This window comes from Pongo abelii, chromosome 9 (assembly GCF_028885655.2).
Source record: "Pongo abelii isolate AG06213 chromosome 9, NHGRI_mPonAbe1-v2.0_pri, whole genome shotgun sequence".
Taxonomy (NCBI): Eukaryota; Metazoa; Chordata; class Mammalia; order Primates; family Hominidae; genus Pongo; species Pongo abelii.
Genome location: NC_071994.2, coordinates 114,931,820 through 115,059,212, shown reverse-complemented (window position 1 = coordinate 115,059,212; position 127,393 = coordinate 114,931,820). Strand labels below are relative to the sequence as shown.

At 40.7% G+C, this 127,393-nt stretch overlaps 5 protein-coding genes across 18 annotated transcripts; 3 read left to right on the top strand and 2 right to left on the bottom strand.

Annotated features, from left to right (window-relative positions):
* Window positions 1-20,163: 20,163 nt before the first annotated feature.
* Window positions 20,164-20,529, top strand: LOC112135502 (putative ribosomal protein eL43-like; the record flags this gene model as incomplete). Its single annotated transcript, XM_024255771.2, has 1 exon — window positions 20,164-20,529. A coding segment is annotated over one exon (267 nt), but the record flags the coding sequence as incomplete, so codon positions are not given.
* A 4,976-nt stretch (window positions 20,530-25,505) lies between these two features.
* On the bottom strand, window positions 25,506-30,386 carry CFAP68 (cilia and flagella associated protein 68). Of its 6 annotated transcripts, none has more exons than XM_054525063.1 (5): window positions 29,463-30,337; window positions 27,979-28,109; window positions 26,980-27,210; window positions 26,377-26,443; window positions 25,506-25,813 (listed from the first exon to the last, which is right to left on the bottom strand). In XM_054525063.1, exons 2-5 carry the CDS (start codon window positions 28,069-28,071, stop codon window positions 25,704-25,706), a joined length of 501 nt encoding a protein of 166 aa, XP_054381038.1. In that variant the 5' UTR covers window positions 28,072-28,109; window positions 29,463-30,337; the 3' UTR covers window positions 25,506-25,703. The 6 variants fall into 6 exon arrangements, with proteins under 6 accessions (XP_054381038.1, XP_054381037.1, XP_024110902.1 ...); XM_054525062.1 differs by having other exon boundaries at window positions 27,979-28,624; window positions 29,545-30,312; XM_024255134.3 differs by having other exon boundaries at window positions 29,993-30,234.
* Window positions 30,387-30,423: 37 nt separating this feature from the next.
* FDXACB1 (ferredoxin-fold anticodon binding domain containing 1) lies at window positions 30,424-35,522 on the top strand. 2 transcript variants are annotated; one of them, XM_054525060.1, is made up of 6 exons: window positions 30,465-30,636; window positions 30,885-31,041; window positions 32,578-32,781; window positions 32,949-33,107; window positions 33,484-34,670; window positions 34,817-35,522. In XM_054525060.1, the coding sequence occupies exons 1-5, from the start codon at window positions 30,465-30,467 to the stop codon at window positions 34,664-34,666; spliced, it is 1,875 nt and encodes a 624-aa protein (XP_054381035.1). In that variant the 3' UTR covers window positions 34,667-34,670; window positions 34,817-35,522. The 2 variants fall into 2 exon arrangements, with proteins under 2 accessions (XP_003777934.3, XP_054381035.1); XM_003777886.4 differs by having other exon boundaries at window positions 30,424-30,636; window positions 33,484-35,522.
* Window positions 35,523-37,999: 2,477 nt separating this feature from the next.
* On the top strand, window positions 38,000-127,152 carry ALG9 (ALG9 alpha-1,2-mannosyltransferase). Of its 8 annotated transcripts, none has more exons than XM_054525055.2 (17): window positions 38,004-38,233; window positions 39,204-39,342; window positions 40,852-40,986; window positions 44,344-44,414; window positions 48,946-49,034; window positions 51,806-51,941; window positions 55,797-55,884; window positions 56,048-56,153; window positions 64,835-64,957; window positions 68,849-69,003; window positions 71,279-71,408; window positions 72,041-72,188; window positions 73,362-73,491; window positions 99,493-99,623; window positions 112,490-112,552; window positions 113,210-113,364; window positions 122,830-122,946. In XM_054525055.2, exons 1-16 carry the CDS (start codon window positions 38,103-38,105, stop codon window positions 113,349-113,351), a joined length of 1,917 nt encoding a protein of 638 aa, XP_054381030.1. In that variant the 5' UTR covers window positions 38,004-38,102; the 3' UTR covers window positions 113,352-113,364; window positions 122,830-122,946. The 8 variants fall into 8 exon arrangements, with proteins under 8 accessions (XP_002822503.3, XP_054381033.1, XP_054381030.1 ...); XM_054525054.2 differs by having other exon boundaries at window positions 71,258-71,408; XM_002822457.6 differs by lacking the exons at window positions 112,490-112,552; window positions 113,210-113,364 and adding an exon at window positions 123,256-127,152 and having other exon boundaries at window positions 38,000-38,233; window positions 122,830-122,948.
* LOC112135444 (guanine nucleotide-binding protein G(I)/G(S)/G(O) subunit gamma-5) lies at window positions 45,137-45,347 on the bottom strand. The gene has a single exon (XM_054525064.1). The coding sequence runs from the start codon at window positions 45,345-45,347 to the stop codon at window positions 45,141-45,143; it is 207 nt and encodes a 68-aa protein (XP_054381039.1). The 3' UTR covers window positions 45,137-45,140.
* Window positions 127,153-127,393: the final 241 nt, after the last annotated feature.

The window sequence follows — 127,393 nt, the reverse complement described above, 5'->3', positions numbered from 1 at the left end:
CAGTTGATGGACATTTGAGTTTCCACATTTTGGCTATTATGAATATTGCTGCTATGAACATGTATGCACAGGTTTTTATTTTATTTATTTATTTATTTATTGAGATAGAGTCCTGCTCTGTCACCCAGGCTCAAGTGCAGTGGCACGATCTCAGCTCACCTCTGCCTCCCAGGTTCAAGCAATTCTCCTGCCTCAGCCTCCTGAGTAGCTGGGATTACAGGTGCACACCACCATGCCCAGCTAATTTTTGTATTTTTAGTAGAGACTGGGTTTCACCATTTGGTCAGGGTGGTCTCGAACTCCTGATCTCAGATGATCCACCCACCTTGCCCTTCCAAAGTGTTGGGATTACAGGTATGAGCCACTGCACCCAGCTACGGTTTTTATTTTTAAATACCTGTTTCCAGTTCTTTTGGGTATATGCCTAGGGGTATAACTGCTGGGTCACATAATAATTCTATGCTTAACTTTTTGAGGAATGCCAACTATTTTCCACAGTGGCTGCGCCATTTTACATTCCCAGTAGCAGTGTATGAATATTCCAGTTTTCCATATTCTCACCAACACTTGTTATTATCTTTTTTATTTTAGCCATCCTTGTGGGTGTCTCACTGAATTTGTAATGGTATATAGTACTTAGCAAGATACAGAAAGAAGGAAAATAGACCTAGGAAGAGAGAACAGCATAAAGTGCCTGGGTATTTAGGTTTAGTTGGAGCACTGGATGCATCAGAAAGAGTGTGAGAAATGAGGCAAGAGGGTTGGAAAGTGGCTCTGCTAAGGAGTTTGGAATGCATTTTGAAGATCATAGAAGCCAATAAAGGAATTTAGCCAAGAGAGTGGCATGATCAACTTTGCATTTTAAACTCACTCTAGGAGAAAACACAGCAATTGATAAGTAGGAAGCAAAATGGGGAACAGAGGCATCAACCAAAAAGGTGTTGCAGCAGACTAGGTGAGAAATAATGGAACACTGGAATATGACAAAGGCAATAAAGATGTGGAAAAGGAGGATGTATCAAGAGATAATACAGAAACAGAATTTATAGGGCTTGTATCTACTTGGATAAGGAGGATGAGAAAGGGGACACCAAAATAATTCTCTGGTTTCTGGTTTTGACAATTGTGTGAACTTACTATACAATATATAGTTTTAAAAATAAGAATGGTTAAAAGGAGCTATGAAATTCACCAAGATACAGAATATACCAGGGGAAAATTTTTTTGAAATGAAAGATTATGAATGCAGTTTAGATATGTTGAGTTTGTGAGGTCTTCGGGAATTCAAATGGAGATATTCAATAAATAGTTGGATATTTATATCCACTGTTCTGAACACATATCTGGGATAGAAGTCTAGATTTAAAATTTGGAAGCATATAGATAGGAGTTAAAGGTATAAGAGTGCATAGTACCACCTAGGGTTAGCAAAAAAAAGGAGCAAAAGGGCCAGCCACAGAATCACTGGAAAGGCAAACTCAAGGTATTGGCAGAGAAAAATGAGCTCATAAAAGAGACCTAGTAATGATCAGAGAAATGAGGGAAAAACGTGTTTAGCACAATGTCATAGAAACCAAGGGAATAAGATTTCAAGAAGGAAAAAGTGGGTTGTCAAGTGGATTACCAAATGCAGAATATAAAAGTTAAATAACATGTGAGCTGAAGTATCCATTAGATCTGGTAAAATTTTCACTCATAGAAACACTTGTAGGAAAGTGGTGGGTCAAAGAGGAAATGGGGGACAGACTTCTTGACAAGATAGAGCAGTAAGCTCATATTTGATGCAGTCCCTCTACTGTAAACACATAGCAACGGTAGAATTTTTAAAGTAGAAAAGATAAATGACAATATGGACAAATTAAATTACAAAATATTTAAATAAATAAAATTTAGGAGGATGGGCCTTTTAGACTCTAGATAGAAGAAGACAGTGGAAGCTGATGAGTTCGACTCCTACAGGGTAATGAGACTAAAAGTTCTCAACCTAAGACAGAAGAAGCAATTGGCTCATTACTTAATGCCGGTGGCTGTGGTGGGATTTTCCCACTTGTGAAAGAAAGGCAGAAAAATCCTGTCCATCTGCCTTCTGGGTTATAGTTGAATAGAAGCTGGGCTTAGTGAGGTGGACAGACCAAGACATAGCCTCATGATTCAGAATTTATATATGATATCTTTTTTTTTTTTTTGAGACAGAGTCTTGCTCAGTAGCCCAGGCTGGAGTGCAGTGGCATGATCTCGGCTCACTGCAACGTCCACCTCCCGGGTTCAAAAAATTCTTCTGCCTCAGCCTCCCAGTAGCTGGGATTACAGGCACCTGTCACCATACCTGGCTAATTTTTAAAAATTTTTAGTAGAGATGGTGTTTCATCATGTTGGCCAGGCTGGTCTTGAACCCCTGACCTCAAATGATTCTCCCACCTCAGCCTCCCAAAGTGCTGGGATTATAGGTGTGAGCCACCGTGTCTGGCCTATATATGATATCTTGTAGCTCAGTGATAGCACCCAATATGCCAGCAGGACGGTAGCCCCACTCATCATTATAAAATCCCACTTAGAACTGGGAAGGAGATGTAAGAAGCTCGATGAAGGCAACTGCAAAACCACTAGAGAGTAAGGAGTGGTGGGCATAGAAGCAGAGAAATGAAGAAGGAAAAGCAAACTGAGAATCTATTGAAAATCAAAATTCCAAACACATGAAGAAATCTCGTAGTAAATAAGATAGGCAACAATAAAATCAACAATAAGAAAAATGAAGGACCTTAGAACCCACCCATTCTTTTACTTTAAGAAAAAGACAAGTAATTGTTGCAGAGGTATTTTCCATTTCTATATTTTGCAGCTGCCTTTTTGTAAGAAGCACTTTTTCCAAATAAAAAAATTAAATAAAAATTTAAAAATAAAAATGAGGGACTGGGTGCAGTGGCTCACACTTGTAATCTCAGCACTTTGGGAGGCTAGCATGGGTGGATCACCTGAGGTCAGGAATTCAAGACCAGCCTGGCCAACATGGTGACACACCATCTCTACTAAAAATACAAATATTAGCCCAGCATGGTGGCGCATGTCTGTAGTCCCAGCTACTCGGGAGGCTGAGGCAAAAGAATCGCTTGAACCCGGGAGGCAGACATTGTAGCAAGTTAAGATTGTGCCAGGGCACTCCAGCCTGGGCAACAGAGTGAGACTCTGTCTCAAAAAAAAAAAAAAAAAAAAAAGTTGAGGGGGGGGCATAATAATTGTATTTAGAAAAGGCAAGAAATATTACATTAAAACAAGCAGAATTTTAAAAGTGGATGGACATGAAAAAGAACCATTTAGATGTATTAGAAATTAGTTGATGTTATGAATGCTATAAGGAACAAAGTTACACATTTAGAAATTGAAAGAAAGCTGAGGAATCAACTCAGAATACAGCAAATTGGGGGAAAAGATTTTAAAAAGTAAGAACAGTTAGGATATATGGAGGAGAAAATGAGAAACCAATATGTATCCAAATAGGTGCCTCTAAGAATTAATAGAGAAAATGATAAAGCATTACTTGAAGAGATTTTTCAGAATTGAAGATGTGAGTCTTCAGATATTGGGCAGGATAAATAATACTAAATATACACTTAAACATATGCTTGTGAAAATCCAGAACAATAAGGATGAGAAAAATCTTAAAAGATATGAGGACAGAAAAATGTGTTAATTACAAATGAGTTACGAATAGATTGACAGCAGACTTCTCAGCATCAGTAAAAATCAAAAGACAATAGAGTAATGGCTTCAAAGTACTGGTGGGGTAGAAATAGCTGTTAACTCATAGTTTTAGGTAAGTTATCACTCAAAGCAAAATATACCAGGAATGCATATTTTATGGTTCAATATTGGAAAATCTCTCAATATAAATTCACTATATTAATAGACTAAAAGAAAATAAAATCTTATGATTATTCCAGCTAATGTGTGGTTCAGCTTCTCTATTTACATGGAGGGAAACTTCTGTTAGAAAATCAGAAATAGAAGAAATTTCCTCAAATTGGTAAATATTATATAACAAAAACTTAGCGCAAACATACTTACCAACGAAAATTTAAATTCATTCTATTCCTTTGAATATCCTGAGCAAGACAAGGATGCCCATTGTCACTCCTAATATTTTACATAGCAGTAAAGGTTCTGACCAATGCCATAACTGAAGAAAAACAAAGAAGAGGTGTAAGAATTGGAAGGGTAGAGATGAAACTGTTATTATTTATAAATGATATAATAACCTGCTAAAACAACCCCAAAAGAATCAACAGACAGGCCAGTCATGGTGGCTCATGCCTGCAATCCCAGGACTTTGGGATGCTGAGGTGGGAGAATCACTTTAGCCCAGGAGTTTGAGACCAGCTGGACAACATGGTGAAACTCCGTCTCTACTGAAAAAAAAAAAAAAAAATTAGTCAGGCGTAGTGGTGCACACCTGTAGTTCCAGGTACTTGGGAGGCTGAGGTGGGAGAATCACCTGAGCCCAGGAGTTGGAGATTCAAGGCTGCAGTGAGCCAAGATCACATCACCACACTCCAGCCTGGGGAAGCGGGAGTGAGACCCTGTCCTCCCCCACCCCCAAAAAATCAGAATCAACAAACTATTAGAACTAACAAGAGAGTTCAGCAAACTTGCAGCACACAATGTCAGATTATGGAATACTGTGCTGGTTATCTACTTCTGCATATCAAACGACCTGAAAATTTAGTGGCTTAAAACAACCATTTTATTAAACCTTACCAGGTGGTATTCAGCTGGTAGATGGTCTCATCTATAGGTTTTAAGGTGACTTAACTCTCATTCCTGATTCCTTGGCACGGATGGTTGGAAAGGTGGGCTCAGCTGGACCTCTCTCCCTGCCCACATAGTGTCAGGATCTCTCTACAAGATCTCTCCAGCAGATAGTCAGATTTCTTATATGGTGGTTCAGGTCTCCAAGAAGGAGTGTTCCAAATGACAGAAAGTGGGAGCTGCAAGTTTAAGGCCTGGGCTGGAAATTTACACAGCGTTTCTTTTGCCATAATTTTTTGACCAAAGCAGTTGCAAAGCCTTTCTACATTCCAAGGAAAGGGCACAGACCCCATACCTCTTGGTGGAGGGAGAGTAAAAGAGTTTCCAGCCAACCTTAATCCTCCACAGGAGCTTACAGAGAGGGAGAAAGTATATGAAATCTCTAAAATTCACAAGGAATAATAGCATTAATAGCAATAATATACAAGGAATTCCTAAGAATCAGCAAGAAAAGGACAGCTACTCCAATTTTCTTTAAAAAAGACAAAGACTATAGGACATTTATACAAGTGGAAATCAAGAAGCCAACATGCATACAAAGGAATGCTGAAAATAACTAGTAGTCAATGAAATGCAAACCAAAGTAACAATAAGCTATCTCTTTACAACAGTGTTTCTCAATATTGGCATTACCAATATTTTGGGCCAGACAAGTTTTTGTTGTGGGGGCTTGTCTGTGCCTTGTAGGATGTTTGGCAGCATCCCTGGCCTGTACCCACTAGCTGCCAATAGACATCCCCCTTGTGAAAATAAAAAATGTTTCTGGAAATTGCCAATTATCTCCTGGGGGATAAAATTGTCCCAGGTTGAGAACCATTGCTTTATACCTATCAGCATGGCAAAAAATAGAGAGCTGGTTAATGTTTTGTTTTGTTTTGTTTTGTTTTTTTCTCGAGATGGAATCTTGCTCTGTCCCCCAGGCTGGAGTGCAATGGCGCAATCTTGGCTCACTGCAACCACGGCTTCCCATGTTCAAGCGATTCTCCTGCCTCAGCCTTCCACGTAGCTGGGATTTCAGGTGCGTGCCACCACGCCCAGCTAATTTTTGTATTTTTAGTACAGATGGGGTTTCACCATGTTAGCCAAGCTGGTCTGTAACTCCTGACCTCAGGTGATCCACCTGCCTTGGCTTCCCGAAGTATTGGGATTACAGGCGTGAGGCACCACATTAATGTTAAGTGTTAGCAGAGATATGGCAACATAGGAAGCCTCAGGCCTTGTTGATGGGTGTGTGAGTGGCACAGCCATTCTTGAGAGCAATAGTCAAATTAAATAAAGACATACCTCGGGACTCACCAATTCAGCATATGGGTAATTTACACAGGTCCATAAAGGAACATATATGAGGATATTCTCTGCAGCTTTGTCTGATAATGGGGAGTTAGAGGCAAATTAAAATGTTGTGGCAGAATATCCCGTCCAATAATAGCAGACATATTTTTCTCAGTGCACATGAAACCTTCTACAGGACAGACCACAAGTTAGGCCACAAAACAAGTTTTAACACATTTTAAAAGACTGAAATCATACAAAGTATCTTTTCTGATCACAAAGAAATAAAATTAGAAATCAACAACAGAAGGAAAAATGGAAAATTCACAAATTAAACAATACACTCTTAAACAACTACTGGATTAAAGAAGAAATCACTGCCGGGTGTGGTGGCTCACACCTGTAATCCCAACACTTTGGGAGGCCAAGGTGGGTGGATCGTGAGGTCAGGAGATCGAGACCACCCTGGCTAACTTGGTGAAACCCCGTCTCTACTAAAAATACAAAAAAATTAGCAGGGTATGGTGGCAGGTGCCTGTAGTCCCAGCTACTCGGGAGGCTGAGGCAGAAGAATGGCGTGAACCTGGGAGGCGGAGCCTGCAGTGAGCCGAGATTGCACCACTGCATTCCAGCCTGGGCGACAGAGCAAGATCCGTCTAAAAAAAAAAAAAAGAGGAAGAAAAAATCACAAGGGAAATTAGAAAATACCTTGAGACAAACGAAAAAGAGAATACAGCTGGGTGCCGTGGCTCACACCTGTAATCCCAACACTTTGGGAGGCCAAGACAGGTAGATCACTTGAGCTCAGGAGTCCTAGACCAGCCTAGGCAAAATGGTGAAACCCCGTCTCTACAAAAAATACAAAAAAATAGCCATGCATGGTGGTGTGTACCTGAAGTCCCAGCTATTTAGAGAGCTAAGGTGAAAGGACCCCTTGCATCCAGGAGGCCAAGACAGTAGTGAGCCATGTTTGCACCTGTCTCAAAAAAAAAAAAAAAAAAAAGAGAGAGAGAGAGAGAGACCCTGTCTCAAAAAAGAAAAGAAAGAGAGGCTGGGTGCGATGACTTACACCTGTAACCCCAGCACTTTGGGAGGCCGAGGCAGGTGGATTACTTGAGGTCAGGAGTCCCAGACCAGCCTGGTCCACATGGTGAAACCCTATCTCTACTAAAAATACAAAAATTAGCTGGGCACGGTGGTGGGCACCTGTAATCCCAACTACTTGGGAGACTGAGACGGGAGAATGACCTGAATCCTGGAGACAGAGGTTGTAGTGAGCCAAGATCGCACCACTGCACTCCGACCTGGGCAACAGAGTGAAACTCTGTCTCAAAAATAAATAAATAAATAAAAAAGAAAGGAAAAAGAGGACACAACATACCAAAACTTATTGGGTGCAGTAAAAGCAATACTAAACAGAAATTTATATCTGTAAACGCATACAATAAGTCCTTGCTTAACACTGTTGATAGGTTCTTGGAAACTGTGACTTTAATAACAATTTTACCATAGGCTGATGTAAACAAAACTATATTTCTGGTCATGAAAACATCGCTAAACAAAAACATACTTCTGGTCATGAAAACATCACCAAACTTCTCAATAGAAACCAAAAACACTTCTAATTTTTTTTTTTAATTTTTATGGGTACATAGTAGGTATATATATATTTATGGGGTACATGAGTTGTTTTTTTTTTGTTTTTTTTTTTTTTTTTTTCTTTTATTATTATTATTATTATTATCATTATTATACTTTAGGTTTTATGGTACATGTGCGCAATGTGCAGGTAAGTTACATATGTATACATGTGCCATGCTGGTGCGCTGCACCCACCAACTTGTCATCTAGCATTAGGTATATCTCCCAATGCTATCCCTCCCCCCTCCCCCCACCCCACAACAGTCCCCAAAGTGTGATGTTCCCCTTCCTGTGTCCATGTGTTCTCATTGTTCACTTCCCACCTATGAGTGAGAATATGCGGTGTTTGGTTTTTTGTTCTTGCGATAGTTTACTGAGAATGATGATTTCCAGTTTCATCCATGTCCCTACAAAGGACGTGAACTCATCACTTTTTATGGCTGCATAGTATTCCATGGTGTATATGTGCCACATTTTCTTAATCCAATCTATCATTGCTGGACATTTGGGTTGGTTCCAAGTCTTTGCTATTGTGAATAATGCGGCAATAAACATACGTGTGCATGTGTCTTTATAGCAGCATGATTTATAGTCCTTTGGGTATATACCCAGTAATGGGATGGCTGGGTCGAATGGAATTTCTAGTTCTAGATCCCTGAGGAATCGCCACACTGACTTCCACAAGGGTTGAACTAGTTTACAGTCCCACCAACAGTGTAAAAGTGTTCCTATTTCTCCACATCCTCTCCAGCACCTGTTGTTTCCTGACTTTTTAATGATTGCCATTCTAACTGGTGTGAGATGGTATCTCATTGTGGTTTTGATTTGCATTTCTCTGATGGCCAGTGATGGTGAGCATTTTTTCATGTGTTTTTTGGCTGCATAAATGTCTTCTTTTGAGAAGTGTCTGTTCATGTCCTTCGCCCACTTTTTGATGGGGTTGTTTGTTTTTTTCTTGTAAATTTGTTGGAGTTCATTGTAGATTCTGGATATTAGCCCTTTGTCAGATGAGTAGGTTGCGAAAATTTTCTCCCATTTTGTAGGTTGCCTGTTCACTCTGATGGTAGTTTCCTTTGCTGTGCAGAAGCTCTTTAGTTTAATTAGATCCCATTTGTCAATTTTGGCTTTTGTTGCCATTGCTTTTGGTGTTTTAGACATGAAGTCCTTGCCCATGCCTATGTCCTGAATGGTAATGCCTAGGTTTTCTTCTAGGGTTTTTATGGTTTTAGGTCTAACATTTAAGTCTTTAATCCATCTTGAATTGATTTTTGTATAAGGTGTAAGGAAGGGATCCAGTTTCAGCTTTCTACATATGGCTAGCCAGTTTTCCCAGCACCATTTATTAAATAGGGAATCCTTTCCCCATTTCTTGTTTTTGTCAGGTTTGTCAAAGATCAGATACTTGTAGATATGTGGCATTATTTCTGACGGCTCTGTTCTGTTCCATTGATCTATATCTCTGTTTTGGTACCAGTACCATGCTGTTTTGGTTACTGTAGCCTTGTAGTATAGTTTGAAGTCAGGTAGTGTGATGCCTCCAGCTTTGTTCTTTTGGCTTAGGATTGACTTGGCGATGCGGGCTCTTTTTTGGTTCCATATGAACTTTAAAGTAGTTTTTTCCAATTCTGTGAAGAAAGTCATTGGTAGCTTGATGGGGATGGCATTGAATCTGTAAATTACCTTGGGAAGGATGGCCATTTTCATGATATTGATTCTTCCTACCCATGAGCATGGAATGCTCTTCCATTTGTTTGTGTCCTCTTTTATTTCCTTGAGCAGTGGTTTGTAGTTCTCCTTGAAGAGGTCTTTCACATCCCTTGTAAGTTGGATTCCTAGGTATTTTATTCTCTTTGAAGCAATTGTGAATGGGAGTTCACTCATGATTTGGCTCTCTGTTTGTCTGTTATTGATGTATAAGAATGCTTGTGATTTTTGCACATTGATTTTGTATCCTGAGACTTTGCTGAAGTTGCTTATCAGCTTAAGGAGATTTTGGGCTGAGACAATGGGGTTGTCTAGATATACTATCATGTCATCTGCAAACAAGGACAATTTGACTTCCTCTTTTCCTAATTGAATACCCTTGATTTCCTTCTCCTGCCTAATTGCCCTGGCCAGAACTTCCAACACTATGTTGAATAGAAGTGGCGAGAGAGGGCATCCCTGTCTTGTGCCAGTTTTCAAAGGGAATGCTTCCAGTTTTTGCCCATTCAGTATGATATTGGCTGTGGGTTTGTCATAAATAGCTCTTATTATTTTGTGATACGTCCCATCAATTCCTAATTTATTGAGAGTTTTTAGCATGAAGGGTTGTTGAATTTTGTCAAAGGCCTTTTCTGCATCTATTGAGACAATCATGTGGTTTTTGTCTTTGGTTCTGTTTATATGCTGGATTACATTTATTGATTTGCGTATATTGAACCAGCCTTGCATCCCAGGGATGAAGCCCACTTGATCATGGTGGATAAGCTTTTTGATGTGCTGCTGGATTCTGTTTGCCAGTATCTTATTGAGGATTTTTGCATCAATGTTCATCAAGGATATTGGTCTAAAATTCTCTTTTTTTGTTGTGTCTCTGCCAGGCTTTGGTATCAGGATGATGCTGGCCTCATAAAATGAGTTAGGGAGGATTCCCTCTTTTTCTATTGATTGGAGTAGTTTCAGAAGGAATGGTACCAGCTCCTCCTTGTACCTCTGGTAGAATTCGGCTGTGAACCCATCTGGTCCTGGACTTTTTTTGGTTGGTAAGCTATTGATTATTGCCACAATTTCAGCTCCTGTTATTGGTCTATTCAGAGATTCAACTTCTTCCTGGTTTAGTCTTGGGAGGGTGTATGTGTTGAGGAATTTATCCATTTCTTCTAGATTTTCTAGTTTATTTGCATAGAGGTGTTTGTAATATTCTCTGATGGTAGTTTGTATTTCTGTGGGATCGGTGGTGATATCCCCTTTATCATTTTTTATTGCATCTATTTGATTCTTCTCTCTTTTTTTCTTTATTAATCTTGCTAGCGGTCTATCAATTTTGTTGATCCTTTCAAAAAACCAGCTCCTGGATTCATTTATTTTTTGAAGGGTTTTTTGTGTCTCTATTTCCTTCAGTTCTGCTCTGATTTTAGTTATTTCTTGCCTTCTGCTAGCTTTTGAATGTGTTTGCTCTTGCTTTTCTAGTTCTTTTAATTGTGATGTTAGGGTGTCAATTTTGGATCTTTCCTGCTTTCTCTTGTGGGCATTTAGTGCTATAAATTTCCCTCTACACACTGCTTTGAATGCATCCCAGAGATTCTGGTATGTTGTGTCTTTGTTCTCGTTGGTTTCAAAGAACATCTTTATTTCTGCCTTCATTTCGTTATGTACCCAGTAGTCATTCAGGAGCAGGTTGTTCAGTTTCCACGTAGTTGAGCGGTTTTGAGTGAGATTCTTAATCCTGAGTTCTAGCTTGATTGCACTGTGATCTGAGAGACAGTTTGTTACAATTTCTGTTCTTTTACATTTATTGAGGAGATCTTTACTTCCAAGTATATGGTCAATTTTGGAATAGGTGTGGTGTGGTGCTGAAAAAAATGTATATTCTGTTGATTTGGGGTGGAGAGTTCTGTAGATGTCTATTAGGTCTGCTTGGTGCAGAGCTGAGTTCAATTCCTGGGTATCCTTGTTGACTTTCTGTCTCGTTGATCTGTCTAATGTTGACAGTGGGGTGTTAAAGTCTCCCATTATTAATGTGTGGGAGTCTAAGTCTCTTTGTAGGTCACTCAGGACTTGCTTTATGAATCTGGGTGCTCCTGTATTGGGTGCATATATATTTAGGATAGTTAGCTCTTCTTGTTGAATTAATCCCTTTACCATTATGTAATGGCCTTCTTTGTCTCTTTTGATCTTTGTTGGTTTAAAGTCTGTTTTATCAGAGACTAGGATTGCAACCCCTGCCTTTTTTTGTTTTCCATTTGCTTGGTAGATCTTCCTCCATCCTTTTATTTTGAGCCTATGTGTGTCTCTGCACGTGAGATGGGTTTCCTGAATACAGCACACTGATGGGTCTTGAGTCTTTATCCAATTTGCCAGTCTGTGTCTTTTAATTGGAGCATTTAGTCCATTTACATTTAAAGTTAATATTGTTATGTGTGAATCTGATCCTGTCATTATGATGTTAGCTGGATATTTTTCTCGTTAGTTGATGCAGTCTCTTCCTAGTCTCGATGGTCTTTACATTTTGGTATGATTTTGCAGTGGCTGGTACCGGTTGTGCCTTTCCATGTTTAGCGCTTCCTTCAGGAGCTCTTTTAGGGCAGGCCTGGTGGTGACAAAATCTCTCAGCATTTGCTTGTCTGTAAAGTATTTTATTTCTCCTTCACTTATGAAGCTTAGTTTGGCAGGATATGAAATTCTAGGTTGAAAATTCTTTTCTTTAAGAATGTTGAATATTGGCCCCCACTCTCTTCTGGCTTGTAGGGTTTCTGCCGAGAGATCCGCTGTTAGTCTGATGGGCTTCCCTTTGATGGTAACCCGACCTTTCTCTCTGGCTGCCCTTAACATTTTTTCCTTCATTTCAACTTTGGCGAATCTGACAATTATGTGTCTTGGAGTTGCTCTTCTCGAGGAGTATCTTTGTGGCGTTCTCTGTATTTCCTGAATCTGAATGTTGGCCTGCCTTGCTAGATTGGGGAAGTTCTCCTGGATAATATCCTGCAGAGTGTTTTCCAACTTGTTTCCATTCTCCCCGTCACTTTCAGGTACACCAATCAGACGTAGATTTGGTCTCTTCACATAGTCCCACATTTCTTGGAGGCTTTGCTCGTTTCTTTTTATTCTTTTTTCTCTAAACTTCCCTTCTCGCTTCATTTCATTCATTTCATCTTCCAGGGCTGATACCCTTTCTTCCATTTGATCGCATCGGCTCCTGAGGCTTCTGCATTCTTCACGTAGTTCTCGAGCCTTGGTTTTCAGCTCCATCAGCTCCTTTAAGCACTTCTCTGTATTGGTTATTCTAGTTATACATTCTTCTAAATTTTTTTCAAAGTTTTCAACTTCTTTGCCTTTGGTTTGAATATCCTCCCGTAGCTCGGAGTAATTTGATCGTCTGAAGCCTTCTTCTCTCAGCTCGTCAAAGTCATTCTCCGTCCAGCTTTGTTCCGTTGCTGGTGAGGAACTGCGTTCCTTTGGAGGAGGAGAGGTACTCTGGTTTTTAGAGTTTCCAGTTTTTCTGCTCTGTTTTTTCCCCATCTTTGTGGTTTTATCTACTTTTGGTCTTTGATGATGGTGATATACAGATGGGTTTTTGGTGTGGATGTCCTTTCTGTTAGTTTTCCTTCTAACAGACAGAACCCTCAGCTGCAGGTCTGTTGGAGTACCTGGCCGGCTGTGTGAGGTGTCAGTCTGCCCCTGCTGGGGGATGCCTCCCAGTTAGGCTGCTCGGGGGTCAGGGGTCAGGAACCCACTTGAGGAGGCAGTCAGCCGGTTCTCAGATCTCCAGCTGCGTGCTGGGAGAACCACTGCTCTCCTCACAGCTGTCAGACAGGGACATTTAAGTCTGCAGAGGTTACTGCTGTCTTTTTGTTTGTCTGTGCCCTGCCCTCAGAGGTGGAGCCTACAGAGGCAGGCAGGCCTCCTTGAGCTGTGGTGGGCTCCACCCAGTTCAAGCTTCCAGGCTGCTTTGTTTACCTAAGCGAGCCTGGGCAATGGCGGGCGCCCCTCCCCCAGCCTTGCTGCCGACTTGCTGTTTGATCTCAGACTGCTGTGCTAGCAATCAGTGAGACTCCGTGGGCGTAGGACCCTCTGAGCCAGGTGCGGGCTATACTCTCCTGGGGCACCGTTTCCTAAGCCCGTCGGAAAAGCACAGTATTCGGGTGGGAGTGGCCCGATTTTCCAGGTGCCGTCTGTCACCCCTGGAAGGGGAACTCCCTGACCCCTTGCGCTTCCCGAGTGAGGCAATGCCTCGCCCCTGCTTCGGCTGGCGCACGGTGCGCTCACCCACTGACCTGCGCCCACTGTCTGGCACTCCCTAGTGAGATGAACACGGTACCTCAGATGGAAATGCAGAAATCACCCGTCTTCTGCGTCGCTCGCGCTGGGAGCTGTAGACCGGAGCTGTTCCTATTCGGCCATCTTGGCTCCTCCCCCCCCATGAGTTGTTTTGATACAGGCATACAATGCATAATAATCACATAATGGATAATGGGGTATCCATCTCCTCAAACATTTATCCTTTGTATTACAAACAATCCAATTATTATCTTTTTGTCATTTTAAAATGTACAGTTGGGCCAGGGTGGTGGCTCATGCCTGTAATCCCAGCACTTTGGGAGGCCGAGGCTGGCAGATCACTTGAGGTCAGGAGTTTGTGACCAGCCTGGCCAACATGGCGAAACCCCATCTCTACTAAAAAGACAAGAATTAGCCAGGCGTGGTGGTGCGCGGCTATAGTCCCAGCTACTTGGGAGACTGAGGCAGAAGAATCACTTGAATCCGGGAGGCAGAGGCTGCAGTGAGCCGAGATTGCGCCACTGCACTCCAGCTTGGGTGACAGAGTGAGACCCTGTCACACATGCACACACACAAAAGTACAGTTAAATTATTATTGACTATAGTCACCCTGTTGTGCTATCATATCGTTTTATTCATTCTTTCTGTTTTTTTTTTGAGCCCCTTAACCATCCCCACCTTCCCCCAATCCACACTACCCTTCTCAGCCTCTGGTAACCATGAGTTCAATTGTTTCAATTTTCAGATTCTACAAATAAGTAGGAACATGTGATGGTTCTCTTTCTGTGCCTGGTTTATTTCACTTAACATAATGACTTTCAGAGTTCCATCCATGTTGTTGCAAATGACAGTATCTCAATCTTTCTTATGGCTGACTAGTACTCCATTGTGCGTAAGTAACATGTTGTCTTTATCCATTCATCTGTTGACAGACATTTAGGTTGCTTCCAAATCTTGGCTATTGTGAACAGAGCTACCACAAACATGGGAGTGCAGATATCTCTTTCATATACTGATTTCCTTTCTTTGGGATATACACCCAGCAGTGGGATTGCTGGATCATTTGGTAGCTCTATTTTTAGTTTTTTGAGGAACCTCCAAACTGTTATCTATAGTGTTGTACTAATTTATATTCCCACCAACAGTGTACAAGGGTTCCCTTTTATCCATATCCTGCCAGCATTTGTTACTGCCTGTGTTTTGGACAAAAGCCATTTTAACTGGGATGAGATAACTCATTGCAGTTTTGATCTGCACTTCTCTGATGATCAATGATGTTGAGCACCTTTTCATATGCTTGTTTTCCATTTGTGTCTTTTGAGAAATGTCTATTCAGTTTTTGCCCATTTTAAATTAGATTATTAGATTTTTCTTATAGAGTTGTTTGAGCTCCTTATGTATTCTGGTTATTAATCTCTTGTCAGATGAGTAGTTTGTAAATATTTTCTCCCATTCTGTGGATTGTCTCTTCACTTTGTTTCCTTTGCTGTGCAAAGCCTTTTTTTTTTTTTTTTTCTTTGAGACAGAGTTTCACTCTTGTTGCCCAGGTTGCTGGAGTGCAATGGCACGATCTTGGTCACCGCAATCTCCACCTCTGGGTTCAAACGATTCTCCTGCCTCAGCCTCCTGAGTAGCTGGGATTACAGGCATGTGCCACCACACCCAGCTTATTTTGTATTTTTTCAGTAGAGACGGGGTTACTCCATGTTGGTCAGGCTGGTCTCAAACTCCTGACCTCAGATGATCCGCCCGCCTTGGCCTCCCAAAGTGCTGGGATTACAGACGTGAGCCACCACGCCCAGCCTGTGCAGAAGATTTTTAACTTGTGATCCCATTTGTCCATTTTTGCTTTGGTTGCCTGTGTTTGTAGGGTGCAACTCAAGAAACTTTTACCTAGGCCAATGTCTAAGAGTTTCCCCAATGTTTTCTTGTAGTAGTTTCATAGTTTGAGGTCTTAGCTTTAAGTCTTTAATCTATTTTCATTTAATTTTTGTATACGGCAAGAGATAGGAATCTAGTTTCATTCTTATGCATATGGATATCCTGATTTCCTAGCACCATTTATTAAAGAGACTGTCTTTTCCCCAGTTTATGTTCTTGGCACCTTTGTCAAAAATGAGTTCACTGTAGGTGTGTGGATTTGTTTCTGGATTCCTTACTCTGTTCCATTGGTCTATGTGCCTGTTTCTATGCCAGTATCATGTTGCTTTGGTTACTATAGCTCTTTAGTATAATTTGAAGTCAGGTAATATGATTCCTCCATACTTCTAATACTAAACATCAAGATAAATGTGAAGTATACATACATTTAAGAAAGATTACTGGCTAGGCACAGTGGCTCACACCTGTAATCCCAGCACTTTGGGAGGCCAAGGCAGGCGGATCACAAGGTCAGGAGTTTGAGACCAGTCTGGCCAACATGGTGAAACCCCATCTCTACTAAAAATACAAAAATTAGCCAGGCGTGGTGGCAGGCGCCTATAATCCCAGCGACTCGGGAGGCTGATGCAGGAGAATCCCTTGAAATCGGAAGGCGGAGGTTGCAGTGAGATTGCGTCACTGCACTCCAGACTGGGCAAGAAAAGCGAAACTCCATCTCAAAAAAAAAAAAAAAAAAAAAGATTATTAAAAACAAGTAAGGTAATTATTTACCCAATTTTTGGTAAATCATTGAGTGACAGCATTTGTAGCAGTGGTGAGTTAAATCAAGGAATAAATGTTTGCAAAGTGAAAATTATAAGGAGTGTCTCCTACCACCACTCAGTTCAAAGGCAAACAGTCACAAATCTGGAGGCTTTGCTGAATGCTTTCTATTATAGCATTCCTTATGTTGTGCATCTGTATGATTATTGTAGACTTTATGAATTTTTATTTTATAAACTTTGTATTCATTCATTCATTCATTTTCCAACTGACTTATTCCAGTTCAGGGTCATAGGCTGTTGGAGCCTATCCTGGAAGCTTAGGGCACAAAGAGGGAACTGACCCTGGATGGGATGCCATCCCATCACGGGGAGTACTCACATGCACACCCCCACTCATTCAGACTGTGGGACCATTTAGAAATGCCAGTTCACCTAATGTGCACATCTTTGGGATGTAGGAGGAACCTGGAGTACCCAAAGAAAACCCACACAGACTTGGGGAGAACATGCAAACTCCACACAGACACTGTCCCAGCAGGGAAGTAATTTGTTTTTCTCCTCAACCTAATAATGATACAATGCTAAATAAAACATTATTTGAAGACCTGCTGTACATTGAAAAAAAAGAAAAATTGCAAATCAAAAAACTTATTTTACATCATAAGGAACTAGAAAAAGAAAAGCAAATCCAAACCAAAGCTAGAAGAAGAAAGAAAATAATAAAGGTTAGAGCAGAGATAAATAAAAGACAGAACAGAAAAATAAACGAAGTCAATGAAACCAAAACTTATTCCTTTGAAAAGATCAACAAAATTGACAAGCCTTACCTAGATTGACTAAGAAAAAAAGAGAGAAAAATCAAATTACTAAAATCAGAAAAAAGTGGGGACATTATTGCAGATGCAAACAGAAATAAAAAAGATATGAGAATACTATGAACAATTATCTGCTAGCAAATTGGAAACATAAGTCAAACAGATAAATTCCTAGAAACACATATTTTACCAAAACTGACTCATGAAGAAATAGAAACTCTGAGTAGGTCTATAATTTGGAGTAAGGAGATTTAATTAGTAATCAGAATACCCCAACAATGAAAAGCCCTGGACCAGATGGATTCACTGATGAGTTCTACCAAATATTTATACAAGAATTAACATCAGTCCTCCTCAAACTTTTTAAAAGAAAAACAAAGAGGAGGAATACTTCCTAACTTATTCTGGGAGACCAGCATTACCCTGATACTGAAGCTAGACAAAGACATTACAAGAAAAGAAAACTACAGACCAATATACCACATAAATCTTCAACAAAATACTAGCAAACCAAATTCAGCAGGATATTAAAAGGATTATAAATATATTCCTGAAATGGAAGTTTGAGTCAACATATTAAAATCAATCAGTACAATACACCACATTGACAAAATAGAGGGAAAAAATCCCACAGGATCATCTCAGTTAATGCAGAAAAAGCATTTGACAGAATTCAAAACCCTTATGCGATAAAAACACTCAAAAAACTAGGAGTAGAAGGAAACTACCTCAACATAATAAAGACCATATATGAAAAACCCACAGCAAACACCAAACTCAATGATAAAAATTAAAAGTTTCAGCCAGGTGTGGGGGCTCACACCTGTAATCTCAGCACTTTGGGAGGCCGAGGTTGGAGGATCACTTGAACCCAGGAGTTCGAGACCAGCCTGGGCAGTATGGCAAAACCTCATCTCTACAAAAACTACAAAAATTAGCAGGGCCTGGTGGCATGCACCTGTAGTCCTAGCTATTCGGGAGGCTGAGGTGAGAGTATAGCTTGAGTCTGGGAAGCAGAGGTTGCAGTGAGCCAAGATCATGCCACTACACTCTAGCACTTGACCCTGTCTCAACAAATAAAAAACAAAACAAAAAACAAAAACCCCCCCAAAACTAAAAGTTTCAGTCTACTGCCGATCCTTGGAAAAAAAATAAAAGGTCTTCCTTTAAGATCAGGATCAAGACAAGGATACCCACTTTTGCCACTTCTACTCAGTATATTATTAGATGTTCTGCTCAGAGCAATTAGGTAAGAAAAAGAAATAAAAGTATTCACATTGGAAAGGAAGAATTAAAATTATCTGTTTGCAGATGACATGATCTTACATGCGGAAAGCCCTAAAGATTACACACACACACACACACACACACACACACACACACCATTAGAACTAATATACAAATTCAGCAAAGTGGCAGGACACAAAACCAGCAAACAAAAATCAATTCCATTTCTATACATTAACAATCAGTAACCTGAAATAAAGATTAAGACAACAATACTATTTACAATAACATCAAAAGGACTAAAATACTTAGGAATAAACCAAGAAGGTAAGACTTATATGCTGAAAACTATAATGTATTGCTGAAAGAAATTAAGAAGACATAAATAAATGGAAAGACATCTGTGTTCATGAATTGGAAGACAATATTGTTAAGATATCAGTATTAGCCATACTGATTACAGATTCAATGCAATCCCTATCAAAATTCCAATGACTTTGCAGAAAAAAAAATCTATCTTAAAATTCATATGGAATCTCAAGGGACCCTGAAGAGCTGAAACAATCTTGAAAAAGAACAAAGTGGGAAGACTTTCACTTTCTGATTTCAAAACTTATTACAAAACTACAGTAATCAAAATGGTGTGATATTGGCAAAAAGGCAGAATGTAGATCAATGTAATAGAATATAGAGTCCAGAAATAAACCTTTGTGCACATGGGCAAATGATTTCCAACAAGGATGACATGACCATTTAATGGGGAAAAGACAGTCTTTTCAACAAATGGTGCTGGGAAAACTGAATATTCACTTGCAAAAGAATGAAGTTGGACCCATGCCTTATATATACCTTATACTATAGATACAAATTAATTCCAAAAGTATCAAAGACCTATTTTATTTATTTTTAATTAATTAATTTTTTTTTTTTTTTGAGACAGAGTTTTGCTCTTGTTGCCAAGGCTGGAGTGCATGGCGTGATCTCAGTTCACTGCAACCTCCACCTCCGAGGTTCAAGCAATTCTCCTGCTTCAGCCTCCCAAGTAGCTGGGATTACAGGCATGCACCACCACACCCGGCTAATTTTGAATTTTTAGTAGAGATGGGTTTCACCATGTTGGCCAGGCTGGTCTTGAAATCCTGACCTCAGGTGATCCACCTGCCTCGACCTCCCAAAGTGCTGGGATTACAGGCATGAGTCACTGCGCCCAGCCAAAGACCTATTTTGTAAGAACTAAAACTATAAAACTCTTAGAAGAAAATAGGGGGAAAGCTTTCTAACACTGTATTTGGCAATGGTTTCTTGGATATAACACCAGAAGCACAGGCACCACCAACAAAAAATAGATAAATTGGACTTATCAACATTAAAAACCTTCGTGCATCAAGGGACAGTATCTAGAGAGTGAAACAACATCTTCCTCTCTGGGCTCAGACCTAGTTTGTGGTGACATGGCCAAATGCACCAAGAAAGTTGGAATGAGGCTGGACACGGTGGCTCACGTCTGTAATCCCAGCACTTTGGGAGGCCGAGGTGGCTGGATCACTTGAGGTCAGGAGCTCGAGACCAGCCTGGCCAACATGGTGAAACCCCATCTCTAATCAAAATACAAAAATTAGCCGGGCATGATGGCACACGCCTGTAGTCCCAGCTACTGGGGAGGCAGAGGCAGGAGAATAGCTTGAACGTGGGAGGCAGAGGTTGCAGTGAGCCGAGATCGTGCCACTGCACTCCAGCCTGGGCGACAGAGTAAGACTCAGTCTCAGAAAAAAAAAAAAAAAAAAAGGAAAGTCGGAATAGTCGGTAAATACAGGACCCACCATGGGGCTTCCCTCTGGAAAATGGTGAAGGAAATTGAAATCAGCCAGCACGCCAAGTACACTTGCTCTTTCTGTGGCAAAACCAAGATGAAGAGACGAGCTGTGAAAATCAGGCACTGTAATTCCTGCATGAAGACAGTGGCTGGCAGTGCCTGGACCTACAACACCACTTCGGCTGTCATGGTAAAGTCTGCCATCAGAAGACTGAAGGAATTGAAAGACCAGTAGATGCTCCTCTACTCTTTGAGACATCACTGGCCTATAATAAATGGGTTAATTTATGTTAAAAAGAAAAAAAAAGAGAGAGAGAGTGAAACAACAATCTATACAATCAGAGAAAATATCTGCAAATCTTATATCTGATTAGAAATTAGTATCTGGAACATGTAAGGATGTATAAAGAACTCCTACAACTTAACAACAAATAGATCAACAACCCAATTCACAAATGGGCAAGGAACTTGAAAAAAACATTTCTCCAAAGAAGATACACAAATAGCCAAAAAGCACACAGAAAGATGCTCAAGGCCAAGCCTGTAGTCCCAGCACTTTGGGAGGCCTAGGCGGTTGGATTACCTGAGGTCAGGAGTTCAAGACCAGCGTAGCTAACATGGTGAAACCCCATCTGTACTAAAAATACGAAAATTAGCAGAGCGCGGTGGCACGCGCCTGTAGTCCCAGCTACTTGGGAAGCTGAGGCAGGAGAATCGCTTGAACCCAGGAGGCAAGAGGTTGCAGTGAGCCGAGATGGTGCCACTGTACTCCAGCCTGGGCGACAGAGGGCAATAGAGCGAGATTCCAGCTCAAAAAAAAAAAAAAAGAAAAAGAGGTGTTTAATCATTAGCCATTAGGGAAAATATGAATCAAAACCACCATGGAATACCACTTTATATCCACTAATACGGCTATTATAAGACATAAACAAAAACAAAATAAGCGTTGATGAGAATATGGAGAAACTGAAACCCTTGTGTATTGCTGGTAGGAATATAAAATGGTACAGCCATTATGGAAAAGTTTGGCATTTTCAAACCGTTAAATTAGAATTATTGGCTAGGCGTGGTGGCTCACGCTTGCAATCTGAGCACTACGGGAGGCCGAGGCAGGCCGATCACTTGAAGTCACGAGTTTGAGATCAGTTGGCCAACATGGCGAAACTTTGTCTCTACTAAAAGTACAAAATTTGGTGAGGCTTGGTGGTGTGTGCCTGTAGTCCCAGCTACTTGGGTAGCTGAGGCAGAAGAATCACTTGAACCCATGAAACAGAGGTTGCAGTGAGCCAAGATCACGCCACTGCACTCCAGCCTGGGTGACAGAGCAAGACTCTGTCTCAAAAACAAAAACAAAAAAACAAAACGAAAACATATAGAATTATGGTATGATCCAGTAATTCCGCTTCTGAATGTATACCTCAAAGAATTGAAAGCAGGGGCACAAACAGATACTTGTATACCAGTGTTCATAACAGCATATTTCACAATAGCTAAAAGGTGAAAACAACCCAAGTGTCCATCAACAGATAATGGAGAAGCAAACTGTGGTATATATATGCATGGAATATTATTCAATCTTTTTTTTTTTTTTGAGATGGAGTATCGCTCTGTCACCAGGCTGGAGTGCAGTGGCGCAATCTCGGCTCACTGCAACCACCTCCTCCCGGGTTCAAGCGATTCTCCTGCCTCAGCCTCCTGAGTACCTGGGATTAGAGGTGCGCACCACCATGCCCAGCTAATTTTTGTATTTTTTTAAGAGACGGGGTTTCATCATGTTGGCCAGGATGGTCTCAATCTCTTGACCTCGCGATCCGCCCGCCTTGGCCTCCCAAAGTGTTGGGATTATAGGTGTGAGCCACTGTGCCCAGCCTATTTAAAGAAGAGGAGGCTGAGGTGGGAGGATCGCTTGAACCCAGGAATTTGACACTATCATGGGAAACAAAACGAGACCCTGTCTCCACAAAAATTTGTTTTAAAAAATTAGCTGAGTGTGGTGGGATGCACCTGTAGTCCCAGATACTTGGGAGGCTGAGCTGGGAGGATCCCTGGAGTCTAGAAGTTTGAGGTTGCAGTGAGCTATGATCACACCACTGCATTCCAACCTGGATGACAAAGGCTGTCTCAAAACCAAAAGTAAGATACATGGTATAACATACATGAGCCTTGAAAATATTATGCTAAGTAAAATAAGCCAGACACAGAAGGACAAATATTGCATAATTCCACTTAAATGAGGTACCTAGAATAGGTAAATTCATAGAGACAGAAAGTAGAATACAGGTTACGAAGAGCTGAGGGAGTGGGGGTCGGGGAATGAGACATTATTATTTTATAGGTACAGAGTTTTAGTTCGGGATGATGAGAAAGTTCTGGAAATTGATAGTGGTGATGGTTGCACAACATTGTGAACATTGCACAACATTGTGAAAATACTTAATGCCACTAAATTATACCCTTAAAAATAGCTATAATGGGCCACACATGGTGGCTCATGCCTGTAATCCCAGCACTTTGGAAGGCTGAGGCAGGTGGACTGCTTGAGATCAGGAGTTTGAGTCCAGCCTGGGCAATATGGTGAAACCCTGTCTCTATGAACAACGACAACAAAAAAGCTAAAATGGTAAATTTTATGTTATGTGTGTATATATATATTTTTTCTTTCTTTCTTTTTCTTTTTTTTTTTTTTTTTGAGACAGTCTCTCTCTGTCGCCCAGGCTGGAGTGCAATAGCCTGATACTGACTCACTGCAACCTCTGCCTCCTGGGTTTAAGAGATTCTCCTGCCTCAGCCTCTGGAGTAGCTGGGACTACAGGTGCCTGCCACCATGCCCAGCTAATTTTTGTATTTTTAGTAGAGACAAAGTTTCACCACATTGGCCAGGCTGCTCTCAAACTCGTGACCTCAAGTGATCCGCCAGCCTCGGCCTCCCAAAGTGTTGGGATTACAGGCGTGAGCCACTGCGCCCAGCCATGTTATGTATATTTTACCTCAATTTTAAAAATGTGCTAGATACATAGGAAATAGAATAAGACATACAATATGTAAACTTAAAATATGTGCCTATAAAACAATATTTGTATTGTAAGAACATACAAATAAATTATTAGAATTAATGAGAACTCAAATTCTAAAACTGACCTAATGATGCAATACCGTTTCAATCAATATCCTAACAGTGTCATTTTATGGAGCAAGCTGATTCTAAATTTTATATGGAAATGCAAAAGTTCAAACATAGCTAATATTCTTGAAGAAAACAAGATGAAAGCATTTGATCTATTAGGTATTAAGATATAAAATTATAATAATGTAATAAAATTATCATAATTAAGATGGTGCAATTAAGGCATCATAACTAAGATAATACAAGGAATGACAATTAAACTAATAGAACATAGTAGCCCAGAAACAGACCTACATGTACATAGTTTATTTACAATAAAAATGGCATTGAATAGGAGTGAAAAAATTATGGTCTTTTCAATAACTAATGGTGGGACAACTTGATAGCCATTTAGAAAAAAAAAGAAACTTCCTCACTACTGAGTAACAACATAAATTCCGGACCTATATCTGGAACCTAAAGTAACAAAGGTTTGAGAGGTAATATATGGGAGATAAAAAATATCTCCTTGCTTACGAGGACAACATATGGGCAATATCTCTCAATAATGCCCATATATTATAGTGTCTTCTTACACAGTAGATAAAAAAATAGGAAATACTAATCAGTTTAATCATATTAAAATTAAGACTGTTGATTTCCTAAGTTTACCAAACCTAAGCTATTCACAACCCTTTCTCAGTCTCTACTAGTTCCCTACTTTGACTCATTTTAAACCAGTTGGACCCTTATCTCAAATCCTTATAAATACCTTACTCTTAATATCCCCCCTTTGAATCATTACCAAGACTCTGTGTCAAGTTGATGGTCTCCTTTGCTACACTACAATAGGTTGAATGAGCTTTGTTTAGTCAACAGGTTTCCTTAGTGACCTTTGTTGGGGGGGAGTAGAAAATTGACAGTCCTTATCTTTTTGAGAAATATACTGAAATCTTTAAAAAAATTTTTTTTTGGTAGAGATGGGGTCTTGCTATGTTGCCCAGGCTGGTTTTGAACTCCCAGCCTCAAGCTATCCTCCTGCCTCAGCCTCCCAAAGTGCTGGGATTAGGTGTGAGCCACTGTGCCCAGCCAGTATACCAAGATTTTTTTTTCTTTTTCTTTTCTTTTTTTTTTTTTTGAGACAGAGTTTCGCTCTTGTTGCCCAGGCTGGAGAGCAATGGCACCATCTCAGCTCACTGCAACCTCTGCCTCCTGGGTTCAAGCGATTCTCCTGCCTCAGCCTCCCAAGTAGCTGGGATTACAGGCGCCCGCCACCAAGACCGGCTAATTTTTGTATTTTTAGAAGAGATGGAGTTTCACCACGTTGGCCAGGCTGGTCTTGAACTCCTGACCTCAGGTGATCCACCCACCTCAGCCTCCCAAAGTGCTGGGATTACAGGCGTGAGCCACCGCACCCAGCCCACCAAGATTTTTATAGATTAAATTCTATTTCTAAGATCTGCTCCAGAATTAATTCAATAAGACAAAGTAGAAGTAGGTAAGATTAGTCATAAACAGTTGATGCTGGGTAATGATACATGGGAGTTCATCAGACTAGCCTGTCTACTTTTGTTTTATGTTTTAAATTCTCTATAATAATTTTAAAAAGTTACGTTTGTTTTTGTAGTCCTCAAGAGGGGATGCTCACTAAGGTCACAGCGAAGTTGCACTATATGACTCTGACTTATACCCAGAAAGCATCTAGCCAAACCTAGCCTAAGTTATGCTAGATTCTGAAGTCTTGCTACGACAGAAGGAAGGGAAGACCACAGTGGTTGTAGACTTCAGAGAAATAATTCTTTTTTTTTTTTTGAGACGGAGTCTCGCTCTGTCACCCAGGCTAGAGTGCAGTGGCATGATCTCAGCTCACCACAACCTCCATGTCCCGGGTTCAAGTGATTCCCCTGCCTCAGCCTCCTGAGTAGCTGGGATTACAGGCATGAGCCACCATACTCGGCTAATTTTTGTGTTTTTAGTAGAGATAGTGTTTCACCATGTTGGTCAGGCTGGTCTCAAACTCCTGACCTCAAGTGATCCACCTGCCTCGGCCTCCCAAAGTGCTGGGATTACAGGCATGAGCCACCGTGCCTGGCCCGAAATAATTCTTTTTAAGGTCCTTCTACAACACCCCAAATGTAGAACTGAGTTGCTGTATTAAATTTGACATTTAAATCTTGGTTAAAACAACAACAAAAGAAGGGATAAAGAATATTTACTGTGTTTTTTGCTTTATTTATTCAGAGAGTGAAACTGTGTTACAGTGAGCTAAATTTTTAGCTGTACTTAGAATGTGCTCCCTCCTACATTTTACTCTGGAAAAGTGAAGTATCTTATCATTTCTTAGAAACCTGGATGCGAAATTAGTCAATATTAAGATCTTATACACATCCTGAGTGATGCCCAATTTAAGGCTTTGAATAGCTATTCATGTAAGTTGACTTTTCTGTGCATTTGTATCGGGGAGGATCCAGTTCAGGTTGATGTCCTGGGAACCAGTGAGGCTCTCGCTTAAATCCTGAGAGAAGAAAAAAAAGGAAGGAAAGACAAATGAAAACAGTCAACACTAAGGAGTTTTAGTAACTGATCTTGCTCTTATTTCTAGGGAATAGACAGTAAGTCCTGTTAAAATTGAAGAAAAAAACCTGTTTACTCATTCATTTAGTTATTCACCTTTTTTTTTTTTTTTTTGAGACAGAGTCTCACTCTGTCACCCAGGCAGGAGTGCAGTGGTTTGATTTCTGCTCACTGAAACCTCCACCTCTTGGGTTCAAGTGATTCTCCTGCCTCAGCCTCCTGAGTAGCTGGGACTACAGGCAGGTGCCACCACGCCCAGCTAATTTTTGTATTTTTTTTAGTAGAGATGGGGTTTCACCATGCTGGCCAGGCTGGTCTCGAACTCCTGACCTCAAGTGATCTGCCTGCCTCAGCCTCACAAAGTGCTGGGGTTACAGGTGTGAGCTACTGCGCCCAGCCTCACTTATTCACCTATTCAGTTTACTTTTATTTGAGTTCCTTCTATGTGCTAGTCACTGAGTTAGGTTCTGAAAATGTAAGAATTTGAAAAAACAGTCCACGTACTATGTGTTGAAAGTGGCATTTTGTTGTTGTAGCTTGTATCATATGTTGTTTCAAAGTAGTGTCCAAACTGGAAAGAAAAATTAACAGATTAAGAATCTGGAAGTCTACAGCTAACATCAGGAAATAAAGATCAATATGACATGAATTCTCACGGACTGTCATATTTTAGATGGACTGAGGTCTATGGTGTTAGTCTATATCCTTCTAACTTTCATATCTTTTGTATGTTTGTTTGTTTAGGAGCGATTTAAGCGCAAAACTCAGATAAATGACAAGTCTAGATAGGCAAGGACCAGGGGAAAAGCTAGCCTAAGTCAGAAGACATTATAAATTTCTGTAGACTAAGAGATAAAGTCCAAACAGAAGTAGGAGAAAAAGAGGACTGCCCTTCCTTTTGAAACCTTACAGATAATAAAATATTCAACTTGACAGTAAAGTAGCATGGGTGGTTCAGCTGCAGACTGTTCCTCTGCCCCAACCACTTCACTGAAAACTGAGAGATCACTGCACCAGAAGTTATTACTTCCCTGCATTTCAAATGGCCATTGCATTTCTTTTGCCAACAGAAGGAAACAAACAAACAAAAAAGACAAATTAGATTACCTGGGAAGGCAAGGGTTTGGGCTGCACAATATTCCTCAGGTCATATCTTTCCTGGTTCCAGTTGCCCATCAGGGTACGGTTTGAATAGGTATTCTCATTAGTGGTGCATCTCCATCCATACTGGAAAAACTTAGACATATTATTCCAATCTGTCCACACTTCACCATGGCCATCTGCATTAATGAGGCTGCCACAGTGTGGGTTTGTGAGGAAACAGGCAAGGTTCTGTCTCTGGGAATAGACAAGAATAGAAAAGCTTATTGCATAAACCAGAAAAGAGAAAAAGCATCCTTCCCTGCCTTTGTTTTACATAGGCAGGTATAACACAAGCACACTGTACTAATGATCCAGGCTTTGTTATGGTTCTGTTTCTTCCTCTCTAAGTCCTGGAACCCTTTGATCCATTCTTTCAATCAGCAACAGTGGGTGACTGCATGGATTAAATCCACACCCCCACTCCCCAGGCCCCGTGAAGAGACAGGAAAAACTTCAGTATTCCCAATACAATATGGAGAATTAGCTAAATTTTTTAGGTAATTTTGAGATGTAGGTATTTAGGGGCTAAAGGCACTGCTACAATCAAAGAGAACAGAAAGAAGTGAGAGTTGAGTAACTAGATAACACAATAAATGAGTAATAAATGATCATTTCCTTCCTTCTAGCTCAAATGATGCCTTCCCCGAAGTTAGCTTCTCTTTCCTTTTAACTCACATAAAACTTTATCTTATCTTTCCCTGTATTTATAACTTTTTTTACCATACATTAGAGTTCTTTAAGTCTGCATTATATCTCCTATACAGAGCTGTATGCCCCTTAAGGACAGGATCTGTTTTATTCATTATTGTACCCTGTCCTTCTGCCTGTTCTCCCAATCAATCTGGTTTGCATATACCAGATGATCAATGTCTGATTTCATTTTTTTTGGTAAGATAAAAGCTCAATCTTTCTTTTTTTCCCAAAATGTGAGTCTGGCCCCCTGGCTTAGGAACAAGATGATACCTTTCCTGAAGAAGAGTAACTTGATGCTGAGTAGGTTGAGCCGTTTGAAGATTTCTTATGAGAGTGACAGAAATCCTTATTTGGCTGTTCCATGTTCTTTAAAGATGTCAACAAACCTGGCTTTCCCAGTTCTCCAAGCAAAGAAAAAATCACCCAGATTACCATGGGCAAGTGGCCATGATTTGGGAGTCACCACCCACTTGCCTTTCCACAAACAGAAAAAAAGCCAATAATGCAGCATTGAAGGATGACATCCCAGGTAACTACCCTCATACCATCTGCCTTTGTGAAGACAGGTGCATGCACTGATGTTACCAAACAACATTATGACCAGAGTAGCTGGTGCTGCAAAGTCCAATGGGCCTGGTACTCATACTGGAGATCTAGGTGCAACTGTCTCTAGGGCTGGAATGACAGACATCAGCATCCACTCAGTTGTCCAAGCCAGAAGCCTGGGGCTTATCTTTGACTCTGACTTGTCTTTAATTTTCATCCAGTCACTAAGTCTTGTTGATTTTTGAATCAGACCGCTACCCTCCATTCCCACTGCCAAATTTCAATTCAAATCACTGTCAGCTTTGTCTCCATTACTGCAGTTGCCTCTTGTCTTATCCTGCCATGCCATCAGCCTTGTTCCTCTCCAAACCTTTCTCCACAGGAAAGCAGAATTTTTGAAAGTGAACGTATAATTGTATCATCTTCTTATTTAAAATCTTTCAGTGGCTTTCCACCGTTTTCAGAGTAAGATTCAGCCTGTTAAAATGGCTTACAACAGAACAGAGAACCAAATACAGCATGTTCTTGTTACCGGAAAGGGTCCTAATCCAGACCCCAAGAGACACAAGAAATAATTCAAGGTGAGTCTATAAAGTGTAAGGAAGTTTATTAAGAGAGTAAAGGAATAAAGAATGGCTACTCCATATGCAGAGCAGCCCCGAGGGCAGCTGGTTGCCCATTTTTATGGTTGTTGATTATATGCTAAACAACGGGTGGATTAATTCATACCTCCCCTTTTTAGACCATATAAGGTAACTTCCTGACTTTGCCATGGCATTTGTAAACTGTCATGGCGCTGGTGGGAGTATAGCAATGAGGATGACCAGAGATCACTCTCATCACCATCTCGGTTTTGGTGGATTTTAGCTGGCTTCTTTACTGCAACCTGTTTTATCAGCAAGGTCTTTATGACCTGTATCTTGTGCTGAGCTATCTCATCCTGTGACTAAGAATGCCTTAACTTACTGGGAATGCAGCCCAGTTCTTAGCCTTATTTACCTAGCCCCTATTCAAGATGGAGTTGCTCTGGTATAAATACCTCTGACATTCTCACTTATAAGTGGGAGCTAAACATTGAGCAAACATGGACCTAAACATGGAAACAAAAGACGCTGCAGGCTACTAACTAGAGTGGTGAGGGCGGGTGGTGTGGGTTGAAAAACTATCTATTAGGTACAATATACCCATGTAACAAACCTGCAACCTACCTGGGTGCAATATATCCACGTAACAAACCTGTACCTGTACCCCCACATGTAAAATAAAAGTTGATTTTTTTAAAAGGCTTACAACGCTCCCTATGACCTGGCCCCTGCCTAACTCTTCAGTCTCATCTGTTACTCTCCCTCCAACTGTGTTTCAGCCAAACTCAACTATTCTGTTTCTCCATCAAGCTTTTGCATATATTGTTCCTTCTGCCTCTTCACGCCTCTTGACTCAGTTAAGATGCACTTTTACCCTCTTAGCTTTCAACTCGGGTTTACTTCATCCAAGGACTCTTCGACCCACTTCGCCCCAAAACTTGGTAACGTTCTTCTGTGTGCTCCCATAGCACACACCCTGCCATATCAGAGTTGCCTCTTTTGCTCTGTGCATTCCCCACCAGACTGCAGGCTCATTGAAATCATAGGCCACATCTTGTTCATCCATATATCGTAACCACCCTCACAGTGGCCTGGCACGCAATAGACACTCAATATTCTTTCTTGAATGAATAGAAGATGGGAGATTTAAGCACCTGGAAGAGAAATTTTGAGCAGCAGAGACACTGGGAGGCAGCCATTTCAGACGAGGTGAAAAAAGTTTCAAATCCTTCTGCGTCAGTAGCATGCCAGACACAGTCCAACCTCTCCTTGGCCTCAGCCCCGCCCCGTTTCTTTCACCCAGAACTCGCCTCACCCCCCTGCGCTAGTGAGCGCTTGTGACCTCATGCAGGTGTGATGAAGTCGCTCAAGGCCATGCTTGGGCTAAAGACACTTTGATCTTCCCGAGGGGGTGAAAGGGCGAGGGGACAGGAAAGTGCGCGTCTTCCTTTTGCACTCATAGTTATTACCCCCCGGGGAGTCGGTGCACCCGTTCGTCTAGACAACCAGGCGCCATGGGTGCGTCATCAACTAGTGACGGGTGAAGACAGGGCAGAGAGAGATCCGCGAAGGAAGTGACGTAAAACGAGCGCCACAGAGAACGCGAGCCGGGAGTCCGTGGAGGCCATGGCCCCTCGTCGCCTCCTGTTGGTTGGGGAGGGGAATTTCTCCTTCGCCGCCGCTCTGAGCGAAACCCTGGATCAGAGCACTCATCTTACCGCCACCTGCCTCCAGCGCCCGGCCGAGTTGGCTCGGGATCCAGTGGCCCGGGAGAATCTGCAGGGCCTGCGCGAGCGAGGTAGCGAGCCCGCCCCTCTGCGAAGCCCCGCCCAGCGGCCGGCGCGTCCCAAAGTGGAAAGGGTGGGGGCGTGGGGATGTAACCCACGTGGAGGTTGTTCTTGGTCGTCCTACGGATATTCACATAAAGTCGGCTTTGTGCCCAGACTTGGGCTGGTCTGCACGGTTTAAGTTAGGAAGAGTTTTTCTGTTCCATGTCTTGAGGCATCCTCCTGTCTATATTTTGTGCCCCCAAACTATCTTTGCCAGGTATCGATGTACGTTTCGGTGTGGACTGCACCCATCTGGCAGATGTCTTTGAACTGCACAACAGAGAATTTGATCAAATTTATTTCAACTTTCCGCATTGTGGACGCAAAGCTGGCTTAGCTAAGAACAGGGAACTGCTTGCCAAATTTTTCCAAAGGTGAGGAAAGGAACGCCCTCACAAGAAAAATGTTTAAGATGTCCATAACATAGTTACTGTACCCAAACATAAGGCACACGTGCAAGCTACTATGATAGGTTTAGAAGAGACTATAAAGCCCCAAAGGAACCCCCAATTTAGTTGGAAAAACAGATATATAAACCCTAAGTGCTAAATGAAAGTACAAATAGTGTACTCTTGGGTGTGTAAAAGAGGATCATTTATTTTTGACAATGCAAAATAATGAGAGCCATATAGTCTAATGGCTAAGAACGTGCACTTAGAAGCCAGACTGCCTGGATTCAAATCCCAGGCCACCACTTAACAGTTGTTATTTATTTATTTTATTTTTATTTTTTGAGGCAGAGTCTTGCCTTGTCGCCCAGGCTGGAGTGCAGTGGTGTGGTGCAATCTCGGCTCACTGCAAGCTCCGCCTCCTGGGTTCACGCCATTCTCCTGCCTCAGCCTCTCAAGTAGCTGGGACTACAGGCACCCGCCACCATGCCCAGCTAATTTTTTGTATTTTTAGTAGAGATGGGGTTTCACCGTGTTAGCCAGGATGGTGTCGATCTCCTGACCTTGTGATCCGCCCGCCTCGGTCTCCCAAAGTGCTGGGATTACAGGCATGAGCCACCACGCCCGGCCAACAGTTGTTATTTTAAGCAAGCTTACTTAATCTTTACATGCTTCCGTTTCCTCAAGTGTAAACTAGGGATATTAATAGTAACTAACTGGGCCAGGCGTGGTGGCTCACGCCTGTAATCCCAGCAGTTTGGGAGGCCGAGGTGAGCAGATCACCTGAGGTCAGGAGTTTGAGACCAGCCTGGCCAAAGTGGCAAAACCCCGCCTCTATTAAAAATACAAAAATTAGCCGGCCATGGTGGCACGCGCCTGTAGTCCCAGCTACTTGGGAGGCTGAGGCAGGAGAATTGCTTGAACTTGGGAGGTGGAGGTTGCAGTGAGCTGAGATCGTGCCACTGCACTCCAGCCTGGGCGACAGAGCAAGACTCCATCTCGAAAAAAAAAAAAAAAAAAAGTAACTAACAGCCTCATAAAATTATTGTGAACTGAAAACAGTGCTTTACATGATTATACCACAAGACATGATACTATTGGGGGTGTCCGATGGGGCATAGCTGTCAATAAAGTTTTGACAGAGGCAGTATTTTAAACTAGTATTTGAATTTCAGGAGGGCAGTGAAAAGAACTTTCTAAATGGGAAGAAACAGCCTAAGCAGTGAATCATATATAGGAACTGTGCAGATATTGATCTTTCTGTGACATATGCATGAACGACACAAATGCAAAGCAGACCCTGGTCAGCCAAAATATCAGTGAGTGGGTTGAACATTTAATTCACGTTTCTATTTACTTCCAGCTACTTTCTTTGCATTTTTTGAGGTCTAATAGATTTTTGCACATAGGTATGATTGGATTTTAATTATTTCACCGGCAAACCATGTGTATGTTGCCAACTCCTCTGGTAATTTCCACTTGTTTATGATAATTAGTTAGTGTTTCTTTTCTCCCTATTAGCTGTGCAGACGTTCTTGCAGAGGAAGGAGAAGTCCACGTGGCATTATGTAGAGGACAAGGTGGAACTCCTGCGGATAAGCCCCAGAGAGAATGGCACAACAGTTGGCAAGTGGTTGCCATGGCAGCCCTGGGGGGGCTCATTTTAAGTGACGTGTATCCATTCAGCTGTAAGGCTGTGCCAGGGTACAAGTGCACTGGATATAGGTAGGTAATAGCATAGGTCTAAGCCTTCTGCGTTTTCATCTCTCTCACTAATGATAACAAAATCTCATAGATAGACTCATAGGCCCTGCCAATTAACTGATTCAGTCTCTAAAAATACTTGCTTATTTTAATAATGACAGACTTCATATTGGTGTCTATTTTGCCAGGAGTCAAGATAAGTCCTTTCATGTAGAAGGTGCTTTGAACCATGTCTTCACCAGGAGCTTACCTTTCGAAGGTTCTCAACCCAGAATCTTCAGGATCAAACTGTGTAACCAGTGGTTTTCCTTTCCAGAACCAGAAGCACTTGTAGGAAAGTTGAACAGGTAACCAGTTATTTTGCTGGAAATCACTTCCATCTCCAGTTGTATCCTGATTGTCTTGATGGCAACCATATATTGAATGGATGGTACATAAATTGTTAGTGATGTTAGTGCTATGTTTATTTGTCAGCCTGGCCTCTTTAAGCATCTCTAGAATTAAAAATGGTCACATTTTCTGATATATTGTAGGAATGGTGGCTGTCAGAGTTCTGAAATACACATCTGTTTCTCCTTATGGTAGATGATTTCTTTGTTTCCTTTCAAGATCAATTTAAAGATAATTCTTTTCTGTCCAGCTATTTGTATTTTTAATTCTAGCTACATTATAATTATTTACTATCTTAAGTTAGAAAAGTTATTTTTGTGTGTGTTTAAACAGGGGTTTCCTGGAAGCACCTTCATGTCATCCTATCAAAACCATAAATGAGAAACTCATTGCTGAATTAGGCAAAGTTTTCCCTCTAAAAAGGCTGAAGTGTTCCTTCCCTTTGCTGCCACAGGAAGGTACCAGTGTTCTTCCTTTCTGGAATTGTGACTTTCTGTCAGCTGCTTTTTGGATTACTCTCCGTGAAGATAACTCAAATTCTGAGTCCCTGACTGGTGGGACATCACAAGATGTGGAAGACTTTCTAGTGTCATTTTCAGAACTTAGCCTTCTCAAGAATCCTGGAAGAGATGGTAAAGAAGAAGCTTGTGAAGGAACCTGTGGCCAGGCCAAGATCTGCCTTAGACCTTCTCTCCTAGTGCATGTTCAGGATGTCATCGAAGTACCAGACTTCCTCTCAGGTTCTCTGCACATCCTCAGTGGACCTGTCTTTCAGAAGTGCCATATTTTGCCTTTCACAATGCCAGCATTTCATGAGACTTTATTTATCGTTGGGTTTAATCAAAGTCTGAAGGATGGCTGTCTTCAATCACTGCTGGATCATCTGAAGGGCATTCTAGATAGCCTGCTGACCCAGACATTGCCGGAGAGCTCTAAGCTGAGCAGTTTAGTCAAATTTGTCCTTCAGTCAAATGGAAAGGATTATATGATTCGTGTGAAGACTCATAATTTTAGCCCAGATTGTACTGAGGATCTAATTATTGGGTCTGTTATCACATCTGCCACTAGTGTTATACATAAAGACCAGTGTTTTGTGTTTGTGTCTATGAACTTGGACTTATTAGCCATGCTTGTCTGGTGTATCTCTGACTGGAGAATGTTGTGGACGTCTGATAACCGTTTCCTGAAAAATTTTGTCCCTGGCAAAACAGAACCCTTTAAAAGTCATTCTCTGTATCCTCCATGTTATGTGCATGATATTAGTTTTTGGATAGATCAGAAGAAAGGATTTGATGAACTAGAGTTTCACACTGTGGCCCGAGCAGTGTCCCAGGACACTATTATATCCATACAGTTTCTTAGCCGTTTTCAGCATCCACAGACTCAACAGGTCAGTCTCTGCTATAGATTGACCTACCAGACCTGTGACAAGGCCCTCACCCAGCAGCAAGTAGCATCAATGCAATCCCAGTTTAGGAAGGAGATTCAACAACGCCTATATGTTATACCTCGGTAGTTTGGTAAATCCTTTTCTGCTGCGTGATCCTTTGAAAAATTACCAACTTGCAACCAGTAGTCCTTTCTGGATTTTTTTTTTTTTTGTAAAATGTTTTACTTTGTGACCATAGCTACTGTTCGTTGATCTGTTTTTTTCTTTTTTTTTGAGATGGAGTCTCGCTCTGCCGCCCAGGCGGGAGTGCAGTGGCAGTGGCACGATCTCGGCTCACTACAAGCTCCACCTCCCGGGTTCACGCCATTCTCCTGCCTCAGCCTCCCGAGTAGCTGGAACTACAGGCGCCTGCCACCACGCTCGGCTAATTTTTTTTTTTTTTTGTATTTTTAGTAGAGACGAGGTTTCACCATGTTAGCCAGGATGGTCTCGATCTCCTGGCCTCGTGATCTGCCCGCCTTGGCCTCCCAAAGTGCTGGGATTATAGGTGTGAGCCACCGTGCCCGGCCTACTGTTGGTTGATCTTAAAGACACCTTGACTCTATGACTGAAACTTATAGATTATAATGTGATTGGTGACATTTGGAGTTGTGTAATATTTTGGTCCCGAGAAGTGACTAAAACAATAAACGAAACAGCATCTTGTACTTTAGATGCTCTATTGTTGAAAAGGCAGTAGAACTTAGGTGTCTCATCAAATATAAATATGTTTTCCACACTGTCAATTACTCTTCCCTTAACTTTGTTGTATCATTTCATTAAATCACCTTATGAGAGTAGTTTTTGGAGTCAGACTAACATTTATTAGCTTGGTAAGTTGCAAATATTCCACATTAATTTTGGTATTATTATTATAATCATCACCATTTTAATTCTGTGGTTGAAAGTCATGGAACGAATAAAGTGTCAGATTTAGGGTTAACATTTGGGTCTGTTTGACTTTAAAGCCCATGTTCTTTCTGCCACTTTGTTACTTCTTCTCTAGTCTTTAACAGTAATCGTTCAACTGTGATTAAACTTTGCCTCTCTAGATTTTGGGGCCTTCTGTTGTAAGTATCTCTAAGGGACACTGAAAAATTAACTTAGCCTAGGATTCTGCAGAATGTGGTACTCTAATGTGAAGTAATGTATGTTCCTGTTAATAGTTAGGCTCCACATTTGGGATTATATTCTGTGAGGGACATGACTGTCTTATTTATTCTTGGAGAAAAGCATTTGGGAGGCAAGAATGGAAGTACAGAGACAAATTAGGAGGTTATTGCAGTGATGCAAACGAAATAATGATGACCTGGACCAAGGTGGTAAAATGTTGGGTTGGATAAATTTGGAAGGACTTCCTGATGAATTAAACGTTTGTGTGTGGGTGAGAGAGGTGTGGGGTTAGAGAAATAAAGGAATTAAGCAAGCCTACTAGGTTTTTGACCTGAACACCTAGAAGATTGGAAGTGTCATTAACTGGGATGGAAACACTGCCATATGAGTAAGTTTGGGGAGTGGGATAAAGAATCAAGGGATCTCTTACAGACACATCTATTACTAAGCTCTCCACATTGACTGTTTTGCTAATTGATGGCAGGTAATGTGATTTATCCCTTTCTTCTATCCTCAATAGTGCTTGGTACATGGATAAGGTAGTGTTTGAAAGCTGGATCTTAAAACAAGGGCAGGAAGGTGAAGGGAGAATTGTTAGGCAAGTAGGGTGTGCATTTCAGGCAGAGGACATCCATAAACAGATATAGATAAGGGAGCATTTGGGGGCACTTTCTAGGCTAGTTAGCTGGAATGTAAAGTGTGCATAGGAAAGTAGTGGGAGAGAAGATTGGAAAAGTAAGTTGGGGCTGAAGTTCATGAAGACCAAATGCTAGAATAAGGAGTTTATACTTTATTTGGTAGGCAATAGGAAAAAATCTGGTGGTTTTTTATTAAGGAAGTGCCACAGAGTAGTTCTTTGGAAAATTAACTGGATAATGTTGCACAGGATGAATTTGAGATGAGCAATCCCTGTGGAGATGCTATTGTGTTAGTCCTAGGTAGACAGGTAGGGAGGGACCTGCATTAGAGTTAAATGAAAAGGAGGAGATGGGTATATGAGATACAGTTAGGCTGGGTGTAGTGGCACACGCCTATAATCCCAGTATTCTGGGAGGCTAAGGCAAGTGGATCACTTGAGGCCAGGAGTTCCAGACCAGCCTGGCCAACATGACGAAACCTAATCTCTACTAAAAATACAAAAATTAGCCAGCGTGGTGGCCCATAGTCCCTGCTACTAGGGAGGCTGAGGCACGACAATCTCTTGAACCTGGGGGGCAGAGGTTGCAGTAAGCTGAGATTGTGCCACTGCACTCCAGCCTGGGTGAGCAAGGAAAACTCTGTCTCAAAAAAAAAAAGAAAAGAAAAAAGAGATAATTAAGCTGGATATTTGAACTTGGTAACTAACGACTGCATGTGAGAATTGAGCAATATGATCAATCTCCATTTTCAATACTTGGGAATTTTTAGTAGGAAATCACAACCTTTTGAGACCTTGTCAAGAGATTAGCCTTCCCTCTATAAACTTGTCCCAGTTACTGGCATGGAGCTCGACAGGGTAGGATATAGCTCTGTGATTAGAGGAGTGGATAGAGTGTCAGGATTAGATGAATGACCCCCAAGCTATGGGGGTCACAGGTATGATATCATCAACGTGCCAGTATAAAAATGATTGTAGGAAATGAAGACCTTTCACCCGATCTGCTGGGAAGAGAGAGCATGGGCTTTCCGGTAAGATAGTCCTGGGCTGGAATATAGCTCCACCATTTACTAGCTCCAAGTTTATTTAGTTTCCTGATAAATAAAACAAGGTTGTTGTATTAAGTTTAAAAATGATAAAATATGTAAAATGCCTACCACAATGCCGTAGTAGCGATGACAGTGATGGACATCTGGTTCAATTTGCCGCACAGAATTTCATCAGTCTACACTCTGCCATTACCGGTTTGTCTCTCTGAAGCAGTTTTTAGCTACAGGCTGTCTCTGTCACTCTTACCAAAATACAGAGAAGGCAAGGTGTTAAAAATGACATTTTAAGGACCTTTTAGTAGATAGCTGTGCTGTGATATTTAACTGAATACTTCACATCTCACTATGTATATTTCTTTAATCACTTTCTATTTGTTTTTTCATTTAAATAGGGGAGCTGAGAGGTGTTTTTTTTTTTTTTTTTTTTTTTTTTGAGACTGGAGAATGCTGAAAAGTGACGGAAAAGAGGGTTGGAGGGAGGTAGTAATGGCCAGAGTTAGAAGCAGGTGGATGGGACAGCCCTGATGAAGAAACTCCTCAGGTTCTATTTCTTCGCTACTCGGGGATCTGCCCCAATTGGCCCAGTAACGCTATAATTTAGTATTTTCTGCGCATGTCAAGATCGTTTGTCCCTCGGCGGACACCGTTTGCCAGCGAAAGCTATGTCTCCGCGCTCACTGACTTCATAGGGTGCCGAATTCTGTCTTTTTCCCCCAAGCTTGCCATGGCTGGCCGAGGGGCTCGGCAGCGCCTGAAGGGCAGCGGGGCCAGCAGTGGGGATACGGCCCCGGCTGCGGACAAGCTGCGGGAGCTGCTGGGCAGCCGAGAGGCGGGCGGCACGGAGCACCGGACCGAGTACGTGTGCGGCGCTGCAGGGGCGTGGCCGGCCGGCGGGGCGGTTCGGGGCTGTCCCCGGGAGGGTTTTAGCTGTGGCGCGCGGGGCTCTGTCCGGCCTGGCCTCCCCGCCGGAGGCTCGAGCTCCCTCTTCAGCTAGGTCCTATTGGTCTTCCTGGGCGGGTCAGCATTCAGTCTTCGCCCACCTTAGATCCCTCCACTGTGCTGTAAAACTGCCTTGGAGTGCGGATCTGTGATGCTCCTGGGCCAGGCCTAGAATGGGCACAGGCTCTGTGGGAGATGTTGACAGGATCAAAGAGTATACCTTTTACGGCTGTTCCTCACAGCTCCTTTTATTCTCCCTCAAGTCCCGAGCCTTTATTGGGCCCATCCTACCAGCCATCACCTCTTCCCAAACCCGGGAGGCTGCAGGTTAGAACTGCGTTAAGGGAACTGTCAACGTATGAAATTGGAGTAGGCTATGTACCTTGCACCTAGGCTTCTATCTGAACATAAGGGGGAATGAATAAAGCCATGAAAAGCAATGACCTTGTTAAGAAAAGAAAGAAAAGGAGAATGACAGCTTTGTGGCCTTCAAGTGAGTGATTAGTTGGCTTGGGATAAATGGAGTGTCATAAATGCATTGAGCTAAAGTGTATGAGTTAATTTATGCCTTAAAAGCAGGAAGTGGAAGGAGTGATTGAGTGATTAAAGTCAGTTCTTCAGGAGGCCGAGGCAGAAGGATTACTTGAGCCTAGGAGTTTAAGTCCAGCCTGGGCAACATAGCAAGACCCTATCTCATAAATTTTTTTCTTAAAAATCTGAATTTTTATTCATTTTACTGAGAAAGAACAACTAACCATTCACCTTTTTAGGTGAATAACTTAAGTGCTTTGATGTCCCTTGCCCTTTTTGTCCTTTCTATCTAGATTTAGGTCTTCTGATTAGCAGGTCCTTCCTGACATGCTTTTTTTTTTTTGCTTTTGAACAGGTTATCTGGGAACAAAGCAGGACAAGTCTGGGCACCTGAAGGATCTACTGCTTTCAAGTGTCTGCTTTCAGCAAGGTTATGTGCTGCTCTCCTGAGCAACATCTCTGACTGTGATGAAACATTCAACTACTGGGAGCCAGTAGGTGATTTCTTTAGTTTTCTCTTTTTGTTCTTGATTTTGCAGTATAGGTGTTATTACCAATCGAGAGACAAATAATATACAAGTGTGATTCCTAGTAAAATAACTGTATTTTCTTAAAAAAAAAACAACAAAAAAAAACAGGCCTATAATCCCAGCACTTTGGGAGGCCGAGGCGGGTGAATTACCTGAGGTCGGGAATTCGAGACCAGTGTGACCAACGTGGTGAAACCCCGTCTCTACTAAAAATACAAAAATTAACCGGGCGTGGTGGTGGGTGCCTATAGTCCCAGCTACTCGGGAGGCTGAGGCAGGAGAAACGCTTGATCACGGGAGGCAGAGTTTACAATGAGCCGAGATCACACCATTGCACTCCAGCCTGGGCAACAGAGCGAGACTCCGTCTCAAAAAACGAAAAAGAAAAAACAGAGATGGGGGCTCATTATGTCACCGAGGCTGGTATTTAACTCCTAGGCTCAAGCGATCCTCTCACCTCGCCTTCCAAAGTGTTGGGATTACAGGCGTGAGCCACTGGGCCTGGCCAGTAACATGTTTTCACTTTTGTATTCTAAGCAGATGATTTACCTGCTATTGAAGACTGTAGGGAATTTAGCTGGTTTACACAAAGGTGTAATTTGTAATTTTCTTTTTTTTTTAATGAAAATAATACCTGGAGATAGTTTTTAAAGTTAACAACTACTAAAATACCTAAAGGAAAAACAGTAGCGTTCTATTCCACTTCTCGTGTCCAAATCCTACTTTCCAGAGGCAACCACTTTTTTTCACTTTTTAAGTTATGGTTTCTGACGGTTACCAAAATAGTGTTACTAAATAGTATGCTTTTATTGCTATTTATTTATTTACACATTACCTGTTGATTTTTATTATAGAAAATTCAAAGGTAAAATTTTCTGATCACATTTTGAATTAAAAAAATGAAGGAAGAATGTTAAGTGTAGGTTGTTTAAGGAAAATATAAAATTTAGAGGTTTTCTGTTTTGGCTAACGAGTATTGAGAAAAAATAAGTAGAAGGTAAAATTTAAGCTTTCAGTGTTGACCAAACACCAATCTTGTAAAATTTATAATGTCTTAATATTTTAAATATTGTATCATTTTGATTCCTTTTTTATCCATCAATTGCAGATCACCCAGGCTGGAGTGCAGTGGCATGATCTGGGTTCACTGCAACCTCTAATTCCCGGGCTCAAGTGATTCTCCTGGCTTAGCCTCCCAAGTAGCTGGGACTACAGGCATGCACCACCATACCATGCTATTTTTTTTTTTTTTTTTGTAGAGATGGGGTTTTGCTATGTTTCCCAGGCTTGTCTTTAACTACTGGGCTCAAGCAGCCTGCCTGCCTTGCCCTCCCAAAGTGCTGGGATTATAGGTGTGAGGCACCGTGCCTGGCCTGCCTTTGTCTTTAATATTTCTGCTCAGAAACTTCACTTGCATCGCTTAACAGAGATTTTTGGCCAGTATAACCCTGAATCTATCTGTTTTGTATTTAGACACACTACCTCATCTATGGGGAAGGGTTTCAGACTTGGGAATATTCCCCAGCATATGCCATTCGCTCCTATGCTTACCTGTTGCTTCATGCCTGGCCAGCTGCATTTCATGCAAGAATTCTACAAACTAATAAGGTAAGGGCAGACCAACCTGGAAGCAATCACAATTGATCAAGAGGTGAGTCTCTGGTATAGTTTTGAGAAAAGGACAAAATAGATTGGAAGTTAAAAGGGAACTTTTTTTGAAGAAGAATCATTTATCCATTCACCATTCAACAAACATTAATGAAACAACTTTTATTTGGCAGACACTGTATTAAGTGCTGTGGCTATAACAATAACCAAGCCCCTGACTTAATGAAACTTGTGGTTTAGTGGAGAAGATGAACATTGAACAAATAATTCTAAATATGGGGGTCTTATGGAGGAAGAGTACAATGTATGATGGAATAGCATATTAGGAGGGTCTAATTTAAGTAGAGTGCTGAGAAATAATTAGGTGTTAACTGGGACCTAACTTGATTAGTTTTCAGAAATTTGACTATGATGCATCTTGGTGTGGATTTCTTTGGGTTTGTCCTGTTTGGAGTTTATTTAGCTTCTTGAATCTTTAGGCTTATTCCTTTTGCCAAATTTGGAAAGGTTTTAGTTTTTATTTTTTTGAATACTTTTTCAGCCCTGTCCTGTTCCCTCTTCTTCTGGAACTTTGATGATGTGAATGTCACATCTTTTGTTATTAGTCCCCCAGGTCTCTGAGAATCTGTTTTCAATTTATTTTCTCTCAATTGTCAGTGGAGGCCTGGTAGGGAACCTGGAGTTCTACCTCCACTTGGCGGTAACAAGGTAGAGACTTCCCACTAATGCTCTTTCCCTGCTGGGTTAGTGGGAAGTAGTATCAAAATAAGCCAGCTAAAACAGAAGGCTTAAATAAGATTGTAGGAGCACAACAGTGCAAAGAAAGCGTGCTGAGCCCATGAATAATCCAGAATCTCATAATGCAATACCTAAAATGTCCAGCTTTCAACTGAAAATGACCTGTCATACCAAGAACCAGGAAGATCTCAAACTGAATGAACTGTTGTTCACATTGAGTAATTTCTGTTCTTCTGTCTTCCACTTCACTGATTCTTTCCTATGTCCCCTCTTCCAATGTTGACCCTGTCCATTGCATTTTTAGTTTGTTCTATGTATTTTTTCAGTTTTAAAATTTCCATTCAGTTTTTCTTTATATCTTCTAATTTCTTTTACTGAGACCTTCTCCTTTTTCATTTGCTTCAAGCATATTCTTAATTATTCACTGAAATATTTTTACAAAGCCTGCTTTAAATTTTGTCAGATAATTCTAACACCTCTGTCATCTTGGTGTTGGAATCTATCGATGGACTGTTTTCATTCAGTTTGAGATTTCTGCAAGACCTGGTAGGATCTATTAAGGTATTAGACTGTTGTTCTTTCCCCCCCCAAGTCTGTTATGTAAAGCCACTGACAGGTTTTCAGACAAAAAAGAGGTATGATTGCATTTACATTTTAGAATGAAAGGTAGCACCTGCAGAAAGTGACAAAATACTGTCCCTCCCTTCCCTATCCAGTATCTCATTTCTGTTTTTTTGTTTGTTTGTATTGTTTGTTTTTGAGACGAAGTCTCACTCTGTCGCCCAGCCTGGAGTGCAGTGGTGCAATCTCAGCTCACAGCAACCTCCGTTTCCCGGATTCAAGTGATTCTCCTGCCTCAGCCTCCTGAGTGGCTGGGATTACAAGCTTGAGCCCCCACGTCTGGCTAATTTTTTTGTATTTTTAGTAGAGACAGGGTTTCACCATGTTGACCAGTCTGGTCTCAAACCCCTGACCTCAAGTGATCCGCCTGCCTTGGCCTCCAAAGTGCTGGGATTACGGGCGTGAGCCACTGCACCTGGCCTCATTTCTGGTTTTTTTTTCTGAACTTGTCAAAGGAAAAATAATAAAGGGTGAAGGGCTCAGTAGAAAACTAACAATGTGCTATGCAGAGGGTTTTTATTTCCATTTGGCTATCTACCATCACTTCAAATTTTACGTGTTCAACATAGAATTCTTCCTCTTCTCTAATCCTGTTACATCACTGATGTGCACAGCAAGTGAAATGGAAAGCAAGATTTCTCTTCTTCTCTTGTTCTTACTTCCGATCTCCTTTTTCCTAGCCATTCAGCAAAGAGGAATTGTAGCTTAGAGAGTCTTAGCCCCAGCATCAGAACGCTGAGTAGAGAAGGATGGTTGTTTCTGAGAGACAGTGTGGTAACAATTGGCACGTCTAGTGATAGCTACCTTCTCAATCTCTTGCTACCCCAAATGAAAGCACCTTTGTATGATCTCTTCATGGACCTGTTTGTGAATTTCTCTGAAGTGTACACTCAGGAGTGAGATCACACATGTAGGCCCATTTTTTTGTTTGTTTGTTTGTTTTTGAGATGGAGTCTCGCTCTGTCGCTCAGGCTGGAGTGCAGTGGCACAATCTCGGCTCATTGCAACCTCCGACTCCCAGGTTCAAGTAATTCTCTTGCCTCAGCCTCCCGAGTAGCTGGGGTTACAGATGCCCGCCACCATGCCTGGCTAATTTTTTTGTATTTTTAGTAGAGATGGGGTTTCACCATGTTGGCCAGGCTGGTCTCGAACTCCTGACCTCAGGTGATCCACCCGCCTTGGCCTCCCAAAGTGTTGGAATTACAGACATGAGCCACCGTGCCCGGCCGGTTATGCTATATCTTAAGTAGTGTTTATGTTCTGAGAAATTCATTGCTCTTAACCATATGGTATTCTGTGGTGTAAAGCTATTCAATATAACCCCTATTTTATTATTTTTATTTTTTAAATTGATGTCAATTATAAAATTAATAAAACCACATTACAGAACTTTGGAAGATAGAAGGAAAAATACTCATCTAAATCTACCAGGTTGCTATAGCTACTTTTGCCATTTTATTGCATTTCTTTCCAGTCTTTCCATATGCATATAGTGTCCATAGCTGTAACTGATGTATAAATAATATTGTATTGTACATTTTCACTTAATATTTTGTCATAATCACTACCTGATATATTTTGGTTGTTGAAGAAGTGCTTGTTGAATGAATGAGCATTATATTGCAAGAATGTTTTCACTGTCTTTGTAACCATAAATTTTAGTAGCTGTATAATTGTCCATGAGCTAGATGTAGCCCAGTTTATTTAATCATTTCCCTATAATTGGATATTTTGTAGTTTTTGAAACAGTTCTTACTAAAACTGCAATTAACATTTTCATGAATGGAGCTCTACCTCCCAACCCCCACCAGCTGGAGTGATAGAAGTAGGTATACTGATACTGAGTCAAGGGATATGAAAATTCTTGATCCATGTTGCTTTTCAAAAGAATTATACCAGTTTACAGTGTTATTGACAATAAATGAGAGTGGTTCATGTTTACGAGTTTTTCTAGCTCACATCTGTGACTTCTGTTTTCTTTTTCTGGGTTTCTTTTAGATTCTTGTGTTTTACTTTTTGCGATGTCTTCTGGCTTTTGTGAGCTGTATTTGTGAACTTTACTTTTACAAGTGAGTATAACAACTTTGCTTCTAAAAGTGCTATGAGGAAACCCATTATTGCATAGATTATCTATGCAATAATGATAGTCTAGGCAGTGATTACAAATAGAAAATACTTGGCCGGGTGCGGTGGCTTATACCTGTAATCCCAGCACTTTGGGAGGCCAAGGCGGGCACATCACCTGAGGTAGGGAGTTGGAGACCAGCCTGATCAACATGGAGAAACCCCATCTGTACTAAAAATACAAAATTAGCTGGGTGTGGTGGCGCATGCCTGTAATCCCAGCTACTCGGGAGGCTGAGGCAGGAGAATCACTTGAACTTGGGAGGTGGAGGTTGTGGTGAGCTGAGATTGCACCATTGCACTCCAGCCTGGGCGATAAGAGCAAAACTCCATCTCAAAAAAGAAAAAAGGAAGAAATAGAAAACACTTTCCTTCTAACTCCTGATATATATACCATATACATATTTTTTTTTCTGGGAAAGAAAACTTTTTTTTCGTACTGAGTTTTACTGTATGCTGCTGCCAGTGTGGGTAAAACAGTTACCCTTGTGAAGTAGAAATTCATGAAAATTCAGAGAGGTAGATGTTAAAGACTGATGAAAGTAGAAGTTTGTATATTATAGCGCATGTGCTACAGGGAGAAGCTTTTGTACAGGCTTCAAATTTAGCTCCCTTTTGAATATCCTCTGGATCATAAGAAGTGGTTTGGGAAACTTTTGAAATTCATTTTACTACAAAAAAGAACAGATTTTCTGGGGTCTGAAGGGATTTGTACTTGAAGATACTCCAGTCAGCAGAGGGTCATGTTGAACATTCTGCAGACAGAATTGTTTGAAGTCTGCAGCTGCCTGGGAAACTTTTATGCAGTTGAGCCTGGCCTCCAGCCGGGGCTGTTGAACCACTTTCTTCATAGCGGTGACGCTGGAGGAGCCAGACATGGTGCACGCAAGGGCCGGGCCAATTCATGGGTTGGTGGGTCGTGGGTCAGTGGGGCCTGACTGAAAACTTCTTGCTTTTATTTATTTTTCTCTTCTTTTTCTTTTTTTAATTTTTTATTTCAATAGTTTTTGGGGTACAGGTGGGTTTTGGTTAAATGGATAAGATATTTAGTGGTGATTTCTGAGATTTTGATGCACCCATCACGTGTAGCTCCTGATATTAAATCTGAAGTGTGACTTCTTGTTTGAAACCAGCAGTTGAAGGGAACAATGTACTTCTAATTATCGTTTTCTTTTCTGAGGTCATAAATACCATATCCTTATGTCATTCATTTTAATTCTGTTAAAAACTATCTAACTGGTCTTTACTTGATAAGATTTGGTAGAACCCTATTTTCAGTCCTAAGATACAGGATTGTGATTTGCCTCTGCCCTACAGCTTAGTTGATAAACTACTCCTGGTGTGGGATATCACTGCTCTTATTTGCACCCAGTATATTGTCTTTCACAAAGTACCTATTAGTTGATTGCATAGTAGTTGGGACTATTAAGCATTTAAGTGTCCCAGTAATAAATATAGCCACCTTTTTTACATGATAACTAACAAACGTCTTGTTTTAATAATGCTTTGGTAATATATTTAAAGGTATTTGGACTTAGTGATCATTATTTAAAATCTTCCCACAGCTAAAAATGTCAGATTTTAAAAAATGTTTGGCCTTGACTCTGAGTGAGTGGAGGGAAAAAAAGTAAAGCTAGTGCTGCCTTTGAGGATTGTAACCATAAATTGGTCTTCATATGGGTTTTGGCCTGAATTCAGATTGCCTACATGGTCTTTTAAGCCCTAAGCTAAGAATTTACTTTATTATATTTTATTTATTTTATTTTATTTTTGAGACTGTCACCCAGGCTGGAGTTCAGTGGCGCGATCTCAGCTCACTGCAACCTCTGCCTTCCAGGTTCAAGCAATTCTCCTGTCTCAGCCTCCTGAGTAGCTGGGATTACAGGTGCACACCACCACACCTGGCTAATTTTTTGTACCTTTAGTAGAGACGGGGTTTCACCATGTCTTGGTCTCCTGACCTCATGATCTGCCTGCCTTGGCCTCCCAAAGTGCTGGGATTACAGGTGTGAGCCACCAGGCCCAGCCGAGAATTTATTTTAAATTGTTCTGGGTTGGTAGTACCTCTGGCATCTGGCAAAAAATTTCTCTAGAGAAATGGACCCTTAACCCAAGTGTCTGAAAATTACCAGAGATAAAGTTCTAGTGGACAAGAAATTATTATAAAAATAAATCAGAGCACAGAAGGGAGCAAAACATTATGGGTGAGAATCAGCAGATATAACAGTCAACAGAACGTTCACCTGAAAAACTTCATTTATTGGGAAATAGAAATATAAAATAAGTATATTTAACATTTTCAAACAAATAAAAGAACCAAAAACATGATCAAGAAACAAGAGATGCCCAAATAAATTTTTTAAAAAATCAGAACTTACAAGAATCATATAATATGTAATATTATATAATATCAATAATATGTATATAATATTTATATTTAAAACTCAGCAGATAAATAGCAGATTAGACATTCTGATAAGTAAACTAGTAAATTTGAAGATTGATTTAAATAAATTACTCAAAATGCAGTACAGAGAGACCAAAAAAAAAAAAGGTTATATAGAAGAGGTTAAGAAATGTGTAAGCCACAGCTGGGCGCAGTGGCTCATGCCTGTAATGCCAGCACTTTGGGAGGCCGAGGCAGGTGGGTCACTTGAGGTCGGGAGTTCAAGACCAGCCTGGCCAACATGGTGAAACCTCATCTCTACTAAAAATATAAAAATTAGCCAGGTGTGGTGGCACATACCTGTAGCCCCAGCTACTTGGGTGGTAGAGGCACGAGAATCACTTGAACTCAAGAGACGGAAGTTGCAGTGAGCCAAGATCACACCATTGCACTCCAGCCTGGGCGAGTGAGACTCTCTCTCAAAAAAAAAAGAAAGAAATGTGTAAGCCAGAGTTGAAAGAACTGATATACATCTAATCAGATTATAGAAGGAGATGATAGAATGGGGAGAGGCAATATTAAGGGTATTAATAGCTGAGAATTTTCTAGAAATTATGGGAAAAAAAGATGCTAATCCATGGATTTAGTAAACCTAACATATTCCAAGCTAGATACATAAAAAATTAGTGTAGTGAAACTGTAAAACAATAGAGACAAAGAGAAAGATTTTAAAAGTTGTCAGAGAACTAATAGAATACCTACAAAGGAGTGTTAGGCAGTTACACTGACAGAAGACTTTTTAACAGCCAGAAGACCAAAAAAGAATATCTTCAAAGTGCTGAGAGAAAATAACTTTCATCCTAAAATTGTATATTAGGTTAAGCCATCTTTTAAGACCGAGAGCTAAATACAGACTTTTCAGTTTAAAAAAAAAGAGAGAAAGGAAAAAAAAAGGAAGAAGCCTGTAATCCCAATGCTTTGGGAGACTGAGGCAGGAGGATCATTGAGGACTGCTTGAGCCCAGGAATTTGAGATCAGCCTGGGCAACATAGCAAGACCTCATCTCTACGAAAAATTAGCTGGATGTGATGGCACATACCTGTAGTCACAGTTACTCCTAGCCATTCAGGAGGCTGAGGCAGGAGGTTCCGTTGAACACTGGAGTTCAAGGATACAGTGAGCTATGACCATGCCACTGCACTCCAGCCTGAGTGACAGAGAGTATGACCCTATCTCGGAGTGGGGGGAGGGGGGGGAAGAAAGGAAAAAAAGGAAACCAACCAACCAAAAAAAAACAGAATTTATCATTAACAGATTCTTATTGAAATAACTTCTAAAAGAGGTACTTAGGAAAAAGCAAAATTATTTCAGAAAGAAGCTCTGAAATGCAATAAGGAATCTGAGCTAGGAAATGACTAACACGTGGGTATGTCCAAACAAACATTGACTGAGTGAAGCAGTAATAATGCCTAAATACATTTAATTTATGGGGTTCACACCTACAAGAAAGAAGTAGAAGAAGATATGTAATTGCCTAAGTTTGAGAAACACTGATTTAACCACTTATAAACCTTTTCATCTATCTTCTATCCTTTTTTTCTGACAACTACCATTTATTGAGCAACTATGTGCCAGGCACTCTCCTAAGCACCTTTCCTTGCATTGTCCTCACAGAAACCTTACAAAGTTTGTATTATTATCATTATTTTATGCTTGAGGAATCAGACAGAGACATTATTCAACCAGAGTAGGGTTCCACTGCTAGTAAGTGGCAGAGCCAGAATTTGAATGTGTGCCCACCTGTATCTGAGGTCTATTATTTTTCACCACATCATTCTATTTTCCACTTGATAGATATAATCCTAGCATGTAAAGAATACATTTTCTTTTAGGTAGGGAGCTTCTCTTCTGTGTCAGAAATAAGAATGTTTGGGTTTCTTATGCACAGTGAATTGCTAACAAACCTGACAAGGTAGTTTTGTGTTTGACTTTAGATCTTCAGTGTTATCTGTGGTACGTGTTTTTCTCCTTTGATTTGAAATGTCTATTCCTAATATTCTCAATGCTGATAGTCTTTGCCTTTTTCCTAGGGCTGTGTGCAAGAAGTTTGGGTTGCACGTGAGTCGAATGATGCTAGCCTTCTTGGTTCTCAGCACTGGCATGTTTTGCTCATCATCAGGTAAGTAAAAGGGCAGATGAGGGAATTGCAGGTTCACCAATAGTTCACAGTTGCGTTTAAAGGAAGCATTTGTCCAAATGTAGGTTATATTTGTAGAACATGTTAATAATTTGCAGAGCACTGTTATCTACATTATCTTGATTGACCTTTGTAACAATCCTACCATGTAAGTAAGAAAAATATTTTCTCACTTTTGCAGGTAAGGACATTGAAACGTAGATGAAATGATTTACTAAAAGTCAAAATTCATAAATGGTAGAGCTGATAGTCTCACCAGGATGTTTTCTATTCCATTCTTGCATCAACCACCCACTTCCTTTCTTGGCCATTAGTGGAAATAAAGTAATTCTTTTATTTTGTTTAAGCAAGTTATTTGTACATAAAGACCTTGTTGTTGATGGTTCTCTTTTCTACTGATGATACATTATTTGATATGTATTCTATGTGCATCTTCTGCTGGGCTTTCTTTTAATAATAAGCTTCTGGAAATTTAGAATAAAAACCTCACTCTAGAGCATTGGCTTTCAGACTGTGCTGCCATTGAACATTTGTGTTGTATAAGCTGAATCAGGGTGGTCCACTGCCAAATGGTAGTCTATTCCCAGTTCTCCAGAAAAATTAAGTTACTGGATATAATTGTCTCAATTTTAGTTTCTGCTTGTGTGTACCAGGATCTAGTATATACACTGAGTATACACAAAAACATAGTATCTGGCACAAAATTATATGCTTACTTTTCCCTTATTGAATATATCAAAATTGATGTTGTTCTGCAGAGATATCAGGGCTGTACTCCAGAGTGACTTTGAGAGCCTATCCTAAATGCATCTGTGCTCTACCCTCAGATTCCTCTGCCCCCTTTGTCCTCTACACTGCAGCTGGAACTGACAGCTTTGGATGGCATCATTATTATTTGACATTTATTGGTAAAGGGCGTACCTCACATGTTTTTTAAGTTGCTTTCCTACTACTTTTTTTTTTTTTCTTTTCTTTTCTTTTTTTTTTTGAGACAGTCTTGCTCTGTTTGCCCAGGCTGGAGTGCAGTGATGCCATCTCGGCTCATTGCAACCCCCTCCTCCCAAGGTTCAAGCAATTCTCTTGCCTCAGGCTCCTGAGTAGCTGGGATTACAGGCGTGCACCACCACGCCCAGCTAATTTTTTTATTTTTGATAGAGATGGGGTTTCACCATGTTGGTCAGGCTGTTCTCAAACTCCTGACCACGTGATCCACCGGCAAAGTGCTGGGATTACAGGTGTGAGCCACCGCACCTGGCCTCTTTTCTTTTCAAGTGACAAGGTCTTGCTCTTCACCTAGGCAGGTTAGAGTGCAGTGGCACAATCATAGCTTACTGCAGCCTTGAATTCCTGGGCTCTAGCAGTCTTTCCACTACAGCCTCCCAGGTAGCTAGGACTATAGGCATGCATCACCATGCCTGGCTAATTTTAAAGTTTTTTGTAGAGATGGAGTTTCACTGTGTTGCCCAGGCTGGTCTCAAACTCTTAGCCTCAAGCAGTCCCCCCCGACCTTGGCCTCCCAGAGTACTGAGATTAAAGACATGAGCCACTGTGCCTGGCCTGCTACTCCTACAATTGATCTTTATATGTAGAAAATTCCTGAGAATATCTTTAGTTTTGTAGTCTCATTTGAGACACAGATAAGTTGAAGGCATCTTTTCATACAGAGCCTCTGAACCCTTTGCTGAGTTTAAAAAAACCTCACTGCCTATTAATTGTGGTTGTTTTGTAGTTGATACTGATTTTTCTTCCCTACTGATTCAGACTTTCTGCAGCAGAAGAGGCAGATCTGCATTTTTGTTCAGAGTTACTAGAAACACTTTAATCAATTGTTTCTGTTCCAGAGACCCTGTACTCTGTCCTCTGCTGTATGCAACAAGGTTGAGGTAGATGGAACCAATTAGGGGGCTATTTAAAGGCCAGATTATCTGTGTCAGCAGATAGAGAGTGCAAAGCATTGCTGCCATACAATATCTGGCCCTTGAGGAGGCTTTCTAGAATTTCTGGGGCTAGAGGTTAGGACCAGGACAGTCTCAAAAGACCAATGGAAGATAAGCTTCTTCAGAAGTAAATTGTCAGCAATGGCTCTAAGTCTTTTAAAGCATGTTCCCTTCCTGGAAATATAATCATGGGGTGTTCCTGGGGAGCGTGGAATTCTATGAGCTTTTGATTTGAGGTGTAGGCTGGGAGAGGAATTACATGGTTAGAATTGTATAATTGGGTTGGTACCTAAAAAAACAGGAAGGAGAGGCCAGGTGCGGTGGTTCACGCCTGTAATTCCAGTACTTTGGGAGGCCGAGACAGGCAGATCACGAGGTCAGGAGCTCGAGACCAGCCTGGCCAACATGGTGAAACCCCGTCTCTACTAAAAATACAAAAATTAGCTGGGTGTGGTGGCACGTGCCTGTAATCCCAGCTACTCGGTAGGCTCAGGTAAGAGAATCGCTTGAACCAGGGAATCAGAGGTTGCAGTGAGCTGAGATCCCACCACTGCACTCCAGCCTGGTGATAGAGCAAGACTCCGTCTAAAAAAAAAAAAAACAAAAAACCAGGAGTGAGAAAAATAAGTCATTGAACTTTATTTTTTTAAAAAAGAATATCACTTTGCTGTCCTTTCTAATATAGCATTTCCCCAATTATGTACCTGTTTATTGACATTTTATAATGTAGGTAAATTTTTAATCAGTTTTTAATTGATACCTAATTAACCTCGAGCTCTTGTCCTCCTGCCTTTTTTCACTTCTTTACTCTTGCAGCATTCCTTCCTAGTAGCTTCTGTATGTACACTACGTTGATAGCCATGACTGGATGGTATATGGACAAGACTTCCATTGCTGTGCTGGGAGTAGCAGCTGGGGCTATCTTAGGCTGGCCATTCAGTGCAGCTCTTGGGTAAGAAACTAACAGTTCTTCTCCCATATATCTCTGGGCATACAGTAAATCTTAATGTTGGATTAGCTCCGTATTGTCTGCATAGAATCTGAAGTTAATCAACTGGGCTTTCAAAGATTCTGGGAAATGGAAGAATATTTCTCTTAGCACTTACTATTATGATTAATTCTAATAAGAATAATGACCATTGAGCATCTGCTATGTGTTAGGCACAGTGAAACCCTTTGTAAACCTTATCTTGAAACCTTACAACAACTCTGCAGGAGAAATACAATTATTAGTACTTTATAAATGAGAAAGTAGACTCTGAGAGTTTGAATAATTTACCTTTAAGATTATGTTTGCTTTTGAATCCAGGCCTTTTTGACTCTATAGCTGATGTTTTCTCCACGCGGCACCACCCTGTTCTGTGAATTTTTTCACTCACTCGGGTTTGAAATCTGAGTTTCCTCCCGTCTTCCTTCTTTCTTTATTTTTATTTATTTATTTATTTTGAGACGGAGTTTCACTCTTGTTGCCCAGGCTGGAGTGCAATGGCACGATCTTGGCTTATCACAACCTTCGCCTCCTGGGTTCAAGTGATTCTCCTGCCTCAGCCCCACAAGTAGCTGGGGCTACAGGTGTGCGCCACCATGCCTGGCTAATTTTGTATTTTTTAGTAGAGATGGGGTTTCTCCATGTTGGTCAGGCTGGTCTTGAACTCCCGACCTCATGTGATCTGCTCTCCTTGGCCTCCCAAAGTGCTGGGATTACAGGCGTGAGCCACTGTGCTGGCCCAGTCTTCCTTCTTTCTTGTCCCCAGCGTCTTTTTTTCCACCAAGCTCATTGTATACTCTTTGTTCCCACTACTTCTGTTCTAGTGTGTGGTACCTTAATTTCTTACCTGTACCACAGGTAGTTTAGGAAAATATTTTAATCTGATGCTAAGGTTATTTTAGGATTATATCTTTATTGTAAAAAAAAAAGTAAGTACCAGATTGTATAAGGTAAAAACAATTCCTAATTTTCTTCTCCGCTAGCTCAATCCTCAAAGATAGTCACTGCTAATAGTTTGGTATATATCTTTCCAGAAAAATTATGCTGTGTATATAAATACTTGTATACATACCTATCTGCATTCTTAAAACAAATGGAATTATTCTGTATATATATAGGTATTCTACATATTAAATTTATATAATTGTTTATATTGGTTGCATAACATTCCATGATTTACTTATTGCCTTATTGGTAGACATTTGGTTTTCATTTTTTAACTGTTATACCCAATGCTTCAGTGAACAATTTTTTCTTTTCTTTTTTTTTTTTTTTTTTTTTGAGATGGAGTCTTACTCTGTCACCCAGGCTGGAGTGCAGTGGCACGATCTTGGCTCACTGCAACCTCCGTCTCCTGGGCTCAAGCAATTCTCCTGCCTCAGCCTCCCAAGTAGCTGGGTTTACAGGCGCATGCCACCACGCCCAGCTAATTTTTGTATTTTTAATAGAGACGAGGTTTTACCATATTGGCCAGGCTGGTCTCAAACTCCTGACCTCGTGATCTGCCTGTCTCGGCCTCCCAAAGTGTTGGGTTTACAGGTGTGAGCCATCGTGTCCGGCCCAGTGAACATTATTATACAGATATCTTTGTGCACTTGTGGGAATTTACCTATGGGGTAAATTTTTATAAGGGGAGTTAGAGAATAGGCCATTTTAAGTTTTCGTAATTGCCTTTTAAAGGCTGGTTTCCTCATCTCCATTCCTTTCTTCTATTCTATTTTGCACATTCTCAGATTTTCATATTCCTCAGGATTGTATCTTAGGTCCTCTTCTGTACTTTCTGCTATCTCTCAGCCATCTTGGTGATTCCCATAGCTTAATGTCTAGTCCAGTTATCTCTCTTGATTGAGCTTCATTCATGTATTCCCAGCTGCTGAGTAGATAGCTGCTGAATTCATTATCTTCTCTCCATAGCTGTTCCTTTACTTGTGTTTCTATTCCAGTAAATAGTACTGCTGTCTCCTCAGTACTGACCCAGAAACCTGAAAATTGTCTGTGACTCTTCTCTCTTTCCCATCAGTGTTAATTGGTTGTATCTCCTGAATATCTTTTGAATCTGATTACTTGTCTTCACTCCCTCTTGTTCCTGGATCACTACACGGCCTCCTAAACGATCTCCTCCTCTCTAGTCTTGGCCCCTGTAAATCACCTCTCCAAACTCCACTAGAGTTATATTCCTCAAATGCAGATGTGGTTGTATCACCTCCCTGTTTTAAACTCTATGGTAGCTTCTGCATTGCTTTATGTCATGGAGGTTGGCCGACTGGCCTGTTTTTGTATAGCCCAACAACTAAATAGTTTTTACGTTTTTAAAGGGTTTTTAAAAAACAACAAACATACACAGAGGGAGAAGACTATGCAACAGAGAACATATGTGGCCTGCAGAGCCTAAAATATATACTGTCAGGTCCTTTAAATAAAAAGTTTACCAACCCCTGCCCTGTGGTATCCAAACTCAAAGATAACACAGAAATCCCTGCATGGTCTTCCTTTTACTTTTCCAGCTTCTTTTTGTCAGTTCTTCCATTTCTTTCATTCTCTATTTCATCTACATTGAATTTCACTGAGTTCCTCAAATACCTCTTGGGTGCCACATTTCGATGAGTCCGCCTTTACCAAGATAAGTGATTTCAGGATCACAATTAGTCAGTTAGCAATCAGTATACTGTCATTCATTGAATGCTTTGTGCTAGATACTGCTGATATTTTAGAAATTAGACAGTCATGGTTCCTGCCCTTTTGGAACTTAACATTTTAGTAGGAAAGACAGATATTGGACAAGTAATTAAAAGTATGACTTATCAAAGGAGAAATACAGGTGCTATGGAAATGGAAGTAGTTGGGGTGACAAAAAATAAAAACGTAAAATGTTATGCGGAATTTACATAACAACATGGAGGTTCAAATCACAGAAGAGGTACTGTGACAGCACATGACATTGCTAAATCAATGATAGAGATGATGATGCCATATAAATTCAAAGATGGGGCCAGGCGTGGTGGCTTATGCCTGTAATTCCAGCACTTTGGGAGGGCGAAGCAGGCAGATCTCCTGAGGTCAGGAGTTTGAGACCGGCCTGGCCAACATGGTGAAACCCCGTCTCTACTAAAAATACAAAAAAATTAGCGGGGTGTGGTGGTGCACACCTGTAGTCCCAGTTACTTGGGAGGCTTAGGCAGGAGAATTGCTTGAACCCAGGAGGCGGCAGTTGCAGTGAGCCAAGATCACACCACTACACCCAGCCTGGGTGACAGAGTGAGACTCTGTCTCAAAAAAAAAAAAAAAAAAAAATTAGCCGGGGCTGATGGTGTGTGCCTGTAGTCCCAGCTACTCGGGAGGCTGAGGCAGGAGAATGCTGGAACCTAGGAGATGGAGGTGGTAGTGAGCTGAGATTGCACCACTGCACTCCAGCCTAGGCAATAGAGTGAGACCCTGTCTCAAAAAAAAAAAAAAAGTCTGTAATAACATTATTACTAAAATCCTAGTAAATCATGGAAGGGAGAGGTTAGTACTTATTTATTTGGCAGGGTGGGTGTAAGACAGTAGGGCACATATACTTATATTTTAAATTTCTGTTACCCATAAATGTGTATAAAATGGAATTCATTCCAGCAGCTCAGTAATTCTATTTCTTGTGCATCAGTGGGATACAGAGCACTCTGATAGGTCCTGTGACGACATCCTCTCACATACCAGGTTTCTTCCCTCACTATAACTGGCAGAGGCATTTTATTCTCAGTTCAGCATGAGGTATGTGTGAATCTGACCTGTCTCTGTCAGTATTTATTTAACTCCCCACTCTGTTTCTCTGTTAAATAGTTTACCCATTGCCTTTGATTTGCTGGTCATGAAACACAGGTGGAAGAGTTTCTTTCATTGGTCGCTGATGGCCCTCATACTATTTCTGGTGAGTTTTCTTTTTTACTTGCTTTGTCCTAAAGTTGTAATGAAAGCAACTTTGATGCGAAAAAAGGAACATTAGGAGTTTATTCTGTTTTTCGTTCTCAGGTTTATCCTATTAGCATTTTGAGAATGTTTCCAGAGCAAAACTATTTTCTGCTCTGTTTTAGGTGCCTGTGGTGGTCATTGACAGCTACTATTATGGGAAGTTGGTGATTGCACCACTCAACATTGTTTTGTATAATGTCTTTACTCCTCATGGACCTGATCTTTATGGTAAGGCTTTGTGAAATTTGGGCAAGTGTTAGGAGATAGCTTAATTTGCCTGAACTTCAACATTTTAATTCAGTTGCCTCGTATCATTAGATATAGCATTTCTTTGCTGATATTATCTTTTCCTATTTAAAAATGACATCTGAGTATAGCACAGTGATGACATGTAGCCACTCAAATATTTCCCCTTGATTAATGTGATATTCCAATACTGGTCTCTATTTTTCCTGTTTGTTATTTTCACTTTCAGAGTTTTGAGGACTCTGGGTATGCTATGGCTTTTGATGCTTTTTTTTTTTTAATTAAAAGTTACTTTTTTCTCTTCTTATTAAAAAATCAGTATGATAGGAGAAGAAAATGAAAGCATAATACTATCATCTCCATATAACTATTACTAACACCTGGGAGTATACCCCAGACATTTTTTTTTGAGATGGAGTGAGACTCTTGTTGCCCAGGCTGGAGTGCAATGGCGCGATCTTGGCTGCCTGCAACCTCCGCCTCCTGGGTTCAAGCGATTCTCCTGCCTCAGCCTCCCGAATAGCTGGGATTACAGCTATTAGCCTGCCACCACGTCTGGCTAATTTTTTTGTATTTTTCGTAGAGACGGGGTTTCTCCATGTTGGCCGGGCTGGTCTTGAACTCCTGACCTCAGGTGATCCACCTGCCTTGGCCTCCCAAAGTGCTGGGATTACAGGCATGAGCCACCGTGCCCGGCCCAGACATTTTCTATATATACACACATTTGATGTTACTTTTTCTCTTCCAGATTTGCTTTACTTCAACTCTAGCATTTGGGGAGAAAGTTTGGAAAATCTGTAGACGAAGTTACAGCGACTGGGGCTGGGCTGGGGTCAGCATGGGAGGTTGGGGAAGTTGACCAGCTTAGGGTTAAGAGAGAAAATGGAATGCCTTTAGTCTGGGGATGCAGTCTTCAGTTTACCCCATCTCCACTCCTTCCCTGATGCCTTTCACTCCACCAGCCAGTTTCATTTGGCCCCTGAAGGAATTTGAGTTAGTTGCAGTAATGGGGGGATGAGCTAGAGATCTTTTGGATCACATCAGCCAAGTCAGCAAACATTTCACGAGAGAGGCAGTTTTTTCATTAAAATAATTATAGTTTCTTCGGCTTTAATCTTTTGAGGGTCTTGGAACATTCTGTATAAGTGCTTGCTGTGGGGTTCTGCTGTGAGGCAGGTTAAGATTGTATCTATCTGTACCCCTGTCAATTTAAGTCTTGTCACTAGCCATGTCCATCATTTGCCTGTGCCATTTTGCCAATAGAACCGACAGATTGAATAAGGAGATTTAAAGTAAGAATATGAATGAGATTTACTTGAGTCTCCTGGAATTTTGGGAATATTATCATTCTAGGTGGCAAATAATAGGTTAAGATAAGCAGTGCTTTGTTCAGTGGATTGAATTCACAAACTGCACAGTTAGAGAATAATTACTAAGTGAAAGAACTTTAAAAAAGCTCCTTTATGGCTCTAAGATCCCCAGGGGTGTGAGAAAAGGCCCCAGTATTAAGCTTTTGCCTCTAGATGTCTCCCTTTAGCTAGGGAGAGTTTGCATGTTTGTGATTGCCTCTTGTTTTAGTTTACTTGTAAAATTTTATTCTATTTCACAAGACAATAAAAGATCTTAGATCTAGACTGCACAGTAGAAATTGTTTCACAGAGAGCCTATTAGAAACACAATATCTACTCTGTGTGGGTGAATAAATTGAGTTAATTTGTGTTAATTTTGAAAAATTGACTTCTCCACCTTTATAATGGGTTACGGATATTCTAACTCTTTATAAAACCTTTTGTGAGAGACTTATGAAAAGTGACAGATTTTTTTGTATCCCTCTGGATTGATGAATCTCTCTCTCTCTCTCTCTTTTTTTTTTTTTTTTTTTGAGACGGAGTTTCGCTCTTGTCACCCAGACTGGATGCAGTGGTGTGATCTCTGCTCACTGCAACCTCCCCTCCTGGGTTCAAGCAATTCTCCTGCCTCAGCCTCCTGAGTATCTGGAATTATAGGCGCCCGCCACCATGCCCTTCTAATTTTTATATTTTTAGTAGAGACGGGATTTCGCCATGTTGGCCAGGCTGGTTGCCAACTCCTGACCTCAGATAATCCACCAGTCTCGGCCTCCCAAAGTGCTGGGATTACAAGCATGAGCCACCACGCCCAGGGATGAAGCTCTTAAATATAGGAATAATCAGGGTAGTAGGGAAAGTAGCAAAGAAGGAATAAATTCTGGTGTAAGTTTACAGTGCTAGTTTAACAGTGGGTCAATCAGGAACCCCTGTGGTAGGTTTTGAGATCCACTAGAGCAGTGGCCAGTCTTTCCTGGGATATTGGCATTTGCTGTTCATTTCAGTCAGCGTTTAATAGGGAAAGAGTCCTTGGGACTTCTTTCTGCCTACTTTAATGAACCTGGGATAGCTTCAGTTCAGATTTTGCTATTTTGGATGTACAGAAACTGATCACTTTCCTGGGGGTAGCAAAAACTTTGTTGAAACAGAGAGAATTGGCATACCAACAATGAACAGGACTGACACAGTGCTGCAGTCAGCCAGACTTTAGGCAGTTGTTCCTTGATGGCAGGATTTGTGTGCCTTTACCTCATCTTTGAATTTGGTAAAAAAAAAAAAAAAAAAAATTTTTGTCTGATCTTTTTTTTTAATTTTTTTTTTTTGAGACAGTATCTCGCTCTGTCACCCAGGCTGGAGTGCAGTGGCGCGATCTCTGCTCACTGTAACCTCTGCCTCCCGGATTCAAGCTATTCGCCTGCCTCAGCCTCCCTAGTAGCTGGGATTACAGGCACCCATCACCATGCCTGGCTAATTTTTGTATTTTTAGTAGAGACAGGGATTTCACCATGTTGGCCAGGCTGCTCTCGAACTCCTGACCTTAAATGATCTGCCTGCCTCAGCTTCCCAAAGTGCTGGGATTACAGGCATGAGCCACCATGCCTGGCCTGATTTCCATTCTTTGAGAGTGTTAACTCCTTTTTGGTTTAGGAGGCCTGCAGAGAGAATACTTCTTCCATCTTAGGAGTAGGAATTCCTTGTATATTCCAGACTTACAGTAAAGATCTGTCAAGAATCAATGAATGGATAAATTTTGGGGTATCCATTGGGTTACATTAGTGTGTCATTTACTATTGTATCATAGAATCACTTTAGTTAGACCTGTTGTGGTGCTAGCCTGAGATTTTCGTGATACCAAATAATAATACTATAATAGATATAAATAAAATACTTTTTAAATCAAAAAGTACTTCATGATTGTCAGCTAATTTTATTTTAATTGGTGAGGCCATTCAGTGTATATAAAAGACTTGTATTTTACTAGATGTTTTGAGGCAGTAAAATTGTCAGACAGCTAGATAGCATGTCTTTTGTATTGGAAATGCTAGCTCTTTCACTTTATTACATGTTGGGCACTATTTGGCATTGTTTTGGTTGTTTTACAAGAGTCTCCTGCTCCAGGTGCCTCATTAGCTATGTTAAGCACACGGTTTCTTATCTGAAAATTAAAAATGCATTGGGCTGTATACACCATAGAATACTATGCAGCCATAAAAAGGAACAAGATAATGTCATTTGCAGGGACATGGATTGAACTGAAAGCCATTATCCTCAGCAAACTAACACAGGAGCAGAAAACCAAACACCACATCTTCTCACTTATAAATGGGAGCTGAACGATGAGAACACATGGACACAGGGAGGGGAGCAACATACACTGGGGCCTGTGGAGGGGGCGGAGGGAGGGAGAGAGCATCAGGATAATAGCTAATGCATGCTGGGCTTAATATCTAGGTGATGGGTTGATCTATGCAGCAAACCACCATGGCTCAAGTTTACCTATGTAACAAACCTGCACATCCTGCACATGTACCCTAGAACTTAAAATAAATACAATTTAAAAACAGGAAAAAAGATAGTTTTTGCATACATCTCTTAGTGCTGTTTCTCATGTATAAGAACATACTAAGCCTATTAATATTTCTTGACTGGATGGACAAATGGACTTCAGTTAAAGAAACATTGAAGGTCAGGTGTAGTGGCTCACATCTGTAATCCCAGCACTTTGGGAGGCCGAGGTGGGCGGATCACTTGAGGCCAGGAGTTCAAGACCAGCCTGGCCAACATGGTGAAACCCCATCTCTACTAAAAATACAAAAATTAGCTGGGCGTGGTGGTGCATGCCTTTAATCCCAGCTACTCAGGAGGCTGAGGCACAAGAATTGCTTGAACCCGGGAGGCAGAGGTTGCAGTGAGCCGAAACTGCACCACTGCACTCCAGCCTGGGTGACAGAGGGAGACCCTGTCTCAAAAAAAAAAAAGAAAGAAAGAAAGAAAGAAACATTGAATAAATTGCTTTTGAGCATTAATCTTGTTTCCTCATAGTACTTACTGTCTGATTAGGCTGCAGACACACAAATAGATAATTAGAGGACAGTGTCTTATGTGCTACAGGGGAAAGACAGGGAATCATAGGAGCATGTCCTTCTGGTGGTGTCAAGAAAGGTGTGGCTCTTGAGCTGAGCCTGGAAGGAAGAGTAGAGTGTCCTTAGTAAATGCTAGGGGGGTACATTTCTGACAAATGGAATGTCAAATATAGGGACTGCTGAAGCAAAAAGATTGAATATTGAGTTCTTTATAAAAACTTATTTTTACAGCATTGGTTGGATTTTAGGTAGAAACTATTCAGACATGAGCAAGATGATTTCAATCACTCCATTGTGGTTATAATCATATAAATATTTACCCTTTCTATTGTTCCTGGTTTTCTTTTCTTTTTTTTTTTTTCGAAATGGAGTTTTGCTCTTGTTGCCCAGGCTGGAGTGCAGTGGGGTGACCTCGACTCCCCGCAACCTCTGCCTCCTGGGTTCAAGCAATTCTCTTGCCTCAGCCTCCCGAGTAGCTGGGATTACAGGCATGTGCCACCACGCCCAGCTAATTTTTAGTAGAGACGGGGTTTCTCCATGTTGGTCAGGCTGGTCACAAACTGTTCCTGGTTTTCAAAGGGACCTTTCTATACTTTCCTGGCTAGGTAGCATGTATTAGTGAGACATTCTAGACTTGAGCTGACACCTTTCATTTGAAGCTGGGGGAAATAAAGGGAGTACATTTTGAAAGATATTAATTACAATATGTTCTGATTATTGAATGCCTACTGTGTGTCAGAAGTTATTCACATACTGTCTTCTTTCACTCAAAACACTCTGAGACAGGCATTATTTATCTGTATTCCTGGATGAAGAAACTGAGGTTGAGATGGTGAGGAGTATGCCACATAGTTAAAAAAGTAGCAAAAGTGGGATAAGAGTCTAGTGTTGTCTGACTTCAAAGCCCGTGTTCTTTGCACTGAAAACAAGACCCTTAGCAAAACCCTGGAGTTTGGCTACTGAGACTTTACCATAGAATAAGCTTACTAAAGCAGAGAGCATGAGTTGAGGGTGGGAGAAGATAGGATCCAATCTATAGAATAGATGGAAAATTATACCTTTGAAGGTTTGTGCATTTTGGCTTGGAAAGTGATCAGGAGCCCCTAGCGAGCTTGAGTGGCAGAGTGACATGCACACTGGCAAGTTCTCCTTTTACATGGGAGCGCTGTACCAGACCCTTTTGTTGAAGAAAGAAGTAGTGTTTGGATAAGGTAAAGAACACTTGGCACTTAGAAAATTTAGAATAGGATAGACTAGAATTGCGAAGTCTTAGGCAAAACGTCTCTGTGGGGTCAGAGATCAAGAGGTGAAATTTAGTGTTGCAGGAAAGAAAGTGATTGGTCTTGTTACTGATTTTGCCCCTCATAACATTTCAAGTTCTCAGATGTTGATGCTGGCAAGTATTTTTGTCTGGTGAGTGAAGAGTGGTGCTCTCTGCTGAGGAGTGCACAGGCCTGGAGAAGGCATGGGAATACACTTACAGGAAATACTCTTGCCTCAGAAAGAACAGTGAGTCTGCTCAGGTTGCCACTTTGCAGCTTAGGGCAGGATCCCATTGCCTGTTTATGTGTTTTATCAACATCTGTCTGATCACTGGATGGAAAGTTTCAGACGATACCCGCAAATGCCCTCTGTTGGGAGGCCCACAGGTTTCCATAATTGCAGTGGCGGAGGAAGAAGCCCCAGTAGGGTCTTATCAGTCCTGCTTAGAATTCACTGCCAGCCAGAACTGTTCTAGAGCCTTTGCTCTTTTGTTAATCATTTCTCTTGAACTTAGTGGCTTTTCCCTCTGGGTGGTACAAATTTGACATTTATAAGGATGACTTACTATGATTTAGTTCCTACAGTTCTATAAAATTATAACTTTGGGAAGTAGTTCTCCTTCATTCAATCTATGGAGCAGTAAACATTATCCCTTCTTTTAGCTTCTTTGAAAGCTTCCCTTAGCTCATTTGATTGAAAGGACTTGAGGCACTTTCCATAAAGAGGAGGATGGGTGAGTCACTCCCTGCAGAGACCCTGCTGCTAGCTTTCCTTCACCTAAACATCTTGCACCACTTCAGTGTTTAGCTTGTCATTCTGACATGGTTTTTTGCATAGTTCAGCTCTGATGTTTTCTGAGCAGCAGCGTTGAATATCTCCCTGAAAAGAGATAAAAGTTTATATACCCTTTTCTTTCCTAAGGCAGATGTGTCATCAAGCAGGGGAGGACTCTGGCTGATAGAAGTCACTCTTTTTGTTCCCTTTTGCCCTTGTTTTTAAGACTGTTGACACTTGAACCTTCTTCACTGTTGGCTTATCCCCCAGTTTTTGCCCCATCTTTCAGGGAAATAACAGTCTATTATGAAATGTTCACAGCCTAGTTGGAAACTTGATTTATGAGCTCTGAATACATAAAAATGATTGCATTTACCTGCTTAATACTTTTGTTTCCTCATCTCAGAGTACAGTATACCTAGATAAAAAGATAGCTGTAACAGGAGGGTATAGTAAATTGTGTTAGAGACAAATATTTTCTGGAAGCTAAAGTGCTTTCCCGAAAAAAAAGTCTGTATTTGCAAATATCAAAGAGACAAGTGGCTTTTTCCTATTGGTGCTTAACATCTGTAATAGATAATAGAAAGGATAACCCCGTTTCTGTCTGGTCACTCTATGGTTTTTCTTCACAAGCTCAGATTTCCAGAATCCTGCTAAGAAAAAGGTGAGTCAGAGGTTGCTAGCACTGCCTCTGCACTGGTGGTCAGGAGAGGATTGTGCAAAAGCTTACCTCTCTGGAAATTGGATCCTAAAGGACTCAGTTTAAAAAATATGTTGTTAAATTCTAATTAAGATTCAGAGAAGACATTTTTGATTTGAAAATAAAACCATCCGTTAGTTTTCTATAACCCAAATGCATATTTGTAAAGAATACAAGATTAAAATGTCCCTAATGAACTGGGCCTGGAATAGGACCTCTGTTCATGAATAATCTCTATCATTGTATTGAGACAGGAAGGAGTGAGCCTCCTCCAAAGGTGACGCACAGTTGAACTTGAACTTTCCCTTAGTGTAACCTCCCTCCCTCTTACTTCTCCCCTAAATGTTTCTAGCATTATGGGTTTGGTTTCTAATCTTATTTTGCTGTGCAAGCTGCAAGAATGTCAGGTTTTTCTGACTATTCCTCTGCCTTCTGATTACCCTTTTAAGCAATGCTGATTGCAGGAAATTGCTATGGTGCAAGGCGGGTGTCACAACACACAGTGATTAAAACCCGCATGTGTCATTCACTGCTTGATTGAAGTAATCATACAGAGGGGAAAAGCAGATGAAAAACCTGCTAAATGTGCAGAGGGGGTCTGTTTCTCATCATTTGGGTGTAAGGATTTTGAGTTAAAGAATAAAAAATAGTGTGAGTAAGGCTTGTGTTTTTAGTGATTTTGTTTCATTCTGAATCCTTAAAGCTTCTCAGCAAGGCCTGGGTCTCTGAACATGATCTAAGAAAAACGGGTTGTTGCTTTATACCAAACACATGTTGCCCAATGTACGCGACTATAAAATAGTGGTTGAGCATATCAAGGGGAAAGATGCTAGAATGTAAACGGGACAAGCAGGTGAAAACAAAATGGGAGAGGCCTGAATAGCTCAAACTAAGTTCCTTATTTTTATTTTTATTTGAGACAGGGTCTCACTGCGTCACCCAGGCTGGAGTGCAGTGGCACAACCACAGCCCATGCAGCCTTAACCTCCTGGGCTCAAGCAATCCTCCCATCTCAGCCTTCCTAGTAGCTGGGATTAGAGGCAGGAGCCACCACACCCAGCCACCAACTAAGTTCTTTTATCACTCTTTCCTTTGGTCTGCGCGATGTTGAGAGAATAGTTAAATTGAAATGGCAGTTTTATTATTTTAGCCCTATGTGGCTCTAAAGCTATTTAAATTACTTGGTGCTTCTCAAAAGTATTAGTTCCATTTGGGCATAGCAATTTGGGCTAGATATAGTGGTCAGTACAGAAAATACAGCCAACTATTTGAAACTTGATTTCCCCCTAAATCCTCATGACCAATCCCATTCTCTTCCATTTTCTGTTCTTGTGCTTCTTTTGTGTGGCTTAGCATGGGAAGAGTGGGCTGTGGACTCTCATTCCCATGAGGCATAGGATCATCAGTGTCACTCCAACAAAAAACATTATATGTCAAGCACCATAATAGGTGTTAAAGGCACCCACTAATGATTTCTTACCTTTATGTCTCCCTCAGGTACAGAACCCTGGTATTTCTATTTAATTAATGGATTTCTGAATTTCAATGTAGCCTTTGCTTTGGCCCTCCTAGTCCTACCACTGACTTCTCTTATGGAATACCTGCTGCAGAGATTTCATGGTGAGTGGCATAAGAGATGGTAGGTGTTTTGGGAGGAAAGAGCAAGTGATGGTGTATACCAAGAACTGAAGGAAAATCCTACTTACTTTATTTTCCACATTCTTCCTATGGAAATGGTTGGCTTACTGAATTTTCAGTCTGTGTTTGTTGATCCATTGAACCCTTGTGAAGATTTGGTGAATTGTGGCAAATTAAATTGACAGGAGGAAGAGCTTTATTATTGCTTTAAGTGAGGAAGTCAATATAATTTACACAATCACCCAGGGAAGTAAAAATATTTATAAAATCTCAGAAGGAGGCCGGGCGCGGTGGCTCACATCTGTAATCCCAGCACTTTGGGAGGCCGAGGCGGGTGGATCACCTGAGATCAGGAGTTAAAGACCAGCCTGGCCAACGTGGTGAAACCCCATCTCTACTAAAAATACAAAAATTAGCCAGACATGGTGGTGGGTGCCTGTAATCCCACTTACTAGGGAGGCTGAGGCAGGAGAATCGCTTGAACCCAGGAGGCACAGGTTATAGTGAGCCAAGACCCTGTGCCGCTGCACTCCAGCTGAGCGACAAGAGCAAAACTCCATCTCAAAAAAAATCTCAGAAGAGAACAAGCCTATTTGAGTTTTCTATCTTTTAAAGAAGTGTGTATTAACCTGATAGGTTGCTTAAGGTAATCCACGAGATAGTACTTCAAACAAAAGTATAAAATTTGAACCATACAGGGATTTCCTCAAATTTGATAGTGAAGTAAGGGAAGCTTTGGACTTCCTCAGAAGCATGATGCTTTTCTTTGTTCCTTTTTGTTTCTGTGTCTGCCTTTTTGGAGAAAGTTTGGTTTGTCGTTTGCTTTGCCTGCTCTGATTCTGTAGTGCACAGCTGGTGTTTTCTCAAGTTGTCGTGGCTCTGGATATCTAGTGCCTCTCATTTCTTTTATGGAAGACAGATTTGAACAGAAATTCATATGAGGTTTGGAAAAAGATTTAATTTCAGACTTTGCAGTCTGATTTGGATGCCATATGATCAGTTCCCCCATCCCACCTCCATTCTGCTTTTCTACTATTAATGGTTTATAATGAGTTCGTTGTATTGTAAGAATATTAGAGCAGCCTTCAGAGTCACTTTTTTTTTGATGTTAGGACTTTTGTTTCAACGTAGCCATAATGCCATTATCCTAATAAAATTATCAGTAATTTCTTAATATCATCTAATACCCATTGATTTCCTAGATTGTCTGAAAAATAGCCTTTTATAGTTAGTTTAAAGCAGAATCTCAACAAGGGTCACGTACTGAATTTAGTGTTATATTTCTTAAGCTTTTTAAGAAGACCCGCATCATGCTGAATTTAGTGTTATATTTCTTAAGCTTTTTAAGAAGACTCCCATCATACTGAATTTAGTGTTATATTTCTTAAGCTTTTTAAGAAGACCCCCATCTTACTTTTTTTCTTTCAAAGATTTCTTTAAAGAAACCAGGCCATCATCTTGCATAATGTCCCACATTTTAGACTCAGCTGTTTGCTCCCTTGAGGTGTTAACTTATTCCTCTATCCCTTCTATTTCTTAAGGATCACTTTTTCTTTTTTTGAAAATAGCTATTTTTCTGACTATAAAAATAATTTATGATAGCTGGGAGCAGTGGCACGTGCCTATAGTCCCAGCTGCCCGGGAGGCTAAGGTGGGAGGATTGCTTGAGCCCAGGAGTTTGAGACCACTCTGGGCAACACAGTGAGACCTATGTCTCTGTTTTTAAAAACAACAATAATAATTATTTATGCTTGTGGAAAATTTGGAAATGCTTGTAACATCAGTAAAAAAAACAGGATATTAAGCTGTTCTCTACAGTATGATAAAATTTTAAGTATAAAATATTGGTTTAAAATGCATAATGTATGTACATATCTACCTAGTAAGAAAACATTTTCTGTTTTTTTTTCTTTATATTTTTATGTGATTTTACAATAGAACCAATACTTTTTTAAGAGAAAAAAGACCAGGCACAGTGGCTCATGCCTATAATCCCAGTATTTTGGGAGCACGAGGTGGGAGGATTGCTTGAACCCAGGAGTTCAAGACCAGCCTGGGTGAGATAGCAAGACCCTGTCACTACAAAAAAAAATTTAAAAATTAACCGGGCATGGTGGTGCACACCTGTAGTCCCAGCTACTTGGGAGGCTGAGGTGGGAGGATTGCTTAAGCCTAGGAGGTCAAGGCTACAGTGAGCCATGGTTGTGCCACTATACTCCAGCCTGGGTGACAGAGGGAGACCCTGTCTCAAGAGAAAAAAAAAGTCCCCCAAACCATAGAAAAGTATTAAGAAGCAGGAAAGAAATTACCCTTGATTTCATCATATCTAGCTGTGGTTGTGATTTTGTATATTTTATGGAGGACATTTCAAAATTTTTTGCCTTATTAAAAAAAGATTACTCGTTAGCCTTTAAGGTACAGAAGAGAAAAGGACTGTTTACTTGTGGATAATAAGTGGATTTATTTTCTTCTAATTAAAAAACCCCACCTTAGGCCAGGCACAGTGGCTGATGCCTGTAATCCCAGCACTTTGAGAGGCTGAGGCGGGTGGGTCACCTGAGGTCAGGAGTTCAAGACCAGCATGGCCAACACTGTGAAACCCCATCTCTACTAAAAATACAACAGCCTGGTGTGTTGATGCATGCCTGTAATCCCAGCTACTAAGGAGGCTGAGGCAGGAGAATCATTTGAATCTGGGAGGTGGAGGTTGCAGTGAGCCGAGATTGTGCCACTGCACTCCAGCCTGGGTGACAGACAGAGACTCCGTCTCAAAAAACAAAAAACAAAAAACCTCCCCCTTAAAATATACTACCTAGAAAGGTATATATTCTAAATTATAATCTAAAATCACATAATATCTTACAGCAAAAGTTGAAACAAAATCTTGTTATTGTAGTTCAAGAATTTTTATCCCTAAAGAATTTCTACAGTGAAACTGAGAGCCTAGGAATGCTAAATTAGGCATAGCTAAAGTGGATCTTGATGATAGTCCTGGTCTTGTAAACTAGCTTACTGTTAACATGGTGGACACCAGGGGGCGCTGTCCATCTACCATTTGCCCGTATTTGCATTGCTCATTATCACTCCTGTAAAGGCAGTAGGAGTTGCCTTCACTGTGGGTTGCAAGCTTATCTCTCATTGCTCATGTACCTAACCACGGGAACTTCCCAGCAGGTTCTTGGGTTTTAGTGTTCATTACGTTCCTTTAATTCTTTCACATGCTTTAAGTACATTTTTGTTCCAATTTGGGGATCCGGAGTGGATAAGTATTGCAAAATGGAGAGAAAACAATCACTGAACTTCCTTTGAGAGCATTTTTATGTTTGCCTTGAAACAAATTCCGTCATTTGTGGCTTGATGAAAACCAGTAATGAGTTTGAGAATCCAACAATTTTGTTTTCCTTTGATCCATGGCTATTTGAACAGACTGATTGGTGTATAGATAAGAGGATTCATGTATTAAACAGAACATTGGAATTAAAACCCAAGAAATGAATTTATGTTATGCTTTTGGTTAAACTCAGGAACCTTTTAGTGGCAGGACTCATTAAAGGAGACAGCTTTTTTTTCTTTCATCTAAGGTAGAATTTATTAAGTTCTATTAGCCATTAACTTGACGTTTATTTGTGTCCTAACCAAATCTAGTATTGTGCTTGTTGTTAGAGTTTGGATCTCTTGGGAGAGCTAAGGAATATATTCCTCTCTCCTTTTGATGCCTTTATGGCATTGGAGAAAGTGTGAATACAAGAGTAGAAACATTTTATGGAGTGTCCTAGGGCATACTCCTAAATTTGAGATCAAGATAACACTAAAACTAAATACGTTGTTTTGTTCTAATATAATGAAAGATGGGTATTTTTCTGTGTCTTGCAGTTCAGAATTTAGGCCACCCATATTGGCTTACCTTGGCTCCAATGTATATTTGGTTTATAATTTTCTTCATCCAGCCTCACAAAGAGGAGAGATTTCTTTTCCCTGTGTATCCACTTATATGTCTCTGCGGCGCTGTGGCTCTCTCTGCACTTCAGGTGAGTTTCAGGGAGAAGTGTATCTGCCTCATTCTTTTTTACTTATTAAATAATTGCTCACAAACTTAAGTGCAAATTACAGAATGCTTCCACCTAAGATATTTTATCCATAACATTAAACCTGATACAGATCATATTATTAAAGCTTCTTATATTGATTGCTTAGCTATTTACCATACTCGTATTTGCTGATTACATGTTTTCAGTGTTAATTTGCGTGTTACTTTGCCTCTGTTACCAACAGGAATCCAATTGCAGAATTCCATTCTGTGGCAGAGGTAATGGAACGTCTGCTCTTTGAACTGCTAGATCATAACAAAACTTGCTCAAGAGTTTGGGATCACAGCAGGCAGTTCACAGTATGGGGCACTTTGTAATCCTGGTTGAAAACCTGCCCAGGTCAATTTTCTGGCAGAGCTCATCTTAACTCTGTTTGAATATCTCTGTACTTACGGCTTCAGTAGCCTCAGAACCCTGTATTGCCCTCTGCTACCATTTGCAGTTGGCAGAAAAAAAATAATTAGGATGATAGGTTTTTTCTTAACAGGTTTTTGAGATATAATTCACAAACCATACAGTTTACCTATTTAAAGGGTATGATTCAGTGGTTTTTAGTCTGTTCACAGATGTGTGCAACTGTCACCACAGTCAGTTTTAGATCAAAAACCCTGTACCCTTTAGCTATTGTTCCCCCATTCCCTTTCTCATATCTCCCCAGCCCTAAGTAACCATTAATCTACTTTCTGTTCCTATAGATTTGCCTATTCTGAACATTTCCTATACATGGAAACATATGATATGTGGTCTTTTGTGACTGGCTTTTCTTAACATAATGTTTTCAGGGTTCATCAATATTAGGTGATAGTTTTAAAAAATAATTTTAATTATAAAAGTAATTGAACTTTATTGCAGATAATTTAGGAAGTAGTAAAAGAAAAATTAGTCACATTAACCTAACAAAAACTCCTCCCAGCATTTTTGTATATCATATACCAAGGTTTGTTATAGTTGTGATAATAAGTATACATGTAACTTTATATCCCTTTTTTATTTTTTTTTTGAGATAGAATCTTGCTCTGTTGCCCAGGCTGGATGGAGTGCAGTGGTGCAATCTCGGCTCACTGCAAGCTCTGTCTCTCGGGTTCACGCCATTCTCCTGTCTCAGCCTCCCAGGTAGCTGGGACTACAGGTGCCCGCCACCACGCCCGGCTAATTTTTGTATTTTTAGTAGAGATGGGGTTTTCACTGTGTTAGCCAGGGTGGTCTCGATGTCATGACCTTGTGATCCTCCCGCCTCAGCCTCCCAAAGTGCTGGGATTACAAGTGTGAGCCACCATGCCCGGCCACTGTATATCCCTTTTAATTTAATATTGTAACATTCTCTGTGCTTATCATTTTAGTAGCTGTAGAATGTTCTGGGTTGGATATAATATATAACATTATTATGTAATATGTAATATATTGACTTGATTTTATATAATGTAATTATTGGATATAATTCATGGTAGAATTTAGGTTGCTCATTTATTCAGTATTATAAATACTGCTAGGATAAATATCTTCATTTAGATATTTGGATTGATTCCTCAGGATAGATTCCAAAAAATATGAGAAAGGTTCAAACAGATTTATGCCATTTGTTATATATTGGAAAATTGCTTTCTGAAAGTAGTTTCTGTCTAGAAGGGAAGGAAGGAAGAGAAGAAGTCTGAGTAGAAGGTACTCAAAGACAGCAGAATTCATGCATGTGTGTTTATATTATATTCATCTAGTTTGTAAAGTCATTCAGCATATAATTAAGAGCATGTTCCTAGTGTTCTATAAGGGGAATTCTTTTTTCTTATTTGATCATGAGACTTTTTTTGATATTAAAAGCTTTGATAAAAACTTTGATAGTAAAGATTAGTACTCATTATATCAAAAACAAATTGAAGTACTTTATATATCAAAACTACCAAAAAAGTATTGCTTAAATATTAAAAAAAATAACTTATTAGGACTATAAATGCTATTAAAATATTCAAATAATTTTCCTATGAAGCTAGTGAGATTTTATTGTTGGCAAGCCCTCTGCCTGGCCAAGACTACAGGTAGTCTTAGAGGAGTTGGCTTTTATCTTAGAGTTTGGAGTACGTACCTCACTGTTGGCAAATGCTCAGATCTCTAATAGAACCTCTTTTTTGGCTTCGCTCTTGATGTTACTGTGATGTCTTGTAATTATGTATATTCTACAAGTTATATTTTCTTTTATCAGCACAGTTTTCTGTACTTCCAGAAATGTTACCACTTTGTGTTTCAACGATATCGCCTGGAGCACTATACTGTGACATCGAATTGGCTGGCATTAGGAACCGTCTTCCTGTTTGGGCTCTTGTCATTTTCTCGCTCTGTGGCACTGTTCAGAGGTAGATCTTCTAAAAATATCTTAACCTACACTGACGAGTCACTTCCTCTTAGGTTTTACTTGATTCATGATTATATAATACATATTTGGCTTATACTAAGAAGCCATTTCTAAAAAGAGAACCTGTAGACTTAATATTAATGAGTGGGATATGACTTCTGTATCTTAGGATTGAAGAGAAGATTGAGAATTCGTTTTAGTGTGATTAACTGTACATTTTTTGTCTATTTTTGTTGTTTTTTTCTTTTAATGGATGCTGATAAATTAAGGAAGCCTTAAACTTAAAATGCAAATTTGGGCTAACTTTTCATGATTATATTCTTTCTTATAATCATTGTTTGGATCCATAATATTAAAATATGCTCAAGGAAAATGAAGGTAAAAAGAAGAAAGAGCATAGAGAGGGGCAAGAAAGCCAATTATTTTTCACAGAATAGGGCCTCTGCTGTAACCATGTTCCCAGCTAGAGAGACATTTTATACCTGTAGAGCAGGCTTCATGCTGGAATGGCTATGGCCCTTCCTGCCTTTTAAATTTCATGTGGCTTACAGTGCGACATTAATGAGCAGTATAATTAAAGTCAGAATCTCATCTTACTCATCTCTGGCTCTCACTAACTGTTCTCCCTTCCAGGATATCATGGGCCCCTTGATTTGTATCCAGAATTTTACCGAATTGCTACAGACCCAACCATCCACACTGTCCCAGAAGACAGACCTGTGAATGTCTGTGTAGGAAAAGAGTGGTATCGATTTCCCAGCAGCTTCCTTCTTCCCGACAAGTAAGTGGTCCTTTAATTCCTAGGGTTTTAAATGAAGGAGTAAATAGAACAGTTCTATATCAGTGTCTTCTAATTTTTGTTTTCTTTTGGAGTTTTCACAGAGAGTTATTGAATTATTTACCACGTCGGAGAGCTGTGGGGCCTGTGTACTATGTACCTGCCTCCTGTGTTCATTAGGCTTATTAGGTTGAGGGCTGAGTCTAGGTAGACATTCTGCACTGCCCATAACTGTAGGTGTCTGGGGACTTCTGAAAATGCCCTGGGTCCTAGGCTTTGGCCAGTGGCTTTTCCTGGGGATTCATATTTACATTTCTGTAATTATCTGATGTTAATCCTCTTCTAAAAGTGGTCTAGAAACTCCAGCTAGAAGACAGAAGACATTCTTGACCCAACAGCAGTGAAAGTTCTCCACCATTATGTGGACACTGGGGAAGGCTGTGGTTAAAATATCTATACCACTTTCCTTTATGCTTTCTGTGGTTCTGAGAGCATAGGCCCTAAAGTTCTTTGTAGTTTGCTTCCTTTGGCCAGAGAAGAGTCCTGTGTAGGTCAAAGGGAAATCTGGTTAAGATGAGTCATGTTGCTCCATTTGAGAACTGGCTTCAGTAGCTTAGCTTTACTGGGTAGTAGTTTCTTATGCTTCATAAAGACCCTGTGTCAGTCATTAATGATTAAATTAAAACTTGTTTTTTAAGTGTTGACTTTAGCCTTTGCCTTTTACATTTGAAATAGTTTTATAGATAAAGATATGTTTGAGGGTTACTCCAGAACAAAGTATTTCTCCCATAGTGTGTTCTCGGTGCCATATATTACATTTCATTCTTTTTCTCTACACCTGATAATTTGCTTTGTTTGATAAGTCTCTCTGCCCACATGGTAATTGACAACAAGCATTGGCACTTCTCTGGTTTTTTGATGATATGACCATTTGGTTGTGAATTTCACTGCTAACAGTTGGTGAAATGGGTCAAGAGACATCTAATTGTAAATTTCTCAATGATTTTGGACTGATTTGTGACCTCTGCCTCTATGCTCCCTGGTTGAGGTTTTAGCAGGAATATTTTTTCTTCAAGAGAAATGTTTTTCACGTGATTTTTCTGGCTTGTTTGTTTCAAGTACATTTAGCAATATTATCCCCCTGTGTTTTTCTTATTCTCCTTGTGTTTCTGACAGTTGGCAGCTTCAATTCATTCCATCAGAGTTCAGAGGTCAGTTACCAAAACCTTTTGCAGAAGGACCACTGGCCACCCGGATTGTTCCTACTGACATGAATGACCAGAATCTAGAAGAGCCATCCAGATATGTAAGGGCTACATTCTCTTCTTGCTTCTCTGAAAAGAATTCTATGCCTAAAAGTCTGTTGGCATGTATATTAAAGCATTGATAAAATGAGAATTTCTTAGAAAGCAATTTTTTTAAGGCTGTTATGGCTCACACCTGTAATCCCAGCACTTTGGGAGACAGGCGGGATAATTGCTTGAGTTCAGAAGTTCGAGACCAGCCTGGGCAGCATAGCAAGATCGCATTTCTACAAAAAATTAAAAAATAAGCCAGGTGTGATGGCTTACGCCTGTAATCCCAGCCCTTCAGAAGGCTGAGGCAGGAGGATCACTTGAGCCGAGGAGTTCAAGGCTGCAGTAGGCCATGATTCCACTACTGCACTCCAGCCTGAGCAACAGAGTGAGATCCTGTCTCAGAAAAAAACCTGATATTTTTTAGGATGAGGGGTATAACAGCTTTTGTTGAAAAACAGTAAACAGTATCACTTTTATTTTCAAATTAACCTCTTTATTTTCTGTGTAAAATGTATAATTTAATTTTGAAGGTTTTGGATAGGCTGGAAGTTTTCTTATGGTAGAAATTTGAACCATTATTCTGAAACTCATATCATTCCTTGGCCTATTAAAATCCTTGATGGGGAACTTTCAAGTTATCTGGTCGACCTTTGACCTAGCCATTAGTATATTCCGGTTTTAACAAATGAACAGTGAAGACTGTTTCCATAGTGAATGCCAGGGAGCAGCCTCTGTCAGGGCCATGATCTTCTCCCTACTTGTCTTTACACATTCTGAGATCCCATGCGAATTTTACTTCAGTTCCTTTGAAAGATGACACTTTTGACATTGGAGACCTGTGAAATCTTTGGTAATGAAAAAGGTAAGAAGTAATAAAGATAATGCTCCTCTTGGGTCACAAAGACAGTGTAAGATCATTGTCTAGAATTATTAGAAAGCACATTTTTTGACAACCTGTCCGTTAAAGAAATATGTAACAGTTTAAATGTCAGCTATATTTAATTTACATTTTCTTATGTCATATGCTTAAAATGTAAAATAGCGAGACTTCCAATTCTCTTCTGAAGCAAACCTGCAGCCACATCTGGTCTTTTGTCTCCCAGATTGGGGCTGGTTAGAGTTCCATGGAGACCCTCAGGGTTTATGAGTGAGATTCTTATTGTATGAGCTTTAACTATAAGCTATGAAAATGGACACTTAAATACACAGCCTTGAGCTGTTCCCTTGTAAGATAGGCATTTCTACCACATGGCTTGTATTAGAGCTTTATTCTTTTAATTTAAGGCTCTGATTCCTGTTACAATGGAAATACCCTTGGGCAGGGTAGACTGTTACAGGTCATTTTAATTTTATCTGCAGATATGAGTCTCCTGAGTGCAGGGCATCATTCTAGAGACATTGGACAGTCAAAGGGTGGGAAAATACGCTGTCATAGGGGGACAGTATGAATTCAGAGTGATGTTAGCGGAGCTTTGCTTTAGGAAGAGGTAGTAAAAATGGAGTAGTAAAAAAAAGAACGTGGACTTTGGAGTTGAGTAGGCCTGCATTCAAATCTCAGCTCTGTTGCTAAACTCGATAACCTTGGGCAAATTAGTTAGCTTCTCTGTTTAATTTCAGTTTCTGTCTGTAAAATGGCACCTACTTTGGAATTATGATATTTGATATTATATCTCTCTGTAGCAGAAATGCAATGTTCTTATGCTTGCACAAGGGTTCTTAATCTGATAATGGTATATTAGACAGATTTGAGGTAAAGAAACCCAATCTCTCCCCTTCCTTCTTTTTATTGTTTCCCGTCCTGGTAATTTTATTCCAGTGTGTCTAGACTCATCAATGCCTTTTCCACCCCAGTGACTTCGCTTATATTGGTGACTGTGCCTGAACTACCCTTGTGTCTCTTCTCACACTATCAAAATTATCTTCCTCTTTGAAGCGAACTATTTAAGTCCATATTGAGTAGACCTTCCTTTAAGTGTCTTCAGGATTTATCTGTGCAGTTCATTTAGCCATTTAATTTTCTTGGTCTTAGTTAAATATTTCTGATATCATATCTTTCCACATCAAATGTGTGAATGCCATGAGGAGAATGACTGCACTTTGTTTCTTTTGTGTTCACCATAGTGTCTAAGACGGTGTCATATACCCAGTAGTTCACTTTTACATGCTTTCTCAGTGGATAATGAATATTCATCGTCATTGTGGTAATGATGTTGAGAGAAAGCTGGCTAGAAAATCTGCAGTGGCCTTTTGCACATTTCTTAGGCTTTTATCACTGGTTGTCTTAGTTAGATCATATTTCCATATTCTCTGCTGTCAGACAGTGTTAAATTTGATTAAATGACTCTATATGAGCTTTACCCAAAAGGTGATGATTTTTCAGGATGCCAATAGGAGTCACCAAAATGCTGGCTGATAAAAGCAGGGAAAAACAAGTGATTTATGTCTGCTGGGTAGCAGCTGTGTCCAGCCCTTTGAATGCGAGGATTTTTTTTGCTTATCTGTGGTGGCAGAATCATGAAAATTACGCATGGACCTTTAGCTCTGGGTGGCAGGTTTTAGTCAGCCTTTGGTTTCAATGCTAAGTGCTCCAGCCTGTCCCATTTCTATTCTGCATGGAAACGAGGAAAGATGTATGACTTTTTTTATTTCACTATTTTCTTTACCTCTGGGCTAATCAAGAATTAGGAGTGAATAAGTGTAAAGGTTCTGTGGTTTGTACTGTACCATTATAACTATATTGCAGAAATAATGTTTTTGCTGCATATTTTTTCATGGTAGGTATTGAGTAGCTATTGAATATCTCATTATTGAACAGGAAGCATTTATAGGGGTACATGCCAAGATTGCCGAGATTTTCTGCCAGAATCACGATCTAAATTTGGAAGATACATTCAGTGTCACCTCTTTAGTTCTTGAAAAATTCAAATTTTTGTTCACTATTTCAAGGTGAATGATACACTTCCAGCTCCAAATCTAGTATATGATTTAGGAGCTACCTAGTCAATGGATGAAACCTTGGAGGAAAAAACAGCTCTTCAGGAGAGAGCTTACAGAAAAAGACTTTTTTTCTGACTTTAATTTAATGCTTAAGCAGACTTGCTGAAAGTTTTCCTGTTTTCTTTCTTTTTTGAGAGACTGGATCTTGCTCTGTCACCCAGGCTGGAGTGCAGTGGTGCTGTCATAGCTCACTGTAACCTCAAATTCCTGGGTTCAAGTGATCCGCCCACTTCAAGCTCCTGAGTAGCTAGGACTACAGGCATGCATCACCATGCACAGTTAATAGTTTTATTTTTTCTAGAAACAGAGTCTTGCTGTGTTGCCCAGGCTGGTCTCAAGCAATCCTACCGTCTTGCCCTCTCAAAGTGCTGGGATTATAGGCATGAGCCACCATGCCTGTCCTCCATCTGTTATCTTTGAAAACATAGATTGGTCATTGATTTTTTTCCTAAGCAGTAATATAGTCAGTTCTGCTACAGTAAGATATAAAGTTATGAAAAATTAATATGCGGTAAAAACCACAAAGCTTATTGGGAAAACGGAGCTAGGGACACAATACTTAAAAAACTTTGTCAGTTAAAAAAGAGATTAAAAATTAGCCATGCATGATGGCTCATGCCTATAATTCTAGCACTTTGGGAGGCTGAGGCAGGAGGATAGCTTGAGGCTAGGAGTTTGAAACAACATAGTGAGATTCTGTCTCTACAAAAAATAAATAAATAAATTAGCCAGGTATGGTGGCTCATGCCTGTAGTCCTAACTACTCAAAGGCTGAGGTGAGAGGATTGCTTGAGCCCAGGAGTTTGAGGCTACAGTGAGCTACAGTCATGCCACTACGCTCCAGCCTGGACAACATAGCAGGACCCTGTCTCTGAAAAAATAAAAATTAAAAAAAGATTAAAAATGGTAGCATGATTTTACATATGTTAAATGGTTAAAAGTGCATAAATACTACAATAAGTGTGGCTGTTTACTTTGCAGAAGACTTGAAGTTTGCTTGTGGCCTGGCATTGGAAGGATTGCAGCTTGTAGTAGTAAAAGGGTTATCTGAAATCTTACAAAAGTTATAATAGCAAAGGTGAATGGGTGGATGTGGCTTATAACACAGTGAACTGAGAAGGCCAGTAGATATATTTGTGTATGTATACACTATGTGTGTTCCTATGCTGATTGGTTCCACTGAGTGTACTTTTCTGCATTCACCTAGTGTTTCCTGTGAATTAAATGACATAATCAAATGCAAAAATTAAATTATGCTCAAAGTGTTCCCTAATATATCCCTTGTGTTGGAAAAAATTTGCATTTTCAAAACTAGTATTAGAACAGAATTGACTGTATATCAGTTCAAAATATTCTTTATTTCATTCTTCTTTATCCCTGCTTTTCCAATTTAACCAGTAAAAAGAATCATAGATTTAGAAGGGAACTTAAAATGTAGTCTGTGATCTTTTTATTTTATGGATGAAAGAACTGAGATCTAGAGAGATTATAACTTGATAAAGATTAGCCCTAGGATAAAAGGCTTGGTTTCAGGATTCTTCAATATTATTTTCATACCACCTCTTTCTTGTTTTTGTGTGATAGCTAATCATTCTTTGATGTTACAAGGCCAAGTAGACATTAAGTAGCTGAGCATTGCTTTCTGTTTGTTTGTTTTGTTTTGTTTTTCAGAGGCAGGGTCTCACTCTGTCACCCAGGCTGGAGTGCAGTGTCATCATCATAGCTCACTGTATCCTCGAACTCCTGGGCTCAATCGATCTTCCCACCTCAGCCTCCTGAGTAGCTGAGACTACAGGTGCTGTAAAGACCCTGTCTCTATGGAGAATTAGGCTGGCATGGTGGCTCACACCTGTAATCTCAGCACTTTGGGAGGCCGAGGTGGGTGGATCACCTGAGGTCAGGAGTTCAAGATCAGCTTGGCCAACATGGTGAAACCCCGTCTCTACTAAAAATACAAAAATTAGCCGGGCATGATGACATGCACCTGTAATCCCAGCTACTTAGGAGGCTGAGGAAGGAGAATCGCTTGAACCCAGGAGGCGGAGGTTGCAGTGAGCCGAGATGGCACCACTGCACTCCAGCCTCGGTGACAAAGTGAGACTCTGTTTTAAAAAAAAAAAAAATTTAAATTAGCCACTACCCCTAGCTAATTTTTAAATTTTTTGTGGAGAGAGGGCCTCACGGTCTTGCCCGGGCTGGTCTCGAACTCCAGGCTTCAAGTGATCCTCCTGTCTTGACCTCCCAAAGTGGTGGGATTACAGGTGTGAGCCAGTGTGCCCAACTCATTACTTTTTAAAAAAATTACTTTCCATTTCTAGTTTATATGTGACAAGTACTTTAAGTAGTAAATATTATGTTTAACAATAAATAAAAATGATCAGGATTTCCCCCGACACTCTTTCCTTTCTTCTCTTTTTCTTCCTTTCTCTCTCATTTTATCCTTTCTCCTGCCCTTTTTGGAAGTCCTTATTGGAGGAAAAAATAACTTGCCCTATTTGTTTCCTCACTAATTGTTATGAGTCTCGGGTATCAAGGCAAGCAGATTCAAATTGCCATAATATATACAGTGCAATTAGATTAGAATCTACTAAGAATTTAATTGGAGAATGTTCAAAATACTTCTTTAAAGTTAATTTCTTAGTATTCATTATGTTGGCGTTTAGAAATTAATTGATGTTTCCATGATCTATAATGATTGAGTGAACACAAATTTTTACCTGTGAGTTTAGATTTTTACAGTGCAATAAATTTTTACTTGTGAGTTTAAAGATTCAATCAACAAATATGTATTTAGCAAGGCTATATGGGAGACAAAAAACTAAGACAGTCTGTGGCTCTGGAGGACAACTACTTTTTAAAATTTAACTGGAGCATATCTAAAAGAGGAAATGAAAAGACAGAAAAATACTTGAAATTTTTCCCTTTCAGATGTTTCTTCCCAGGCCTCCATGTTCTTATTTCAATAAAGGAAATATCATGGCAGGATATTGATGATTGGCTACATGATAGTGGCAAGAGCATTGACTGGAAGTTAGGAGAGTCTGTGATTCTTTTCTGGAATCATGTGAAGTGTATTTTCCTTTTAAATGACTGGGAATTTCTAAGACCATTGACATTTCTTTGCTCCCTTTTCCAATTTGCTGAAACTACACCTGAAATCCAATTGGAGTGTTTATATTTTAGCTTATCCCATTACCTATTTTCCTGTCAAATATTTTATGGCAGCACAGTTTACCTTGAGACATGTGTTCTGAGCCAGGGCCCTCATGACCAGAGATGGAAGTCTGCATGCTGCTTCTGTCCTGGAAGAGATGAGTACTGTTAGAGGCTTATTCTGTGCTGTGTCCTGCTCCAAGAGTGTGATGCTGGTGTTTGAGAGTCGAGATGATGTCACTGAAGACTGCAACCCTGACAAAGTTTCTGTTACAGCTGATGAGGAAAAGCTGTGACAATATTTATTACTACCCAGCTCTCCTTAGCTCACTCCTCCCCCGACAAAATACACACCTTTTATTATTGGGATCTCAACCTCTGTTTCAGGCCTTCTATTTCCTTTGAGAATGTGTAGTTTTGTTTACATCTGGAGTGGTATTAAATTGTTATCCTTAACATACGCTTGTTGATAAGATGTAAACAATGTGATATTGATGATGGATAAATTGGCTTGAATTCCCCCGCTGCTACCTTTTTCTGTTTTGGTTTAGAGGTGCTTATTTGTTCTTCTCTAAAGCTTCTAGTGGGTTGAAACAGAAAGAAGTCACATTTCTTTCAAAATGAGTCTTAAATGCTTGTGTTTTACAAAGTTTTAAATTAAGGCATATTTTTAGCTTCGACAGCTGGTTGATATGTAGCCTGTGACTAATGAAATGAAACACATTTTTGTTTCATGATCATGTGTTAATGTCACCCTACAATTTTGTTATTTTTGATGCAAGAAAGAATGATTAAATCTGAAGAAACAAAAAAAATGGGCTCTTTGGTTATACTTTAAGGCAGATTTAAATCCAGTCTTTTGATTTTTGAATTGTAGATGATGTGGTTATGATCTCAGATTTTGCAGTGTGAGATATTTATAAAATTGAGAGAATAAATTTATTCTGTCTGGTTGTAATTCAAGTCATGTTACTTTAGCTTTTAGACCTATGGGGCAGTAGACAGTTGGTGTTTTCAGGGATATAAACTGAGGACTCTCAAGCTAAAAATAGTCACAGTAAAACAATATGTATAGTGTGATCCAGATTTTGTAAAGAAAAATCAATATCTGCAGAGAAGTTCTGGTGTATACACTAACAGGCTGATGGTGATTTTCTTTGGGTGGGAGGACTGTAAGTGATTTTTTAAGATTTTTTTTGTAATAAATAACGTTTTAATTTCATCATGGAAAAAAAAATAACCATAATGGGGGCTGTCACTGTGAAATCTTTGATACCCCTACCGAGAAGATCTGTGGTGGACTTGAGTAACATTCAGTGTGTTTTCAGTCGACTTCGAGTTTCTCTTCCTTGAACATAAGGACTTTGAACTCAAAATTGGAAGATAAGTTTTCTATCAAGTAATTTTTCCCTCTTTGCCTTCAGGCCTCTTCTTAAGTCATTTTAGTCATATTTAATACTATCTTTGATACTCTTTCCACAAATTATATCTTGATTACTTCAAAAAAATAGATGTGGTTTACCGATTTACAAGCTCCAAGGAACGCTTTTTTTAGAAACCCAGGACTAAAGAGGATGCCGCAGTGCATAAGGCAAGTAGGTTATTAAACTGTCCCAGGCAGAAGTGAGTTAAGGAATTAAATACAAATTTAAATAAAGTTAATTTTCCGGTTGTTGGGGTTTGGACAGAAAGCCTTGTCTGTCCTGTAAGCATGCTCAAGACTATCCATTGGCAGCGTAATTCCAACAGTTTTGAATCACTGGCTCAAGAAGACAATGATGTATAAATATTATCAGCACAATCATGTTCATCTCCTTTTTTTTGACGGAGTCTTGCTCTGTCACCCAGGCTAGAGTGCAATGGCGCAGTCTTGGCTCACTGCAACCTCCATCTCTCTGGTTCAAGCAATTTCCCTGCCTCAGCCTCCCGAGTGACTAGCTGGGATTACAGGTGCACACCACCACGCCTGGCCAATTTTTTTGTGTTTTTAGTAGAGACAGGGTTTCACCATGTTAGCCAGACTGGTCTCAAACGCCTGACCTCAGGCTATCTGCCCGCCTCAGCCTCCCAAAGTGCTGGGATTACAAACGTGAGCCACCACATCCAGACTCATCTCTTATCTTTAGGCACCTTTTTTTTTTGAGACAGGGTCTCTGTCTGTCACCCAGGCCAGAGTGCAGTGGCATAATCTCAGCTCACTGCAACCTCCACCTCCCTGGTTCAAGAGATTCTTGTGCCTCAGCTACCAAGTAGCTGGGATTACAGGTGTGTGCCACCATGCCTGGCTAATTTTTTGTATTTTTAGTAGAGACAGGGTTTCACCATGTTGGCCAGGCTGGTCTCGAACTCCTGACCTCATGTGATCCACCTACCTTGGCCTCCCAAAGTGCTGGGATTATAGGTGTGAGCCACCGTGCCTGGGCATCTTTTTTGTTCTTAATCACTGTTAAATGTTTCTTACTCTTTTCGTTCGTTGGTTGATTCAGCCATTCATCCAACTTTTTATTGTCTCTATGTGCTGAAAATAGGTGACAGAAAGCATAATCTCCTGTCTTTTTTTTGAGACTTTCACTCTTGTTGCCCATCTCAGCCCACTGCAACCTCCCACTACCGGGTTCATGTGATTCTCCTGCCTCAGCCTTCTGAGGAGCTGGGATTACAGGCATGCGCCACCCCACCTGGCTAATTTTGTATTTTTAGTAGAGACAGAATTTCTCCATGTTGGTCAGGCTGGTCTCAAACTCCTTACCTCAGTTGCTCCGCCCGCCTCAGCCTCCCAAAGTGCTGGGACTACAGGCGTGAGCCACTGTGCCCGCCAATCTCCTGTCATTTAAGAAAAGTCCCTTATAAGAAAAAAAGGCAGAATTATGGGGAAAAGAAGGAATTGAAAGAAACAGAAACAATGTAGGAAGCAGAAATATTTCCTGATAGATGAAAAATTTGGGGTTCATAAAACAAAAACATATGCTCTTCATATTATTTGTGCTTTTAAAAGAGAACAATCAGGAAATAAGAGCTGCTAGAAATTAAAAATAAAGGAGATTTTTAAAGTCAGTAGAATGATTATAGAAGATAAGGTTGAAGAAATCTTCCAGATTATAATAATACAAAACAAATCAAAAACAAAGAGATAGAAAATAGAAAAAGAACAATAAAATCAGAATCCAGAATTTAGCTAATAGGCGATCCAGAAAGAGAAAACAGATGAGACAGAGGAGAGGAGATTGCCAAAGGAATCATGTGAGACTATCCCCAGAACTGAAGGATATCAGTTTTCAGATTGCAAGAGCCTGCAGAGTGTCCCTGAAATGATGAATGAGGAAAGATTCATACCAAGATATATCAGGTACCAAAAGAAGTTAGTGTATGTTACTATTTGATAATTGAAAAATCAAAAGCTACCAGGAGAGGTAAGGATTGTTTGAACCCAAGATAGTGCCACTGCACTCCATTCTGGGTGACAGAGTGAGACTCCGTCTGAAAAAAAAAAAAAAAACCTACCAGGAGAAAAAGCTGGAAGAGTTGAGTGGTTGTCTCTGGGAAGTTGGACTGGGGAATAAGGAGGGTACTGCTGTTTTTCATAATAAGCTTCTTGTACTAAGTTTTTTTTTTTTTTTTTTTTAACTCTGGATATATTATTTATTTTGTCATCCAGGCTGAGTGCAGTGGTACAGTCACAGCTCACTGCAGCCTCGACCTCCCTGACTCAAACAATCCTCCCACCTCAGCCTCACAAGTAGCTGGGACTATGGACCTGCACCACCATACCCAGCTAATTTTTTATTTTTTGTAGAGACAGGATCTGGCAATGTTGCCCAGGCTGGTCTCAAACTCCTAGACTGAAGTGATCCTCCCACCTTGACCTCCCAAAGTGTTGTGATTACAGGCATGAGCCACTGCGCCTGGCTGCATATTATTATTATTATTATTATTATTATTATTATTATTATTGAGACGGAGTTTTGCTCTTGTTGCCCAGGCTGGAGTGCAGTGGTGCGATCTCGGCTCACCGCAACCTCCGCCTCCTGGGTTCAAGTGATTCTCCTGCCTCAGCCTCCTGAGTAGCTGGGATTTCATGAAGGCATGCGCCACCACGCCTGGCTAATTGTGTATTTTTAGTAGAGACAGCGTTTCTCCATGTTGGTCAGGCTGGTCTCAAACTCTTGACCTCAGGTGATCCACCCACCTTGGCCTCCCAAAGTGCTGGGATTACAGGTGTGAGCCACCACGCCCAGCTGTATATATTATTTTGATAAACCTAAAGGTGAATTTAGAAAAGGACATAAGTCTTGCCCTCAGAGTCTAGTAGAAGAAACAAAATATTATTAAACAGTGTACTGAGTGCCATAATGTGCATAGAGAAGGTGAGAAAACTCTTCATACTTCAGCCTCACGTAAGAGGTAGCATAGGAGTTGAGTCTTAGAGGCTGATTAAGAATTTTCTGGCAGAGGAAGGGGAAATTGACATTCCAGTCAGAAGGAACAGCTTATGCAAAGGCCTGAAGTATGAAAGAACATTGAATATTTGGGGGAAATTAAATGGCTTGAGGTTTCTAGATTTTAGTTAATTGAGCAGAAGCATTTCTCATTTCTTCTCTGTTTCATTGTTCTCCCATATTTATGTATGTGACAGTGTTCTCTGGCAAATTTTACATTTGTTTAAAGACAAGGGTTCATGTTTGTCATTAATCTTTCAAACCTTCACAATGCCTGGCATAGGGATTATACACAGCAGGTGATTTTTAAAAATTTAAGTGAAATAATCAAATAGCCCTTCATTTAGTCTTTTTGAACTAAAGAGAGGCCTCCCCAAACCTTGTTAATAGTAGAAATTTGGACCAATTAGGACTCAAGCACTACCATTTTTCAAGGTTGTTTATATTCCAGTAAGAGTACCAGGTTACACGCACGTGGAGAACAGGGATCATGTCTAGCTTTCTCCTGTCGTTTGTTTCTAATGTAAATTGACAGAGGTTCGTATTTGGCAGATTTGTGTCCTAACTGGTTTCCTATCAAGTTTGATATGTTGCAGGAAGATGGAATACTTTTCTTTTAGCTATAATAGGTCTGTTTCACACAGATGTTTCTGAATTCTCTGTTCAGGGTCATTTATGGAAACTAATTCAAAGCCTGGGAGCCAGGCCTTCCTCATGCAACTTAATAAAATTTCATAGGTTGATGCAAATATTAACCTGGGTAGAACTTTATCTATTGAATTTATATTCTTCTGAATGGGTGACAAAAATAACTGTGAAAAGGTTTGCGTTTAAAAAGACATTCCCTCTTCTTAGATTGTAAAGTATATAGCAGGAACTGATAATGCAAGCTAACTGATTAAGCACAGAAATTATTAAGGAAAAGATTTTATAAGCATGTTTTGCCAACTCTGGATAATTGAAAATTAACTTCCCATTACTTTTTACTTATGCTTTGGTATAGTGGCTTTATTCTATTGGCTGAATGCCACTTAAAGTTTATACATCTGATATTGTCCATCATAAGTTGGAAGCTCCTAAAGGGAAGATATCTATCCATGTATTTGTCTTCCTCTGGTCCCCTTTTAAACTGTAATAACAATATACAACCCGTAAAGAAAAAAATGGAGATTTTTGACAAAAATGGTGACTATTTGTATATATGTCGACTTAACTCTAAAGTAGAAATTCTCTAAAATTTGTGTGATTTTTCTTTTGTTTCCTAATTTAGTACTTAACAGGACTTTCTTAATGGTGGCAGTGATAGTGACTTTAGTCATAAATACTAATGAATTTCATTCTATATCATAGATGCATTCTTAAAATATTTTATATACACGGATATTTTAAAAGTCCGATTTATGAAAGAAACCCAGAATTTGTTATTGTAAAACAAAAGAAATCAAGCGATCTCCCATGATTTCTCAGATTTCTAAATCTGCATTTTTGTATAAAGTAGTTTGTTTATTTTGAGATATGTTGTTGAGAACTAAGAGATATCATCCAGTTGGGCTTCACTGAGTTGCAGTACCACCATCCTGGGTGTTCACCCTTATGTACTGATTTCACAAGGGGGACAAATAGTTGAAATTCACATAACACCTCTCATCAATTGGTAGTGGCTTACTGGAGCCTGGGATGAAAGAGCATGATGACATTGAATCCAGGCTCAGTGGAAGAGTGCCACAATTGATTGGTGATGTGGAATGTGAACAGTGGGAAGGGAAACAACCATTGGAGCTTTCTTTATTTGCCATCACCTAACTTCAGGATAGATCTGTGTGGTGATCTGGGCTCTGTAGATAAGATATGTGACCTGTTCCCAAATCAGACTTTTTATATTGATAAAGCACTTAGAGATGAAGAAGCACTGTAAAAATTCAGAATTTTTCAGGCACGTAAGCCCACAAAATTTCTGTAACCTTTCCATATTTAACATTGGCTTTAAATAGCTCCTTGACATCAACAAATTGAGAGAATTGAATGATCTTATTTTGCCTTTGCCATTTGTGACACGTTTCTTAACTGTGTTCAGTACTAGAAGCAAGACGTAGACTTTCTAATTGCTCAAGACTTGGCAGTGTAAAAGCAAATCCTGTATATTTGTTACCTCCAGCACAGGGCTTTTAATATGGAAATGTATGTGATGATGAGCAGCAGTAGTTTAGAGAAGAGTAGAATCAGCAAAGGGGAGTATATTTGCAATTGTGAGGAAATTGCTTTCTCTACAATTGCTTTCTCTAGAGTTGAGAAATTGCTTTCTCTAGAGTTGAGAAGGATCTTAGTGGTTTGCGCTCCAAACCTTTTGGAAAGGTGGTAAAATCTCTGAGCCTAGGTTATTTCCCTAAATCACAGAGCTAGAGGCAGAGTATTCAGCGGTCCTATTTCCTGATGCAAATGAAAATATTAGCTAGATTTAAATAAAAAGAGCACTTAGTCGGAGGCAGAAGATACAGAGCTTCTTTTTTTTTTTTTTTTTTTTTTTGAGACGGAGTTTTGCTTTTGTTGCCCAGGCTGGAGGCAATGGTGTGATCTCGGCTCACCGCAACCTCTGCCTCCCGGGTTCAAGCGATTCTTCTGCCTCAGCCTCCCGAGTAGCTAGGATTACAGGAATGCAACACCGTGCCTGGCTAATTTTTTGTATTTTTAGTAGAGACGGGGTTTTTCCATGTTGGTCAGGCTGGTCTTGAACTCCCAACTTCAGGTAATCCACCCACCTCAGCCTCCCAAAGTGCTGGGGTTGCAGGCGTGAGCCACTGTTCATTTTTTTGGAGACAGGTTGTTGCACTATCACCCAGGCTGGAGTGCAGTGGCATGATCATGGCTCACTGCAGTCTCAACTTCCTGGGCTCAGGTGATTCTCCCACCTCGCCCTCCTGAGTAGCTGGGATCACAGGTGCACCCACCACACCCAGCTAATTTTTATATTTTTTGTAGAGATGAGGTCTCACTGTTTTGCTCAGGTTGGTCTTGAACTCCTAGGCTCAAGCAGTCTGCCCGCTGTGGCCTCCCAAAATGTTATAATTACAAATGTGAGCCACAGCACCTAGCCTTTTTTTTTTCTTTGAGACTGAGTTCTTTGTCACCCAGACTGGAGTGCAGTGGTGCAAACACAGCTCACTGCAACCTTGACCTCCCAGGCTTAAGTGATCCACCTGCCTCAGCCTCTCAAGTAGCTGGAACTACAGGCACATGCCACCATGTCTGGCTAATTTTTGTATTTTTTGTAGAGACAGGCTTTCACCCTGATGCCCATATTGGACTCGAACTCCTGGGCTCAAGTGATCTGCCCATCTTGGCCTCCCAAAGTGCTGGGGTTACAGGTGTGAGCCACTGGGCCCAGCGCAGAGCATTATTATAGTCTGCTTTTCTATTGCTGTCATTTTGGAGCATTGGCCACTTCCAATGTTTGTTTTGTGGGTGCTTGCTGATATAACCTGTATCTATCTCGAAGTCCCACAAGTGGGTATTAATGCAATGTGATTTCTGCCCGGTGCTCTGAATGTCAAAGTGAAGAAATTCAAAGAATCCTGGGTAAATAGCAGAAGTCACTATGACTCTTAGCCAAATGCTTTGTCATCTCATTAGTGACACACATGAATGGACCATTTCTGTAAGAACAGATTCCCACTGTTCCTACCTATGATCCAGCAAAACCACAGCCAAGGGAATGGGCTTGGCGGAGTCATTGGGAAAAGAAGACCCTGTCGAGCTTGATTGTAGTCTGGCATGGTGGAGAGACATGAGAAATGTAGAATAAGCGGGAGGCCCCAAGGGTTGGGGATGATCCCCAAGGGGCTCTGGCTCTTGGTGCTGCTCTGGGGACAGTGCCAAGTAGGATGTTTGACTGGGGCAGTACACCTGTCAAACAGTAATGCAGGTGTGTTAAGGTGAGCTCAAGGAGGACAGAAGCCTCCCGTGGAGCAGAAGGGGAAAAGCCCACTTGATCTTGTACAAATATTGAGCATGAAAGTAGGACCTTATAGGAAAAAAATACTGATAATCCATTTTCAAATATGTAGAGCATATGCAATAGGATTTCTTTTTACTTTTTTAAAGATTTTATTTTTAGAGACAAGGTCTCGCTCTGTTGCCCAGGCTGGAGTGCAGTGGTGCAATCATAGCTCACTACAGTTTCAAATTCCTGATATCAAGCAATCCTACCACCTCAGCCTCCCAAGTAATGAGGATTACAGGTGCACACCACCATACCTGGCTAGTGTGTGTGTGTGTTCGGAGACAGTGTCTCACTATGTTCCCAGGCTGGTCTTGAACCCCTGGCCTTAAGTGATCCTCCTACCTTAGCTTCCCAAAGGGTTACAGGTGTGAGCCACAATACCTGGCCCTACGTTTGTATTTTTTATAGTAAAAAAGTTGTGGCTAAAATGGAGTCAAAAGACATCTTAGAACTTCTTTACATGCAGAAAGTTCTGGAAGGTTGCAGAACTGGACTTGATTATCTCTTAACATCTTGTATGTGAATTGAGAAAGGCAAAAAATACCAATTTGGAATTTGAGTTAATGCTATGGTTTGTGTCCTCCAAAGTTCATGTATTGGGAACTTGATCCCTAATGTGTCAGTGTTGGGAGGTGGGACCTAATGGAAGGTGTTTGGGTCATGGGAGCTCTGCCCTCATGAATACATTAATGCCATTATCGCAGGAGTGGTTTATCTCAAGAGTTAGTGCCTTATACAAGGATGAGTTCATCCCCTTCTTGCTGTCTCTTGCCCTGTCTTTGCCCTTCTGCCATGTGCTGCCTTCTGCCATGAGATGGCACAGTAAGAAGGCCCTTACTACATGCCAGCACCTTAATTTTGTACTCATCAGCCTCCAGAAATGTAAGGAAGTAAATTTCTGTTCTTTATAAATTATCCTGTCTCAGATATTCTGTTATAGCAACCCAGAGTGGACTAAGACAGTTGCTCTTAAGTGTGATTCTTCTGTTTATTTCTTTTGGATTCTCTAATCACTTTCCCAATAGCAGGAACACATTCATAGATCTGAATGGAGTCATATATTTTGATGGCACAGTAAGAAGGCCCTTACCAGACACCAGCACCTTGATTTTGTTCAGTAGATTTATTATAATATGATGTGATCTTTATTATATGATATTATGGAGGAAATAGATTGTCCTCCAGGGGCTAGAAGCTAGGGGAAGAAATTCTTGGCACTTACAAATTAGCTGGTCATAGTTTTGAACAGCATGGTGTTGGAAGTTGTCCAGCATCCTGGTGTGGCTGGTCGCCGTTATTTCCTTCCACAAATACTTTTTGACAGCCTGAGATATGCCAGGTACTCTACCAGGCACCAGGTTTATTGTGCTGATAAAGACAGATTCAGTTCTTGCCTTCACAGAGCTTATAAGGTTCAGCTATAAGAAGGCTTGGGCCTTGCTACAGTTGCTCACAGAGGGATTTGAGGAGATGTGATGAATCAGAATTTATTATGTGTTTGGAAGGAAGACATTCTGAATGCTGCTTAAAAGCTAAGTATTAAATTAATAACATATGTCAGCCATTGCGGCTGTTGGATAGCCTCAGTTATGACCAAATTTTACTTAGCTGTGGGCAAACTGTCTAAATAGTTTTTTCAGCTTTAATCCTCCCACTTGCCTAAGAGTTTACAGGGCAGTTGATTTAGATTGATCTTTCACATTATCCCCTTGGACTCTTAGAGGATTCATGATGACAGTTGTTTACCAGAGGATTTTCAGTGACATTTGAGAAATAAGATCTGTCTTCTGTGTGGAGATGGTTTCTCTGTGATGTTCCCTGAACCTCATGTTGGCCCTTGCCAGAGATCTCTATTTTTACAGCTACTTGCGTCATTGTCATTTCCAGCTGATAGATGATTGAATGCAACTTCACATCCTTCCTGTCTTAGGACTTGTGGGGCTTTGGCTCAGGCAGCTGGATAGACAGCAGAGAAGGTCACTGAGAATAGGAGGTTGGACTATTAGTTCTTTCCTTGTCCCCACATGGCATTCTAAACTGTGATAAAATTAGTTGATACTACCATTGAACCCATTCCTCCTGTTGCCTTTTCTCAGTCTTCAGCTCCTCATAGCGTTTCTGTAGCATTTGAAATCTACTCTCCACCCAGATTTTCAAAACTGTGTACTTCTTTGATTCTTCTGTGTCCTGTCTTCTGGTTCTCTCCATCCTTGGCTTCTTCCACTTCTTTCTTCTGCCCCGTGCTACGGGCGTCTTCTCAGCTTTATCTGTGGTCCTTGGCCCTCTCTGTTTGTTTCTTGTGTCTCTTCTACTCTTTCACCTTTTCTTCCCTCCTTCACTTCCTCTCCCTTTTTTTTTCATGCATTCTTACATATATTTGTTAAGTAGACATTTAGTTAGGACTTACTGTATGTTTTGTACTGTGCTAGGTTTTTGGCATAGAAGAATGAATGAGATAGACACAGCCCCAGATTTTATGGAGCTTACAATGAATTTCCCAATTAATTAATAGAATATAATTGTAAAATGTTTTGAGAAGTACTGGTTGCTATGAGAGCATGTAATTTAGGACCTGTCCTAGTTTAAGAGGTCAGTGAAGTCTTTCTTAAGGAAATCATTTTTAGCTGAAATCTGAAGGATGAGTAGGAGTTTTTGAGGGGACAACAGGGAGTGTTCCACGAGTAGGAACAGAAAACAGTTCTCTAACTCAGTATTTTAGTCATACTGGTCTTCTTTCAGTTACAGTTGTGTGCTGCTCAGTGACACTTTGATCTAGGGCAGACTGCGTATTTGATGGTGGCCCCACAAGATTATTATGGCTACACCATACAGCCTAGGTGTGTCATAGGCTATACTGTCTAGGTCTGTGTCAAAACACTCTATGATGTTCACATAATGATGAAATCATCTAAGACACATTTCTCAAAACCTGTCTCCCTCGTTAGGTGACGGCATGACTGTACTTGAATACACCATGCTTCTTCCCACCTCATTAGGTGTAAGACACAAGTTATCATTTTTCCTCAGTGTCACCCAAACCTATCCTTTACTGCAGCCTCAGTTCACTGAATTAGAAATCTTGGTGTCACTGATTTCATTTGAAATAGAAGTGAGGGCCAGGTGTGGTGGCTCACGCCTGAAATCCCAGCACTTTGGGAGGCTGAAGTGGGCGGATCACCTGAGGTCAGGAGTTTGAGACCAGCCTGATCAACATGGTGAAATCCCGTCTCTACTAAAAATATAAAAATTAGCCAGCCGTGGTGGCGGGCCCCTGTAATCCCAGCTACTCAGGAGGCTGAGGCAGGGGAGAATCGCTTGAACCTGCGAGGTGGAGGTTGCAGTGAGCCGAGACCGCGCCACTGCACTCCAGCCTGGGCGACAGAGCAAATCTGTCTCAAAAAAAAAAAAAAAGAGAAATACAAGTGAAATTTGTCCTTTCTTCTTTCTTCATTTCCACTGCCATAGAAATATCAGAAGGTGATGTAGAGGCAGGTGGATCACTTAAGCCCAGGAGTTTGAGAGCAGCCTGGGCAACATGGTGAAACCCCAACTCTACAAAATACAAAAAAAAATTAGCCAGGTGTGGTGTTGTGCACCTGTTGTCCCAGCTACTTAGGAGGCTGAGGTAGTAGGATCACTTGAGCCTGGGGAGGTTGAGACTGCAGTGAGTTTTGTTTTTGATTTTTTTTTGAGTCAGAGTCTCACTCTGTCTCCCAGCCTGGAGTGCAGTGGCGCGATCTTGGCTCACAGACTGCAGTGAGTTGTGATTTGCACTACTACACTCCAGCCCAGGTGACTGAGTGAGTCCCTGTCTAGAAAGAAAGAAATATCAGAAGGCATTATCACTTCACAACTGGATATTACAGTAGTAACTAGAGTGTTTACTTCAGCTTTTTCCTCCAACACTTTCTTGCCTCATCCTCCGCAGCATAGCTAGTATAGGCCTCTCTTTCTAAGACCCTGTTTTTTATCATCTTACTCATTGGCTGAAAAACCTAGAATAGATTCCTGATGCATAAAATCCAGATTCTCTTCCTTTGGATCCTCCATTATCAGTCCTCAGACTGTCTCGATCTCGTTTTGTTTCTCAACAGACACCTTTTGGGACAGGTAGATATTCTTCCTCTTCCCCCTGTCAACCATGCTCCTTTCTGCCTTTTTCCCTCTGTTTTCTCTTTAACTTTTATTACCAGCTTTAGGAAGTCTTTTCAACTACTGTAGCCTCCAGTGATCTCATCCTCTCTAAACTCTGAATTTTTAATAACGCTTTCTGCATTTCATATATGCTAATGTCATTTCCTTACCTAAATTATAAGTTTAAGAATGACCTGGGGCTGGGTGTGGTTGCTCATGCCTGTAACCCAGAACTTTTGGAGGCCAAGGCGGGAGGAATCACTGGAAACCAGGAATTCAAGACCAACCTCGAAAAGTTAGTGAAACCTTGTCTCTATTTTAAAAAATTTAAAAATTAGCCAGGCATGGTGGCACATGCCTGTGGTCCCAGCTACTTGGGAAGCTGAGCTGGGAAGATCACTTGAGCTTGAGAGGTTGAGGCTGCAGTGAGTTATGATCACATCATCGTACTCCAGCTTGGGCAACAGATTGAGACCCTGTCTCCAAAAGAAAGAAAGAAAGAATGGCCAGCTGGACATGATGGCTCATGCCTGTTATCCTAGCACTTTGGGAAGCTGAGGTAGGAAGATTGCTTGAGGCCATAAGTTCAAGACCAGCCTAGGCAACATAGCAAGACCCCCGTCTCTACAAAAAATAAAAAAAAAAAATTAACTAGGCATGGTGGCACATGCCCATAGTGCCAACTACTTGGAAAGATCACGTGAACCCAGGGGGTTGAGGCTGCAGTGAGCAAAAGAAAAGAACAAGGACATGTTATGACTTATATGTAATTTTATATACTCTAGTATTCACCAAATAGATACTTAATAAATGCTTTGAGGATGCCTAGAAGATTCCTTTTTTGCTTTTTGATCTGCAAACAATTTTATTGCCTGTCAGGACAAATTGTATCACCCTTCAAATTCAACAAATTCAGTACCCAAAAGTGTAAAATCATAGTGCCCAACAACCAATCAAAACTACTAAATTGTGAAGAGGCAAGAAAATGTAACCTAAAACCAAGAAGATTTATTTTGATATCATTTGGTGGATACTGCTAGTGCATTGCTAATTGGGGACTGTGAATGGTTAACATTGTAATCCTTCTGTCCTATATGTTGGGTTTAACTTGAATTGATAATAGACGCTAACCTAGGTTGAAACAAAGATAATTTATTTTAATGGGCTCTAATGTTCCAGGGATTGTTTCTACCAGCTAAATACTCACATTTCATAGAGCTGGTCAAGGATTCCTTCTGATATTCCAGCTATTTTTATAGTCCTTTACAGTTTACCAGTTTTATTTAAATGAATCATCTCATTTAATCCTCATTATAACTCTTTGAGGTAAATGGTATTATCTTTATTATCAGAAGAAGAAAATGAGGTATAAGAAAAAAGATTGTGAGTCACTCAGCCAGTTTGTGGTAGAACCCAGGCCTGAATCTAGGCCGGCTGACTTTGAACTCCTTTTCTAATAACCTTAGTTGTTCTTGAATGAAGAACCTGCCCTTGATCATACCTAATCATTTTCTGCTGGAGGCCTTTGTCCTTGTGTGTTTGAGTTGTTCATCAGCTGCTTCCCGGAGATGGTGAAAAAGAGGTTAAAAGTTTTTCTAATGGATTATCCTCTTGATTAATATGATTTTGCTTCGATGTCTTTCTTTTTTTTAGTTTTAGAGACAGGGTCTTGCTCTGTTTCCTGGGCTGGAGTGCAGTGGCACAATCATAGCTCACTGTAGCCTCGAACTCTTGGCCTCAGGCGATCCTCCCACCTCAGACTCCCAAGTAGCTAGGACTACAAGTGCGAGCCACCACGCTGAGCCAATTTTTAAAAAAAAATTTTTTGTAGAGATGAGCTGTCACTATGTTGCTCAGATTGGGCCTTGATATCTTTCTAAGACCTTTATTTTAAATGGAATTTGCTTAGGGATGATATGATAAGTGAAGCCTAATCTGACTGATACAGTTGCATATTAATTAGTTACCACCCACATCCCTGGTAGGCCTTGTACCTGACACCAAATCTAGATAACCAGACCTGTAGTGTGCCTGGCCAGATTAAAGCCACGTTGAGGTCAAATATTAAAATGTCATACTGAGGGCTCCCTAACCAAAAGAAGTCTAAACATAAGACCCTCAGTGTCTCTGTCTCTTGCTGGTTCTGTTTGCTTACAGAGGCATGGCACTTGTAAAGCTTTTAAAAACTTGTTTCATGTTCTTATAATCCTTGGGAGATACAGAGTGGGTGTTCAGACCAAAAAGGCTACTTCCTGAATTGTTTATGCAAAGGATCATTTTTAGAGAGTTATGTGGAATGGAATTGGGTCTGACGTCAATTCTCAGTGTGCTTTCTCTCCCCTGGAGGAATAGGCCATATGTAGAGACAGATGTGAGACTGAAGTCTTTTTTACATATAAATAATGCTGGGAGAGAATGAGAACATTTCTGTAAGGTGGAGGTTGGGGAAGAACAGAGTTCACTGTAAGCCAGAGATGACCAACTTGTTCTTGTATGCACTTCTAAAAAACCTTCTAGTAATGTATAATCTATAAGCCTAAATGTGTGTAAAGTATTTGTACAGTAAATTAGTAGTAATAATAATAGAGAAAGTGTCTGTGTAACCCAGGTCAAATAATAGAACATTGCCAGCACCCAGGAGCTCCCCCAGAATTCCTTTTGATCACCTACTCACACCCCTGTTCTGAGGGCGTCTCCTGACTCCTGTGGTAATGATTTTCTTGCTTTTCTCTTTAGATTTATGACTTTTACATGTGTCCCTAAATGACTTAGGTTCATTTTGCCCAAATCATACTGCATTTATCCTTTTGTGTCTTTATCCTTTCACTCAACATTTTGTTTGTAATAATCACACATGTTATTGCCTGTAGTTTGTTCTCTCTTATTAATATTTCATTGTATGACTTTACCACAATTTATTTATTATTTTACTGTTGACGGGTGTTTTTGTTTCCAATCTGGATTACTACAAATAACACCACTTTGAACATTCTTGAACTTTTCTTTCGGTGCAGGCATTTCTGTTGGATATACATTAGGTTGAACCATATGAAATTACCATTTTTGTGGCTCAAACATCAAATAATAATTTCATGTGCTTCAATCTAATAACTAGGGGTAGAATTGTTAGATCATAGGAAATACATATGTTCAATTTTAGTAGATTTTGCCAAATAGTTTTCTAAAGAATTCTTACCAACTTAATTTCCTGCCAGTAATGTATAATTGTTGCTCCACATTCTGGCCAACCCTTGATACTGTAATTTTTTTATTGTGGTTTTCATTTGCATTTGCTGGTTACTAATGAGGTTGAACGCATTTTCACTTGTTTTGGCCATTTCAGTTTATTCTTATGAAGTACCTAAGTCACTTGCCTGTTTTTCTTTTCGGTGGTTTGTCTTTGTCTTGTTGATTAGCAGGAGTTATATATATTCTAGATATGAATCCTTGATGGTTAAATGTATTACATATATCTTCTCTCATTCTGCGTTTTTTTAATTCTTAATGTTTTTTGACTCACTGCAACCTCTACCTCCTGGGTTCAAGCAGTCTTCCTGCCCCAGCCTCCCAAGTAGTTAGGACCACAGGTGTGCACCACCATGCCCAGCTAATTTTTTAACTTTTTTGTAGAGATGGGGTCTCACTATTTTGCTCAGGCTGGTCTTGAACTCCTGGCCTCAAGTGATCCTCCCACCTCAGCCTCCAAAAGTGCTGGGATTACAGGCGTGAGCCACTGCGCCTGGCCTTAATGTGTCTTTTGATGAAAAGGTATTCTCAACTTTAATATAGTCAAATGTATCTGTCATTCTTTTTTATAATTAATGCTTTATCTACAAACTCTTTTACCCAAGATCTTGAAGATATTCTTTTATATTATATTTCAAGAGCTTTATCCTTTCATTTTTAGGCCTATAATCCATCTAAAGTTGATTTTTGCATGTGGAGTGAGGTTAAGATTCAATTTCATTTTTCCCCTAAGGGATATCCAGTTGTCCTAGCACCAGTTGGTGAAAAGACAGTCTGCTTCTTCGAGGTGTTACTTCTGTCATAAATAAGGGTCTGCATGTACCTGCATCTGATCTAGGCTCTTTGTTCTATTTCATTGGTCTGTTGATCTATTCCTCACTGTATTAATTTCTTTTTTTTTTTTTTTTTTTTTTTTTGAGACAGAGTCTTGCTCTGTCACCAGGCTGGAGTGCAGTGGTGCAATCTTGGCTCACTGCAGCCACCGCCTCCCAGGTTCAAAGAATTTTCCTGCCTCAGCCTCCTGAGTAGCTGGGACTACAGACGCCCACCACCACGCCTGGCTAATTTTTATATTTTTAGTAGAGATGGGGTTTCACCATGTTGGCCAGGCTGGTCTCAAACTCCTGACCTCAGGTGATCCACCTGCCTCGGCCTCCCAAAGTGCTAGGATTACAGGCGTAAGCCACTGCACATGGCCTACTGTATTAATTTCTATAGCTTTACAGTAACTAAGCCCTCACCTTGCTGTTGTTGTTTTTCTTTTTAGAGATGAGGTCTTGCTGTGTCACCCAGGCTGGAATGCAGTGGCATGATCATAGCTTACTGCTGTCTCAACCTCCTGGGCTCAAGCAATTTTCCTGCCTCAATCTCCTGAGTAGCTGGGACTATTGGTGCACACCACCATGCCTGGCTAATTTTTAAATTTTTGTGGAAACAGAGTCTCACTGTCTTGCCTAGGCTCATCTCAAATTCTTGACCTCAAGCTATCTTCCCACTTTGGCCTCCCAAGGTACTAGGATTACAGGTGTAAGCTACCACGCCCAGCCTGTTCTTCTTTTTTAAGAGTGCCTTGGCTATTCTTGTCTTTCTGCCTTTCCATACACATTTTAGAATCCGCTTGTTGAGTTTCAAAAAAGTCTGTTAGGATTTTGATTGAGATTATATTTAATTTATCAATCAATTTGTTTAGAATTGACATATTTATAATAGTAAGGTTTTTGTCTAGGAATAAAATATATCACTTCATTAATAAGGTCTACTTTATTGTGTATCAAAAAAATTATTTGAAATAAAATTCACCATTTTAATGTTTTTTAGTTGTAAAATATGCACAACACAAAATTTACAATTTTAATCATTTTAAAGCATGCAATTCAATGGCTTTTAGTACATTTATAATGTACAACTCTCACCAGTATCCAAGTTTAGAAGATTTTTATTATGCCCCCCCCAAAAAAAACCCATACCCATTAGATATCCATTAAGCAGCCACTCCCCAGTACATAGTAACCTCTGCTTTCTGTCTTGGAGGATTTGCCTAATATGAACATTTCATATAAGTGGAATCATATATATGTGGCCTTTGGTGCCTGGCCTTTTTCAGTCACAGCAATATTTTTAAGGTTTATCCGTGGCATAGGCTGTATCAGAACTTCATTCCTTGTTATGGCTGAGCACTGTTCTATTGTATGGATATATACCACATTTTAATGATATGGATATACCACATGAATCTATCCGTTGATGGGCGTTTGTCAATAAAATTCTATCCTTTTTTTTTTTTTTTGAGACAGAGTCTTACTCTGTTGCCCAGGCTGGAGTGCAGTGGCGTAATCTCGGCTCACTGCAACCTCCGCCTCCCAAGTTCAAACAATTCTCCTGCCTCAGCCTCCCAAGTAGCTGGGATTACAGGCCTGTACCACCACCCCCAGCTAATTTCTGTATTTTTGGTAGAGATGGGGTTTCCCCATGTTGGCCAGGCTGATCTCGAACTCCTGACCTCAGGTGATCTGTCCACCTGGGCCTCCCAAAGTGCTGGGATTACTGGCGTGAGTCACCGTGCCCGGCCAATAAGATTCTATACTTTTTTATGGAGCACTTTCATCTTTTATTAGATTTATTCTAAGGTAAACATTTTCAAATGCTTGTAAATTGTATTTTTATAAAATTTCATTTTGTTTATTGCTATGGAACATATGACATTGATTGACATCCTGTAAGTCTAAATTTTGCTAAACTCTCTTAATAATTCCAAAATGTATTTGTAGAGTCTTTTGGACCAATTATATCATTGTGATGAATGAGTTTTGTTTCTCCCTTTCTGTTTCTTCTGCCCTGTGTTTCTTTTTCTAGTCTTACCCTACTGACTAGATCCTCTGATACAGTGTTGAACAGAGTAGGGATAGCAAGCAGCCTTGACTTATTCTGGATCCCAGAGGAAAAGCTTTTAGTCCTACAACGTCAAGTGTGATATTTGCTGCATATCTGTACATGTTTCAAATAGTCTTTATTTTAGCTGACATTTAACAACCTAAGAGGACTCTTTTTTGGTTTTAATTGTTTTAAAAATATTTTTTTGAAGCAGGTCTCTCTTTTGCCCAGGCTGGAATGCAGTGGCATGATCTTGGCTCACTGCAGCCTTGACCTCTGGGGCTCAAGTGATCCTCCCACCTCAGCCTCCTGAGTAGCTGGAACTACAGATATGTGCCACCACACCTAGCTAATTTTTGTATTTTTTATAGAGATGGGGTTTCGCCATGTTGCTCAGGCTAGTCTTGAACTCCTGGGTTCAAACGATCTGCACACCTTGGCCTCACAAAGTGCTGGGACTACAGGCGAGAGTCACTGGACCTGGCTCAGCATAGTTTTAAATGAAATATTTTAATATTTTCCTTTGAGCATCTACAATATTCTGAGGTATCCATGTTATCAGCAACTGGCTGACTCTGTTTTTGTTAATATACAATATTAATATAATACATAGTATTAACAAAAGCAGAGTTCTGTTATCTCACTTTTACTAAACTTTTGCTGCAGGAGCTGTTCCAATGTCTCTGTCAATTCTGTTGAATATTTGAAGGAGATGATATGCACGATATTTCTGTACCGTTGTGAGTTGTAGTGTAACCTCCCATGGCTGTCAGGAGAGGCAGACCTTCTCACACATTAGCATCTGTGTTTAGTCATGCCCTTTGAGTCTGTGGAGTAAGAGGTGATGGACTGGAAGAGAGCAGTAGTGAGCAGAAGAAGATAGGTTTTCCAGAGGGAGACTGTGGCTTTGGAAGTGTTTATGGGACTACAAGGACTTAAGAACTCAACCTAGAATCAGACCAGCCAAAGCTTACCTATGGCTGAATGAGTGTGCCTCTCCCCCACTAGAGCCTGAATACTCTTATCTGAGTGGAGAGAGCACAGGCAACATTGTCTGAAGACTTGGATGTTTGTTCCTCCAAAGCTCTGTGAATTTTTAGGGTTGCAATTGCTGTTCTCTACCCTGAAGGGACCTTCAAAATTACTAATGAAGAGTTGACCTTTCTCCATTTCAGATTGATATCAGTAAATGCCATTATTTAGTGGATTTGGACACCATGAGAGAAACACCCCGGGAGCCAAAATATTCATCCAATAAAGAAGAATGGATCAGCTTGGCCTATAGACCATTCCTTGATGCTTCTAGGTATGTGGCTTTAATCCTATGGGATATTCCAGGGCTAGTATGGGTAAAAATTGGATTCTAGGATTATATAACTTCCAGTCCTGGGTTGACTCTAGTAGCTGTCTGTGTGTGTGTGTGTGTGTGTGTGTGTGTGTAATGAAGTCTCACTCTGTTGCCCAGGCTGGCGTGATCTCAACTCCCCACAACCTCTGACTCCCAGGTTCAAATGATTCTTCTGCCTCAGCCTCCCAAGTAGCTGGGATTACAGGCGCATACCACCATGCCCAGCTAATTTTTGTATTTTTGGTAGAGAGACAGGGTTTTGCCATGTTGGCCAGGCTGGTCTCCCAACTCCTGACCTCAGGTGGTCCACCCGCCTTGGTCTCCCAAAGTGCTGGGATTACAGGCATGAGTCACCATGCCCGGCCCATCATTTTCTTTTTATTTGGGCCCAGTTTCCTGAGAAATCTAAAAGATTTCTTTTTTGAGGCACCAGAATGCAAAGTATATTCTGGTTTCGCCCAAGTGAAAGGATCCAAGTAAAGCAGATAGGTCTGCTGAAGAAAGCACAAGTGTTTGACACTGATTATTTTTGGCAACCAACTTCAGCTATCTTAACTGAGAGCATTTTGACACTGTTAGGAAGATTGACTATGCCCTTTGAGGAACTAGAAGTTCATGTTCATTATTTTCAGGCTCAAGGCTCAGCCAGGGCTGAGATAGGCCTTATTCAGTCTTAAATAGAGAGACCAAATGGACCAGGGCTTGACTCGCTCTTCAGAAAGTTCTCAGAATTAATGATAAGAGGGGATCAGGCATTCAGATAAGGGAGTAATGGGGAAGAGGAGTTGGAGGGGTCAAGGTGTCTGAGGGCAGAGGTCCAGGTAAACAGACAGTTGGAGTTAAGGAGATCCAGGGAGGCCTGGTGAGCAGAGCCCAGGAGCCAGGAGGTCTGGAAGGAAGCAAAAGACAGAGGACCTGGTCCTGAGAGTCAGGTCTGGGGCTCAGAAACGGACTGGGCCCAGGCCCAGGACAGGACTCCAGAAAGATGAAGTAAGCACAGGTACTAGGTGTAAGCCTGAGGAAACAGAATATTGATCAGGATACTAAGACAGGAAATGAAATATGGAGAGAAAGGCATGGGTCCCTAATTACTGAAACTGAGGTATAAGGCTGGTTCTTCACGAGTAAGCAAGAATCCAGTTGTTCTGAGTGAGTTCAATTAAAGCTGGACTAGCAGGAAAGCTGAGATGCTGACCTGGATACCAGGTCACTAGCTTGGTCATAGAAGTGAGGCCAAAACTGAGTTTGGTGAGCTGCAGGAGCCCAGGCAGGTCGTTGTGCTTTTAGACTGAGTCTCTCCAGTGACTTTATAGGTAATAACTGGCAAGGAAGGGGCGGTTGGGGAGAGGAGGGCAGTCAAGAGGCACCTGAGTTCTTGAGTGATTCTCAAATGTAGGCTCTTGAGCCACACTCTCATCTTGTAAGTCTTTTTGTAGCCTGAAGCCATTACCTCAAGTATCTGATACATAATTTCTAGGAGTGCCATTTCTACATAATGGGAAATAGTGCTTCTTAACAACAGTAACAAAAATTTTTTTGAGATAGTCTCACTCTGTTGCGACGCTGGAGTGCAGTGGCACAATCTCAGCTCACTGTAACCTCTACCTCCTGGGCTCAAGCAATCCTCCCACTTCAGCTTCCCAAGGCACCTGCCACCACACCCAGCTAATTTTTGTATTTTTTGTAGAGACGGGGTTTTGCCATATTGCCCAAGCTGGTTTTGAACTTGTAAGCTCAAGCTATCCACCCACCTCAGCCTCCCAAAGTGCTGGGATGACCCATGGCGCCCAGCCTTAACAAAATTTTTTTTTTTTTTTTGAGATGGGGTCTCACTCTTTCTCCCAGTCTGGAGTGCAGTAGCACGACCTCGGCCCCAAAGTGCTAGGATTACAGGCGTAAGCCACCACACCCGGCCCTTAACAAATATTTTTTGAGAGCCTGCAATGTTCTAGGTGATTTGGACATATAGTGAATAAAACAAAGATCTTTCTCCTAGTGAAGCTTATTGTTTGGAGGTGGGTAGGGAAGACATAATAATATACAAGAAAATAAGTTATATAGTATATTAGAGGATGATAAATGCAAGGAAAAAAATGTATTGGGTTAAGAGGAGCATTGAGAGTTCCACTAGAGCTGGGGGTTACACTTTGAGCTAGGGTGGTCAGAGTCAGCCTCAATGAAAAGATGATATTCAAACAAAGACTTGAGAGATGTAAGGGCATTAACCATGTGGACATCTGAGGGAACAGCTAGTGAAAGGCTGTGGCATAAGGAAGAAACAGGAGGCCAGTGAGGCTGGAGCTGAGCAAGAGTGAAGAATAGCAGGTGGTGTGGTCAGAGTGCAGTAGGGGTGAGAGTGCAGGTTATAAAGAGTTTTGTAGGCTATTGAAAGGCCTTTACTCTCAATTAAATGGGGAGCCACTGTAGGGTTTTGAGCAGAGACTTGATATAACTTTTATTTTAAAAGGATCATTTTCAGTTCTGTGCTGAGAATAAATAGTAGTAAGTAAGAATAGAAGCAGGGATACCAGTTAGGCCACTATTGCAATAGGCCAGGCGAGAGATAAGAGTTCTTCAGATCAGGGAGAGGGCAATGGAGATAGTGAGTGGTGGTTATGCTGAGGATATAGAGAAATGCACTGAATTTGAGGTGTGAAAGAAAGGAGTCAAAGATGATCCTAGGGATTTTGATCCAAGCAACTGGAAAAATGAAATTGCTATTAACTGAGATGGGAGAGACTGCAAGTAGAACAGGTTTTACAGTTTTAGGGGTACAGTGAGAGATAAGCTTTGTTAAGTTTGATATCAGGCAAACTTAACTGGTCAGTTGCCAGGCAAATAGAATTATTGAACAGGCAGCTAGATATACGGTCTAGAGTTCAAGGGGGAAGTCTGAGCTAGAGACTCAGACTCATTTAGAACTATTGGCATTTAGATGATATTTTTTGAAAACATGAGACTGGATGAGATCACCAAAGGAGAGAATGAAGTTAGGGATGAGATGAGGCCAGGGAAACTCCAGTGTGTAGAGATCAGGGAGAAGAGGAGGAAGCAGCAAAGGTGACCGAGGGCGATCATCAGTAAAGTAGTAGGAAACCCAGGAGAGGAGAGTACCCTTGAAGCTAAGGCAAGAAAATGTTTTCAGGAGGAAGGAGTGGTCACCTGTGTCAGAAGCTGTTGATAAATCAAGTAAAATGAAGAATAACAACTGTCCATTAGATTTGGCAACTGGTAAAGGCAATTTGGGTGAAGTGGGTGAAGGTGTAGGGACTGGAGATTGATTAGAAAGGTTGAAGTGAGAATAGTAGAAGAATTGGTGTAGCAAATATGGACAAGTCTTTTGAAAGAGTTTTGCTATACAGGGAAGCAGGGAAATAGGGCTATATCTGGTGGTGGGTGTCAGGAAAAGTGATAACTAGAGATTTTTTATCTTTTTAAAAAAAATTTTTAGTGTGGCCAGGCACGGTAGCTCACACCTGTAATCCCGGCACTTTGGGAGGCCGAGGCAGGTGGATCACTTGGGGCCAGGAGTTCGAAACCAGCCTGGCCAACATAGCGAAACCCTGTCTCTACTAAAAATACAAAAAAAATTAACTGGCTATGGTGGTGAGCACCTATAGTCCCAGCTACACAGGAGGCTGAGACATGAGAATTGCTTGAACTTGGGAGGCGGAGGTCGCAGTGAGCCAAGATCGCAGCACTGCACTCCAACTCCAACCTGGGCGACAGAGCGAGACCTTGCCTCAAAACAGCAGCAACAACAACAGCAACAAAAAAAGCAATGGATGAACCTACATTGACACATCATTATCATCCAAAGCCCACAATTTACATTAGGGTTCACTCTTGGTGTTATACAGTTCTATGGCATATAATGTCATGTGTCTCCCATTACCGTTTCATATGAAATAGTTTCACTGCTCCAAAACTCTGCTCTACCTCCATGCTGTATTCTCCCCCACTACATTCCCGGACAACCACTAATCTTTATACTGTCTTCATAGTTTTGCCTTTTCCAGAATGTCATATAGCTTGAATCATACAGTATATAGGCTTTTCATATTGAGTTCTTTCACTTAGCAAGCTGCATTTAAGTTTCTTCTGAGTCTTTTCATGGCTTAATAGCTTATTTCTTTTGAACTCTGAATAATATTCCATTGTCTGGATGTGCCACAGTTTATTCACCTACTGAAGGACATCTTTGGTTGCTTTGAAGTTTTGACATTGGTCTTAGTTCAGACTGCTATAACAAATGACCATAAACTGGGTGGCTTAAACAACAAACATTTACTTCTCACAGTTTTGAAGGCTGGAAGACCAAGATCACGGTGCCAGTATAGTCAAGTTCTGGTAAAGGCCATCTTTCTGGGTGCAGACAGCTGACTTGTATCCTCACATGGCTGCAAGAAGACAAGCTAGCTCTCTAGCCTCTTCTTGTAAGGACATTAATCCCATTGCTGAGTGCTCCACTCTTTTGACCTAATTCCCTCCCAAAGGCCCACCTCCAAATACCATCACATAGGTGAGTGATTAGACTTCAACATATGAATTTTGAGGGGTCACAAACAGCCCGTAACAGCAATTATTAATAAAGCGGCTATAAACATCCCTGTGCAGGTTTTTGTGTGGACATACATTTTCAACTCCTTTGGGTAATACCAAGGCGTATGATTGCTGGATTGTATGGTAAGAGTCTGTTCAGTTTTGCAAGAAGCTGCCAGATTGTCTTCCAAAGTGGCTGTATCATTTTGCATTCCTACCAGCAATGAATGAATGAGTTCTTGTTGCTCCACATCCTTGCAGCCATTTGGGATTATCAGTGTTTTGAATTTTGGCCATTCTAATGGGTGTGTAGTCGTATTTCATTGTTGTTTTAATTTACATTTCTCTAATATGATGCAGAGCATCTTTTCATATGCTTATTTGCCATCTGAGTATCTTCTTCAGTGAGGTGTTTGTTAAGTCTTTGGGCATTTTTTAATCGGGTTGTTCATTTTCTTGGTGTTGGGTTTTTTGATTGTTTTTGAGACAGGGTCTCGCTCTGTCACCCAAGCCAGAGTACAGTGGTGTAGTCATAGCTTACTGTAACCTCTAACTCCTGGGCTCAAGTAGTTCTCTCGCCTCAGCCCCCGAAAGCGCTCAGATTACAGGCATGAGCCACCACACCCAGTCTTATTGTTGAGTTTTAAGAGTTCCCTGTATATTTTGGATAACAGTCCTTTATTTGATATGTCTTTTGCAAGTATTTTCTCCCAGTCTGTGGCTTGTCTTCTCACTGTTGACAGTGTCTTTCACAGAGCAGAAATATTTTATTTTAATGAAGTCCATCTTCTCAATTCTTTTTTCATAAATCACGCCTTTGGTGTTGTATCTAAAAAGTCATTGCCAAACCCAAGTTCATTTAGATTTTCTCCTATATTATCTTCTAGGAGTTTTATACTTTCAGTTTTGTTGTTGTTGTTGTTTTTTGAGATGGAGTCTTGCTCTGTCACCCAGGCTGGAGTGCAGTGGCACACTCTCGACTCACTGCAACCTCCGCCTCACAGGTTCAAGCGATTCTGCTGCCTCAGCCTCCCGAGTAGCTAGGATTACAGGCGCCCACCACCATGCCCAGTTCATTTTTGTGTTTTTAGTAGAGACAGGGTTTCACCATGTTGGCCAGGCTGGTCTGGAACTCCTGACCGCAAGTGATCCACCCGCCTCGCTCTCCCAAAGTGCTGAGATTACAGGTGTGAGCCACCATGCCCAGCCTATACTTTTACTTTTTATATTTAGGTCTGTGGCCTGTTTTGAGTTAATTTCTGTGGAGTGTGTAAAATCTGTGTCTAAATTAATTTTTTTTTGCATGAGGATGCATGGTTGTTCCAGCACCGTTTCTTGAAAAGACTATCTGTTTTTTATTGTGTTGCCTTTGTTCCTTTGTCAGAGATTTATAGTTAACTGTATTTATGTGGATCTATTTCTGGGCTCTCTATTCTGTTCCACTGACCTATTTGTCTTTTCTTTCTCCAGTACCACACTGTCTTGATTATTGTAGCTTTATAGTAAGTCTTGCAGTTTGGCAGTGTCAATCCCCCAACTTTGTTCTTTTTTTTTCCCCCCCGAGACGGAGTCTTACTCTGTCAACCCAGGTTGGAGTGCAGTGCCATGATCTTGGCTTGTTGCAACCTCTGCCTCCCGGGTTCAAGCGATTCTCCTGCCTCAGCCACCCGGGTAGCTGGGATTACAGGCACGTGCCACCATGGCTGGCTATTGTTGTTAGTGGAGATGGAGTTTCACAATGTTGGCCAGGCTGGTCTCGAACTCCTGACCTCAAGTGATCCTCCCACCTTGGCCTCCCAAAGTATTGGGATTACAGGCATGAGCCACTGCATCTGGCCAACTTTGTTCTTCTTCAGTATTATTTTGTGGATTCTGGGTCTTTTGCCTCTCCATGTAAACTTTAGAATCAGTTTGTCAACATCCACAAAATAACTTGCTGGGATTTTGATTGAGATTTTATTTAATCTATAGATCAAATTGGGAAGAACTGACATCTTGACAATACTGAGTCATCCTATCCATGAATGTTGCTAAATTTATACTGAAGTATTGCATTTTGGGGAATGTGATGGTAGGGATCTGGACATTTTCTTCTGATGGCCTTGTCTTTCTCAGTGAAGTAGGAAGTGGGATTATCAGCTGAGAAAGGAGCTTAAGGGATGAGGTGATAAGAGATTTGAGGAGAAAGAAGGTGTGAAATAATTGAGGAGAGCAGGAGACACAGAAGCTAGAGAAATATAGTGTGATTGGAAGACAGGATCCAAAACCCGTTGGAGCCTTAAACGGGGCCATGTAGTTGCTTTTTCTCTTCTTCACTTTTGTGTAGTTACAGCTTCACTGTGAGGCACAAAACAGGTAAATTTAACCGGGGTGTTTTTTTTTTTAACTTTATTGCAGTATAATTTACATATCATCCAGTTCATCCATTTAAAGCATACAATTAAATGATTATTACTACTGTTACCAAGTTGTATAACCATTGCCACAGTTCAATTTTAAAACATTTTTATCACCCCAGTAAGATACCTCATTCCCACTGCCGTCTCCGGGCATCCCACTAATCTATTCTTTGCTTCTATAGATTGCCTTTTCTGGACATTTCATATAAGTGGAATCATATGTGGAGTTTAGTGTCTGGCTTCTTTCACTCAGCCTGTTTTTGAGGTTCATTCATGTTATAGCATTTATCAGTAGTTATCTGTTTTTATTGCTGAATACTGTTCCATTGTTTAATCCTTCACTAACTGATGGACATTTCAATCATTTATACTTTTTGGCTATTAGGAATAATGCTGCTATGAACCTTCTCCACACATCTTTGTGTAGGGGCTTGGGCTTTAGTTAAGAAAGTTCAACACAGCCTGAAGGAACAAGGGAGCCGAAGGTTTCTGCAGGGAAGTGATCTAATGAGTGACCATGACGTTAAGTTGGTAAGGAGGGAAGTTGGGGGAAAGTATTGGGAGAGTGGGAGACAGTGAAAGGTGGTAGGATCATGGATGGGTGTTCAAAGCATTGCCAGAACTGCAGTAGTAATAGGAGACAGCTGGAGAGATAGAAGCAACAGTGATGGTAGGAAGTTCTCAGCATCACACATGTTCTTTGGTACCTGGCTTGTTGTTTTGTTATAGTATTTGGGGTGGGGCTCTATTGTGCCTTCATTTTTTATTTGAGAAAACTGTGACAACATGAGACCTGGGCCTGGAAAGATCCCCAGCTCTGAGGGGACAGCAGATCTCAAACAGCCTTCCTGGTAACAGGGGAATGCCTTCAGAGAATTTTCATTTCCCATAAATTGTGTTCAGGGCATGATTTTCACAACCACCTGTTGAGAAAGAAAGAATCATTTGGGTCAAGAGCCGAAGAGGTACAGTTCGTGTGTAAAGTATAGTGAAGACAGCATGAGGTTTGAAGACCTGTGAATTTAATCCTGGCCACTTGCTGTTCATACCATTCTGATTCCAAAATTTCCATATCAGTGAAACAGTAACTATTTTATGTATTTTCTGGGATTGTTATAAGAATTAAATGAGATTGAATATATGAAAGTCCGTTTACATTTTAAAACATTATAGAAATGTTAAGCCTTTTAATTAATCAGCAGGCTGTCTAGGGTTCCAGAATTATGCTGATTTTCTTTACATTTATCTTCCTCAGCATTTTCTAGTATATATTGGTCTAACTGCAAAAACAGCAGGATGCTACAGCCAATTTTGCCACAGCAGTTTCTGTCTGTCAGCACCATGACATGTGATGTTGCTGACTTTGGGCCAATTAAGGTAGACTGTACTGTCAGAGCCTGTGTGCCTCAGAGCTGAGGTGGTGCATGAAATGCTTTTGTGAGCATAATCTTGAAATGCCTTCAAACTTATTTACTGGAGCAATTAAAGTTCCTCTGTCATCTTGAAACAATGGTTTTTGTACTTTAGCAATTTATATATTAAGGAGAAATAATGGTCCATTCATATATAATGGTTGCTTATGTCTTAGACCCTAGATAAGATGGGGCTGCACACCTCACTATTCGCTAGCTCTTTCTGAGAAAAGAAAAAGGTTTTAATAGGACTATAACACATAGCCACATGATTTGTTTAGAAATGTAAGTAGGTTAATTTCTCAAATGTTTAAGTTCCTAAAATCTAACCCTGCTTTTTTTATGGTTTATTTTTCTCAGATCATTTGTTCTTTCTTCCATTGTCTGTCTGTCCACCCATCACTCATCTCCAGTTAGCAAATATTTATCGAACACTGCCAGGCACTATGATAAATCGTAGGTAGACAGGGATAAATAACAGTACATACCAGGTCACTGTCCTCTTGGACTTTACAATACAATGGTGAGGCTGACCTTAAACAAATAGCCACACAAATCAATAGGTAATTACAAAATGTGTTATGTGTTTTAAGAGGAAAGTACAGGGTGTTGCAAGAGGAATGAGCAGTGGGGAGACACCTGGAGTCTTCCTGGTATGTTCTTAAGTCAGCTGGTTAGGCAGGTTTGGAGATCAGAAAGTATTTACTGAATATCTGGTATGCCCTTGTTATAGAGTTAAATTCTTTTTTATTTTATTTTTTATTTTTTGAGACGGAGTCTCGCTCTGTCACCCAGGCTGGAGTGCAGTGGCATGACCTTGGCTCACTGCAACCTCTGCCTCCTGGGTTCAAGTGATTCTCCTGCCTCAGTCTCCTGAGTAGCTGGGACTACAGGCGCGTGCCACCATGCCTGGCTGATTTTTTGTATTTTTTAGTAGAGACAGGGTTTTACCATGTTAGCCAGGATGGTCTCAATCTCCTGACCTCATGATCCGCCTGCCTCAGCCTCCCAAAATGCTGGGATTACAGGTGTGAGCCACCACGCCCGGCCTAGAGTTAGACTCTTTAAGGCACATAAAGGAAGTGATTAGACACAGGCTTTTCCCTTGAATAACTTACAACTTTTGCAGGAAGACCTACACATATGAAAACAGCTTGAAAATAGTGTTAAGACCATAGAGGCACCAAATCATGTGCTAGAACTTTAAAGAAAGGAGGGACCTGTGGAGATTAGAGTACACTTGGAAGGCTTCCTGAAGGAGGTAGAGCTTGAGCTCAAGAAAAGTAGGATTAAATAAGTACTGGTGGTAAGGAGGGAAGAACCACTTATTTAATTCAAGAAGCAATCATGAGTAAAAGTGGAAAGATATAAAATGCCTGTTGGATGAGGGGGCCCGTAAGTCAGCATCAAAAAGTTCTATTTACCTCTTTGGCTGGTTTGAATTTGCTTTTATGTAAGGTAATCTATAATGTATCATCCACATCAGAAGTCTTTTGAAAGTAAAAGGGGTCCTGTCCTAGATAAATTGAAATATATGGTCATCTTGCTTTAATGTGACCTGAGTAAAGAGACTTGTTCCAAAAAAGCAGGATGGGAGAAAGAAGATACATAGATATATTTTCTTTGCTCCACAGTCCATTTACTATGTGGATTTGCCCATAGTTTACTTATTTGATTTAACTTGCTGACAATTCTTATTATTGTAGCCTAGATTGGGCCTCAGCTATCTGAAAGAGAAGCAATCAGGGTAGTTTGAAGGCAGTACCAGCATGTTTGTTTGTTTGTTTGTTTGTTTGTTTGCTTGTTTAAAAAAAAAAAAGGTATCCGCCGGGCACGGTGGCTCACGCCTGTAATCCCAGCACTTTGGGAGGCCAAGGCGAGCGGATCATGAGGTGAAGAGATTGAGACCATCCTGGCCATAGTGAAACCCCGTCTCTACTAAAAATACAAAAATTAGCTGGGCGTGGTGGTGCATGCCTGTAGTCCCAGCTACTCGGGAGGCTGAAGCAGGAGAATCACTTGAACCCAGGAGGTGGAGGTTGCAGTGAGCCAAGATCGCACCACTGCATTCCAGCCTGGTGACAGAGCGAGACTGTCTCAAAACAAAAAAAAAAATTATACTGTGAGTTATATGTAATTGGAGTTTCCACTTCAGGGAGTTGCAACCTAAAGATGATTGGGACAATTTTGTGATTGGGGCAAATTTAGGAATTCCACATGTCTGTGAATGTATGAAGAAGCCTGTTGAAATTGTTGCAAGATAAGCAACATCCTTATTGTTGGAGTGATGGAGAAGTACTTACTAAATAAGGCTAAGTGGTGTTAGATCATTTGGGAGAATGACAGCCCAGATGTTTGTTCACTTCTTTTCCTAATTGGCTGCTTCTTTGCCTTATTAGAGGCCTACAAACCCCAGACCCCATTAGTTTGAGAGAAGATCCAGGCATAAGATCTTAATCACCACGTTCTAGTCCCTGCTCACACAACTAGTACCAGAACTGCAACTTCCATTCCCTGAGTTTGCCACGTCTCTCTGGGTAATTTTATAAAGGTTTACCAAACTCTCAGGATACGGAGTCTAAACTATTTGACAATATCACTTTTTAGGCCAGACACATTTGTTACTCTGTGGCTATCTCATATTATATACTTTCTAAAATAAAAGATTTTTTTTTCTTTGAAGCATGATATAATTGTTACATGAATAAAATAGCTGACAAGTGGGCAGACGTAATGCCTACTCTGAGAGTCCCCAGAGAGGAGTGAAGGGAGAGTGTTGCAATAAATCACCAGCTCAATGGTGGGTGCCTATCTAAGTGTGCTGAGAGATGTTTGGTTGTGGGAGTCTGGTGGGAAATGCCTCTCCAGGATATTGGAGTTGGCTTCATGAGCAACAGGGCCTGTTTGTAGCTTCGGAAACAAGTTGGGAGGCCCTGTCAGTGCTTTGCACAGCCACTTTCCACCCACTGTTTCCTCCTTCATTATAGGTCCCTTTTGTCTTGCTTGCTTTGCTTTCACCTTTAGTTTGGGGATTGTGAGATTTTATTTTTCTCTATTTTTTTCTTTTTAAGACAGGGTCTCGCTCTGTTGCCCAGGCTAGAGTGCAGTGACACAACCTCCACCTCCCGGGCTCAAGCCATCCTCCCATCTCAGCCTCCCATGTAGGAGGGACTACAGGCACGGACTACCACGCCTAACTGATTTTTGTGTTTTTTGTAGAGACAGGGTTTCACCATGTTGGCCAGGCAATTACAGATGAAGAGTAAATACAAATAAGGAGTTAGATGTTGAACCTTTAGCTGGTATGGCAGGAGAGGGGCCTTTTCTAGTCAAAGGGCCTCTACAGCAGCAAGTTGGGGACTGTGCTGATAACATATACACTTATTATGTTCTTTCAGTGCCTAGCATAGGATTCTCAGTGGCCACTGAACTTTAGCTGTTCTGGGGACTTTACTAAGACCATGGCTCTCCTTTTAGCCTCTAAGAGGTGAACCCAGCAGCTCTGAGGCCTACAGAGTCCATGGCACTTATATTCATTTTTGTCCTATGTTGTAGAGAGTAATCTGGTTGAAGGGAGCCAGCCCTTAGCTCCAGCATAAGCAGAACTATTTCTCTATGGAAGATAAGACCATTGGAGTGATTACTATAAAGGGCAAATTAGCCAGAAGCATTTGTTCCAGCTATTGCTGTGTAACAGTCATCCATACTTAGTGGCATAAAACAACAATAGCTGATTATTGTTTCTTCTCATGGTTCTGGGAGTTGATGGGCTCAACTAGCCAGTTCTTACTCCGGATCTGTAATGCATTAGCCATCAGATAGTGGCTGGGGCTGGAGGCAGCTGAGTGGCTTTCTCACTCATATGTCTGGATGCTGGCTCTTGGCTAGATCTCAGCTGGGGCTGTCAGCCAGAACACCTATGTGTCTTCTCTATGTGGCTTGGGCTTCCTTATAGCATGGTGGCTGACTTCCAAGAGTAAGCATCTCAAGACCTGCATAGTTTTTTATGACCTAGCCTTGGAAGTCACACAGTATCACTTGCTCCTCATTCTGTTCGTTGGCAGCAAGCCAGTTGAATAGCTCATGCTCAAGGGGAAAAGAATTAGACTTCCCCTGTTGATGGGAGGAGTGTCAAAGAAGTATGGACATGCTTTAAAGCCACTACTTATCTTGTAATGCCATTCTCCATCCAAATTGGATAAACTTTGAAACTTTTCTTTTTAAAGGTGATTTCTTACAGAAGAGGCATATGATACATGCAGTAGTCCAGCAGGCTTTTTCCATCTGCAGCTTCTTATTACCCAGGTGGAAGGGGAGACTCCACCCCATGGCAGAATTTGGTTGCAGGCCAACAGTTTGACATGCTTCAGATGGTGCATCCATCCTTTGGGTAGAATTAGTTCTCCCTCCTAAGCAGTAATTGAAGTGTTTTTGTTTTTTCCCTGTATGTCAATCATGGTGGTGCCCTTAGCTTCCTCAGCGATGCCAAGAATACTGAGAAACAGGAAGAAGAGATCAGAGTTTCTATACTTTGGTATTTATCAACTTTTATTCTCTTATACTTTCTGTTTCACTGTCTATCAGTTTTTGGCTTTTCCTCCTCATATTCTCCCAGAATACTTTCTTGAGACCCTTCTTCTGGCAGAGCTACCCCAGGCCAGATTTGGCTTCAAAACACATGGTGTTTTGCCATTATTCAGCTGCTTAATCATTAAGATCTGCTGACATTTTAAGAAGAATAAACCTTTTTTCATTTTTCTGAAGCTTAGAGAGTCTGCTTTCCGTTGTTGTGAAATGAGTTCTCTAGAAAGAAACCATTTACAGACCATCTGTTCTCTAAGTCCATGCCATAGAGGCTCTCAGGTTTGAAGAGCATATAACATGTTTTAGGACCACCACTGCTTTTAGCTGGCTTAGCCTAAGCAGGCAGCATCATCAGAGGTCTTTGTTCCAAGTTCCTGGAGAGTTAGAACCACATTACATGTTGATTCTCTACAACTCCTAGCACATTATAGAGTCTTAGAAAATATGTATTGGTTATGTATTTCACATTCTTAAAACTGGATTTATACTAAATAGAAAAAAGATGGTATAAGGTTTTCTTCAGAAGCTTCTGATGCCCTTATTTGGTAAAATAAAGATTATTGAATTATTTTAAGGCATACTCATTGTTTATTTCATCTCTGTAAAGCTTGCCAGAATCATTTGCTGATGTGACCCCTAATCCTTCTATTTGTCACATAAAAGAAGCCCAAATGAGGGTCCGAAGAGCAGGGACGAAAACTCTCTCAAACATTGGCATCTTCTCCACAGGACTGATGAATGGGTCATAGAGTACCTTTATATGTAAGTAGTTGTCAGATGGGAAAAAAAGACTGGTGAAGAGCATTTCTCCAGCAACCTTGATGGGACTGAGGTCATAAAATGGCCAGTTGCCTAATAGCATTTTTCCCCAGTTCCTCACTCTGAATATTTGCTAAAGATGACTGATCAAAAGGTTATGATGTTATGCCAGATGTTGGCCAAGGCCACAAATCAGTGGAATGATCCACTCTGTATACCAGTCTCACGATGCCGTGATTCCAGTTTGTGCCTCAGTAAACTTCCTAGTCATTACACATAATGTATTTTTGGAGGTTGCTCCATATAGTCAAAATCATGAATATTTATTGAACATCAAGGGTCTATTGAACATGCCTGCTGAAAGTAAAATATCATACTGGTCACATGGATAATGCTGATTCAGCAAATTCTGTGTAAACGGCCACCTGCGGGGTATATTGCCATTATACAATTATGGGACCTTTTGCAGTATATTTTCTTTAGCAACATGCCTTCCGTGCCCCCTTGCACTCTGACATCCCATGAGCCACCACAGCCCACCAGCTCCCCACTCTAGACTTCTGCTTTGCTCTGCCCCACGTAATGGCTTTAGGATTGAATTGCTTAGGAAGAGAACAGAAAAAATAACTTTAGATTATTTTTGATATTTCCTTTTCCTTGTGGAAGATGAATATTGTAAGAAGGGTGGGAGGTAAACCAGATGCTCTGGTTTAAGAGTCAGAGCATAGGCGTTCATTCATTCACAGACTATTTATTGAGGACTTTCTGTGGCACTTTCCTAAAAACTAGAGATAGAGCAGTTAGATAAAATTCCATCCTCAAGGGACTGGTGGAGTATAACATACAGCATGGAACTCCTCTTTTGGATAACAGTGTTGTAAGTCACCTTTGCATTAGTTACCATTAGAATAATGTCTCTCACCGCATTTCCTGTTAAAAACTATTAAATAACTGTCACATTTTTGCTCCATACCAGCTTTTTGAGACGTGCTTAAATTGCTTGATATGGAGCTATAGGTTGACTATCACTGAGTCTTGAAGGAATTCTGAGATTCTCTTCAGAACTGAAGATAGCTGCAAAAGCCAAGTTCTGCACTAAAGGTTGTAGAAAATCTCTCACTGAAAGGTGAGATAAATGCAAGAGAGAAAGAAACTAGCTTGAAAAAGCTGTGGCTGGAAAGATAACTGGCAGTGGGCTTAGGTCACAGGTTTACAGGGGATATTAATGCTTGGATGGATGGATGGATGGATGGATGGATGATGGGATGGATGGATAGATAGATAGATAGATAGATAGATAGATAGATAGATAGATAGGGAAGAGAAGAAACAAACAGAGAGGAGAGGAGAAGAGAAGAGAGGAGAAAGAAGACAGGACAAGATGTGGGCCAGGCATGGTGGCTCATGCGTGCAGTCCCACTATTTTGGGAGGCTGAGGCCACAGGATTGCTTGAAGCTTTAAGACCATCCTGGGCAACATAGTGAGACTCTGTCTCTATAAATAATAATAATGATAATAAATTAGCTGGGTGTGGTGGCACATACCTGTAGTCCCATTACTCTGGAGACAGATCAGGGAGGATCACTTGAACCCAGGAGGTCGAGGCTGCAGTGACTTGTGATCATGCCACTGCACTCCAGCCTGGGCAACAGAGCAAGATTCTGTCTTTTAAAAGAGAAAGAAAACCTGGACACTAGGATGTTTTCTTTTTAAAATGAAAAATTGACCCAGCATTTCCATTTGTGCCTGCTGAACTGGTGACATCAGGGACTGGCAGCCAGTCATTCATTGACGTCAGCAAGAGCAGATTTAAATCTCCACAGCCGAATGCTCCTCAGCCCTGATAAATAGGGCTGGTAATTGAATTAGAAAACATTCTGAGCCGTGAGCTAATTATGCTGTGCAGGCAATTGCTTTGTCCAGATCTGTTTCATCTTTGAATCACTTGAGTGACTTTCTCACTGGGAGGGGAAGTATTTCATTTTCCATGATAGAAGCACATATTTATGTCTCCCCGAATCATGCTGCCTGTGCTGCCCTAAGGCAGTACTTTGGCATTTCACTTTATTACAGACATTATTGTATGAGTTTTGATAGGCATTAGTGTTGTCTGTGAATCAGTCTGATCTTTGTTTCCATGTGTATAAATGTGTGCACACACATGTCATTCCAGTGCACAACTGCTCTTTCCTTTTTTTTTTTTTTGAGCTGGAGTCTCACTCTGTCACTCAGGCTGGAGTGCAGTGGTGCGATCTCGGCTCACTGCAAGCTCCGCCTCCCGGGTTCACACCATTCTCCTGCCTCAGCCTCCCAAGTAGCTGGGACTACAGGTGCCCACCACCATGCCCGGCTAATTTTTTGTATTTTTAGTAGAGACAGGGTTTCACCGTGTTAGCCAGGATGGTCTCGCTCTCCTGACCTTGTGATCCGCCCACCTCGGCCTCCCAAAGTGCTAGGATTACAGGCGTGAGCCACCATGCCCAGCCTGCTCTTTCCTTTTATAAAGGCAAATTACCAATTTGGTTTCCTTTTTTCAATAACAATACAATATAACAATTCAAAGTGCCCCAGTTATGCTTAGTATATTAAAGCTTTTGATGATAAAATAATCTAGAACAGCAGCTGGAATGTTAGAAATGAAGAATTCAAGCCAGCTTGTTCTTTTGGTTAAAAAAAAAATCACAGGCCGTGTGCAGTGACTCATACCTGTAATCCTAGCACTTTGGGAGGCCAAGGTGGGAGGATTGCTTGAGCCCAGGAGTTTGAGACTAGTCTGGGCAACATAGTATGACCCCGTCGCTACAAAAAGTAAAAAATTAGCTGGGAATGGTGGCACACACCTTAGTCCCAACTACTCAGGAGGCTAAGGTGGGAGGATCACTTGAACCCTTGAGGTCAAGGCTGCAGTGAGCTGGGATCACACTACTACACTCCAGCCCAGGTGAAAGAGTGAGATCCTGTCTCAAAAGAAAAAAAAGAAATTACAATATATTCCCATCCCAGCTTAGAGGTGAGAATGGGCCTAAGCATATATTGGCTGCTTTCTGATTCCATCTTCTGGAAGAAATTAGTTAGTGGCTTTGTGTGTTATAGATAGATAATGCTATTAAAGATCACAACCAGAATCTGCAGGAGAAAAGGAGGTTTGTCTTCTAAAGGATTTTTTTCCAGTGCCACACTCTGATGTTAAATAGATCCTTCTTAGCTTTTCCTTCTATGTAATTCTGACCTTTTTTGTAGTTTTGCGTTCTGGCTTAACTAGAAATGCCTCCTTATTTCCTGAATACTTTATTTAGAATTTGATGCCGAATTTCTTGTGATTGATTATGCACTGAGGGAGCTTGGCAAATCAGGATGTTTCTTGGATCTCGTGATGTTGCTAAGTCAGACCCATGTTTGTCCTTAGCAAGATGGTTATTCCAAACCACAAATTCACTTGGACTTTGAATTCCTCATTGAGAGTAGGAGGAACCATCATTGTGTTCCTGGCATTTAACCCATTGCTTGACATGGAGCTCATTCACTTGTAGTTAAACTAAATTGAATTAAACTCATATCTCATTTGTGTGATATCCCTCTCTCGCTCTCTTCAGCAGTCCATCCATTCATCCTTCCTTCCATCTATCCAACATTTGTTTTTCAGCATTTACTATATGCCAGGCACATGTTGACAGATAAAACAGACATGGCCCCTAGAATGTGGGTGTGTTTTCTGGGGGAGGGCAGATAATAAACTAGTTAACCAACAAATAAATAATACAAATTGTGAATTGAATAATGAAGAAACACACAGGTGCACTGAGAGAAAAGAAGTGAGAGGTGGAAACCTAGGGTTTCCTAGGATTGTTGGAAGACCTCTCAAAGGAGGTTTTTTTTTTCCTGAGATGGAGTCTCACCATGTCACCCAGGCTGGAGTGCAGTGGCACAATCTTGGCTCACTGCAACCTTCACCTCCCGGGTTCAAGTGATTCTCCTGCCTTAGCCTCCGAAATAATTGGGATTACAGGTGTGCGCCACCACAGCCGGCTAATTTTGTATTTTTAGTAGAGACGGGGTTTCACCATGTTGGCCAGACTGGTCTCGAACTCCTGACCTCAAGTGATTCACCCAACTTGGCCTCCCAAAGTGCTGGGATTACAGGCATAAGCCACTGTGTCTGGCCAAAGGAGTTAACTTTTAAGCTGAGACTTTAAAAATGAGATGGACTCAGTCATGAGAAAAACAGACTGGAAGAGTGTTCCTGGCTGAGGCAACAGCATATGTAAAGGCTCTAAGGTAGGAGGAACTTGTATTTTTGAAGAACTGAAAGGGGGCTGGTGTAGCCGGAGTGTAGAGGTCCGGGAGGAAGATCGCACAAGGTGAGGTGGGACAATCAGGCAAGAGCTAGATCTCCTAGGGCTTTGTAGGCAATGAGAAAGAGTTTGGGATTTATTCAGCCCACCTCTAGTTGCTGCTGAATGCACAGATTATTTAACCTGAGATCCCTGTAGATTTGGTTATGGTTAGACAAGTTGCTTTTCCTGCTTAGCATACCTTGGAATATTGGATGAATAAAATGAAATGATGTGCTACATGTTTATTAAATGCTGCTTATACACCTACCTACCCAGCCCTCAGCATTTGACCTCCCGCCTGAATGTTTGCATTATCACTTTGAACTTCTGTGTCAGCTGTTTAGAATTTACCATATGCTAAGTTATGATGATGTATCATTCATAATCTGTTTCTACCCAACTAGCTTATTAGCCCTTTGAGAAGAGAGACATATATCTTCAGAGCCAGCACACAAATGCTTACATATAGTAGGCACATTGATTTTTTTTTGTTTGATTGCTTTTTGTTTTTGAAAATCAAAGGTTTCCTTTATTTAAAAATTTGTCTACTGGTTTTAAAACATTATTATAAGTAATAAATTTATCTACTCATATATATTTGAAATTTTTAATCATAGCAAATGGAAAACCAAGTAGATTGTTTGTAAAACAAGCAAATAAATAAATAACATGGTGTAAAGTACAAAGTAAAAGTCCTCTGCTGTATCACAGGGACTGCATAATTTTTGTTTTAATTGATGCTGCTAAAACTGCCTTTCTAAGTGGCTATGCAGGCTTACACTTTCACCGGCAATATCTGTTTACTGATTCCTCATCAGTGTTTGAGACTGTCAGGCTTTTTAACTTTTCCAAACCTGATTATTGAAAATTCTGTCTAGTCTTGCATTTCCCTGATTCCTGGTAAGACTGATCATTATTTCATGTTTATCAACCATTTGCATTTCTCTTCTGTAATCATATCTTTTGTGATTTTTTCCTGTTGAGTTGTCTTACTGATGGAAGGAACAGTTTATATATTCTAGATGCAAATCGTCTGGTACATATATTGCATTTTCTTCCAATCTCTTTTATTTTTTACCTTTGTTTTAGCCTGCCTTTTGAACTCAACAATAATGCATAGTAGTCCTTCTTCTACTTCAGTCCAGCCACTTATTTTTTTAATTTTTTTATTTTTCAGAAATGCAGTTTTGCTGTGTTTGCCCAGGTTGCCCTTGAACTCCTGGGCCCAAGCAATTCTTTCATGTACCCAGGATTACAGGAACATACCACAACACCTGCCTAGTCAGTGTTTTATTTTGTTTTGTTTTGTTTTGTTTTTGAGACAGAGTCTTGCCTCATCACCCAGGCTGGAGTGCAGTGGCGCCATCTTGGTTTACTACAAGCTCCATCTCCAGGTTCAATTCTCCTGCCTCAGCCACCTGAGTAGCTGCGATTAAAGGCACCCGCCACCACGCCCAGCTAATTTTTGTATTTTTAGTAGAGACAGGGTTTCACCATGTTGGCCAGGCTGGTCTTGAGCTCCTGACCTCAAGTGAGCTACCACGCCTGGCTGCTAGTCAGTGTTTTTGATGATGATATAGCCCCTGTGCAGACCAAGATAGTTTTTTTATTATTATTCTTTTTTTTTTTCTCTTTTATTCACACCTAGTGATCAGGAAATTTTTTTTTCCAACTCCTGAGTGGAATCAGAATAAGATCATTTTCTGAAATTATCAGAAAAATTTTTTGAACATGATCTATCAGCCTACCAGGAAAATAGTCATCACCATTTACTATCGCAGTCCAATTGACCCTCTTTGTTTTCTATATTTTTAAGTTTTTGGTTTTTTTTTTTTTTGAGACAGAGTCTCGCTCTGTCACCCAGGCAGGAGTGCAGTGGCACAGTCTCGGCTCACTGCAACTTCTACCCCCCAGGTTCAAGCAATTCTCCTACCTCAGCCTCCTGAGTAGCTGGGATTACAGGCGCGCTGTAATTTTTGTACTTTTAGTAGAGACGGGGTTTCACCATCTTGGCCAGGCTGGTCTTGAACTCCTGACCTCGGTGGCCTCGGCCTCCCAAAGTGCTGGGATTACAGGCATGAGCCAACGTATCTGACCTATTTTTAAGTTATTTTATAGGCTAGGTACGGTGGCTCATGCCTGTAATCCTGACACTTTGGGAGGCTGAGGCAGGTGGATTGCTCGAGCCCAGGAGTTCAAGGGCAGCCTGGACAACATAATGACACCCCATCTCTACAAAAGGTAAATTAGCCAGGCACACCTGTAGCCCAGCTACTCAGGAAGCTGAGGTGGGAGGATTGCTTGAGCTCAGGAGGTCAAGGCTGCAGTGAACTATGATCATGCCACTGCACTCTAGCTTGGGCAACAGAGCGAGACCTTGTCTCAAAATAAATAAATAAAAATAAGTATAATTTATCTTTGTTCTTTGAAAGACTCTAAAAAGAATAAAATTATGAACTACCAATCCTCCCAAATAGTAAGGAATTGCTACAAAAAGAAAGTAAAAACCTGGGACAGGCGAGGTGGCTCACACCTGTAATCCCAACAGTTTGGGAGACCGAGGCAGGAGGATTGCTTGAGCCCAGGAGTTCAAGGCCAGCCTGGGCAAAATAGTGAGACCCTGTCTCTTGGAAAAAAAAAAAAAAAAAAAGAAAGTTGAAAACTAAAATTGGGTCCACTGGACCCTGAGGTTATACCAAGGACTGAGTTGACCAGAAATATACAGTGACTATATTAATGAAGCTTTTATTGTAGAGTCAACTAGAATGGAAATTACACTTGTTAGTTTTATACTTTCTTTACTAAAGCTTGTAGGAGTTTGCTCTATTTTGCATCTTTCTGTTCTACCCTTTACCCTTCACCTTATTTGCAGTGTAGATGAAAAGAGTAACTTTTTTTTTTTGGACAATGTCTCACTCTGTCACCCAGGCTGGAGTGCAGTGGCACGATCACAGCTCACTGCAGCCTCAACCTCCTGGGCTTATGGGCTCATGCCATACTACCCGCTCAGACTTCAGAATAGCTGGGACTGCGGGTGCGTGCCACCCTGCCATACTAATTTTTAAACATTTTTTGTAAACACAGGTCTCACTTTGTTGCCCAGGCTGGGCTCAAACTCCTGGACTCAAGCAATCCTCCCACCTCAGCCTCTCAAAATATTGGGATTACAGGCTTGAGCCACCGTGCCTGGCCATTAACTTCTCCTTGACTGGGGTAGATGCTTCCTCTTCCTGTTCATTTTATTTACAGGAGCCCTGCTTTGTCTCATGTCTCTTCTCCAAACCTCCTTTCTCTATCAAAGCCCTTGATAGAGTTCACTGTTGAAGTGAAGTGAATCTTACAGAGCACAGGGCACTGCCAGCGTCCTAGTTGGGAAGAATCTCTAAGAGGCGTGCATGCCAAGCACAGTGTCATTGTGTGCAGGCATTGTAGGAATCTGCCAAACCCAAGGGTAGGCTGCCAGTACAAATGCCACGTTGACATGACATTTACAAGTTTAGAATTTGGAAAAGGACTGCCAGTGGAACACCTTCAGCTACCTCATTCAGGATGGCAGTAACTAGGCCAACTTTTGATTTTCAGACTCAGAAATCAGAGTCAGGAAGTAATATTCCATACAGAATTTAAAACTATTATGACAACTTTTTCTAGGAAATGATAAATCCTGTTAGTCTATTCCTGGGATGCATGATAAACCATAATGGTTAAGAGTGCAGACTCTGGAATCAAACCTGGATTTGAATGAGGCCTCTGTCACTTACTGTGTAACCCTGAGCAAGTTGAAGCCTTAGTTTCCCTTTTATAAAATAGGGATAATAATGCCACTTCCTCACAGGATTATCAAACGGATTAAGTCATATATTTATTTTTATTTTTAATTTTTTAAATTTATTTTTTGGCCAGGTGTGGTGGCTCACGCCTGTAATCCCAGCACTTTGGGAGGCTGAGGCAGGCGGATCACGAGGTCAGGAGATCAAGACCATCCTGGCTAATACAGTGAAACCCCATCTCTACTAAAAAATACAAAAAAATTAGCCGGGCGTGGTGGCAGGTGCCTATAATCCCAGCCACTCAGGAGGCTGAGGCAGGAGAATGGCGTAAACCCGGGAGGCGGAGCTTGCAGTGAGCCGAGATCGCGCCACTGCACTCCAGCCTGGGTGACAGAGCAAGACTCCGTCTCAAAAAAAGAAATAAAATAATAAAAAATAAATAAAATTTATTTTTATTGAGATGGGGTCTCACTCTGTCACCCATGCTGGAGTGCAGAGGCATGGTCTCGGTTCACTGCAACCTCCGCCTCCTGGGTTCAAGCAATTCTCCTGTCAGCCTCCCAAGTAGCTGGGATTACAGGCATGCACCACCATGCCTGGCTAATTTTTTTGTATTTTTAATAGAGACAGAGTTTCACCATGTTGATCTGGCTGGTCTCGAACTCCTGACCTCAAATGATCTGCCTGCCTCAGCCTCTGAAAGTGCTGGAATTACAGGTGTGGGCCACTGCACCCGGCCGATAATATATTTAAAAGTATAAGCACTTTTCACATTCTTCAGAAATTCATGAGAAATTTAGGTTTTCAGTTCTTATATTTCAGTAATAAGTAGATATAATTTACCAGGGACATGTTGTCACAACATGGAACTTGTGTGTAGACTCTTTCCTTGACTTAGACAATACTGGAACACTATGCACAGGTACCCAGGACGTAGTTTTCTTGCCCTTTCCAGGAAAACTTAGAGCTGGAGTCCAGGTCATTTGAGTACTTGGCATCTCTACAGTTTCTTAGATGCAGAAACCATTTTGGTGTTAAGAATTCATTTCAGCAATAGCAGTCCTTTGATTGACCTGGAATTTTTCTATGGCACATTCTAATGCAAAATGAAGACCTAGAACTGTTCTGAAGGATATACTGTGGCTTATTAGGGACAACAATAAATTTTCGTTTAGGTGACAAGGTACTCAGCCTTGATTAAGTCTTTTATGGTGATCTAGTACTGAAGTAATAGGCTTTTCTGTGCCACCTGAATAAAATATAATCCTTACTACAGATTAGTTTATTTATTTTAATCACATTTAGTACCATTAGTAAATTCTCCCAAGTGATAAAATTCTTTTTTTTAACCCTTGTTTTTCAGATCTTCAAAGCTGCTGCGGGCATTCTATGTCCCCTTCCTGTCAGATCAGTATACAGTGTATGTAAACTACACCATCCTTAAACCCCGGAAAGCAAAGCAAATCAGGAAGAAAAGTGGAGGTTAGCAACACACCTGTGGCCCCAAAGGACAACTGTCTTGTTAACTATTGATTCCAGTGACCTGACTCCCTGCAAGTCATCGCCTGTAACATTTGTAATAAAGGTCTTCTGACATGAATACTGGAATCTGGGTGCTCTGGGCTAGTCAAAGTCTATTTCAAAGTCTAGTCAAAGTCACATTTGCTCCTTGTGTGTGTCTCTGTTCTGCATGTAAACTTTTTGCAGCTAGGCAGAGAAAGGCCCTAAAGCACAGATAGATATATTGCTCCACATCTCATTGTTTTTCCTCTGTTCAATTATTTACTAGACCGGAGAAGAGCAGAACCAACTTACAGGAAGAATTGAAAATCCTGGTACTGGATGGCTGTGTTAAGCTGTTCTCCACACTCTGGCCTGGCATCTGAAAACTAGCAAGCCTCTCTTAGGCCATATGGGCTTCTCCACCAAAGCTGTTTGGCAGCTCCTAGCAGACCTTCTTGTTGAAATCCTCGTGCTGAAAATGAACACAGCCTAGTTGCCAACCCACATGTCCTTTTCACCTCCAGCAAGACTAAGCTTCTTTAAAGCATTTCACAGGACTAGGACCCTGTCCTGGAGCTATCTCAGGAAAAAGGCGACCATTTGAGAAACTGTGACCTAATTTTATTATAATGTTGCCTCTAATTTTCATTTCCTTTACAACCAACTGTAACTATAAGGTTGTATTGCTTTTTTTTAGTTTTAGCATGCTATTTTTTGAATTCTAGACTCCTCCATGTGAAGATATCAACAGACAAAACTACAACTGTATAGGACATATTTGGAGAAAATTCTATCAATTGATAGATTTGGATGACATCACATTTTTAAGTAATGTAATCTGAGGCCACTGCTGAGGAAATTAAGAATTTTCCTTTTTTTTTAACCACCCCCAGTGAAAAGGACCAGTGTATATTTATAACACCTATTTTTTAGTTCTGTCTGTTGTGAGACACATCCTGCATGGGGCACTTCTAGACAAATAAGCAATGATAAGGACCTAATTAAAATGTAATAAGTGTATACTATTACTTTAAAAGCCTTTACAGTCAGTACTTCAGTTTACAAGGCACTTTCACAGCATCTCATTTGATCCTCACAGTCACAACAGTGGTAGACAAGGCAGGTGATTTTTATCCCCATTTTACAGATAAGGAAACAGGCTGCAGGCGGGGAGTGAGGGGAGGTAAAGATAGTTGCCTGAGGTCACACAGCCAGTAAGTAATAGAGCTGGGACTGGAACCTAGGTTTCCTTACTCTCATCTATTGCTCCTCCATATTCCTCACTCAACCATGAAAACATTACTTGAAAGGACTGATGAGGTTAACCAGAGCCCCAACTGATACTGTAACTTTCTATTTTAAGGAAGAATTGTGTCTGTATTTCTTTGAGTTCTTTGGAGCCTCTAGTCTGCCTGTGTGTTAGACCAGCACAACAGTGCTGTGTGATGCAGCCTGACCTGTGGCAGGAAAGTAGTACTTCTGTTTGGAAGTCATGTTCTTTCGCAGCCACACAGGATCCAAATATCAGTACTATTCCTGTAGTCAATCTGGGGTCACATTATAGGTGCCTTATTTCCCTAAGGGTAACTGATCTGAATATCTGCAAATAGGATGAATCTATTTTTCAGAAGTTCCATCTTTCATTTTTCTTTTTTTTTTGAGACAGAGTCTCATTCTGTCGCCCAGGCTGGAGCGCAGTGGCGCGATCTCGGCTCACTGCAACCTCTGCCTCCCAGGTTGAAGCAATTCTCATGCCTCAGCCTCCCGAGTAGCTTGGATTACAGGCTTGTGCCATCATGCCCAGCTAATTTGTGTATTTTTAGTAGAGTCGGAGTTTGACCATGTTGGCCAGGCTGGTCTTGGACTCCTGACCTCAGGTCATCCACCCGCCTCAGCCTCCCAAAGTGCTGGTATTACAGGCGTGAGCCACCGCACCCAGCCCCATCTTTCATTTTCAAAGAGAAGGGCATTCTAATAGGAACTGATGCCAAGAGAGAAGAAAAGAAGTGATAACAGAATAAATGGCTAGTTACAATATTAAAAAGCTCCTCTTTGAGATCTCCTCTGCGGGAATATCAGAGACGGAGTTGAAGCGCTGGAGAGGTAATAGGTCTAGACAGTACAGAACAATAACTGGGGAGTGTGTGAAGATAGACTGGGATCCCCCTTGCTTGAAAGATCTCTGGCATTTAATTCTCAATTCTTGATTACTATTTTCTAGTGTAAAACTGGCACATATGATCTGACTACAGGACAGAGAATTGTAAGTGAAACATTTGCCTTACTTGCAGTAATAATGTGCTGTTCTTCACAGTAGCTAAGGCCCTCTATGTTTCGCAGAGGTAAATAAGAATCCAGGAATGGAGGTCCATCTGTGATGAATGGCTTTTTTCTAATCAAAGTAGTGTAATGCTGTTTTATCTGTTTTATCATCTTTTTTTTTTTTTTTTTAAAAAAACGAAACCTTAATTATAATATAGCACAAAGAAAGGCCAGGACTGATGCAGGGATTCCTTGGAAATATCAGTTCCTATCACTTTTTAAACCTGATTTTGGATCTCTCTGTTCTATGTATGTCTTTAGTGAGAGCACAATACATGGCAGAACACTGTGCCAAATGTTATAGGTAAGGAATATAGAAATGAATGTTTTTTGTTGTGAAGGTGTTTTCATGTGATATTTTATAAACACATTTTTAAAAATCTCCATCACTTTGTAGTATAGGAAGGATAGCTTTGCCTGGGAAAAACAGTTTCAACACACCTACTCAGAGTAGCATTTCTCCCTCAAAAAAGCAGTGTTCAGCCTGCACTGACTGTTCTGCTTGCCAAAAGGAGGAGGCATGCAAGATACTTATTTCTCCATAGATTATGGAGTATAGAGGGATGTGGGATTACATATTATTTTTTTTTTCCCGAGACAGAGTCTTGCTCTGTCGCCCAGGTTGGAGCATAATGGCACGACCTCAGCTCACTGCAACCTCTGTCTCCCGGGTTCAAGCAATTCTCCTGCCTCAGCCTCCTGAGTAGCTGGGATTACAGGCACGCACCACCACCGCGCTCAGCTGATTTTTGTATTTTTAGTAGAGGTGGGGTTTTACCGTGTTGGCCAGGCTGGTCTTAAACTCCTGACCTTGTAATCCTCCCACCTCGGCCTCCTAAAGTGCTAGGATTACAGGCATGAGCCACCGCACCCGGCCCAGATAATTTTTAATAGCCTTTGATCATGGGGTGAGTGAGGGAGTAGGTATACTTGGCAAATGCATGGTTCTCTGATTTCTAGCTCTAAAGCAGCCTTATCTGAATCCCCAAATCTTGTGATGCTGAGTACCATTACTGAACCAGTCTGCACGGTAGGCATCTATTACCAAAATTTACCTCCTACCTGGTAGGTGTCATCTGATAAGAAAGAAGACAGGTTATTTTAATTTTTTGAGATAATCACAGAAAATTGCAGCCCATACTCTTTATTCCGAATTCAAGTTTGGAAATAGACCCTTTGTTTTAAATCATGATGGGTCTTTATCCCAACCATTTATCTGGGTCATTTTTCCAACTTTGGAGTTCTAGGAAAGAACCTTGAAAACCCGATGTGATTCTGCAGCATGAGGTCTACGGTGACCATTTGGGCAAAGCTCCAATGGCAATCATTTATTGTGTTTTGCATTTCCTGGGATTTATTGAAATAAGAATTCACTGTGATTATGTAGTCTTCTGGCTAGTATCAGGCAGCTCTGCTTTTAATTTGGTTAATTTTGTTTTCTCTGAAGAGGGAGAAGAGGTACAATTTAATCTTGGCCTCCACAAGCATATTAAAGCTCACGTGTTAATCAGTGCATTCTTATGCTCCTACATTAAATGCCTTGGGTAAATGGATAAATGGACATGTGCCCAGCTTTAATTTTTTTTGCAAGAGAAAGATCAGACTTCCGTACGGCATCGTTGGATTTCAGAGGCTTTCTGGTGTATCTGTAAATCTGAATGTTGCCTTTACTTCTGCCAGTCTGTATAATCAGGTGATTCATGCTGCAAATGAAATCAGGAAGCAGTAAAGTGTTAGTGCAAGAGTATTGTCCAATTCAGTTGTCTTCCTGATCCTTGTACTTTATTTCACATGTTGGTGTTTACATTACATACTTATATTTCCTGTGAAAGAAACAGTTAAATAAATTGTAGCAGTTTGATTTTCTTTTTCTTAATGTGACATTTTCTCTTTTGCTTTTAAACCTTTCTTGGAAATTGGAAACTGAAGGAGCTCAACTCCTTCTTTCTCCCTGACTCCAGCCCTATTCCTCAGTGTGGAGACCTGCCTTCTACAGGCCAAATATCCTAGAATGTTTATTCTGAAAACTTTAGAAGACGACTTTGGGAAACCCAGTAAGGATTAGTTTTATTTTAACTATGTTAAAACCACACACAGTAGGA

Coding starts and splice junctions, on each gene's coding strand:
- CFAP68 (XM_054525062.1), bottom strand. CDS start 28,143: ATGGTAATCTGGGTGATTTTTTCTTTGCTTGGAGAACTGGGAAAGCCA. Junction 27,211..27,978: donor GTTACTCTTCTTCAGGAAAG/GTATCATCTTGT, acceptor GTCTATTCCCAG/AGACAGAACCTTGCCTGTTT. Junction 25,814..26,376: donor AATGCCACTTTCAACACATA/GTACGTGGACTG, acceptor TTCTTCTCTCAG/GATTTAAGCGAGAGCCTCAC.
- FDXACB1 (XM_003777886.4), top strand. CDS start 30,465: ATGGCCCCTCGTCGCCTCCTGTTGGTTGGGGAGGGGAATTTCTCCTTC. Junction 30,637..30,884: donor GCAGGGCCTGCGCGAGCGAG/GTAGCGAGCCCG, acceptor TATCTTTGCCAG/GTATCGATGTACGTTTCGGT. Junction 32,782..32,948: donor TACAAGTGCACTGGATATAG/GTAGGTAATAGC, acceptor CTATTTTGCCAG/GAGTCAAGATAAGTCCTTTC.
- ALG9 (XM_054525054.2), top strand. CDS start 38,103: ATGGCTGGCCGAGGGGCTCGGCAGCGCCTGAAGGGCAGCGGGGCCAGC. Junction 39,343..40,851: donor CATTCAACTACTGGGAGCCA/GTAGGTGATTTC, acceptor TTTTGTATTTAG/ACACACTACCTCATCTATGG. Junction 69,004..71,257: donor TGGCTCTCTCTGCACTTCAG/GTGAGTTTCAGG, acceptor TTCTTTTATCAG/CACAGTTTTCTGTACTTCCA.
- LOC112135444 (XM_054525064.1), bottom strand. CDS start 45,347: ATGTCTGGCTCCTCCAGCGTCACCGCTATGAAGAAAGTGGTTCAACAG.